Source organism: Pempheris klunzingeri, chromosome 22 (genome assembly GCF_042242105.1).
Source record: "Pempheris klunzingeri isolate RE-2024b chromosome 22, fPemKlu1.hap1, whole genome shotgun sequence".
Taxonomy (NCBI): Eukaryota; Metazoa; Chordata; class Actinopteri; order Acropomatiformes; family Pempheridae; genus Pempheris; species Pempheris klunzingeri.
The window spans coordinates 13,934,813-14,074,373 of NC_092033.1; the positions used below are offsets into that span (position 1 = coordinate 13,934,813).

The following is a 139,561-nucleotide window of genomic DNA, read 5'->3' on the forward strand; positions in this document are numbered from 1 at the left end:
AAGTCTTCTCTCATTGAAGTCACTTTCATATAATAATTATCATACATATGCTTACTTATACCTACATCTCAGTGACGGCCGGCAAAAAAAGACAAAGGCAAAGCTGCGACCCCGTATAAAGACTTGAAAATGCATCAGACCAGATGAGACAGATTCAGGACACAGCCTCTATAAGTTGTAGAGTTATAGTAGATCTCATATGATGTAAATACGCCGCTGGCAGTGAACTCTATGTTCTCAGAAAATAATATAATAACAAAGTAAAGCACAACAATGAATAGATTACTGAAATCATTATAGATTGTAGTTTTGCTGTACGACTGAACGATCAACCATCGTACACTTGACCTGATAATGTGATTTTCGAATAGCAAGAGGTGCAAACTTACGAAATAATTCAACTTATTTGCAATTTCTGAACAAGCTGTAAGAGTTGAAAGAATTATCGAGCGGCCGTCAGTAGTTAGCTATGTCTAATTAACGTGAAGTCCTTGTCTGTTTGGTTTACATGATTTCTGCATATGTGTGTCTACGCTTGGTCAAAGATAAGGTCACTTTGAGTATTTGCTGTTCTAACAAGTGAGAAGTAACATTGTTGAGCCTTATTTTAAGAACTTCTAAGCATATCGTATGGTTGATCTAAGCTTATCAAATTAAAAGTCCAGTGAGTCAGGACTCATTAAGGTCATATTAATTGTGAAGGTACAGTAACATTAACTCTAAGCAGTGAAAAAAGAAACATCTCGAGTCACCTGAAACTTAAGTCTTGGTGTCATGACAACCTTTAATGGCATTTCCAACACTTACATTCATTCTACTTTAATGTGCCTGAAGCCACAGGGCATGTAGCTGGGCAGTGCCCCTGAAATAGTTCTCGTGCCTGACACTGGACTGCAGTGTGTGCTCTTGAAAGTGTGATGTGCCACAAATATGTCTGACCGAGTCTCCAAAGTTCAAGTCAAAGCGCCACCAGCGCCTCAGACAGCTGACTGTTTAGGGATCATGGAGAACATAAGATTACTGAACACATAATAATAGTTTATATTCCCTGATTTTGGCACCTTATAACTGCTTGCTGTGTGTGAACTAATCTATAGTGTTTCTGTTTTTTTTTTTTTTTTTTAACACAGTGAATCGAGGCTTGTGGAGCAGTTGGGTGGTGGCATGGCCTTGTCGTTTTGCGGGAACGACAAGGATACCAATTCCTACAGCGTGGAAGACGGCGTGCTGAACAATGGCTGCTTCGTTGACGCCCTCAACCTGGTTCCCCATGTCTTCCTGCTCTTTATCACCTTCCCCATCCTCTTCATCGGTATGTGATGGTTATTGAAACACATATGTACAGCCGCTATATTCCACAGCTCAAACAATTTTGAAGGGGAAAATGAAAAAATAAGCAGGAGTAGATATTTAGCAGTTCTGGTTGTATTTTGAAACAAAATGATGTAGATTGAGAACACAAAAGAGTTTCTGCAATCCTCCAGAAAAAGTTACTAGTGTTGTTACTAGTTACTTGTGTTACCGTTATGCACTTTCTGACAAATGTTAAAGTGTTTCCTGCTGAAGCCTCGTAAAGCTTCACCTTTTCTGCTGGAAGATCTCTGAAAAACACTGCATCTGCCTCTTTTTGTTCCAATTTGATACACACACTTCTATGTTTAATACACATGATTATGGAAGAGCTGTACAAGCTCTATACGTATCATAGCCAGACGTACTCAACACAAATACATACATTATTACAACAACATTACCGCACAAATAAAAGCACATGCAACATCAGACACAGTTAAACATTTAAAACTGGCCAGTGGGATGATTGTTCATTCTATTTATAGGGCGCAAAGTAGTAGGGAAGGCAGTCTTCCCAAGTTCAGTATTCACCAGAGGGGTAATTAAACAGCCCTGACTTGTGGTTTGACCAATGGTTTTAAATTTGAGAAGAGAAGTGATATACTGAAGCAGCTTCTGGATAAGGATGATAGGACTTATATAAATTGTCATGCCACCCAACTACGATTGATGTACAGAGGAATCTAATAGGGATAAATGATGAGGATAAATTATTTTACTTGCATCTTTTTTACTGATTAGGGTTGGGCTCCTATAACTGGCTACAGTTTGGATCCCTGCTCTCTTTAATTCAATACATAAATGGGCATTTGTTAAAATACTGTCAAACACCGACCCTAGTTGTGACTGGGACATTTTCTCTGAATTTCCTCGACAGGGAAGTTATCAGAAAGTAAAAGCAGAGCAGAAGTAGAAAAACAGCTCTGACAGTAAGGAGCATTTGTGTTGGTTCCCACTGAGCTGTGTTACAGTGATCTGTTACTCCATGTCATCTAGCGGGCAAAGCAGATGTAGCAGTGATATTTACTTTCCCCCTCTCCCTCATAGACACCCCCACACACACACACGCACACACACATTAAGGCACTTTCTTATCCCCAGTGTGAACATTAAGCAGCTTTAAGCAGTGTAGTTAAGATGGGATTAAAACGACAGATCAGAGATCCGATGGGGACGGGACTGCTGCTGCAGGAAATAATAAAACAAGTAGTAAACAAAACCGAGAAATACCAGTCAAACTGCGTTTAGACAAAAATACTGAAAGTATTACAGAATGCCGAGTGGAGAGGTTACTTGTATATTAAGAAAAACTATGGAGGAAAAGGGAGAATGAGGGAAAGCAAGGAACGGAAGAAGGGAGGGATGATGCAAGAGGAAGACAGAGAGGAGTAAATGAAGAGGGAAATAAGACAGTAAGGAAGGATGGAAACATGAAGGGAAGGAATGAAGGAAGATGAAGGAAAGAATGACTTAAGACACATAATAGGAAGAATGTTTTCACTCTTGGTTTAGGGTGATTTTATGGTAACACTGCTGTTTCGCTTTGAATAGAAAAATGTTTTCTGAACTTGGTTATGTATTTCGTGTGTGTGTGTGTGTGTGTACAGTACTTTATGGGAATAGTTCTGACCAGAAACCCTCAGCCAGTTCCCTGAGGACTCACTAATTGGTGCTTCCTGGTTCGAGTTTTTTATGGTCTCTGTCCCCTGAGTCTCCTATATGGCTGCACTCCATTTAGTTAAGAGCAGAAACAAACCTGTTAGGACACACTATCAGCACAAATAAAACCCTGTAGTGCTGAGCTCCCACAGTACCAATAATTTACTAATGAACTAATACACATATTATTATTAATAATAATAATAATAATAATAATAATACTTTTTCTGTACAGGTTCCAGTTCACAACCATCAGTCAAACATCCTTCACTCAGTGTGTCTCTGTCTGTCTCTCTCTCTCTCTCTGTATCTGTCTGTCTGTCAGGATGGGGCAGTCAGAGCTCCAAGGTCCAGATCCATCACAACACATGGCTTCATTTCCCCGGCCACAACATGAGGTGGATCCTTACCTTCTCACTGCTGTTTGTCCATGTGTGCGAGTTCGCAGAGGGCATCGTCTCCAACAAGTGAGACCTCAGAAACATATTTTTTATCAAATTAACAAAATAATATTTTTGTTTCTGATGTTTTCAGCAAAGTCATTTGAATAGTCTTAGTGAAATGTTTGGTTTGGTTCCCAATTAATCAGTAATAATTCATGTTAATTATATTTTGTGTTTGCCTCTCGCTGTAGGATGATGCAGACCAACCACCTCCATCTCTTCATGCCGGCCTTCATGGGTTTCATAGCAGCCACAACATCCGTGGTTTACTACCACAACATAGAGACATCCAACTTCCCCAAACTGCTACTTGGTAAGACTCACCACTGGGGGCAGTGTGCTGGGTAACAGCATAGCCAGCTCACATATTACCCACAGTGCAGCTCAACAGTGTGCTTGGAGATTCAAGTGTGTTATCTCACTTTCCACACTTTCCACTCTCTTTGCACACAGTCCTTTTCATCTACTGGGTGTTGGCGTTCATCACGAAAACCATTAAGCTGTGGAAGTTTGCAGTGTACCACGTGGGACCGCAGCACCTGAGGTTCTGCATCACAGCCCTGTTGGTGGTCCTGTATGGACTGCTGATGGCTGTGGAGATCAACGTCATCAGAGTCAGGGTGAGTGATCGTGTTTCATCCAACATCACAAACTAAGTACGTTTCAAGTGTTTGATCCAGCAAGGAACCGAAACAAAAGAGTATTTATTTTCCGAAAATGAAAAATTGTCCTTTGCATCTGACTGGAAACTTTTGCCCTTTTTATTACTTTTTCTGACATTTCATTTTAGTCTTTGTTTATTTGTCGAACATGTGTCTGTGGCACCGACCTGGATGCTCTAATTCTTTCATAGTAACATATCTATCTTTCCTTTTTTACTCCCTTTAGAAATATGTATTCTTTGCCAACCCTCAAAAGGTGAAACCACCAGAGGATTTACAGGATTTGGGGGTTCGCTTTCTCCAGCCATTTGTCAACCTGCTGTCCAAGGTAGACACAAACACACTGTGATTTTCATTTTCATCAGTGTAGTCTGAAATGCAAGTGAAAAGTGACCTTATTCAAATAACTAGGCCACAACTAACAAGTTAATAAGTGTCTCAGCTTCAGACATAATGTTTTGGTCTCATATCGAATATTACTAGAGCACTACTTGGCAGCAGAGCACAGCTGATGGTACAAATTCTTGGCACGTTTTTAGGCAACATATTGGTGGATGAATCCTCTCATCATTGGAGCCCATAAGAGGCCCATAGAGCTGAAGAAGATCGGCAAGCTGCCCATCGCCATGAGAGCCCTCACCAACTACCTTCGGCTCAAAGATGCCTATGAGGACCAGAGGGTGAGCACACTTTTTTTCAGCATCAGGAGACAGACTTATATAGTTGCCATTTGTCTTCCCTCCATCAACTGTCTCTCCGTACAGACAGCTGAGGATCCGGACCGCGCCCCTTCAATTTGGCGCTCCATGTATCGAGCTTTTGGCCGTCCCATCCTGCTCAGCAGCACCTTCCGCTACCTGGCTGACCTGCTGGGCTTCGCTGGGCCGCTCTGCATCTCTGGCATCGTAAAGTACCTGAAACTCGAGGAGGATGTCGCCACACCAGAGAAGATCAAGGTGGGCATGTCTGTGAGCCAGAGAGGCGGTGTGATGTGTGTTTGTGGACTCACATGGGCAACCAGTAGCTACTCCATTTCTACCGCTGTCTAAAAGATAGCTTACAAATGCCAGTACGATCTTAAATGATTCATGGGGCATTTTCTCCTTCTCCTTGTACAGTTTCTGTTTCATAACTGTAGTTAGTCTAATGTCAAGTCTGAGCTTTGAATAATAATATTGAAGTATATTTTCCTTAAACAGACTAGTTGGAATAGACAGTAAATGCAAATGTAAGGATATTAAATGAAGCCATTACAATACATCTGTATATCACAGAGTGTACCTGTCGACTTGAAATCTTCTAACTGGTTTTGGGTTTGATTCCTGGTCCTTGTTTTAAGTTCGTAGTTAGTTTTTAAACGCCCAGAGTGAAGGCTTAAAGATTTTCAGAGAGCAGCTGTCAGAGGAAAGGACACATGGTGGTGGGCCGACGTTGTTTGACATGTAACTCATCAGTGACATCAAAGTTAGGTCCAGTACCTGGAGCAAAAAGAAAAAAAAAAACTTACTGCTGCAGTGGAATGATTTTGAGGCCTTACAGAGAGGTAGAAGATGTGTGTGAAAAACACACACATATGGGTGATAATTTGATGGTGAAGACGAACCAATTGCTGGAAGTAGGTTGTGACATACATTAAGTGCACTGTATATAGCTGCTACGTATGGCTACGGTAAATGGAGTAGTATGGACGTCCCCTTCTGACCCTGACAGCTGTGTGATATACTATTACTACTTTGACAGAAGTTGATACACCCAGTGCCATAAATGAGCCACATTTGACTAGCCTGTGATGAACACAGGCAGTGACTGAGGCGACAATGTGAAAAGTTGAACACCACTCACTTCCCTGTAGAGTTTTTATGCTCAGGTGATGTTACTGAGGCCGTCAACTGGACTAAAGTCTGGTTTAAGTGTTTACATAGGATCATTTTATTAAAGGTGAAGTGCAAACTAGTGCAGCGTCATGGGTTGGCCACACTTCACACACACAAATAGTGTCACGGCCTGTCTGTGATGTTGGGTGGTCCAGCCAATAAGTGAATGACTCACTCCTAGTGTGTTGTCACCAAGGCGTTGGTTGCATTCATCGTGCCAACAGCAGTACGTGTGTGTCTGCGAAGTGTGAGAACGACACCGTATTTAGTGTGACAATATGTCTGTAATGACAAAATGCGCCCGTGCTGAAATGACATTACAGAAGAAGAGAGTAGGTCTGATACAAAAGCACAAGAACACACATGCAGACAGTGACATTAGAAAACGATGAACTAACACAGACGTGGGACCCTACTGATGTTCTGAACTTATACTGACTTGAATAGTAACATGATGGCTAAATGCTAATGTTTCTTATCATTAGCTATCATGTCTTGTCTACTGTCCTCTTTTGTTTGGTGCAATTAAGAGTGTCTGCAGCATACTGTACAAACAGTAAAGTTTTCCAAGTGTAAAATGTAGCAAACAATTATATTTTTGGGATGTAAATCATGAAATTAGTGCTGCAACTGAGGATTATTTTCAATTATTTGAAATCCTCATTTCACTGAACCTTGAAAAAGCATTATTAAATTGCCTCCTGATTAATCAGTGATCAGATTTATCATATATCAGGATCTGCACCAGCGTTCATGAATCAATATCGGTTGTATTACACTACAGTAATACACAAACAATAACACTGACAGCAGAGTGAAAAGGGTGTAGCAGACAGAGAGAAAGCAGACACTTTTACAGACAGTCCATTTGGCGAAGGAGGAAACGCTGGCAGAGCTGATCACAGACATCGACTCCTCTTAAATCCATGCCAGCCTCTTCCAAAGGTCGAACTGCAGACAGAGCTGCTGGGAGAGGCAGAACAGATGCTTTTGTAATGACAGTATATTTTCATTCAGTCCATTTGGCTGAACACTGTTACAGTTGATGTTGAATGTGAGCTGTTGTCAGGTCCTGCCTGTCTATTAAAGTGGGTATAATGGGCAGCAGAGATAGAGAGCAGACCAGGGCTGCATTTCTGAGTGACATGGAAAATTGTCCTCTCACCTCACACTCTCAGTTTAATACAGAGGGAAGGTCTGCTGAGCATCACACTGAGCTTTTTGCTACTACAGTGTGTGTGATTGTGTGTGTGTGTGATTTCATTATGTTTTATTCATACTCATAGTGTGTAAGTGTATAGAAATTCACTCTACAATTAGCTGATTAACATCAGCTGCTTCATTCATACTTCACCATGGTGGCTCATCAGTGGCTTAGCTACCAGCTGACTAGTAACATCCAATCATATTCATTCTGGTGAACACGGTGGGGCGTCAGTAAGTGAAAGAATTACAGAAATGAATATATATATATATATATATTTGTTATCCGCTGATTTTTAGCTTTCATTCAGTGATTAAAAACAAAGAATTGTACTTGTTGATGAACCAACCAGTAGTTCTGCTGCCTGTACATGAAAGAGTCAACAGATGTGACACTTCTGATACAAGTCTGACCTCAGTGTGTGCAGCCATTTAAGACAAACTTCACGTTCATGTGTTTCAAAGTTGAATGCATCTCAAGTGTGTGTGTGCTTTGTTGCAGGAGTCTTATTTTGGTGTGTACTTCATGTCCTCTACTGAGCTGCTGCAGAACACGTCGGTCCTGGCTGTGCTGCTCTTCTTGGCTTTAATCCTGCAGAGGACCTTCCTGCAGGCGTCCTACTATGTCACCATAGAAACAGGCATCAACCTGCGGGGAGCCCTGCTGGTGAGAGAAGCAATTTAAGTTTAGACGTCTTGTTTCTGTACCGAGGTGTTGCTTTGAAAAGGTCTAAATGAGCGATCCACCTGATTTGACAGCAGATCATTTCAAATGCTGAGGGAACAGCCAGCTTGCAGCTACATGCATGTTTTATATCGAATCGTGCTGTGCAGTATGAAACTAATAAACCATCCAACTGATTTTTACGGTCAATTTTGAGCACAAACAGGGCAACATGGCAGGGTTCAAGTAAATATCTAGTGAAAAACATACAGTACACAGTTTCTGCACAAATTCAGTTGTGTCAGTCATGAATATATTTATTAGTGATAGTAATATATTTATATTCAGTGGTGAGGAAAAGCCTCAGGCACTATATGAACATATTAGACAACAGTACTGTGTGAAAAGACGCAGCCCTTTCATATCTACCATGACAGATATTTTGCCTTAACATGTAATTGTGTAATTGTACATGCTTGCTTGTCTGTTTCCTTAACCAGGCAATGATTTACAACAAAATCCTGCGTCTGTCCACCTCCAACATGTCCATGGGGGAGATGACGCTGGGGCAGATCAACAACCTGGTGGCTATAGAGACCAACCAGCTGATGTGGTTTCTCTTTCTCTGCCCCAATCTGTGGGCCATGCCTGTACAGGTAGGTTAAACAGAACCCCCAAACACTTCTGGCCATATTTAATCTTACATAATCTTAAATTTCAGTGAAGGTGTTTTTTTCTTACCATCGCTTTTTGTGTTTTATTTCTTTTTCTTTGCAGATTGTAATGGGAGTGATCCTGCTCTACTATTTGCTGGGCTGCAGTGCCTTGGTTGGAGCATCTGTCATAGTTTTGCTTGCTCCAGTCCAGTACCTCATAGCTACAAAGCTGGCAGACACACAGAAAAGCTCACTCGTAAGCAGTATACTTGTGTACAGTATAGTAGTTTTATTTTGAATTAAATCTCATTTTCTGCAGAGTTTTTGGTAGATTTTTGAAAAAACTTCATGATATAAATCCATAATATTACAGCAGTAACTATTTTGTCTTGTTTTGTTCATTGATTATGAGATGGATAAACACGTGGTTTGTATTCTCCACTGTCTCTTCCAGGAACACTCTACAGACCGTCTGAAGAAGACCTCAGAGATCTTAAAGGGCATCAAGCTGCTGAAGCTGTACGCCTGGGAGAATATCTTCTGTGACAGCGTGGAGGAGACCAGAGGCAAAGAACTCACCAGCCTCAAGACCTTTGCTTTCTACACATCTATGTCCAGTAAGATGAAAAGAAAAAATCTACGACTTGAGTGGGAATTATGTTGACTGCATTTGTTTGAGATTGGTTTTCAGTATACACTTATCATTATTATCATAATGTAATATCCAAAACACTTGAAATAGGTTTCAAGATCACTCTTTTAGTTTGTGTGACCTGTATTTTCTCTCTCTGTGCAGTTTTCATGAATGCTGCTATTCCCATCGCTGCTGTTCTTGCGGTAAGCTTTACCACACTTGTAGTAAGACATCACTATAAAAATGGGCAAGGAGATGGTACAATTTTGAATCTTGTCTCATAGACGTTTGCGATGCGTGACACCATCAACAAAACCGGCCCCACTCCTTCTGAGGCCTTCGCCGCTCTGGCCCTGTTCCACATCCTGGTCACCCCTCTCTTCCTGCTCTCCACCGTTGTCAGATTTGCCGTCAAAGCTCTGGTCAGGTGAGCGTGTGCAATAGTGTACAGATAAAAAATGTTCGTCCCACTGCTCTTTATGTCATTTTCATTGTGAAGAGATTGATTCTCACTGGCGAGGGAAACTGAAAATGCTGTTTTGGCTGAGAGAGAAGGAAAAGGGGATGTGGCCATGACTAAACAAGGTAGACAAACTGGAGATGCCTTGTCACAAACTGGATGTGGTTCCAGTGGTAAATCTAATTAAAGGAACACGGAGGAAACCTGACAGCAGCGAAGAGAAACTCTAAACTCCTCAGAGAATACTGGTATTGGTATCGTCACAATCACACTGATACATGGACTGAATGTGTGTGTGTGTGTGTGTGTGTGTGTTCCCAGTGTCCAGAAGCTTGGAGAGTTTCTCCAGAGTGACGAAATTGGAGACGACAGCTGGAGAAATGGAGACATGTCTGTATCCTTGGAAGCTGGAAAAAAACACATAGGGATGGTGAGTGTCAGTGAAACCAGATCAATCAACAAACCTGAGCTTCGACAGGTAAATGTAGCATCAGTTCATATTTTAAAACTATGAGGGATTTTTCTAACAGCCCAGATTATATTTTTGTTACTTCAGTGCTGATATCTGCAGATGCAGCAACGATGCTGGACACAAAATGCAACCATGATTGATAAAGAACAATGAAAAATTAGACCCAGGTAGTCAAAGATGGAAGTTTTCCTTTAGTGTGTCATAAAAGTCTAGTGCTCTACGGGCCACAAATGTCTAATGCTCCCCTAACTGAGATATTTTTGAACAGCCATTTAAACAGCCTTGTTTAAAACGGGCGCCTGCTGTGTTCCCGGGCGGGACGTTGTCTTTGCAGACAGGAAGTCAAACTTTCTCTCAAAGAGCAACAAACGTATTAAACTCTGTTGACACATAATTGGACCTGACATCAATGATTTAACCTGCAGCAAAGGTTTTTTTGTCCTCACTGTCCTCAGCTGAGGTCTGAGGCACCAGCAGTTTACAGACGTCACATTGAACAACTTCTGCGTAATGAAGAGCTTCAGACTGTAAAAAATCCAAACATTTATCCAGTATTTAAAACAGATGGTGTTAACAAAGCATAGCAACAGAAGCATAGCCAAGAAGTGGCTTTAATGTGCTGCATTTAACAGCTCGTGGACAGGGTTTGGATCAATGAGGTGTGCCAGATGACACGGCACGGCATTCCTTCCATGTTACTCCAGGTAACTTGTGTCATTTCCATTTTGGCAATAGGTTGCTTTAACTGGGTGTTCAGGGACGCTGTATAACGGCAGCCCTGACTTCTGCTTGGACAAGATCCTAATGAGCAATGAGAATTTGAAAAACAACATGCCATTTTGTTCAGGGTGGGCTGTGATGTAGATGTAGTGTGTATTTGCATTGCTGCAGCATAGCACAATAAAACATGATTGTATTTTCCATCTGTACGCACCAATGCAAGTAAAGCTGGCTAAATAGCTAAACCATCCATGTATTCATTCAGCAAGGACGTTTGACAGGATATATTTATCATTAGAAATGTGTTCTTAGAGAGCTACTTACAGCTATTCATAGAAGTCCTTAGGCTGTGAGCATAGAATAGGGTGTGTGATATAGAGAGATGTTGACATTAAGTGTTACTTTACTCATATTATATGTGATTTTACTTCTTCAGGACTAATTGTTATGTTTTAGACTTTGCATGTGTGTGTGTGTGTCGGGGGGGTGACTTAAATCCTGTGGTTGTCTGAGGTTTCAGGCGACTGAGTCACATGGCGACTATTATGTTGCAGTGGGATCAACACTGTGTCTATCTAAAACGGACCTCAGAGCCGAGTGACTCACAGAACAGAAAGTTTAGAGGTTTAATAGTTTTCAAACGGGATCGTAAGGCATCACCACAACACAAAATATCCATGTAGATTCTTGAATGCAAACAGTAATACTGGCTTGAAGCAGTTTTTCAGTCTTCTTGCTCCTTATTTTCATTGTTTCGTTTGCCATATTGTAGCAGCTACATTATGTCCCTTTTTATGAAGTAATTTGCTGTGGTGTTATTAGACTGCACTTTCCATAAGATTACTAAATCAATCACTGTTGCAAGAAACATGAAAGCAGATTGAGCTTCCATAACCTAATGTATCCTGTGCTCATCTACCAGTACTTTTGCCAACTATTTGTCTCAGACGTAAGTGGAAATGTAAAAGCAGCACTCTCCGCATTCTAGAAGATCATTCCAAGGAAAAGAGCCATTAGCCACAGGATGTGTGATGAAGTTTTGCCCATGATCAGCTCTTCAGTCATTGACAAGACAACTCGTCAGAGATTGTCCACTGAGGTCAGCTGTACAAAGACAACAGGACTTCTCATGAAGTCCACTCAACAGTATGTTTGCATGTGTGGTGTGTCTGCACAAGGATAACAGGATAATGGTCCAGTGGGATTGAACCCTGTAGGGCAACATCCTCTAGGCTTATATCAGAGGGAACCCCCACTACTTCTTCTCCCCAAGGAACTAGAGCGGATGCAGGGGAGTCTTAAGTTTATTAGTTACTGCTGACTTCAAATATCTCTCTTTTAATATCCCTTTCAAGACCAAAGCCATCAACAGGAAGAAGCCAATGCGCTACCAGATGGACAACTACGAGCAGCCAACCAGGCGACAGATGAGACCCACGGAGACAGAGGATGTGGCTGTAAAGGTCAGGGTCAAAGTTCACGTGTGAAAGGTTGAATGGGTGGATAAGGCTGGAAAGTATGAACTCTCTAAGGCGCCAAGGACGTAACTACCAGGGTCAGAGGTTCAAAAGATAGAAGACTTTTTTGTGTGAAGGGCTATGTTAGGGATTTAGAGAGGACAGTGCCAGTGGAATTGCACTGTGGAAGTGTCAGGCACTTTTATGCTCCCCTTTTAGTGATTAGGTGTAAGGCGACCTTTTGGGATAGATACATTTAGTACAGAGGGACAGGTTCCCAGTTTGATAGAAATGTAGAAGAATTAACAAAAATACCAGAGTTTTTAAAAGGACCGGGTTGGTTTCAATTAATTTTCACAGAAAATAGTCCCCATAGTCTTCCAAATTAAGTAAAAATCAAACTACACAGTGGTTGCGTGCATAGTGCATTTTAAAACCCAACTTTCACCCATTTTTTGATACAATTTAGAAATGGAACATATTTATTAAAAAATAGCTTTCATGTAAAGTGTTCGGCTCACATGAGGAGGTCATTAGCACTCGCGTATACATAGATACGTCCCCAATACGACCATATATATAACTCTATCAACAGCTGTTTCATATCTTGACTCTTTGTATATCCATGGGTCATTTGTGGGTGCGTGGAGTCGTTTGTGTGTGTGTGTGTGTGTGTGCATGTGCGTGTGTGTGTGCGTGTACTCCCTGTCCTCTTAGGAAGTGTAGGATTCACACGAGAATTCGTTGCCCCTTAAAGGGCCTTGTGAACGTGTCCGACATTTTCTCAGCCCCTCTGTGAAGGCTGCTCTTCCTGTCTCATCCCTGCGGAGTGACGGTACCGACCAGACGGTGAGCCGCTAATTAAAGAGAGAGAGGGAGATAGAGAGAGCAGTGGAAAACACTGAGGCTCTTCCATACTAAAGACCAAGAGCATCTGTTTATCACATTGTACTACTGGGGCCATGCAAATAAAGCCATTACATACAGGTTATTCCGCTGGTCATGGAATAAAGGACTAAATTTGTGGCACGTCTGACGCAGGTTTACATAACGGCTCATACTTGATTTCAGCGGTAAAGTAAATCAGTGCTTCAGCTTGAGCCTCACAAAATCAGAAACTATTTGTCCCAAGGGCTGATTTTTACACGTGACATCCCAAATTCATCATTTTCTGATGTAGGAACAAGTGGAGCAACTTTATCAGTCACAGAATGAGATGTCCTTGGCCACAACATTGATGATTAAAAATAGGTTTTGTTCCCCTTTAGTTGTGCGAGTCAAAGTTTCTCAGTTTTACAAGTGAGAAGTTTACAGAGAAAAAGAATGAGACTTGTTTTTATTTTATGGTTATGTGAGACTGTTCATCCGAGTTGGTATTAAAAGTAGCTCATGAAAACAGCTGTTCATTTCCATTCCCCGCAGCTTCTTACATTTTGTGGTAGTCTGTCTCTGATTATACAGCAGTGACCCCACATGTAACCCATATTTCCTTATTTCCATGTTTCACTCCCCATTTTACATATCTCCTCTCCACTTCCATTCACCCTGCCCTCCCCTGTTGATAGTATCTGATCTTTCTTTCCCTCTTTGTACCTCATCCTGCTTTTCACAAACTTCACTGGTTTTTCTCAGCAGCCATGACACCAATCTGTGTTTTTCCTCAGTTGATGTAGTATGAAGTATGATGCTGATGCCTGGCTTTTATGTTTATTGGAGAAGGTTAGTTGTTATTTAATCACTCTGTATGGGAAAATCAGACAAAACAACCATTAGATCAATATCGTAATGTTCATAACAGGTACCTGTGGGATCTTGGGGATGATACACCTAAGATGTACCTCACGCATTTGCTATGTCATCTCTTGTCGCCAACATTTAAAACACTAGAAGCAAACTCAAATGTGAGTTTTAAGTACGTTCCAAATGAATATTTGCTTACAAAGGAACAAGATGTTTTTATCTCAGAGAGGCCTTTTGGGATCTGTGTCACGGGGAGAAGGGAACAGTGGAGGGAAGGCGGGGGGATTGTCAGATAAAATAAACATAAAATAAACAAATAAATGCAGCAGATGGGAGGAATGTAAACAGAGTCCTAGCAGGAAGCAGGGTGACAGATCACTGAACGGGGATTAGATTCAAAAGCCTGTTACATGCTTCTCTGCTGTTCGACAAAGATCTCTTTTCCTGGGACACTTAATGCAGCTAAAGAATCACAAAGGCTTTTCACAACATTGTACATTGTATGTGAAGCTGCAATGACTTTCATCCTTGCGATCTTACTTTTACCATCTTGTAGAAGAAACTCGTGAAAAAATTTGACACAACAACTTTTATTTGCACAAAGAATGGCAGCAAAACTTTATCTTATTGAGTTGACAGCAGTTTGGATGCACCGTAATACTCATAGAAATCAGAACCAACTAGGTCAAGATTTTCACTGACCATAAGGTTTTTGAACGTAGGCATTTTATATTAGCTCCTTATTCAAATCCAGAGTCTAAAGAAAGGGGGTGTGGTATGCTATACATTTTGTAAAGGACTTTAATGTGAATTTTGGCTACAGAATGAGCATAAATCAGGGCTCTGGGGGGGTCCTCAGACAGCCTTTCCTGACAAAAAAAAGGGTAAAGAAACAACAGCACCTGTCCCTCTTGTATAATGATTTTTTTTTGTCAGACCACAATCAAATAAACTCTCCAGAACCTGAGAAATGCGTCCCAGGATGGTGTTTGTCGTCAGTCCCACATACCATGAGCACAGCATGTGTCCTTCATGGTGTGACACAGATGTAGGGTGTCTCAAACTCTGGCTCAGGACATAAAATAGGTCATAACAATAACACATAACAAGAAAGCAGCAGTATTGTAGCCATGTGTTGTGCAATGTCAAGTTATTGTGATGCATCCACTGAAAAGAAGAAAGTTGAAATACTTTTTATCTTATCTTTTCTGCAGTTAATCATATGACAAATTTGGTGAGATAACAGATCATACATCTCACCTCTTCATCTTTTTCTGTTTTTTTTTAGGTGACCAATGGATTCTTCACCTGGGGAAGCAACCTGTCCACGCTGTCAGACATCAACATACGCATCCCAACAGGTGGGGCCGACGACTCCACCTGACAATAAATCGTTTACAGCCAAACTCAGACTCAATTTAAACATTTAAAACATTTAGCGTAAAATTGCCAGGAGATCCTGAGAATTTGATGTAAATAGCCTAAATGCCGTCTAGAAAAACAATTTGTGAAACTTTTCTATCACTAATGTTCTGGGCAGATGTGAGAGCACGGACATTCTGCAGTGAGGATACTGTGATTGGTCCTCAACTCCTCAGCAGACTATTTTAACGTTAGGACTTGGTTTTAGAGCAGGTCACACTCAGAGAAGGGTTAGGTTTAGGGTTGACTTTAGGCTTGCAGTGCTTATTTTTAAGTGAGAGTATGGACGTCATTTTAGGGATAGAATTTCAAGGGTTTGTATTATATGCGTGTGTTTGGTTTTTAAGAACCAAAATAATAGCTCTGATTGAGTGAGTGTGAAGTCTCACCTCAGTCTTTCATTTTTTATCAGAGAGATTAGGAAGCATTGTGTTGTTGTAGAGTCTCAGCCTTTTCTGACCTGTGACCCTGCTTTTAGGTCGCAAAATTCTCATGACCCCAGTGTACATTTGTCAAGTTATCACGTTGTGTGTTCTTTTCTCAAAAGCATGCATGCAGTGTTTACTAATTACAATGAAATTATATTTTATTTTAAAGATATCTCATTTTATTGAAAAATAAAAATGTATAATATTTCAGATTTTAATATGCTGTATTAAGCTTAGATAGCTGCTTATCAAGTGACCCCATGTGGGATCATCACCCGCACGTTGGTCAACCCTGCCATGTAGTGTATGAAATTCCACATCATATTATAGGAGGACAACATCAAGAATAACATTCTCTTCTGTGTAGGTCAGCTGACAATGATTGTGGGCCAGGTGGGTTGTGGGAAATCCTCCCTGCTGCTGGCCATGCTTGGCGAGATGCAGACCATTGATGGGAGAGTCCACTGGAGCAAGTAAGACACCACAACAGAACTTACAGAGCACACTATCTTATTTCATATGCAATCATCTGCAGTGGTGTTACTCAGAGCCCAAAGCAGTTGTGAGAATCGTCACTTTAAGTCACTTTAAGTAGTGTTTTTTAGTTTCCCCCATAAGACTAAGGAATGGAAGAGTCTATCTCAAAAGTACTACAACATCTGCCTGATGCAGTCACAGCCTTAAGGCAAAATAAGTGAGGATGAACTGAGTATAACCATTTAAATACAATTCAACCCTTCTGAGACCATCTTGTACTGCTCAGACATACTGCTCAGACATTCTAATACTAATTCATTTCTATAACTATATAATGCTGGACGAGGCCTTTCACTTTTACCACAATATGCACATAAACTAATTTCTTCTCCTGTTCAGCATTCCATCAAGCTCTTTATGTTTCTTGTGATCTTTTCATGTTTTTCTATTTTTCTTTGAGCCTACTTTGTCAATTCTGTTCAGTTGTTACTACCAAGGTATCTCCAGGTTGTTTTTAATTAATATTTTCACAAAGCAATTAAAGATCTCCAGTTGTAAATGAAAATAGAATAGGGTACATACCAACACACAAATAATTATTTAAGTTGTAGTTTTTTTTTGCTAGACTTCATATCTGATAAATATAGTAAATTAATACATTACTAGTTAAAAGACAAATCTTAGTGATGACTGTATGTGTTATGATATTGCTTATATACATTAATATTATCTCTTGGTTTGAGAGATTGTCTATTAGCATCAGGTGCCCAATGGTGGTTATGATAAAATGAAATGGTTGTTGAATGTATTAGCTTCCTCTCTGAAAAGGTTCTCATTCATAACAGCGAATGATGGAAAACTTATAGTCACAACAGCTGAGACATGAGGAGACTGAACTACCCTAAAGAGGCTTTCATTATGAAAGTATCCTATCCGTGTCTAATCAGTTTAATTTGTCTGTCTGTTTCTATAGCAACAAACAAATACACTGTCTAATTATCTGCAATCTCATTCAAATGACAGTTTGCGAGCGTCACTAAATACTCTGGAGAATTTTGACTTAGCAGGTATGAGGACATATGACAATGTTCTCACACTGATTCACCCCAAAGGTAATTTTATTTTGACGAATGGCAATCAGCCATCTAAAACAACTGCTACTATCACTTTGGATCAGCATACAGTAATATCCATATTACTGAGTAGGACTGATTAGTTGGCCTTTATTACCATGACAATGACTTGTACTCAAGGAAGAGGGGGAAAACCTCCCTTTTTCTATCACTTCACTAATATGAGGTACAGCTATAACCATCATAGATGCTCCTTTTCAGCACAGTTTTACCACCTTGTTTGTCAATTTATTTGGTAATTTGGACATGTAGAAGGACTTCTGTGATGGTTTTCACTATATCTTGTCATGCTGATAAAACATCCGATCTCTTATGATAATAATGAAGCATCTAAAATGATTTCTGTTGCCAGATTTGATGAATAAAAAGTTAATCAAAAAGTAAAATATAAAATCAGTGACTTGCAGCTCAGATTCTTTTTTCCTCGTGCACAGTTGCAAGCGGAACTGTGTATTTATCTGAGGAATGAAATTTGTTACTGTAAAGGTAATTCAAGGTGTTTTGAAGTGTACGCTGCCTTTTTTTGCATTTAACTGCATCTCAGAAACCTCTGGGTTAAAACATTTTGCCCTAGTTTTCTTCCTGGATTGGATTCAATTTGAATTCCTGTCATCATCTTTCCCTCATCTACAGTTTGCATTCCATGCTTCAAACTGCAAAATGCTTAAATCATGCCAATCAAATCAGTACCTTTAGATTATAGATGCACAGCTGTATCATAAGAGAATCTGTGACCTACAGGGCTGCACACTAACTTTTGCAGTGTGTCTGTGTGTGTGTCTCTGTGTGTGTGTGTGTGTGTGTGCGTGTGTGTGTGTGTGTGTGTGTGTGTGTGTGTGTGCGTGCATACCATGTTCATATGACTGCATGTATATATGGTGTGTGTGTGTGTGTGTGTGTCTGTGTGTGTGTGTGTGTGGATCCTGTCTCTTTATCTCCTACCTTCTTGCCATATCAGGCTGCCTGATTTTGAGATGGCCCACGATGGGAACATAAGGTATTTTCTCTCTGGTGTCTTGTCTCTAAAACATCATTGAATCATGAATATCATTTACACAAGCTGTAAACATTCACATTGATTTTTTTTGTCCATTTAGCTGATTTGTCTAATTTACAGTGATTTATATCAAGTTTAACGAGCTTAAACTTAAACAGCAGCGAAATACAACACAAGAGCCCAGAACAGATGGAAAGAGTCAGAACCTGACACCTGTAGTTCTAACTACTGGTGAACTAAAAGCATTAAGTCGTGCGACTGAACATTGTCACGATTCAGCTCTGTTTAGATTCAGAGCCCCAAACCATTTTGCTTTAATGACACTTTCTATTTGTGGAGCACTTAAAAGTCAGTCAAAGACATTTTAATAGTCAGGGAGACACCCAGAAGTTCTGACATATTGACCTGCTGGTCAATGTAGCCAGTAAGTGATGCCAACATAGACATCTACCTTATCTTATATATGTTTTAGTCTCTACATATCTGTAATAATACTGTGGGCAACTAACCCAGTATGCATCAGTATTTAACAGTTCAATCTACAGACACCAGAAAAATAGAAACCTCCTGTTGTATGATGCTGAGCTGCATTTGGGTCTGATAACAGCCACCACACAGTCACTTGATGCTGGATGCAGCATTTAAGCTCATTCTGATTGTGTTCAGTGGGGATGATGTCAGAGAGTTATGGTAGTCCTGTAATTCATGTCACATTTCTAACAGATTTATTCCCTCTGATAGGTAGCATTGACTGCTACAGTACCCGGGCCTGCTGTGTTATGAAGGCATTAGTCTAGAGGTCTCAGTGGACCTAATGTGCAGCAGAATGGCCCCAAAACTATGATGGCATCAGTCTGCACTGTAACCATGCATGATGGATCCATCTCCACTATGATGGTGCCGGAGGAACTGAGACTCATTCGAGTGATAGATGTCTGGATGTTGAGATTAATACTTGTTAAATGTTGTCTCATTAGCATTTCAATTACATTTTTTAAGTGTAGTTGGGACGTCATACTTGAATATATTTATTGAACTACTGCTGGAACAACAGTGACACACTGACGTCGTTCAAGCAGGGTTAGACAGGGTTACTTAGTTTTAACCTGGCCATCTAGACAACCAAGTCAATATGTTCTGGGAGTCTAAAGGCAGAAAAGATAGATCCCACTTCTTTTGTCAAAGCAGGGTTGATATTTTTCTGGTTACTAAGAAAAAAAAAGTTTCTCTCAGAAGCCGCCAGAGCTGCACACCAGACATGTTTGTAATGTCAGCTAAAATATAAAGTTGATATGTTAAATATGTTGAAATTCCATAGGGCCTCTTTCTATAAAGAACCCAGGGCACAGTTATCACACACACACACACACACACACACCCTCATGCTCATAAAATATGAGACATTGTCGAAGAAGCCACAAAACCTAATTATCACAGACAGACAATGACTGCATCACTTACATGGCTCTTCTTTTCTGGGTGGGAAGGTTAATTCGATTAACAGCTGACAGGCTGACATCGTGTCTTCATTATCTGGGGTTTGGCATGAAAACACATCCGTCTTGTCTCTTTTCCCCTCCCTCTGTTTTCTCTCTCCATGTTTCCTGTGCCTAAGAAGTTTGTCTGTCTGAGCTGTCTGTCTGTCTCTCTCTCTAACCTTCTCTTTCTTCTTTTGCCCTCTTGTCTTTTTATTCCATTTTGCCACTCACAAACACAAATATACGCACTGCTGATTCTAACACAATGACGTGACTTTGACAGTTGGTCAGAGACAGAGGAGTCTGACGAAGACATCAGGAGGTATAAGTTCTTCTTCCTGTCTGCTGCTTCCTGTTTCAGATGTGAAGTGACCCCTTGACCCTTCATTCACCTCTCGTCCTTCTTCTGTCATCTCATTTAACTCCATTTTCTGTCTTTACTCTGCCTCTCTTAGAAGAAAGTACTGCTTTACACTGCACTGAAAGTGTATTCTTGCAGTATTTTAGGCTGTGTTATTCATGGACACATACATATGGGCTGCGTCTTTCTTTATTAGTTTGATAGTGGGTTCTCATACTGTATTTTTCTGCAGTATACAGTAGCTTCATGATAATGATAATATCTATATGTTAGTACAGATAATTTAATCAGTTAAAATGAAGTTTAGCCTTGTCTTAAAACAGAATGTTCCTTTATTTAAATGTATCTACGGCTTTTGTTAGTACGTCAAAACATTTTTTCTACTCTGTTCTCCTTCACACTCACATGCTGAAGCTGCAAAGTTCAACTAGTCTTTTATTATTTTGGTTGAAAGACACAGATTGGACAGTGAGTGGTATCCAGCCTCTCTCGTGTAAAACAAGACCAGTTGAGTCAAAGAGCCATTCTTCAAAGCCCTGCCTCTGTAATCCCTCTGCTACAGCAGCGTACTGTTAATATGTGTGTGTTCAGGAACAACTGCATCGGCCTTTAAAGTGGACTGTCTTCTGCTCATTGTGTTGCTCTCCCCCCATTGAGATGATCATTGATTTTTTTGTGCCATGGTGTGCTTTGTGATTTTAATGCTGCCAGAGTCTTTGCCCTAACTCAAGCAAACAAACTCAGATATGCTCTGCTGATATACTGTAGGTGTTTTATTTAGGCACACTCTCTGCACATAGTCACAGTTTGGCAGATTTATACAGATTCTTAAGTTGTGTTTTAACTATTCATGACCCTCATTCTTTAAGGCTTTAGTACATGTGGAGGGCCGAATATGCACATGCCTGGCACATGCAGGCATTTTATCTAATAATACATATTTGGACAGTACAGTAAAAAATAGTTTATTCATTGTATCCTGTCTATCCTATGTACAATTTTAATAACGCAGATGATGTCAACCAGTTGTATTTTGTTTCTTATGGAAGTGACAAAGGATCAGACAAGTAATTCTGTCATCAATATATTCTAACAGAATATGAAATAACACACAACTATGTAAAAATAAGTTCACATAATGACCAGATTTTACATATACGAATAGTTTTGGAGACAAAACCTGAACAACTGAGATCAGACCCCCAGCAAAGTGCTACAGGTGTTGTTGTCCCCGTTGTCGGTGTTTTTATTTATGTCTGTGTTGCTGTAGCTGGCGTCATTTGTAATTTCGTTGTTGCCGTTGTTGATGATTTGCAGCTCATCATTAACCCGATCCATGATCCATATTTATCTCTCATATTTGACAAAATCTTTTTCATGTTGCAGTGGAGTTTGACAGCCTCCAAAACAACCCCCTCCCCCGTCCCCTCACATCCTCCTTTTTGTCACATTTATAAAGCTGGTTAGAACGGGAGTACTGATCTGATACTAGCTTTGCTCCTTAACAGTTTTCAGCAATGGGAATAAAGCAAAAGATGCAGATGGCTGCCAATTAGTTGCAGGTATATATATTTGGTTGTAGAGAGTTTTTAGACTTGAAATACAAATTTTATTCACATTTTCTCCAAATAGTCACATCAGTTTTTTCTCATTCATTCTAATCTTAATATTATATTCAACAAATCCCTTAAGCTGTAGACCATATCAAAACTGATTCTGCTGGTTGTATATTTACATAAAGGACCATCTTGTGTTGACATCGTAGAAAATATAAAAATGGATGCCTCTTCTACTGGAAATTTCACCTGTACGTCATAAAGTATTATTCAAAATATAATCACCAATGAATTGTTGATTTAGCCACAGTGAATGCGGTTTCATTAAAGAAACAAATAAATGAACTACCTTAAAAACAAAGAAAATATCGTTGAAGAAATCAACTGTAGTGGTCATGAAACAGATCAGTATTTCTGCTCTTTAAAGCTTTATGAATACAGGACTTGTAGTTCTCACCTGTCTGTTTTTGCCTCTGTTTCCCATGATGCACCCAGCAAGAATAGATACTCTGTAGCCTACGCTACCCAGAAGTCCTGGCTGCTAAATGCTACAGTGGAGGAAAACATCACCTTTGGCAGCCCTTTCAATAAACAAAGGTAAGAAAAACCCAGAGCACACCTCCAATGCCAATCTCAGAAGGGTTTTGCATTCATGTCGTTGGTCTTTAGCTTCTCCTGCTGCTTTTAGCACTTTATAATTTGGAAATGAACACAACGTCCTAAGCATTGTGTCTTTCAAAGCTGCCTTTATTGCCCACTGCGTTTTCAAGATACTCACTAGTTCACAATGTCAACCTGTTTGATTCCCATTATTTGACTGTAGGTTAGTTTGGTAGGCTGATTATCATGGAGTCATGGAATCATAGAAGCGTATACAAACATCTCACCCTGCTTTCTACTTCAGTACTGCTGTAGGAAGTAGGAAGACACTGAGATCCTTTCTAAGGTGAAATCCATCGGTGATAATGGAATTTATGTTGTGTTTCTCAGGTACAAGGCAGTGATTGACGCCTGCTCTCTGCAGCCAGACATCGACCTGCTGCCTTTTGGAGACCAAACTGAGATTGGAGAGCGGGTATGCACACGCTTGATTTTTTTATTTATCACTTTTACATTTAGGCTAGGGTGACTAAATGAATTTACGATTCATTCATTCATTTTCTGCAGAGAAATGATCTTTCAGTGACATGTTGACTTGTTTTCTGATTCAGGGCATCAACCTGAGCGGAGGTCAGAGACAGAGAATCTGTGTGGCCAGAGCTCTCTACCAGAACACCAACATTGTCTTCTTGGTGAGCTCATAGAAATGTGCAAAACAGTGGACATACTGGTGTTCTTTTTTATTTCACATTTAAAGGAAGGACTCTTCAGTGATAATGAAAGTGTTTACATTATGGGCAATGTTCTGATTTCTATCACCCATTAATTGCAATTGTATCATCCCAATTGTGCTGTGTATAGCTGAATTAGATTAATATCCACCAGAAAGTAACACCCTTTCTTTACTGGATTAGTTTTAGTCATACCGTAACCCTACATTTCTTTATGATTGATTGTATGATACAACACATTGTACACACTGGCCTTTGGGATGAGGAGGTGTCCGTTTCTTTCGCACTTCTCTCTCCACCGTGCTGTCATGTGTTTGTCTTTCTGAGTAGTTGCATCATTTCCTGTATTTCCCTGCTTTAATTGATTATCAAGACTACATTCCACATTAAAAGCCATCATTGGCATTCTTTTATACCCTCATCACACTCTGTAATGTCTAGAGTGGCTAAAAAACGTGTCATTTGTAAAACTGTCATGTATAATGAGGGAATGTTTTCTTTAATTAATGCAGTTTCACTATGAAAGTGCAGCTGCTTGGGCTTTTCACATCTGATCTCAGGATTGAAGTGTGCGTCATCGTTCACTCTCAGTATAAAATACTTCAAACAATCATAAGCAGAACTCCATTACCACTCTATAGCACACCCTCTATAGCACCAACACGCCCATGAAGAGAGACATTAATGGACCAAGACATTTACGTGTTCACAAGTAAATCAGTGTCACAGGATCAAGTGAGTTTAGAGGAAATTTAATTATCTCCAGCGATAAACTGATGATAAGTAACAGGTAATACAGAGACATGGGGATATGTCCATGAGCTAAAAATGCTGTTTTTCCACTTCTCAGTACTGGACGGGATGGTTTTTCGTTTCTGCTGGCCTGAAAACCATCTAGTAGGATGAATGCAATGTGTCCCGAAGAATGACAGTGCAACTTAAATATTTGACAGTATACATTACAATATTTCTAGTTGGTTATCTTTTATTTCGCCATTTAAATTTTACTTTATCCCCCCCTTATTTTAGTGTTTACTCACAAACTTTAATCTGCTCACCTTGATTTTCACACACACACACACACACACACAGGCTTCTCTCACCCTGTACGCATCTGCACAATTTGCATTTTGGACATTTTCTCCCGTGATTCCGTTTTCACAGCAGGTGATACACACGAGGATGTTGTGTGTGGAGCTTGTTGTTAGTGACGTAGCGTAAGGTCAAAACCAACGTGGTGCAGAATGACATCAGTACTAACCAGGTGTGCTTAGGCCAACACAGTTTCACAAAACAACAGCATAGGTCGGCCTACGTTAAACAGGAGAGGTCACATTACAATCAATGCATTTATAACAGGGATGTAATACCAGAGAATGTCTCTCTTAGTTAGTGGTGGAAAGTGTGGCAGTGTTCAGGACAGAAATAACAACAGTCCTCTACTTTTACTCATAGGGTGACTTATTGTCGGTGGTGTACACCTGTCGCATTCACCCTCTGACACATGCTGTATTTAATGTCCCCTTTCCTTTCCTTCTCTGTCCTGTGTCTGACAGGACGATCCCTTCTCAGCGCTGGACATCCACCTCAGCGATCACCTGATGCAGGAGGGAATCCTTAAGTTTCTTCAGGATGACAAACGCACTGTAGTCCTGGTCACCCATAAACTTCAGTACCTCATACATGCAGACTGGGTAAGAATCCTAAACTGATTTAACAATACCTAAAGTAAACTGCTATACTATTCTATGAAACATATTCAGTTGTTTTAATGCATTCAGTGAGCAGCATTTTATTTCTGTTTTTTGTGTGTTTTCTCTGTGTCTTATCCAGATTATAGCCATGAAGGACGGCTCTGTGCTGAGAGAGGGAACTCTGAAGGACATTCAGACTCATGATGTTGAGCTTTACGATCACTGGAAGACACTGATGAACAGGCATGACCAGGAGCTGGAGAAGGTAGTGTGACCCATGTTTCCACAGCCTTTAACAGTAAAAGCTTCCTTCTGTTCCTAATGTGATGTTTGTGTTGTAATGTGTCTCTTGTGTGTAGGACATACAGCAGGATAGCCAAACAACACTAGAGAGGAAAACACTGAGGAGAGCTTTCTACTCCAGAGAAGCCAAGAACCAAATAGACGATGAGGACGAAGGTGATGGATCTACCACATACCGTCTACAAAACACACAAAAACTTTGAGAAATTTAACTGTTAGAGCTGGCAAAAAGCACCCAGAAGGATCCACTGTTTGATGTCATCATTGCAAAGAACTAAATGATAGGATGTCATAGAAATTTCATGTGTGATACCTGATTTTCATCCTATCAGAGGAGGAAGAGGAGGAGGAAGATGATGACAACATGTCCACAACCACTAACAGAAGATCAAAGATCCCTTGGAGGGTAATCTGTCTACACAGCAGCACACATCTGTTTGACACACAAACTTTCCATGCAGAGCTGTTCTCCAAAAACTGTCATCAGATATCACAAAGGAAACTACCAGCCCTGAAGTTACTTACCTAGCCAGTTAATAGCTAACTACTATACTATACTAATATTAGGTACCTTCTTGCTTTTTTTTTTTTTTTTTACATAACCAAGAAATATGGCCAATAAAATGGGAGTGGGAAATAAAGAAAAAGACAAAGACAATCACAAATTGTCACAACACATGCTATGACGAGAAATATTTATAGGACTTTGAATTGGCCATCCCTTCATTCACCTGTCATACTCCCTCTCAGGTGTGCTGGTGTTACCTGTCTTCTGGTGGGTTCTTCATGGTCTTCTTGATGGTGTCCTCTAAGCTCCTGAAACACTCTGTCATTGTTGCCATCGACTACTGGTTGGCCATCTGGACTTCCTCCAAAACCAATCAGAGCGCTGGAACAGGCACGGACTCCTTTAATGGAACCAGCTTGGATTACCGAAACAGCAGCAACACCACACAGCCCACGTCCGGTTCTCCGGAGGATGAGGTATGAGATTTCTCACAAGGCTTTTTCTTGTACAGGTTAAGAGTTTGGCCATTCCACATTAGTTCCACATTAGTAGATGTGGAAATTACCAGAATCTAGTGATTTTTAATGAATTAATAACAATGGTATTTATTTGACCTGCTATCACCAACTCCCACCTGTGGTAAACATAGATACATTTCTACATTAGTAATTACATTTTCTTTCATGAAACATCTTGTTATTTGGACAATTATTTGAAATTGCAAACTCAAGTGTCACCATACTGAAATATATACAAAGACAAATATTTGACACGTTAAGTACTAATCAGAAACAATGATATGTGGCTGTACATTCCTGAAATATTGCTCTTGTTTTTACACGCTGTGTTTTTTTTTTTTTACCGTGGACGTGTGTGTGACCCACAGAACAACTACTATCTGCCAGTGTTTATCATCCTGTGTGCGGCTGGAATCACATTATGCCTCATCACCTCACTCACTGTGGAGTTTCTGGGTCTTTCTGCAGCCACCAACCTGCATCACAACCTGCTCAACAAGATCATCCACGCTCCCATCAGGTACACAAACACACACAATAAGTCCAGACTTGGAGCGCAAACTGACTTTGTGACTTGTCAGGAGATACTTTTGCATCTGCCCGCTGTCGCTGTCAGATAGTAGGTCATATAACCAGAGCTAGAAAAAACATCCAAAATGTCTACTGTTGGTATTATTTGGTGCATTTATTACCTCTTTTCCCAGGTTCTTTGACATCACCCCCCTGGGACAGATCCTCAACAGATTCTCAGCTGATACCAACATCATAGACCAGGTCAGCAGATGATTTAAAGAGCATCAACACGACTCTGAGAGGCTCTGAGATGGAGATCTGTTACACTGTGTGGAGGCCATGTGGACTACTGTCATTATTGTCTAATTTTGTTATTTCACAGTCAGCATATTTTAGATATTTTCCTAAATATTTGAAATATTTCTAAAATATTTAAAACAGTTTTTCAGTGACTAAATCTGAATTTACTCTCACGTTATCATCTCGTTCTCTCAGCATATTCCTCCAACACTAGAGTCCTTGACGAGATCCACGCTGCTCTGTTTATCAGCCATCGGGGTCATATCCTCCATCACTCCAGCTTTCCTGATCGCCTTGGTTCCTCTGGCAGTGGCCTTCTACTTCATCCAGAAGTACTTCCGGGTGGCCTCCAAGTGAGTCCTCAGTATACCTGTTGTAGATAGAGCTTGCCTTTTTTGTTGTTTTGTATTTAAACAGAATTCTCCTTTATTATAAACCAAAAATAATGAAACTAATTTGTGGAGAGTTCTATAGAATTATCAATACATGAATGTATGCAATAATTCATAAGAAATGGTAAATAAACTCATACATATAATGTGAATACTCTCTCAGGGACCTCCAGGACCTTGATGACTCCACACAGCTTCCTCTGCTCTGCCACTTCTCTGAGACCGCTGAAGGCCTCACCACTATAAGAGCATTCAGGTACAACACACGCAAACACACCCGTCACATTATCAACTTACATTCTGTCTGCACTGGACATAGCTCAGCTGGATTCCTGTTTTTTGCACGGAACTGTGACACATAGCATATTCTTATGCTTTGTGTATATTTTCCTACACCTGACACATGGAACTACACAGGAAAAAACATAGCAAGGTGCAACAGTCTCACCAGGGTTCTCCTATGCAAGTATGATCTCTGCGTGCCTAAACCCTGAACCCTTACCCCACATTTAAGCTATTTAAGTCTTAGCCCTTAAATAAACCCTATCGCATCTCTCTTCGCTGTCCCCAGTTTTGGGCTGAGTTCTCTAGTGTGACTGTTTAAAGAGATGTGTTTAACCAAAACCCATTTATCAATTGCTTATTGATAATATTAGCGTTAGAAGTTGGGGTTACAGACAGACAGAAGCTTTGGCTGTAGCTTGTGTTTAGTTATAGTTGTACTGGTGGAAGCAGCAGCAGTATCATCTTGTATTTCTGTCTTCACTCTCTTTCCCATCGTCGGTATAATCCAACATTAAACAGCTCTCACGGTTTTTTTTTTCTCCTCTGCTCCCTGTGGACTTCCTGTTCCACACAGACACACACACACACACATACACACAGACACACACACACAAATATACAAACTACGAGAGAACCACACACATGCCCAAGCACATGTCAGACACACACACACACACACACACACACACACACAGAAACAATGAATCTGGTGTTGAGGCAGATTCTTGGCAATTGGTCAGTTGTTCCCATTATCATTATCCTGTAGTCTCTCTCCAAACCAAGTCTGGTTCAGATGGCAGTGATTTTCTACAGAACACAGATGATGATAAAACTTTCCTTAGTATGAATAGCACTATTTCAAACTGAAAAATCAGTTTATTTACCTTTGTTATTTCCTGTTTGGACTTTTCATCATTTATTATGTGAACTCCATTTCATACAATTTCATATCGATCTCATATTCAGAAGATTAGTTTTGAACCCCTCTAGAGAGGATGCTGTCTGTTACCCATCAACGTTCAAAAAGGAGAGAAGGGACAGCCAACAGCACAGTGTTTTGGGGAATAGATCCATAGAAGAATGGAGGGATTTGATGTATATGTTATGCGTGCGTAAATGTTTCTTTCAGACACGAGGCTCGTTTTAAACAGCGTATGCTGGAGCTGACAGACACCAATAACACAGCCTACCTGTTTCTGTCTGCTGCCAACCGCTGGCTGGAGGTCCGAACGGTGAGAAGCAGCTTTATGAATATTCTCTCACATGAAGAGTGACTGATTTTCTCAATGATACTGTACAAGGTTATCATCATATTGAGTAAGTCACTAGATATTTTAGTTTGGATAGACAAACTAATTATATTGTCATCAATTTCAGAATTTCTTGGTCTATTGGTGGACTTTACTCTATGAGTAAACATTTCGTCTTCACTTTTCCTTCTCCTTGCAGGACTACCTTGGAGCAGTGATAGTGCTGACAGCAGCAGGAGCCTCCATATGGAGTTTACGCTACGGTCTGCCTTCTGGAGGCCTGGTGGGACTTGGACTTACGTATGCCCTCACTGTGAGTCTTTTAGGGTTCTCTGGTCTTATCTTCTATTACATTTTATGGTCTTTTTGATCATTAATCATCAGTAATCAGCTGTTACTGCACATAACTTAAATCATTCCTACACTATATTGCATTATATTCATATATTGGTTATATTCAGGTTCTTACTTTTATTTCACAATCCTACTAGAAGATTTTCAAAAAAACATAATTTTTCAGCCTCTTGCAGAACGCTCCATTTTAACTCCTGTCTCTTTAAGCACGGTCTGCTCTGATTGGTCAGCTCCCACAGGCCCGAGCAGAAACCGCCCACCAACTCCAGCATCAGCTCTGGCATTAGCCGCGCAACATGTTAACACCAAGGAAATTGAAGTTGGGTCGCAGACGGCCGGTATCAGTTACTCATGAGCTTGTACCGTTACCAGCCCTCGTTAAGAAATTGGAATGAACTGCACACAGACATTCCAGTTTTGCAATTATTGTGGGGACATTTCTGTCAAAATAAGGTAAATCCACTGAGTTATTTCCTCAGAAAGTATGAAGTGTTGGTTTTTGTAGCCAACAGTAGAACAGTTTGCGTGCTTTGATTGTAAGTCTACATCTTCAGCTAGCAGAAGGGCTGACGGAGGTCCTGTGGACAACGACCTTGCTACTTACATAAGAAGAGGAGCAAAAGCTATTATCTATTTAGCTGTACATTTTATTTTATTTTCTTATTTTTTTTTTAGTTGTATTTACCTTATTTATATTACTTACTTGATACTGTTAGCAGTCTTACCAAGAACCAGAGACACAAGAATTTCACTGCCAGTGATTGCTTCATGTAACTGCTGAGCATGTGACAATAAAGTATTTGAATCTTTGAATCTTGAATCTTTGAATCTTGAAAAGCTAAATGGTGGAGCAGGAGAGACGATGATCTTTTTTCATAGTTTGAAGGTCTCTAGACGTGTTTGTGTTGAAAGGACATAAAAAGTGCATTTTGCATAATGAGGCCCCTGTAAATAAATCACCACAAAGTGACACACACCAAACTTGTGGCTACATAATATAGTGATGTATGGTTTTTGCACCACCTCACTCCATCAGACAAGGACAACTGGTTGGTTAAAATACTGTATATTTTAAGCTGCTTTTGGTGCTTCAAGAGTAGAAGAAAAGGAAGTCTGTGGGGACACCCAGTTCATTTTGACCCCAAGGCCCCACACACTGTGGTTTGTGCTGTAGATGTTTACAGTATTAATAATGAAAACATGATCCTGTTACTTTGTGTGTCATTGTGTAGGTCTCCAACTACCTGAACTGGGTTGTGAGGAACCTGGCAGACCTTGAGGTCCAGATGGCAGCTGTAAAGAAGGTCAACAGCTTCCTCGGCACAGAGTCAGAGAACTACGAGGGATGTATGGGTAAGTTCTTGAGTTCTTGTTATCAAGCATTTGGAAATCTAAGTTTTTCTAATCCTCCTGTTAGAATGGCAGTAGTCTTCCATGAGCATAAAAAAATAATAAATGAGCTACTTAAACAGGGACAGAATAACAGGATAAAGTCAGTAAATCAATTAAGAATCACTCTGCACCCACATTTAGACATTAAATTTCAGAATTTATACACCAACCAGAACTCAATATTGTTGATTTAAGTGCAAAGAGATGAAGATGTGTCGATGGCTCCTGATTTAGAGAATGGAACCAGCTCTTGTTGTAACTGCACAGGATATGTGCGTGTGTGTGTGTGTGTGTGTGTGTGTGAAGTGAATGGGTTCACATCGGGTGTGTGTAAAACCTTTGTGACAGTTTTATCTCAAGCGTAAGAATTAAAAAGTGATGTTTTAAGTTTTTGGGATGTGCTGTTGCTATGGTGAAATACAAATGCTGCTGGAATTTGTTTTTGGCTGGACAGATAATACTTTTCATTATTTAACTTTCTTCATTAATGCCACTGAGGTTGCTGATATCCAACCAACCCAAACCAAATCTTATCGCATTAAACGTTTGTAAAACTTGAACAAAAAGACAGACAGAGCAGCTATATTTGGAAACATAACAAAAACCATTCCTGAGCTTGAAGGATGGCTGGAAAAAAGAAAGAAGGTGAAGGAGCTTAAAGAAACCAAGAAGGAAAAAGAGAGAATAGCTATATATTCCAGATTCTGTTAAAATATTAGAAAAGGAGGAAGGGGAAGTTTAAGGTTAGGGTATAAGAGTCATTCCTCTCGTTGCCTTTTGTTTTTTACAGTAAATGACCCATGAAACCTTTGAGTGATAGAAAGACAGATTCTTCCTCTCTGATATCATGGCAGGTTCCAGTGAATTAATGGCAGAAAATTAGGGAAGAACAAACCAACGAAGCCTCCATCAGAACTATGAAATTCTTCTGTCAGTGTAGTAAAATGAGTAATGTGGCACACAATTTCAATTGTCAAAATTCCATTTAATTAACCTGAGAAGAACTACAACATCCAGTGACATCCAACTAATCAATCAAGCCAAGTCCAGATCAAATCCAATCTTTAACAGGTCCAACTGTAAATAAACACCACAAACATGTATAAGTAAAAGAATATCGAGAAATTGACATCATGCCCTGATATGTTATTAAAAATAGTGTTTGTTACATTTGCTGTTATCAAAATATGCTCTAATTAATTGTAGTATAGCTTTTAGGTTGATTTGCCCTGTGCTAAGGCGTGGAGGCATTGTATGTTTTAAATAATAAAGCTGTAAAGGTATGCTTGTGATGGCAGTGTGAAAACTCAGCAGCACTTTAATAGGAAAACTCTAGCACTGGATATCTACTGTGTTATGACTGGCCCATATGGTCTATACGCTCCTGTTTACACCAGCCACGACTGTAACATAGACAACTCGCAAGCAGAGCAAGTCTGTTCTTCATTGCAGTCGTCTTATACTGCAGATGGTATTTTTCCACTGTTGTCTTGTCCAGCGTCTTTCAAGGAAAGAGAAAGTTAAAATCAGACAGAGTGAAGTAACCCCCCCACCCTCATCGTGTTTCTCCCCCTCCAGACACCTCTCAGGTGCCTGAGAACTGGCCCCAGAACGGCGAGATAAAGATCCAGGACCTGTGTGTACGCTACGATCCCATGCTCAAACCAGTGCTCAAACACGTCAATGCGTACATCGAACCAGGCCAGAAGGTAATTAACATGAAGCTGTGAGGAGAGCGTGGCTGGGCTGCTGTGATCAGTGTGCGCCACAGTGGTGCACCTCTAATGCCTTAAACAGACCAATACTGATCATGTGTGCAGATATTCAACACAGGATGGTATGTACTGTATGTAATAGTCATATAAGCTACCAAATATAATACTTTAATACTTAACTTTAGTCCCCTCTGTTCAGCATTTATATGGACTGTATGAACATTAAATAAATGGGTTATGAAGACCTGAAGATAAAGGGACAGTTTAAAGTGTTTTTCAATGCACAGTATTTGTCCTTCATTTTAACCTCTCTTATGAAAACATTTTTCATAACATTACAGAAGTTTCTGACTAGATTATCATTCATTTGCACATTCACACCAGCCTCTACTTAAGGGTGCCCACAGAAAGATTCATAATTACTTATAGTAACTATAAAATTTAGGGGGATTCAAGTGAAGTATTAGCCACTTGAATACAGTGAAGTATTAGCCCTAATAGTGCTTTTCAGGTAAAGTCTGATCAGCTATTAACATAGCCTGATATCCTCTATACAGGAAGTGGTCGGCACTGACTCTCCAATTGATACAAAAAAGACCCAGAAAACTAATAATGGTGCCATATGTCAGTTTTTCAGAGCTTTCTCTTCAGCAGGCTTTAAGGAGAGAAATATGCTGTATCATGACGCATTTGCTGCAAGTGATGTTTATGTAACATCCATTGCTGAAGTTAAACTCACAGCATTGTATCCATCCATGTATTGAAGCAACTATAGATGGCAGGTAATTCACACACTGTTGCGGGGTTAGAAGGACCTCACATCACACTGAAATAACATAGTGGTGACGTGTCCATAGGCAGAGGACAATGTTCCACACATTTAATGACCATGAAGGATGACTCACAGGAGGACTATAGAAGAAGGATGTTTTTAATTGATTGAAAGTTTTCAGATTTTAATTACAAAAAATATTCAGACCAAAGATTCCTGACTGGACAAAACGCTTTTAGAACATTGCAGAGAAAAATTGCAGCAGCGTCATCTTATCTGTCTCAAATCAACTTAGTCACCTTAGATGTCACCTGTTTCCACAGCCAATCAGCTCGCAGCTGGTCAAGTCAGCAAACTGTCAGCTGATCGAAATGGTTTTTGCCTTTTCATCAGTACTAGAAATGCCATATCACTATCCTCATTCACATTTTAAGACACTACAAATTATATCCAACCTCAAAAAAGGTTTGATAGCCACTAGTTAGAATGGAAGTACAGAAAGTTGATGATACACCAATGCATCTAGTGGCGTTGGTGTAAACTGACAGGTTTCATAACGTTACAGACCAGCGCATTGCAAGTGCAATCAGGAATCCCTGAGCGTAGTCCCCAGCACAGACCCAGAGTCTCCTACACAATCAAATGTTGGTTTGTTTAACCACATGGTAAAATATTTCCAGCATTTTGCTACATAAATTAAAGGAAAAAGGCCTCCTCGAAGTCTGAGATGTGGTCCCACAAACTCTTTGTTCTCCTGAAGTTTAGAATTTTTGAATTAAAAGAACCAATTATGGGTATTTCTGTTCACCTATTTTACATAAAATTTCAAAATAATGTCTCTAAGTAAAGGTTCAAGCCAAGTTACAAAACATCATGCTTCATCACAAACTGTAGATGGGGAGCGTACAAGTACAACAGTTTCCCATAATCGAATATAAACGTCATTGTGGTGTGAGCAATGGGTTTTTTTTAATACAAAACATCTCTAACATCCAAAAAGTAATTCACATAATTCCTTAAGCCAGTGATGCATTTATGCTTTTTTACAGGACAAAAATCTTTCCATTGTCTTGTGAACTTTGAGGAGGTTATCCCACTGGCTTCCAGAATGTAATATTGCATAAAATAATGAGCACAGTCTGGAATTTCAAACGCTAATAAGAAGACTGTGGAAATGTGGACGTTTCCTTTGAAGTCACAGCCATGTGCCTCCACTACACTGTGAACTGACACCCAGTGACCAAACCCCATCCACGCTCAGCATGTACCCGCCACGCTGTTATCACACAGGTGTCTGATGTCTCACAGCAGTGTCGCAGTGAAGCTTATTGACTGTCTCCCCTCTTCCTATTAGGTGGGAATCTGTGGTCGCACAGGCAGCGGGAAGTCCTCTCTGTCGTTGGCCTTTTTCAACATGGTGGATATTTTCGAAGGTGGGTCTGTCTCCTGTCACACTGTTTACAAAGAGATCACTGTGTTTTTTCCACTTCTTTCATCTTTGTTTCAGCTTTGGTTCTATCCCTGCTTTCTCTCTCGTCTGTCTTTGTCTTGCTGTCTTTCACAAGTTGAGTATGTTTATGTCTCATTAAATAGAGCGACTCTTAAGTCTGTGTCTCTCATGTCTGTGTGGGCACATTGCCTGAGGATTTCCCTCAGGGTTGTAGCTTGAGTAGCTCTTGACCCTTTGTTCTACTTCACCCAAAGAAACAACAGAACACTGTTGGCCTCTTATTATATTTTTCAATTGTCTCATTCCATCTTGGCCATTTCCTCTGATCCACTTTTTAGATAAAGAAGATGTACTTAAAAATAAATTGCTGTTAGACAGGAGGGCACTCATACCCTCTAAAACTAATAGCTCATAACATGATAATTGAAAAATCTTTACAGACCAGCTGGTAGACATTTTTCTCTGCATAGCAGTTCAGTTTTAAGTAGTAACATTGAGCTATTATTTGTGATTTTGTTATATAACCCAAGATGTTCACCCTTTACGGTATCCTGTGCAGTTTTATCCTATTTTATGTGTATTGTGCACAAGGATGGATATACATGTTTACACATGCAACACAGTACACATCCCTGCGGCTGGTTTCATGTTATTCCACTGGTTGATAGTTGGTGGCAGTTATGAGCATAGAAGCGTAGGCATGAGCTAGCAAAGGCAGGGAAGAAGAAGACTGATGCACAATTTAACTTTTATTTATCTATTTATGCCACAAACAACAAATTAAGTCAACCAGTGTTTACCAGATCTTCAGAAACCAAACATGTGCTATGAGCGCTGCCCCACAGCTCCTCAGGGCTGAGGATTGATCCGTTTATGGCTAATAAAGAGGCCAAAGCATCGCAAGAGGAGGTGGTCAGTCGGTCTGTCCCAGAGAGACGTCACGATAGGGAGCGTTGCTGTAACTTAAAGGATTTGTTGTGTCTTGGCTGTAAGTCACTCACCTGAAGAATAGCACATCTAACATCCAACACAAACCATGTAGCTTGATGTGCATTTCAGTCTTTCTGTTGGTTAGGGGTAGGTTATGTTTACCTTTTATCTTATCCTGTCTAAAGAAGCAAAAATATTGCTGGGATCCCCAGGTCTAGCTTTTCTTTATCTTTTAAGCTAAATAACTAAAACTGAAAATAAGCTACTGGCTAATGTATAATTTGTGGGTGTCCCGGTTGTACTTTAGTAAGACAAACATCGCATGTAAGTGCAATGGCCTTGTCAGATTATGCTGTCTAATAAAGACAAGCCAGCCAAAAAATATGATAGAAAGTATTAAAAGTGGCATGTTAAAGATAGTGCAAGTAAGTAAAAGTAGCTCGACAGAAAACTGTCTGGTTTGTTCTACAGCATTAAATGCTGCTCCACTGTGGTAAAAGGAGTCAAAGGAAAAAAGGGAAAATTACTTCCACCATGTTTAGTCTCTTCAGGGAGGTGGAAGGGAATGCAAAAATCAGCAAGCTCTCTGGGAAATCTGTTCTTATATTTAGAAAACCTAGAGCTAACGGCAACGACTGGATGAGACAGAAATATTTATAGTAAATATACTCCGATATCATGATGGATCTAACAGTGCTTGTTTGTATCCCTGCTACATGTAACTCTTTTAACTTAATCACCCTTTTAGCTTACTGTTCCTTTCTTAAGTGGTTATCATAAATCTTTTCAGCTCGCAAACCAAACTGTAAATCTCTTAATTCCTCTTCGTCACTGCAGCACAGTACGCATGTGGTCCTTTCATTTGTTAGACCCAGAAAATGTTTAGTCTCACCTGAGAAACATTAAACTCAAATGTTTATTCCCCAGCGTTGACTCTGCGATTAAGATTAAGTAGAGGCATTAGTTGCTTTAAGTGGCTACAGCTTGCTCCGACCTGGCCGTACATAAGAAAATGCTCTTTTGTTCACATCATGTATCTTGAAAGGCATTGATTAATCACCTTTTAAATGATCCACAGCCACTAAACTAGTACAAAGACTACACATGCTTTTGACATTTTTATTAGCAAAGGGGGAATAAAGACCATCATGCAGCTGCAAGCCCTTTATTATGAAGTGATCAATGAGATGATACAGAAGCTCAGCACAGTAAACTCAGCTAGAATCAAGAATGACTGACATTTTATGGCTTAGGACACCAACAACACAACAATATTGAAATAAAACAATGTAAGAAGCAAACAGCACTCTTTGGTTAAAATCTTAGACATATGTCTCTTTCAAAAAGACCAAACCAACAAGTTGTTTCTGTGTATCCCAAGTGTGATATGTCTTCTTCCTCTGTGCCTTAGAGCTCCAATGTTGTCCAGAAACTATTCAAAGCACACGATTGCACGGTTACACTGTGGTACGCGTGCCTTCATTACCATGAACACACGCTTTGGTTTATTTTACTCAATCCCACATACACCATCCTGCTGCCCCAAATACTGAATAAAGCCAAATGTTGATTAATGTGCCGCTGAATGCACTATTTCCTCCTGTTTGAGGCTTGGTTAAAAACCACAGTGGCCTGCTGTTTTCGGAAACTTCTTAAAAATGAAACTACATATTTCAGCAAGTTTTTCCACTGAAGCAAACCATTAAATTACAATCAATCTCAATTGCAGACAAACATGCACTGACAAAACCCAAAAAACGGTCAATTGTGGGTTGAGGAGATTTAATTGCCGAGACAAAATAAACAAAGATACCACAGTGGGTTTTGGTCAAACTAAAGCACCACTAGAGGTAAATTAGTCTTCCAGACTGCCTTCAAAAGATGTTCTGCATCATCTCTAAACTTTCACCTTCCACCCTGTAGTATAGTAGTGTATGTTTATGTTGGAGAAAATGTTTATTTAACCGTTCCTCTTTACATTTTAGCTCTTTTTAAATACTCCTGCAGGTCTCTCCAAGTGAGAATCCAGAGGTCTTTTTGGTCTTTGTGTGTGTGTTGTTTCGCTTTTAAAATCCTGACAAGAAGACCTGAAGTAGACTCTTCTATCAGAGGATTAAAATAAGGACATAACAATCGACCTGGCCCATTTTCTTGCAGTCGTTTCCAGGCTCTGGGTCATATTTCTTCAATAAGATCATAAGATCTTATAACTGTCTTTTTTATCTACTGGATTTTGAAGGCGAGCCGTAATCGTATCATTCTGTTTTTAGCGTGGTTGAAGACCTTGACAGATTATTCGGGCAAAAAAAGAGATTACACGGTCACTTTTTCCATAGACACATACACAGCTGGGCAGACTTTTCATTTAACAGTAAATTAAGACGTGTGTCAGCAGCATTTCCTTATAAAGCAGTGAAATAAAACCTGAGCAGCATCCTGGTGATAACTCTACTGACTGAACTGTACAGAACATTCTTGATTTCATCACCCCAAAAATATAACACTGTATTCAACAGAACAAAAATATTTATTCAAGACGTTGCAATGTCAATGAGGAAAGAAGTTTTAAGGACAAATTTAAGGGGATTATTTAAATAAGGCAGTAAAACATAAAACAACTAATGCTAAAGCTGTTATTTAAGAATTTATCCTGGTGATGTATTACCTCTGGACAGGGTACTTGTATTGAGTGTGTGCCTTAAAGTTACTCCCTTTGACTTTCATTATAGTTTGTCATTTAAATTACAGGCAATTGTAGCACAAAGAGAAGGAAGCTGAAACAATGTGTCACTTAACCAGTTACTCCACAGTCTTTACCAGCTGCTACAGCATTGTCAGGAAATGTTACTGTGAAATGGTATCGCTGCTGTTTGTGATTGTGATTTTAAATTCCATATGAGCATGTTTGCTTATTTGCAGGGAAGATCATCATCGATGGGATCGACATCTGTAAGCTTCCTCTGCAGACTCTCAGGTCGCGACTGTCCATCATCCTTCAGGATCCCGTGTTATTCAGTGGATCAATAAGGTACACAAACACTCACACACACACAAACCTACAGAATATCCATCTCTTTCAATCCTATAACGTTTTAAACTCTGTTTTCATTCTCACAGACTTCTCAGCATTAAACATTTCTTGTGTCACCAACCATAACCGTGGCACAAGAATTGTAAATTGTGCTGGCAGGACTCTCAGATTATAATAAACCTTTGAGGCTAAAGCTAAAAGGGACACACACTGCCAGCTCAACAAGGTTAAATTTACAGCAAAAAAGTTGGAACGTTTGGATTTGAAGAAAGTGTTAGGGGCTTATCCTACAGGGGAGGAAGAGTTAGAGAGTTAGAGATCGACTTCTGATATCAAGTGCTGCATTTGATACTAATTTATCTGAATGGAGCAATGCAAGAGAGGAAGTGTTGACCTGAAGGACGTTTGTCACATGACGACACAAAGTCCCAGCTGTGGGGTGAGCGGTTTAAAACACAGTGGGAACTCTGGCTCGGACCTAATCTGACTTTTGTCACAGACGTCATGGACTGAGGAGGTCACTGGAGGGATGAAGGACCCTGCGTCGTTTTCTGTCTCCTTCTCCTTCTTCTTCTCTGTCTCACACACACTCACAACCTCTGTGTGTTTGTGTTACTAGAAGACTCAGTGACTCTGTGTTTGTTATAAAAGACAAAGAGCATGTGCTATTTGTTTGGACAGATATGCTGCTCTAGATAATTGTGTGTGTGTGTGAGAGAGAGAGGGAGAGGGAGAGGGAGAGAGAGAGAGAGGGAGAGAGAGAGAGAGAGAGAGAGAGAGAATCTTGGCATTACCACCGGCTCTTATTTATGTGAACGTAAGCCTGGGGTGAATGGTCGGCAGTAACTGTTTCACGCTGTTATCTTAGATGTTGCTGTTATGTTCTAACACAGTTTGCCTCACTCTGACTCTGCCACACACAGATTCAGTAAAGCAGATTTGTCACATCATGATGATGCCTGCAGCTATTTCACAAAACCTCACTAAGGGATTAGAGAAGTGTAATGTTGAAAATAAACAAAGAAAGGGTTCCATTAAAGGATAACTGCAGTATTTTTTTTTTTTTTTACATATTTTTGGTTTGAAATGACTTGGAGGTGAAAAGAAAACCTTGGAACTGGTCCAGTAGAACATTAATTTTACTTTGCTGTGACTTTGTTGTTTTAACATTATAAAACTCCAAAGTCACACAATTACACAAACAAACTAACAGATCAAGGAAGCAGTAGGCTGATGTTCTGTGAAGTAGAATTACTTGGGCCCAAGTTAAAAAATACCAGTTACCTTTTTTCATGGTTTATCCTAATATTTCATCTGTTTCTGTCTTAATTTAGAATGTCAAGTTGGTAAGATGCATAAATTCAATATATAATCTATCTGTCTATCTTCCCTCTGCAGGCTGCTCGCCCCTCCATCTGGGATCTCACCAACCTCTATGCTTTTTTGTCTCCTTTGCCATTAGATTAACTCAGTGCAAACTGTGTCCTCTTGTTCAGGTTTAATCTCGACCCAGAGAGGACGTGCACAGATGATCGACTGTGGGAGGCGCTAGAGATCGCTCAGTTGAAGAACATGGTGAAAGCACTGCCTGGAGGTTTAGGTACTCAAAAAAATGTCCAGATCTCAAGATGAAATTAGTTTTACTGGCCTAAAAGTCAGTTTTGGAGTCGTGCAGGATACTTCTGTTTAACTGAATGTGTGTCTGTGTGTGTCCAGACGCGGTTGTGACAGAAGGTGGAGAGAACTTCAGCGTCGGTCAGAGGCAGCTCTTCTGTTTGGCTCGAGCTTTTGTCAGAAAGAGCAGCATCCTCATCATGGATGAAGCCACAGCATCTATAGACATGGCCACGGTGTGTGTGTGATATCAGATAATGGACCTAACTAACAGTTTCCACTGTAATATGTGATATAACATGACACTGACCGTGATTAAAACCAGTATAACACTGTATATTGCTGCCACTGAATCTCATGGAAAACATGCATGTGTCTGAAATCAGTGTTGTTATTGCCATACAGTACCTCCACTTGTTTGTTTCAATTTCAATACTGTTTCTTTTTTTTATCTCTTTTCTTCTTTGCAGGAGAACATCTTGCAAAAAGTTGTGATGACCGCGTTTGCAGACAGAACAGTCGTTACAATCGCAGTAAGCCCTTCAGTCTGCTCTCTTGATTTTGTTATTGAAAATGAAGCAAAGGGGATACAAGCGAATAGGTTTACCTGTACAGCTAATTCCAGTCCTGCAGGACTGCCGAGCTCCTAGATTTGGTCAGTGCTGATAGATGCAGATATGTGGCTCTTTTTCTTTGTGCCTCATGTGCATCTATTACCTCATATTTTCCTCGAGGATGCTTCATGCATCCTTTTCCTGCACTTTTCCCTTTCCACACTAACTGTTTTCCATATAGTACCAATACAATTAATATTCCAGATGCGTTAATTGTCTTAATGTAAAGACAGTCCTCTTTGCCTTTCACTTATCTGCTTTCCTTTTCCTTTTTTTCTCCCTGTGATAAATGTGCCTTGTCCTCTGTTCACTCTTTCTCCCTCCTATTGGCCATTTTACCCACCCTTCATCCTTTTCTCTCAACCATTTCCCTCTTTTTCTATGTCATACTATTTTCTTTTCTGCCTTCTATACTCCCCCCCCCACTCCCCCTCTCCATGATGTGTTCTGTCCTTTCTCCTGTCCTCCCTGTCCCTTCATGCTGCCGCCAGCACCGTGTGTCCTCTATCTTGGAGGCCGAGCAGGTGTTGGTCTTCTCCTCAGGGATCTTGGTGGAAAGTGACTCGGGTGCCAACCTGCTTGCACAGGAGGAAAGCCTCTTCAGTGTGCTAGTCAGGACTCACAAGTAGACCCGGATCAGCCCAGACCACTTTGGCTCTCCCTGACTCTCCTCTGTCTTTTCTCATTCTTACATTTTTCTACTTGTTTCTGTTTTTTCCTACTTTTCCCGGCTGAGTCTGGGTCTGCTGAAGCCTTACTGCCACTGACAGCCTGGTTGGTATAAAGAATAAATACTGCATGCTCTCTCGTAGATATGTCATGTACATGCAGTGCAATTTGGCCACACCGTGCAGTTTTGTGATATCACTTGCAGTGTTATTAAGATTTAAAAAAAGATTTAAGATGCATTTATTCTATTGTCATCACCACTTTTCCAGAGCGTAATTGTCATGGTTGCTCTGTGTTTCCAGCACCGTGTCCACACCATCCTGACACATGATCTGGTCATCGTGATGAAGCGAGGGAACATTCTGGAGTACGACAAACCTGAGACTCTTTTGGAGCAGGAGGACGGGATGTTTGCTTCATTTGTCAAGGCTGACATGTAGGAACACAACTGACAGACTGATCAGTTGATCGAACTGCTTCATGTAGAATGGTTTTCTTAACAAGGTGGACAGACACGACAACACTCTTTCAGTGAAGCCAAAAACACACAGTGTTTCTAAAATGGGAAGCTCCTCTGTGGAGGAAAACAGTTCCAGAATCAATCACCAGGCGACATGTTTGAAAAGCTGTACTTGAATCATTCAGTCAGTCGGCCAATTGAATACTGCCTTTTTTCTTTTTTTAGAAGCAACATGTAGAGACACCACATATCATTTTATTGATAAAACAATTTCCAAGTCCGTCAATCAAATCTAATTTTCAGATTGACGCTATTGGAAATGAGCAAATACATATACTGTAGAGAGCACTAGCCTTTAAAGCAACCAGTACCACCAGTACTAAATTAAAATAGAAATATGGCAGACAAAAACCAAATAAGACCTAACTATGGATAGTAGACAGATGTATTTCTCTTGAGATCTAGGACTGAGAACATTGATAGAGTGAGGCTGACTTTATTCTATATTTTTCTTATCGTCAACAAAGCTTTTGAAAAGACCCAAACCAACAATGTGCTTCTTTCTCTCAACGCTTTCTGACTTCCCTGCCTGTTCTATGTCACTCAGCCCCAAAGCCCTTTGCTCGTGAGTATGTAAGTTCTTAGAAACAGGTCACAAATATATGGAGAAAACAGTGCATTTGTTTGGGACTACTTTAATTCTCACCATAATGGAGCTCTGTGGCGAGGAAAGAAGAAAAATATGTAACAGGGTACGGAAACACACACAAGACCTCTTAGTAGGAAGAGTTCATGCTTGGTTTTAGTGTTTTCAAGGTATTTGTTGACAATGAGAAAAATACATAGAATCACCAGACTTATGAGTTACGTTCTGTCCCTGGTCAGTGAAGTGATCGGCAGCGGAGATTTGTTGAATAAGAAGTGTTTTCAAAAAGAATCAGATTTTCATTTCAGGTTTTTGAGGCAGTGAAAACGATGGAATTTGAAAGGTCACACACTATTTACAGAGTTGAGCCTTTATGCCGCAGAGTTGTGTATTGGACAGTTTTAGATTGAGCTAAGGATCATTTAAAGAGGTAGGATTTGAAAAGTCTTTAATTATCATGTTAAAAGTGTTTCTTTTTTTTTTATACTTATGCACAACACGTATCACATTTATTATTCTGTAGCACTTGCGTTATGCGATAATAAGGAGGGGAAAAACTTGTATTTAAAATCCTTTTAAATTAGCTGAATGTCGGCTTTGGCCAGTGTTTCTGTGCTCTGCATATGTCGATGCACTGCACAGTCTCTCACTGTAAAGGATTTTAAATCCTCATATTTTAGACCCTGCTGCTTGCTATAGTTTTATATTAAGATCTGCCATAGAAGTAACACTGATAGAACTGACTGCTGTTGCAGTTTTTACATTGTTCATCAAACTGTAGCTGAAGCTGCGTTCACTTCATGCCAGAAGTTGGAGAAGGACTCAATGTCATCTCTTAGCTACAACTCAAAGCGCTGAACCCAAAAAGTCCAAGATGAGGGTTGTAAAGTGAATTGTTGTGGCAGCTCTTCTCCTGTCTGTATCAACATCGAAGGATTTGCTGCTATGTCTGTTTTGAAAGACTTGCAATGCCAAAAAAGGAGACATCAGACCACACAATGTCACCGTCCTTCTCCAGATTTCCCCCAGGACGTCGACCTGATGTCAGCAAAGGGAACATCATGAGTGTGTGGTCAGCAACAAAGTTTGGTGTGAAGAAGGTGGAAATATACCTGAAACAAATCCAAAATTTGCAAAATGCTCGAGTTGAACTTCTGAGAGATTCACATTGGCGTACAATGTTTTAACTTTATCGCATTTAGAAAAAGTGCAGCCCGACCTGTGTGCAAGCAGCACATTGTTGTTCATGTAAGGATACACAATGCATGCAACAACACTATCCATTCAACCAAACTTCTGGTGTTATTTATCACATTTGATGTTTTCAGATTGAACCCAGGAAGAACAGCCTGTCCACCAAGCAAAACAATCTCATTTGAAGGGTCTTAAAAAGACAAGCGTCTCAATTTAATATGAGCAGACAGGACTTCAGAAGGAATTCAAATGTGCAAAAGTTGGACATTTTATTCCTGGTGTACTTCCACCTTCCCTCTGTTCTATCAGTGGTATTTCTACGCCCACACTAGTACAAACACTGTAGGGTGTCATGGCTCCGGCTGAAGCCAGTGAACCCGCTGTCTGTCTGCGGTCATGCTTTGCTGAACTTATTATCCTCGGGGACAATAGACGCCAATCTTGAGCTCCCATGAACTCCAGAGCTGTTTGATGGTTATTGTGGACTGATGGTGACTTATAAGAGACTGAAGAGTGACAATGGAAAATGTTGCTTGATCCAAACATGAATCAATTCCAGCTGCAGTTTATGTCAGTGGAGTCTGGTGGCTTTGAACCAAGCACTATAACGGCCGTTTGGGATTAAATCAAAAGAGATCAGGTCTGTCTCGTGCTTAGAGTTTGTCAAAAGTTTGTTCTTTTAGTGGAGATACTTTGATCCACCTATTGTAGCCCATTCTGGTCTGCTCGCTGAGGTGATCTACTGGACTAATTCCAAACCTTTCTGCACTTATCAGTCATTTCGAACCCAAAATATGTAAAAAATAAAATGAAATAGGGCCACGGTATGAAAACACCAGAGTTATCCTTTAAAGCTCATAACGTCAAGCTGTGTTCATTAATATTTTTTACACTGGAAATACCAGTGACAGATTCTAAAACTTACTGAGTGGATAAGTTGTGTTGTAATGTTGGACACCAGAGACTCTGAAAGATGTATTCTACAAACAGTCCTTTGACATCTCTCAGTGAACTGACTTTTTTCAGTCTAACTGAACACTGATTGCACTGATTGAACTGGGAGACTTTTAACTTCTATGCAAACAGTAAACATCGTTTTAACTGTAACCATAACTGGGATCGAAATCACACACACATGAACAAAGTGATCATTCTTTTAAAGCAGCAGTTTGACATTTTTGGACATTTTCACATTTATTCCCCCTCTGATAGTTAAATGAGGGGGACTGATGCCACTCTCACATCTGTACAGTAAATATGAAGCTGGTTAGCTTAGCTTAGCACAAGCACTGGAAAACGTGGCTCCATCCAAAGGTAACGTAAAGGTAATCCACCCACCAGCATCCCTAAAGCTCACAGATCAACATGTTGTATCTCAGATGTTAAACCTGCACAAAGATCAAACAACAACAGTCTATTGTGTAAGAATGGAATATTCCCATGAACGTTTTCTCTCTCTGCCAAACTTTACAATCCACTTTTTATTTTCCATTAGCAGCCGGTCTGCTGCATTTAACAGCGTTTGTGCTTCGAGAAAGCAAACCTCAAATTATCAAAGGTTTTCCTTCACATTTCACACTTCAGCATCATTTCAGTCTGTTGATAAAAGCCATCTCAGTACATTTTTCAGCTTTTCTACAATCACTCGTCCCGTCTCTGGGGGAGTCGTGCTATTGTCCCTTTGTATTATTGTGATTTATTCTACTTACTTTACTTTTAAATGAGATTTTAAAATGACTTAGTACTCTGCAGACTAAATGCCAAATAGATTCTTTTGCAAGATTTTCAGCAATATTGAACTCGCAGATGTTTCGTCTCAACAAGTTTCCAGCTCAGTGCTTTTTCCTCTGTTACACAACTATATTCCTCTTTTTATCATTCAAACTAAAATCCTCATTTCCCATGCCTCTGCCTCTCCATCTAGTTTTTCACTCACATCTTTTCTCTCAGCAGTCACTCGTCCTCCTTCACCCCTGTTAAGGACTGAGCGTTCTTCCTGTTCCTTGATCCTGATTCAGCTGCCCTGTGGTGTTTTGGTCCTGAGCATGAGTACGTTTCATGAATCTTTTGCATGTGTGTGTCTGGACCTGACTGCACTCACCAGCAAGTAAATCCTGCTCTTCACACCCCAAACCATAGTGGGGTTTGACACGGTGTCGAAGACAAATTATTTTTCTTTTACGCAGTCTAAGGACACACGGACGACAGATTCAACTCATTTAATGAAAAGCAGGAGGCAGGTTTCAGTGCTGACAGGTGCTTCAGTGTCTTTTTTCACATTACATCTTTCCCATCTTTAGTTTCGCGGAACAAACAAATGTTTCATATTTTGAATACAGTGGAAAATGTGGGTTCATTTAGGGCCGACATTCACCGTCCGTGTATCTCCCTTTGCATGGAACACAGAGTGAACAGTACTCACTGTCAAATCCACACAGTTTTCCTCATTCTCATAAATGCACATTTGACTGTTATAGACTGCAACTTACACTATTTTTTACGAGTACAGGTTAGTTAAAGATGATTTTTGTTATTCTTCATGTATGTAAGTGTACATTCTGTATATCCAAGAATTTTTAAACATATATAGCAAAGTATTATTATGCGTGCCTAATGTTTTTTACACTTGAAATGATAATAAAATGGTTTTGAGTGAAATGAGCCTTTTCTTTCTTAACTAACATGACCTTTGACACGTTGGCTGATATTTAATACACGACTAAATGGCGCCCTCCGGTGGTGGAGTATATTAACTGTCTGCTTTGGGAGAACAGCTGCAACTGCACCACTTTAAAACCAGAGGAAAGAATTAAAATGACTTATGGTCGGCAAACATACTGTAGTTTACATCGAGAAATAGATATTCAATAAACACTGCATCAATAACACACATGTTATGTTATGTTAGTTTTCTTTTAGTTTTTAAACATGAATTGTGGTGTGTTCACTCTGGTGATTTATTTAATCATTAAAATTGAGGGGGGGGAAATTAGATGCAAAACAGACATTGCAGCAGAAACAAGTAAAATGTAATTATGTGTGTTTGTAAGGAACTCTACAATTACACTAAATAAGAGCATAAAATGGCCATTTATTAACTTAAAGCCATTTTAGGGGAGTGTGCTGACACTTAGCTTCACACTTAGAGACTCTCTAAAGCTTATCTTGTCTACTTTAGAAGAAAAACTGATGTAAAATCAGACTAAATGTCAACCCAGCCTGCAGTGTGCTGCTTGGTTGCAGTTGCAAATTAAAAAAGAGAAAGAAGAAAGTGTGAACTTGAGTTCAGTCATTCAGACTTTATTGGCCAGAAAAGGTGACTGTGGGACCATTAGTGACACTGAACACACTGAATGGCAACTAAATAAATAGCATGAATAGCCCTTTAAACTATAAACTCTACATAAACTATATAATAAGCACAGGTTATATAATGCAAATGCGACCTGATGAAAAGGGAACAGGATCCTTTAAACCATTTGAAAGGATATGAGGAAGATTAATGTGGAAACTTGTATGAAATTTGTCATTTACAGTCTAATTTAATAAGTTAAGAGGTTTAACCGCTGCTGAGACCTGAGACAACACTGATGTGCATTGGGGAGAAGTGAGTGAGGGGAAGCTTTGATTGGGTTCGTTTGACATGAGTTGTGTTTTCCGACGGTCCGTGAACGGTGCTTGAAGGCAGCAGCACCCTGGTCTGAGCGGGTCTGGACTCTGGAAACTGGACTTACGTCAACAGGAGAGAGGAGAGCGTCCCAGCCCTCAGAGGAGCCGAGCAGAGGAACGTCCCCAAATGTCGACGCACGGAGAAGAGTTTACGCGTCTTTGAGCGTTTTTTCCCCCGCAGGTGGACATGTTTTTATCCGTGCGTAATTACGCACTGAAAACGGACTAACAAAGCAGCTTTAACGCTTTTCCCCCCCTTCACCATCACGGGCAGCAGCACAAGATGTTGGCGAGAAAAAGCATCATCCCGGAGGAGTTCGGTCTGCCCGGACTCGCCTCCCGGATGCCCCGCAAGCCGGTGTTCAGGGACCGCGTGAACAAAGCGCGCTTCATCGCCAAAAACGGCTCGTGCAACTTGGCGCACAAGAACATCCGCGAGCAGGGCAGATTCCTGCAGGACGTCTTCACCACGCTGGTGGACCTTAAATGGCGCTTTACGCTCGTCATCTTCACCACCACCTTTGTCAGCAGCTGGCTGCTCTTCGCCATGAGCTGGTGGCTGGTGGCGTTTGCGCACGGAGACCTGGACCCGCAGCGGCTCAACGGGACCCACTGCGTCAGCGGCGTCAAGTAAGAAAGACACAGAACTCTACAGACAGAACAGAGGCGCCAATTAAAAGTGCTGCTTAGGTTCTTCGTTGTGTTTGATGAGACTTGGAACATGTTTTTTTTTTTACTTTCCATCCATCCTTCAATGATCCAAACTTCCCAACTTCGACCCTCTTCTTCTCCTTCTCCTTCTTCTTCTTCTCCTTCATTTTTAAATTCGACAGAGGAAGAGGAGGGGAGGGGGGAGAAAGATATTAGTTATGACAGGAAGTCAGGGAACTCTTGCACTCATAATGCCAGGGGAAATAAAGTAAAGATTGCAGGAGGAGGAGGAGGGAGAGTTTGGCACCTCCTTCTTACTGTAGCTCCTTCCTTCCTTCCTCTTCCTCCGTCATCCACCTCTCTTTCAGGCCACCTCTCTTCTTTTTTCACTCTGGTTTAATCTCAAATGCTGAGGCACTGGTTGCTCAGCAGCTTCAGTGTTTCCATTTTACTTTACTGAATACCTCTTCATTTCTGTATTTCAGAGGGAAATGTTGCACTTTTGACTCCCCTCCATTCATCGGACGCCTAGCGTTTCTTTTCAGGTTAAAAAAAATATGTGATGAGCTTGTAAAATACAACACATTATTAAAGATTAAACCTGTGGTCTCACAAAAGAAATCACCATCAGGCTGAGGTATCTTGTTTCAGATGTTGGCAGCTCAACAAAAGAGCCATTGGCCCTTTAAACCTCTCAGATGGTCACACTGAAAGAACTACTTGAGGCCCTAAAAGCAGTTTTTATCCTCTCTCCAGATGTGTAGTTCACACTGGATCCACCTGGAGCAGCTACAACAGTAAAATACTGTTCTGACACTGATGCATCAGCGTTGATGATGGATTATTCAGTCACAGTGGACACTTTACAGACAAAGAACTGTTCTCACCCTCTTGTGTTGGTTCTTTTACTTAAGGATCTGCATACTTTTTCTTCCATCACTTCTATTAGACACCTTGAATGTGATGAAGGGCCGTGTTCATCCTTACACACGTCTTAAACACCATCCAGTATCTGCAGGGTTTTAAAATGGGCCTTGTTTTTTCCATCTTGTTGCTTTGTGAATGTTTCTTATTCTCATGACTGTGCAGTTCACAGTTCAACAGGAACAAAACGATGCCTCGAATGGGAGAGAAAAAGGGTCAGACTGATTTAAGATGAATTCACAAAACATTCGAAAAATTCAAAGCTGCAAGAGAAGGACTGACTCAGTCTTTATCAGTACATGTTTGAGACTGGTTTAAAAGGCTTAATTTCATGCCAAGCCATGCTTAAAGTTGACATTCGTGTCTCCTCAGGTCGTTCACCTCCGCCTTCCTGTTCTCCATCGAGGTTCAGGTGACCATCGGCTTCGGAGGGCGCATGATAACGGAGCAGTGTCCCACTGCGATCACTGTCCTCATCATGCAGAACATCGTGGGGCTCATCATCAACGCCGTCATGCTGGGTGAGACTCAGGAAACTGTTTCCCGCTTCGGGGGCCACGTGCCGGAGAGGCACGCTCAGAGGATGCTCCGTCTGCTGTAGAGGCCAGAGCTAAGAAAGCACTCAGAACTTTTCCTGGAGTAAAAGTAGCGATACTAAAGCACAGGAAGGCTGGATTACGAGGAAAAAGTCCTGCATTCAACATTTCACTGAAGTAAAAATACAAAAGTATCAGCCAGAAGATATACTTATAGCACCAAAAAGTACTTGTGATGCAGAACAGACCATTTAGCTTGTGAATTTCACCAAGTTTGATCTTTATCCATAAATAATACATTCAAGTTGATTAGTTGATTATATTTTGTGTGATTAACCTGAATCTTTAAAGTAACCAAAGCTGTCAGACAAATGTAGAGCAGTGAAAAGTGTGATATTTCCTCAAAAGTGCCTCAAAATTGCACATAGTTTCATTCCATCACTGTTAACTAAGACAGTGAAACAGCAGGTGCTGAGGTCAGACCGCTGATACGGTGACCTCGTCTGTCCTCAGGTTGTATCTTCATGAAGACGGCTCAGTCGAACCGCCGAGCAGAGACGCTCATCTTCAGCCGTCACGCCGTCATCGCCGTCAGGAACAACCGCCTCTGCTTCATGATCCGCATCGGGGATCTCAGGAAGAGCATGATCATCGGAGCGACCGTCAGGCTGCAGGTGTCTGTCCGCTTCATTCATTCGGGACATTTACTGTACTCCTGCTCTCATGTGCACACTCATGTTTCAGTTTTCACATCATTTGGCTGTAGTTACTTTACAGATTCCCCTCCCGACCACTGAAAAACTAAATATCTCCAAATTTGGTGATTTTAGATGTGAATTTTTCTGATAAACTGAACAATAAAATGTTCCTTTATGAGCATTTTCATTCTTAGGATAAATAAACCCCCATGATGATCTCAAAGACCATGATGCATTGCTGTAGCTTTTACAGGAAAACTCTGATAGGGAACATTTTACTGTACAATGAGTATTTTACTTTCCATACTTTAAGTACATTTTGCTGATAATACTTCAGTGCAGGACTTCTACTTGTACTGCAGTATTTTCACAGTGTAATAGTACTAACAGTACTTTTGCGAAAGTAAAGGATTTGAACACATCTTCCTCCACTGGACGTAGTTTTTAGATTTTGTCTTTGGATGTAAACTCCATTTATTCTGTAGATTATTAATCCTGCATGATGCGCTGATCTCCCAGAGAATATGTTTCTATCCTTTATGTTTGAAAATGAGTTCCATCGTCTCTGATTTCTCCTGCAAACTCCGAGGAAGTGAAGTTGTCTCCTCGTCACGGCTGATTAGGACTGTTCGTCCCCTGCAGGTGGTGAGGAAGACGACCACACCAGAGGGGGAGGTGATCCCCATCCATCAGATCGACGTCCAGACGGAGAGCGCTGTCGCCAGCAACAGCCTGTTCCTCCTCGCCCCGCTCATCATCTGCCACGTCATCGACAAAAACAGGTACAGGTTCAGCTCGGGGGTGTGCAGGCTCTCTGAGCAGGCTGCTTTCCAACTGTGCTGAAGGAGCACAAGTTAGACGCCTTTTTTAGGGGTCACAGCGAGACTAAGTGAGGCGGGCAGGCTGTCAGTCCTGCAGGTTTGAGAGTGAACACTGGAGTTCATGTGTGGAACTCAGGGCCGCCATCTGCTGGACACACACACACACACACACACACTCAAACCCACAGGACTAAAGAGAAAACCACCTCAAATCCACACCACCCCCCTCCCCAGATGAACTTTAGGTCTGTGTACAAAGACAATGTTGTATTGATACATTATTAGACATCATGTTGCCTGTTTACCTGGTGACGTACTGATTGGCTCCCTTTGTACTAACTGTAAGTTACTGTAAGAAGTATGCAGATCCTTAAGTAAAAGAACCAACACAAGAGGGTGAGAACAGTTCTTTGTCTGTAAAGTGTCCACTGTGACTGAATGATCCATCATTAACGCTGATGCATCAGTGTCAGAACAGTATTTTACTGTTGTAGCTGCTCCAGGTGGATCCAGTCTGAACTACACATCTGGAGAGAGGATAAAAACTGCTTTTAAGGCCTCAAATAGTTCTTTCAGTGTGACCATCTGAGAGGTTTAAAGGGCTCTTTGGTTGCATATGTAGTATGGAAGTGGAGCACAAATCAACATCAACAGTAACAACCAACTATGTTGTGTATGTATGATCTTAAAAAACAGTCCGTTATATAATCATCTCATTTTCATAAAAAGATCAGTCATGTACAGCTGCTCACTGTAGTTTCTGGCAAACAAACAGGAGGAAATAGAGCATTTGTCTGGGACTATTTTGAGCGGCGGATTAATGTACATTTGATGCTCTATTTGGGACAGGTTATGTGGGACTGGGGTCAAAATATATTACAGCGTGTGCCTGTGATTTACAGTGTAATGACACTGTATGAATCAGGTACCGATGAAGTATTTACTGCACTGATACTTAAAAATGAGACCACCACCAGAGAAATCCGCTTTTTTTTTTAATATTTTGAATATTTTCTGTAAATACTGTTTACTTTCAGGGAACAGAACTAGTTAAGGACACTGATAGGCAGTGCTGCACCACAAACATTGCTCCCCACAGTCTTGTTTTCTTCCTCTGTACCTGCACTGGGAAGTATTTTATTGGTGCTTTCATACAACAGCGCAGGTGCACAGCAGAACAAAATCACGTTGCATACAAATGTAACTTAGAAACACTATAAAAAGTATAAAAAGTAAAGAATAATAGGTGAGTTATATAAACATAATGAATAAGCATGAAATAATAAATATCCCCTCTCAGGCCACCACCCTGTGGACTGTCTGTCACAGACTTTGTGTTGTGCTCTCAGCCCGCTGTACGACCTGTCGGCCATGGAGCTGCAGTGCAGCGACCTGGAGGTGATCGTTATCTTGGAGGGAGTCGTGGAGACGACCGGGATCACCACGCAGGCCCGGACCTCCTACGTGTCCGAGGAGATCCAGTGGGGCCATCGCTTCGTTCCCATAGTAACGGAGGAGGAGGGCGTGTACTCAGTGGACTATTCCAAGTTTGGTAACACAGTCAAGGTAGCGGTTAGTCGAACTTTTACTAGAATGTGTGTTATTATTATTAGTATCAGAACCAAATCTTAGTAGAAATAAGACACTTAGTTTGTACACTGACATCATCAGAATGTTTTGCTGAGGCATTTTGTCACTTTTTTGAAAAACGCTACGCAAATTGAATTTGAAGGGTAATTCATTGCCCCTCTGCAAAGACATGTTCTGTTGTTGCTGTCTAAGGTGTCGACGCCGCGCTGCAGCGCCAGAGAACTGGACGAGAAGCCGTCCATCTTAATCCAGACCCTGCAGAAGAGCGAGCTGTCGCACCAGAACTCGCTGAGGAAGAGGAACTCCATGCGGCGCAACAACTCCATGCGTAAAGGCGCCGGGAGCAGCGGGAGCCTGCGCAGGAACAACTCGGGGCTCATCGCGCCCAAAGTCCAGTTCTTCACCCCGACCGATGGAAGCCAGAACCTGAACGCCGTCACCTGACATGAGGCCTGCCTCCTGCTGGCCGCCCTGCTCCTCCTGGTGGGAAGGAGGATTGTGGGTGTTGGTGTATCTCCTGCTCTGATGGGACTCGTTCTGTTTCTTTTCCCTGCCTTATCCAGACTCGTCTCCCAACACTTTTCCTGCTAACATTGCACCATGTTTCCACACATGGAGTAATTCCAGTTCTTACTTTCTTACAGTCTTTCTTTCTCCGCACCGCTAGAGCCACCACGAACCAAAAAGCAATTCCTACAAACATGGGGCCTATTTTACCGTCCTGGGTGAGATATATTCTCTTAACTGAAGTCACACTTTAGTGGTAACTAGTGGCAATCAATCACTGTACTGTACATGTGTATTTTTCACTTCATTTTGTCCTTCGTGTTGTATGAGAATATATGCGCTCACTTCTTCAGAATATGGTTTCAATACATAAAAGTGCTCAAATGATCCCAGTGAGCACGATTGTTCATTTAGTAGTTAGTACAACCAAACTAATGCATCAGAAAAAGTCATCAGAAATCAGCACACACAGATATGAGTGAATTCTGCACTGAAAAGAATAAATCTGAGCGGGTGTAAATGTAGTGTAATTAAATCTGTGATATCAACAATAAAGAATGAAGTTTGCACCTTTACATGAATACATCTAGTTGTGAAGCATTGGTTGAAATTTGTCCAAAACATTGGGTGTTTTCTCTTTAACACGGGTGTGTGTACATAATTCTCAGGTTACACCAACACACAAAACTTATTTACTGTGTTCCAATGTAATCGCCAAGCAGGAGAAACTGCTCGGTGACTGGCTATTACTTAGGGCAGCGCACCATGAAGTTAACCTAACCCACACAGTTAACCTATCTTCTAACGTTTTTATATGCACAGTCTCCTTCTTTGGCTTTTTCCTTTTCTTTTTCCTTTCCAGGTTTTATCCCCTAACCTTAACTCTAAATGAACTCTAATATAAGAAATACTCCGTTATCAACAAGTAAATGTGAGTGTATTCAACTTTATAATCCCACTAGCACATTTGGAGTAGATCCAACTGTACATTTAGAAATGTAAACAATCAAGTAGGCTTCAATTAGAAATAGACATACTGGAGAAATGCTGAAATGTATTTAAAGTGTATTTTTTAAAATGACATATCTTGTTTGATCTACATGACGCAAAAAGTTCCCTTACTATTTTTAAGTGAGATCAAGTAGGTTGCTGCCACCAGCCTCAACACCAATGAACAATCTGAAACATTCATCCAACCTCAGCTAATAGATGGAGACCCACACTGTATGTAAATGCAATCAGATGTTCTGTGCAGAATAATCAGCACATTAGAAACTGTAACAAAGGTGTCTAATATTAAATTCTTCCAGTTAATTGTTCCAACTAACCAGCTTCCAAAAAAAATACTGAAATACTTTGTGACTGAGTGAATTTAGATTAATGGGGCATCTCGGTTTATTCTTACGTCGCGTTGTACGTGCCTTTGACGTCATCACACCCGGAAGTGCGTGTGGGAAGGTGAAGCGAGAGGGTGAACGTCACGGTAAACATGGCTCACAGTTTGCTGCGCGGAGCCGTCGGAGTGTTTCAGCTCAGCAGGACAGCGACGCTGCTGACAGGGACTCGTTCTTACTGTCAGACGGAGCCGGAGCCGCTGACTGTGCGACAACAGAGCAGCGGAATAAGGTGCAGTCACGAAACACGTTGGGACTGACATTCACAGGTGCTCTCAGGTAGATACGGTGTATTAATGGAGGAAGTATACAGTTTAACTACAACGGCATGTTACACTGGTACATACAGCACTTCAGTACACATGCCAAGGTGTTACGGTAAAGTCGGCATACATTATGTTCCAATGGAAAACACACCTTAAGGAACAGAGTAACTAATTTTACATTACTTTTACTTAAGTAAAGAATGAATACTTGTTCCATCACTTAAGGAATTTAGGAGCTCATGTGTTTTAGTAAATGTAAAATCCATATCTGCAAAGTATGGTATTCAGTAACTGTGCAGGGATCTGATACATGGAGGGGAGTATAATATTTCTCTTTGTGGTGGAGAGTCAAAGTTATAATCTTCCAAATAAAAATAAATAAAGCACCAGTACATAAAATTGATCATCAGTCTGTGAATTAAAAAAACTCTAAAGTGTGTGAACCCATTTTAAATCACTAAAGGGAATTATTACATTAAATTACTACTATTTTTAAATGGAGTCTGGTTTTACATACAAGGGTGTTGAGTGTAATCTCTTTGGTAAAACAGGTAATGCAAGTTAGATTGTAAAAGTTGTGTTAAATCTTTTGGCCAAAGCTGCCATGAATGTAATATTGCCCTGGTAGGGATTTACTAGTGTCTTTAGTATTCAATGGTGTCCAATACTTGTTTTAGTCAGTCTTTGTTGTGCACAATGTCACATTGGTAAGATATTACAGAATTAAGAAAACACAACAAAGTTTGGTGCCTTTGTGACACATAAATAAAGCTGCAGATCCTTGTATCAGTTTAATAGAGAATGTCTGTAAGATGTACACAAAATGCCACTTTAACATGCAACTTCCTTTTTTTCTTCTTCTTCTTTTTCCAGGAGAATAATATTCAACAACCCCAAGAAGAGAAATGCTCTGTCTTTGTCCATGCTGGAGTCCCTCAGGGAAAACATCCTATCTGATGTCGACAGTGATGATCTGAGAGTTATTATTATATCCGGTTGGTGTTTATTGTGAGAGCGTGTGTGTGTGTGTGTGTGTGTGTGTGTGTGTGTGTGTGTGTGAGAGAGAGAGATAGAGAGAAAGATTCTGGTCTAACCTTGTAAATGTGTGTGTGTGTGTGTGTGTGTCAGCCAAAGGCCCAGTGTTTTCCTCTGGACACGACCTGAAGGAGCTGACGTCAGCTCAGGGCAGAGAATATCACACGAAGGTGTTTCACACGTGTGCAGAGGTTAGTTTCTGTGTTTGTCTCCTTTCTTCCTCGAGAGCCACTAATATTGTCAACTCTCCTCTATTATTTCGATTAATTAATGTATCTACAGTTTTTACTAATGAATTAACAGTTAAATATCCTCACATTTGAAAAGCGGGAACCAAGACATGTTTACATAACATGCTCCGTTTCATCCCTTGAAGTAGTAATCTCCATTTCTTTATGATGTTACTCTATTACTTATTGTGATTCCATTATTATTATCACGTTAGTTTTTTTTTAAATTTGACAAATCGCTATGCTATACCGTAGTTATTACATCATATGAGCTTCAACACAAAACAGATGGAGTCCTTGCCTGACTGACAGAATTGCCATTTCTTCCGCTTAATTTGTTTATTTGTACTTATTATTTATCCGTTTGAAAGTCGGAGACAAACACAGATGACTCACTGGTTCTTGTGTTTCAGGTTATGACTCTCATACAAGACATACCTGTTCCTGTGATCGCCATGGTGAATGGTGTTGCCACGGCGGCTGGTTGCCAGCTCGTTGCTAGCTGTGACGTTGCCGTGGTGACAGAGAAATCCACCTTCGCCACTCCGGGCGTCAACGTGGGTCTGTTCTGCTCGACGCCGGCGGTGGCCATCGGCAGGGCGGTGCCGAGGAAGGTAAGGGAAGGGAAGGAAAGGGATGGGATGGGGAGGTCGGCAGCAGAGAATGGGTAGAGAACTGTTACAATGGCTGTAATGTAATCCTTCTGGGAAATTGTGCCAGATCACAGTATGTCTACTAAAAGTGCTTATTTTTGCCACTAACATGCTTAGCATATTCTATGCTGTGTCTGACAACATTACACAAAGGATCCCTACAGAGACAGACCTCTAAGATCTTCTATGTCTAACCAGAAACAGCTGTCGTATCGCTTGGTTCAAATCCACCAGACGCCATTGACAAAAACAGTAATTTTATACAGGAGTTGCTGGTCTACCACTGTCTCCATCAGTTAATTTGTTAGTGTTATTGTGTTTTTAAAGGGTTAGTTGAGATGCAAGACAATATATGTGTAACACACAATAACACAATTGAACCAACTGTTCAAGGCAGCAGTACACAAACCACTCCTGTGTTGTACAAGATGAAATTACTGTTCTTGTCAGTGGAGTCTGGTGGGTTTGAATAGCGTGATACAAAATCTGTTTCTGGTTAAACAAAAACGATTTTACAGGATTATCTCTGTAGGTGTAGGTATTGTATTGTATTATAGGTAACACTTTCAATATCAGTCTGAGCCTGTCAGTGGCAAAAACAAGCTCTTTGAGTGGACGTGCTGTGATGTAATGAATCATATATGATTATATTAAAAAAGAATTTACATTTTTTAATTGTATATTTCATAAACCCCTTTGCCTCTATCTTTTTATCAGGTTGCCATGGAAATGCTGTTTACAGGAACTCCAATCTCAGCCCATGATGCTTTGCTGCACGGTCTGGTCAGTAAGGTTGTGCCAGAAGAACGACTGGAGGAGGAGACACTAGCCATCGCCCGGCGGGTGTGTCAGGCCAGCCGGCCTGTTGTAGCCCTCGGCAAGGCCACTTTCCAAAGGTGAGAGCTCAGACACCTTTTCACCTTTTCTTTGTGGTTAGTTTTTTTTTTCCAAGTTCAGGAGTCCTTGAGATGGTTCAACGGAGTCCCCCCAAAACATGGACGCATTGCCAATAGTGGGAGCAATGAAATAATTTTTAAATCAATATTTCATGTCAAATTATTGATTTCTTCAGTACAAAGACGTGTAATAAGAGGGATAACCCCTGTTGAGGATCGTTTTGCTTTAATTAGCAGCTTGCTGGACATTATCCATTATATATACAACTATCACAACAGCGAGAGTGGTGAACAATATCGTTGGTACAACTTGGTATCACAGCAGTTTGATGAAACGTTATGGTTCATCAGTGTAGATGCTCATTTCATTATTGATATAGTTGTTATCTTTCTTGGAATGGACGGCCTTAAATACTACATTTCCCTTCATCTCCCCTCCTCTGTTCCCTCCATAGACAAATGGCCCAAGGTCGAGATGCAGCGTACGCCACCACCTCCAAGGTGATGGTTGACAACCTGGCTCTAAGAGACGGACAGGAGGGGATCCAGGCCTTCATAGAGAAACGCAAGCCGGTGTGGAGCCACAAAGCAGAAAAAGCCCATGACTGATGCACTGATGGCAATGCCTTTATCATAAGAGATCACTTAAATGATCTAGTGATTATCCTGACTGGTACACTTCACTGGTGTGGAATAATTAGCACCAGTCCTGAGTCAGTGTATGAGCGACACAACTATGAAAATGTAGACATGTAATTTGCCAGAGCATGAAGGAAGGTTAAATGGTTGGACTGGTCGCACCATTGTGTGCCTTTAAAGCTGCTGTGTGGGGTTGAGGAGGCAAAACAATGTTACCACTTTAGACTGAAAATAAGAAGTGGGTGCAGCCACAGTGACGTCACCCACTGGTTTGTGGGCTGCCGTTTTGAAGCCTTGAGTTTGTAATTTTCAAAAATTGCCGTCTCAATTTGCAGCTGCCTCCATCTTGATTTTGGAACCAGAAGTGACAGATGAGTTTTTTTTCATGCCCTTAGTGGATCAGGTTCAGGTGTGACCCACCTCTGACCAGTTCATCACAAGCTAATCATTACCTAAAGCATACCCAAAATGAACGCCATGCTGTACTGAAGACTTGACAGTCGTGACTAGTTCACTTCATTTATACAGTCTATGCTTATCGCTCAGAAGACTCAAGATGTATAATGACATAACAGACTTACAAAGCTAAAGAATATTGCTTTTGTATATTTGTATAATGGTTAATGCATTAAATAGAGTAGCAAAACTATTGTGTTCAACAATATCGTGTTTCCTCCTAAAATGTCAACGGTACGAGAATATGTACATAAAAATATAAGAAGAGGCAGAAGAACTAGAAAGTTTTGTATCTCCATATCTCCTGTTTCTCCATTGGCACCAGTTATGCACCTAGAAATTGAATCGTGCATATGGTAAACGGTAAATGGTCTGTAGTGTCTGTCTAGATGACTCAAAGTGCACTAACATTTCATTCACATTCACCCATTCACACTCCTGCTTCCTCTCAGTGGCTGTACCAAAGTGGTTTTCCACCTGTTTGGTGTAAGAAGAAAGCATGATTTCTCAAAGGTTATGCATTTAGGTTTGTCTTTACATCCAGGTGGTATCCTAGAAAATGGGTAAAAATAACTTGGAAATGCTTCCTAAACAGCATGAAGTGTTATGTGATGGCCTTATGCGTTTATGACAGATTGTCAGTGGTTTATATTCCAGGAAAAGTGAGAAGCTGGTATGTGCTCGACTGTTTATCATATTAAAGTCAACTCAGGACTCAGCAGCGTCCTCTTACATAGCTTCACCAGGTGTTACCCAACACTGGAGAAACTGAGTAATGGTGCGATCCATTGCAGGTCAGAAGTCGATAGTTCTGGGTCTGTATCCACTGCTTCTTATCTAGATGCAATCCAGTGCATTTGCTCAGGAAAGCATGGACGCCTGCAGCAGCAAACTGATGTTCTTATGGCAAGTCTCTGTACATCTACTCAGGACCTTCATTAGCTCTAATTTCTAACAGCTTAAAACTGTCTGAACATGTGCTGAGTGTGTGAATTGGTTATAGAATTAGTTTTAATACTGAGGTCAGACTGGTCCATATTCCTGTGATGTCAGGTGTGTTTATTTTGTTATTCTACATCCACAGTTAATGTCAGAGAAGTGGGTACATAAGGCCTGAGTGCCTGAGTCAGTGGAATGACCTTTTCCATGTTGGAGGTAGTTTATGTCCCAAGTTTTGAGTGCAGCAGATTACAGCAGCTGGGCAAATGTCCAATATTTAACTTAAGAGCAACTTCACAGGTAAAATTATTTTATTATCAGGTAGATTTGTCTGTTTTAGTGCTTTTACCACTAATTTAAATTTGCAATTTTTCTTTTTTTAAGACAACACTTCTCCAGGAAAGCCACAACAGCTCGGGCTATAGATCTGGCATCTCCTCCCTCCAACTCAACAAGCCCCAGAAATGTGGAGACAATTGTGTGTTTGGTGTTCAGTGGTAGAGTGGGTCGTCCCTCAATCAGAAGGTCGGGGGTTTGATCCCCAGCTCCTATGGGTCAACATGACAGCATGGAACAGTGTTCAGCAATAACTAATGACACAGTGGCTTCAGTCAGTGTTTTCCTCATTAATGGCAGCTTGCTTTGGGTGGAACTGTTGGAAGGTTTTGTCTTTTTAGTATGTTTTTGACTTGTCATGGGTTTTTTTTTTATATCACAAAGTTTGGTGTAGAAATCAGCCTTACAACCCAGGCAGTATGTCCGTGTATCGTCTCCAATAAACTGCTTCTACCAGCCTTTGAGTTCAGGGTTTGATTCCCACTCCTTTCTCTGTTTCTGAGCGTCCACTTTAGACTGAGACATGATGAGCCAGCTAGCTAGATTAGCTTCTGTCCCAGAGAGGCTCACACACAGTGGACCAGGTGAGGAAGTGACTGAGGCTGTGTGGCTCAAATGCACTGATTTATTTTAGTGTGACAGCGAAGAAACATTCACATTTCCATCCCGCTCTGTGAGCCAGGGCGGGATCCATGAGCAGCGTGCACGCGGAGTGGAGTGGCTCTCCTCTGTCCTCTGCAGCTGCGCGAGGCACCTGTGAGAGCTTTGGGAGGGGGGGGGGGGGCAGTGACTGCAGAGTGATACGTGCTTTCACGTCAGAGTCTCCAAAACACCAGAAAAAGTCGCCAAGAGGACTTGGAAAGTTGCCAAGTTGGCAACACTGGAAATGAAGTCAGGACACTTCCGCAGCAGCAGATGACGTCGGAACCTGAGCGGATTATTGGCGCGTTTTTTGCAGCTCGTTTTTCTGCTTCAAAAAGATGTTTGGAGGACCAGAGTTTCGTTCAAAACTGGAAAACTACCGGAGAAAAACATCACGAAGACGCAGAGTTGGCTTTGGTTAATGAGGTCAGTCTGAGGCTGAATGGCCGAACACAAACACGGACAAACATGGTGGTCAGAAGTTAGCTAATTAGCTAACGCTAGCTGAGTTGTTGTGTATGTTTAGGCCCTTAAACTTGCAATTTATTTCGGATGCATTTTCTTGCATTTCAATAGGGTCCTCACACAGCTTGGTGCTCGGGCCTTAAGGGCCCTAATTAGGCTAATTTTCTCACTGACTTCCATACAGTCAGTCTTATTTTTGCACGCAGCAGAGTCGCCCCCTGCTGGCCATTAGAAAGAATGCAGGTTCAAGACACTTCTGCATTAGCGTCACTTTTCAGACCCGGAAGCTACGTCCACCTTTCATGTACAGTGGTCCCTCTTTTACTGCGGGGGTTAGGTTCTAAAAATAACCCGCAATAGGCGAAATCCGCGAAGTAGTCAGCTTTATGTTTTACAATTATTATATATATTTTAAGGCTGTAAAACCCCTCAACATACAGTTTATACACTTTTCTCAGACAGGCATTAACATTTTCTCACATTTATCTCTTGTTTGACTTGTTTGTTTGTCTCGCAAACAGGCAGCACTTAAAAGTCACACTGCTAGCGATTGAACATTTATGTAAATTTGACAAGCCAAACGCATCCTGTACTGTACAGAGACACGGCACGGAGGAGATTGATTGACATTGGTCTACAGTCCCTCAGCCAATCAGGACGCAGAACACAATGCGCGTTCAGACACTGTAAGGTGAACCGCGTTATAGCGAGGGACTACTGTACAGTCCAATGACTGCACCACAAGTCCTGCTTCAAAACATCAATTAAGTAAAAGTATCCAAGTATTATCAGCGTAATTTACTTTAAGTTTGAAAACTAAAATACTGATTGTGCAGAAAAACGCACACTGCCAATGTTTTCTTATTTTATGTGATGATTTTATATTGACATTACTGCTGCATTAATTTGTAATTAATTTGTATGGGACATTTTACTGCTGTAGGTGCTTAAGGTTGTGCTCACGTTAACTACTTTATATACTGTTGGGTAGTTAAATCAGTAGCAATACATCATTGTCTATAAGATCATCATGTGTTTGTAGCAGCATCCACGTATCTCTATTAATTACTGTGGGTATTTTTAGAGCTGGGATGATTTGTCAGTTAATTGATTGACAAAATCATTTGGCATTTGTTTAGAAAATTAATCTGTTGCTTAACTCATTTAGTTGTATAATTCATAAACCCCATTTAGCTGAAACAGTTTCTCCATTAATTGGCAACAATTATAATAACTGTTTGAATATTCAGCTAATTATCAAGAAAATTATAAATTCGAGGCGTTCGCTGGTTCCAGCTTGTGTGAGGATCACTGAATGTTATCATTGACTGTATGTGCAAGGTATGAAGACATTTTACCACCACTTTTTTTTAGTCAATTTGCAGAATATGTGAGGTGACAGGCGGCAATGTTATTGTCTGTAACCTAAAATTTTAGTCATTCAAATCTATTTCTTTAGTCTAAAACATAAAGATATGACATTTGTCATTTTTTAAAATTAATTTAGTCTCAAAACAAGGTCAGCAAACTGATAATTTGCCCAAAGCTGAGGGTGATGTCTTGAAATCGATTTGATTTGACTGACATCCAAACATTTGACTGACAAAACCATCCAAACATATTTAAATCACAGTGATATTATAAACAGACAAAAGCAGCAATGTAACTAGCAAAATTTGGCAATTTTGCTCGACAAAAGACTTCTTCCAAATCTATTATCTTTTATAATCAATTTAATCATTTCAGCTCTAATTGACTATTCTATGTTTTGCTTTATTACAGAACACTGTGTCTACTGATGGCGAGTCTGTTTCAAACGTTAATCCTAACCAAACCTTCCCAGCAGTCTCAGGTGTCGTTGGATCAAGCAGCCATTCAGGTGAGCTATTCAGAGCTTTCCTCTCATCTTCATCTTCTCATTTATGCAAATAGTTTGTGTACCAAAATAACACGACTGAGCTTAAGATTAGTGGGTTCAAAGCATCATCCGGCTGCATCACGAGCATCTCTTTCAGCTCCTCTTACCACAGATTTGTCATCCTATTTACACAAGTCTTCACACCACTGACAACAAACATCCTCTGCAGGCATCAGAGGCAGGAGTTTGGTCCCCAGAGTTTGCTCATCCGGCAAAGCTCTTGACATGACACTCCTCTGAAGCTGTCTTCAACGTATTTATCCAGAAAGATACAATAACAGCATGTGAGCAGGCAGCTGGATCAGCCACCAGACTATCTACAGTACAAGCTCTTATTCTAATGGCTTCAGGAGCAGTGTGGTGTTTATTTCAGTAAAACTCACTTATTTTTACAAATTATTTATGTGTATTTTTCAATCAAGTTGTATTGTAGCCATGCTGCAAATACCATTCATTTATAATCATTTGGTTTATGAAATGTGAGGAAATACACACAATGTAATGTTCTAAAGTCAAATTAGATCTCTTTAAATAGCTTTTTAAGTACTTAATAAGTACATTTTGATTTGCTACCACATAACACAGGAAAGCTGAAAATCATTACAATTGAGATGCTGGACAAGGAAATATTTGGTATTTGTGCTGAAAAATAATTAGATTTAATGACTATTAAAATGGTATTTTTCTGTTGATTGACTAATCAATTAATCAACTAATTATTTCAGCTCTAGACCAGAATTTATCCCCATCAACAGAGAAAAAACGTGACTAGATGAAAGTCAGTAGCTAATATTCATTTCTGTTTGGAGGCTCAGAGTCGTGAGTGTTAGTGCTTTTCTCTGCAATGTGCTGGAACCTCATTTACAGAAATATTTAAAAAGATATATCTTCCAGGGTTCTGCATGTATTGTGTGTTAACTCACTGAAAAGCAATTAACATATATCCATCTTTTAAACATAAATCCCTACCTTTTTGGTTTATGCCCTGCATCAGTATTCCAAAGCTACACTGGCCCACTAGGGGGCAGGGTTTGATTATTAATGGAAAAAGCAAGCAGCTGAAAATCCTCTGGGATAAATGTCAAGATATGCATGCCAATGATACGACCTCTGAATTCCAAGTCAAAGACAGAGCCAAAGGTTCATTTTCACCCCACCTCATTTTATTAAGCAAAGTATCAGAATGGTCTGCAATTAGTTGTTTAACAAAAAAAACAAAGATAACTTAGGGAATGTAATGAACAGTACGGCAATACTGTGTGAGAGTAACTGCTTTAAAACCAGAGTATGAGGAGAGATAACAATAGGGAATGTGACATAAATGTTGAAATGTGTGACTCACACATTTGTGACATTTGTGACATGTAGTGTGTGTGAGTCTGTGCCACATGACTGTATGCCAGTGGAAGTGCCAGCAGCTCAACAGTAGTTCATGTGACAGTGTTGAGAATAATAAGACATAATGAAGTAAAGCAAACTTGTACTGTGACACTAGTTCACATCCATCTCTGACTGCATGTGCTCAAGATGTAACAGTACATTGATTAAAAAAAAACATGTTACCTATGGTTACTTAGCAAATCAGATGGCTTAAAGCCATCAAACAATATATATATATATATATATATGCATTATTAGCCCTCACAAATTAGCTCTCTTTTCCTTGAGTCTAAAAACAGAGTTGGAATTTAACCAAAAACTACTCTTGGCTTAAAGATGTGTAAATACCCAAAGTACTGTACTTCATGTATGAAAGGGGAATGAATTGCACATCAGTTAATCAGGAAGGAATATTTTCACCGAAACTGAACAGAAAACTAAAAAACAAACAACAAACCCTGCTCTTTCTACAATGGAGGTGCTTCAAAATTGAAATGCAGATCAAAACTTACAGTGACACATTCTCTCTCTAATTCTATCATTGGACATAGTATTATTTCTTCTCTTTGAAAAATAACATTCACAAGCATATAGAGTAAATCGATCTCTAATGTAAATATCTGGATGTAACATATAAAAAAATAAAAATGGAAAATAAATCAGAGTTTTGTTCTCAGGAGTGTGTTCCCCTGCTACTGATGACAACTCAGCATATTAACACAAAAAAATCCACTGTACATATCGGACTCTAAAAGATATATACTGTCACCTCTCGTTAATGATTTACATCCAAAAATAAAATTAAATCTTCAGTCAGTTTTTTTCTCTCTTTTTAAAGTGATCAGTAAAAACGTCAGAGGCTGGTGCGTCCTGCAACGTAACGATGCAGAGTGACAGTCAGAAGGTCAGTACTTCACACATAAAGAACAACAGAGCCGAGACAAAACCAGTTTCCTAACAAAGTTAGGACTACTGCTCGTCTTTACCACAGTGTCAGTGACTACTCCTCAGTTTCTTACAGTGTTTTTCTAGCTTCCAATCACAGCAACATGGACTCCTGCATGGCGAACGCCTCCTGTGCGTGCCTGTAGTGTGGTCCTCCAAACAGCTGGGGGAGCTGTTGCCTTATGACGGGCTGCTGCTCCTGGAACTGTGTCCTGTAGTGAAGCAGGTCGTTTGGGTTGGCTGGAAAAGTGAACTCCTGAACGGGAGACATTTGGGCTCGCTGGAAGCTGGGCGAGCGGGGCATCCCACCTGGGGATTTAGGGGGCAGCTCATCCTCTGGCGCCCACGGGAGCCCGTCTACGGGCCGCCGAGGCCCACCCTCTGGCAGGTAGTGCGGGTTTGCCTCACCTCTCTGATGCCCCTCAAACCTGTAATCCACCGGGGCGTAGACCTGTGCGGTGGAGGTGAGCTGTTGCAGGTAGATTGGGGTGGAGCTGCCCTGGGTCTCCAGTTGCAGGGAGTGGTCCAGGGGAGGCCTGGTGTTTCGGAGGTTGTGGGTGGAGCTCGGTGGCAGCTGCCTGCGGTAGGTGGTGAAAGAATTGTTCATGAGAGCCTTCTCTGGGGAGAGGCTGTTGGTCTGCTGCTGGGTGGTGGCGTATGCTCGCTCCCCATACGCTGTGCTGGAGGGTGGAGTATATCGAGATGGCGGAGCATAGAGTCTGTCCTCGCCTCTGGGGTCCAGGCTCACGCTGTAGGCGGGATGGAGGATGGGGACCTCGGTAGTAGTTCTGCCTGGGGAGTGCTGCTGGGGAGGGGTGTGGTACTGGCTCTGGCTGCCAGGGTAGCTGCCCTGGAGCCCTGCTGGACTGTTGTGGGAAAATGGAGGAGGAAGAGGGTGTTTGGCCATCCTGGGCCCTGATGAGACGGAAAGGACGCTCCCGGCCAGGCTGGGCCCACGGCTGGGGCTGCCCTGATGGAGGGATGATAAACTGAAGGGTGTCTCACTGCGAGGGATCCTCATTCTGGACGGAGGTCTCTCAAGGTCCAGGATCTCGAAATCCTGCTCCGGCAGCCCTGGTACATTGTCATATTGGGAGGCGTTGGAGCCTCGGTTGGAGCCGGGGACGAAGCCTTTGGAGCGGGGTCGGTGGTGGGGCAGAACAGAGTCTTCTGGGCTGGAAGGGGCTGGCGACGCCCCTCGGCTCAGCTGGACCTCCCGGGCTGCTGCCGCTTTGACTGCTTCCAGCTTTGTCTCGGAGGGTTTGAACCAGCGGGGAGTGATTTCTCTGCGAGAGCTAGAGGCCGCGTTGGAGTTGTGGTTGGCGGTGGCGTGGCTCTGAGGCTTCCCCCTTTCCCCGGTGGTGAGATGTGGTGTAGGGGTGGGGGCTGAGGGCGGTGTTGCTCCCCGCTCAGGCGTGGTGGAGGTGGAGTGCTTCTGCTGCTCATTGTGGATCTCCCCAGATCCCCTGGAGCGTACATCCCTTTTGTCAGCCTTATGGTGGCGGATTGGTTTATCCAGCGAGTCCCGGCGTGACCGGCTGGGCGGTCGACTGTCCCGCTGGCGGTCTGGTAGAGGACTCAGGTCCCTGGGAGGCTCCACGGGCTCAGCAGGCTCGGCATTGGTTTGACCATTGGCCACATGATTCACCCCTGCTACTGCCAGCTCAGGAGGAAGCTGCCCTAGAGGCTTCCTGGGAAACTCTTCGTCTTTAGCTGCAAGAGCAAATCAGAGGAAAAACATTAGAACAACATCAGGAAACAAGCCTGAACGGTGATGGTTTAACACACTGTGTGGCGCTGATTCACATCAGATGAGGAGTCACAACAGGGACATGGATTCATGCAACACCACTGCCATAGAGAGGTCAAAATAAAGGAGAATTACATTCATGACAACACATAATCACATCTCCACAGGCAAAGAACAAGGGGCAGAAAAAAACATCGGAAATAGTGTTTGATATCAATTCCCAGTTGGCAGGAGGGGCTCAGTAAGGAGGTGACACTCAGTGGAGTGGTCTCTGAAATTATGAGTTTCACTCCATTTCATTAAAGCGTACTTAGCTGCAGCAGGAGCCCCGGACTTAAAAGGTCACACAGAAATAGTTCTTGATTAATGAACCTTGTTAAATGCATTGAGACTTCGAAGTACAAGCATTAACTTCACAGAAGTATTTCTTCACTTTGACTACTAAGCTTGCACCAAATTTACCCTTCTACAACCAGTTCAAGTTATGACATTAATACTTTGACTTACTGCTTTACGTCAAATAGAAATAAGAAGTGCAGTTGACAGGAACATAGACAGTGTGCAGACACAGTGATGGTGTTAGTGGGGACTGTAAGGGAAAGTGTGATCACCAGACTCCGGAGACAGCGGCTGGAGGGAGATGAAGTGCTGTGGGAGTGATCCAGGAAGTGAATTTATTGCCACTGAACATGCGTCTGTCCATGTCGAGTTCACGCGCTGACCCTTTTCTCTGGTACAAATGGGTTAAATCAACCAGGGAAACTAACCTGAGCTGCCTCATCTTCCTCATCTAATTTTCCATTAGCAGTATTGATCTGAATGGGATCAGCTGATGTGAAAAAAATGCTCTTTCTAGCACCAGATTAATACATTTTTTTATCTTCTTTCAGGAATCTTTACTCAGTGACGACGATCCTGTCCAGAATACAGGTAAGTAAACCTAGTCACAGTTCCTGAATGTATTTTCAGATCAGATCAGATGTAATTCTGAAAGAGTGAACTTCAAAAATGCTTGATTGATTGATTTTATAGCTTAAACAACCAAAAACATTATTTTACATTTTTATCAAATTTTAGATGTCTAGAAATTAGAATTAGACTTAACTTAAATACATTTACTAATATTTATTTAGGATATCACACAGATATTGTTTTGTAATTTAATTACAAAAAAGGCACAATTATGACATATTTGAATGGAAATCAACATTAAAAACCTGTAGCTACAACCTGAATGCAGTCTGTGTAGAACTACATGAAATTGTGATCGAATATTTATCACTGATGCAAATACGGCGTATATTTACTAATGTTTACTCATTGAATTTATAGTGTTATGGAAAAAAACATTTTAGATTCCCTTCATATTTTTCTTTTAAACTCCAGATAGGTGCAAAAGGTTTTCCATCACATTCTATCGGGGCAGCAATAGCGCCACACTTAAACAGGCAGGTAAGCTTGCATTCTGGCTGGTTTGATTGAACTTCCTCTTAAGTATACTAGCTTTGTTTGAGCCTAACAGATCTTTTCATTTTGTGCTCCGTCTTCCTCACTTCATGACTGAACTGTTCAAGGCCACTACGTCGGTGCCTGTGTTGTTTTTGTTTCAAGCGGCTGGAAAGAGGAAGTGATTTCAGTGTGGTGAGGGATGGTGGTGAGTCTATAAAACAAAGCCTAACCTTGCCTAAAGGAATAGCATTTACACTGTGATAGTAGAGATGATGTTGTGGCTTTTCTCTCTCTCACACAGGTCTGATTGGAAAAAAAAATTGTAGCTTTTGAATTTCAAGGTTCATAAAACCACACATCTCCTGACGGGACAAAATGATTACATCTATTCATACCAAATATCAGCACAAATGGTCGACTATCTGTAGCCTTCAAAGTAAATACCCCATCCTGACCTGAGTTTACACCCCGAATCCTTGTACTGCTGAGCAAAGACATAAGAAAGAAAGGCACCCTAGATCAGGGATTCATCCAGCTGGTGTTTGTTTGCACAGAGTAAATTATACTGCGGTGGTGATGGTGGTTAGAGAAGGAGGAGGCCATGTCTTAACTCAAACTAGGCCCAGTGAAGTTCGAGACTACAGAACCATAAAACCACTGTCGTTTCTCACAGTTTAGTCAATTCAGATACAAAAATACAGTTTAAAAAGTATCCCCCCTGCACACCCGCAATTGTGGTAGCAGATGGTTGTTAAAACAGAAGTTAAACAAAAGCCTCCAGTGTTGGAAAAGAGACTCATTATCTTGTCAGCGGGCAGGGAAGCGAACAGACAGCTACTGTTATAGTTGTGTGGGCTCTGAAAGGAAGGAAAGTTTTGGGTTCCTTTTTTCAGCTACAGTATTAAAGTCAGAAATCTTGCAAAAAAAAAAAAAAGTGGCTGCTGCTGCTACAGAGGACTAACTTCACGGCTAAATCCAGGAGGAAGACAACACATAGAAACTTGAAAAAGACTGTGGAGAGTTTATGAGTTTAAATTTAAGTGTATAGTTTTAGTTTTAGTTCTTATGAGCTGCAGGATGCACTCAGAAAAGTCAGGTTAGTTCTAGGAGAGTAACATGCTGTGATATTAATAGTGCGCTCGCTGGGTTTTTAAGTAGTCAATGTACAGATCAGCAGCTGATTAAGAACAGTGATAGTTGTCTCTCAGAAATACTACGTTAACAAAACGGGCTATCGAACAGAAAAACAAATCAATGGTGAGATAAGGTCCCACTTCAAAACAGTATCATACAGTGCCTTTAGTTGGCCACCAGGGGGCAATTTATGTCACCTAAAAGACCGCAATGGATAAAGATGAAGGTTTTACAATTGCAACTACTTCAGAGTCAAATCATGAGTGTCATGGATAAAAACTGAAGAAGATAGAAAGACAAGAGTAGAGCCAGCCACTGCAGAACTCCAAATAAGTACTGAAGCAGTGCATCTGAACTTATTTAAAAATATAATGTGGGGAATAAAACCAGCTAGTTTGTGGAGGAAAAACCGGAGTGCTGCTGGACAGACAGGAGACAGACAGGACGAACGGACCGACTGAGGGACAGATGGACAGAGACATGGAGAAGGGAAGACCAGTCAGGATAGCCCACCGGTTACTGTTGTAGGAGGGAATGTGGCCCCCACTCACGGCCACACTTTTGTTGTTGTTGGCTAACATCGTTTGAAAGAAGAGGGAGAGAAGGCAGATTAATGAGGAGACAGCAGGATTAGAAACACAGTGCTACTACAAGTGCTGCTGCTTTAAGGACAGCAGGGAGCATCGCAACTATGGCCTTTCTGGGTAGTGTTTGACTTATTTGATGTATTTTTGAGGGACTGCTTCAATATGGATTGCAGCTTTTCATCCAAGTTTTTTGAATTATTCCCTTTTTCAAACAGTAATATAACAGACAATTCACTGAAGTTATAAAATTTCAAATAGTAGTGAAAAATAGCCATCACAATTTTGGAAAGCCCAAGGTGGTGACTTTAAATAGTTTTCAGATTCAGTTTACACTGATATAATACTGGAAAAATAAAGGTTCACCTTTCGCGCTAATAGCTAATTAGGAATTCTGTAAAACGAATAATAATCACAACCACCTGGAAAAACATACTTTCTTTATGCGGTCATCTTACTATTAATCTGTGGGGCATACAACACAATGAAGTGCATACTACTTTAGATCAGATTTAAGGTAAAATGGGAATAAACATGAGCAGTATGTTGGTTTATTGTTGTCTGTCTGTGGCTCTGTTGCAGCCACATCATCACTGGACCTAAAATCCCAATCAGAAATGTCCCTTTTGGTATTCCAGCTGGTTGTTCTTTGTCTGTGTGCTTGGTGCTCTAACATTACCTGGCGCGGGCAGTTCCAGCTTTGCCCTCCTGAGCTCCGTCATGGACGCCTGTAGCTGCTCGATCACAAAGTCGTCCTCGAAGAAGAAATCTTTGGACAAAGTCGACTGAAGAAACTCCACCAGGTCTTCCATGGACAGTTTCATCAGGTGCTCTGCAGATCACAATCAAATAAGACTTTTTGGGCCTTCGAGAGGTGGACGCCAGCTGCTGGTACTCTGCACAGTAAACTCTCTTACTTTTGTGCAGTTTGAGAACAGTGTAGGACATGGAGGGCAGCAATCTTTCACCCTCCAAGATGTAGATGTCCCAGATCCTGAGGGTGAGGGTGAACGGAGTCTGGACACACACAGAACAGACGATTAGTGGATCATTGTATTGTTTTCCCTGTATGCTTTGGCTCACATTGATATGAAGGAGAAGGCTGGCTATATATATCTATGTATTATGTTACTCTCTGACTTCCCTACCCTGTCTGTGGCTCTCACCCCCAAAACTATTGGTTGAGGATGTAAATCTCTAAAAATGTCTCGCAAATATGCAGTTTAAAAAAGGCTCAGTAACTTCCTTTAACAGCTGGGCACTGTAGTCTTTAGTAAACAAACAGGAGGAAATGATGCATCTGTTGGGGACTTGTTAGCATGTTGGTTTTGGTCTTTGGATGGGATTTGGTGACAAAAAGCAAAATAAAGAGTCTTATCCTTTAAAAGTCTGATGTTATCACATATCATTTAGTGCAGATCTGAAGTTGTTTTCTTCCTGACTGAAGCTAAACTGCACGCTTTTATTTTGATTCCAAAGAGCTGACCAGAGAACATTATTCCAGTATGGCGAGTGATTCGTGTTATCTTTGACGTATGAGGGAGGAATCACTGAACACTAAAGATTAAATATGTCCTCATGGTTCTGTTGCATGTTCATGTTATGATATGCGGGCTGAGCTTGCCGCTGATGGACTTACTCTGTCCAGGAAGCACTGGAAGAACCACTTCATGGTGTACAGACTGGTGAACACCTCTTGGTTGTCCTGCACACATAGAATCAAACCCAACAGAAAATGTATTCAGTGCACTGAGTATGGCAGTACTGATGTGTAAGAATATCGTAACAGCAGCAAAAGCAACATATATGGGTGAAATATGAGGTTTGTTCACCCAAGAGGGATAAATATCACCAGTATATTCACACCATTTCTACATAGGATACATGTTACTTATCAAATTAAATCCCATAATAGGAATTAAGTAATGAAATTACAGGACGTGTTGTAATGTAATAACACAAGTCAGTTATTTAGGTGTTTGGATAGATGTTTTAGCTGTGGTATTATGAGCACTTGTCGTATTATTAATTGCTACAGCAGCACTGCTTGTCTCACAAGGTGTTGTTTCAGTTTGGGCATCATCTTCTTGAGGATGCGGTCGTGGTGCTCCTGGAAACGCATCAGCTTCGGGAAGCCGGGGACGAAAAACCCTGAAGGAGAGGACAGCGGGGATGCTCAGGTTAACAGGGTAATACGTCCTCATCTTTTTCAGCTGTGTCTTATGCTCCTGTCCTGCAGTTACATACAGTATTCTTTCATTAATTTTAGCAAAAATGTTCACATGCAGAATGCAGCGGCAACGGCTCGACAGCCCAACTGTAAGTCCACGTCTCCTCCTCGGTTGTACATATTCCTTTTAGGGCCAGTTGGTAATCCTTTAAAACATGGATGTATATTCACATGCCTGTATGTTTATAGTATATAAGACATATCCCTGAGTGTAGTATGTTTGGCCACTTATGGAGGTTTTAGTGTCAGTTGCTAGAGATTGATGTGCTCATCGCTGCAGTATGCCCGCTTCTAATTTGTCCTGAGTCCCTCCTCACTGATGTCTTTTTGTTGATGCGTTTATCATGCACTTGTCAAGACCAGCAAACGTCCTGAGGCCTGGAGGTTGTTTCGAAGAAAACCACAGGGGTCAGTTTAACACCTTTAGTAAGGGCGTTGTTTTGAGTATATGTATATTTATGCCACGATGAAAGCAACTGGTTCCTCATCATTAAATCATCAACTAACATCATTAAGCATCGTTAAATAAGCTAGTTAGCTCAGGTGAGGGAAGCCGCCCAAAAAACAACCACCTGTTAACTTCTACACTCTTATGTGACTAAACAATCTCCTCACAAGGTTCATTGAGTTTCAGTACTGGAGATGTGTACATGATCCTCCAAGAGATGTAGACATCCACTCTCCTTACGGCCAGCTGCTGAGGATGACTTAGGTATTCCACTAGAACTATTAGTCCTTGCGGTGAGATTGTTTGATCAGCTGCTATTTCCAAGGTTAAAAAGGAACTTTTAATCTGAAGGACACTAGTTTTGTCTACATGCTGAATTTAATGCCTCTGAAATGTGAGCCAGCAAAAATAGACCTCATGCGTTAAGATATCGGAGTAAAGAGCAGCAAGTGAGACGCTCTGGTCACGTGCTCCGTCGTCTCAGTACATGAGCTAGAATGGCAGCAGATGGTCTCCTACATTTGTTTTCAAAGTAGAATATGCTACAAGAGATAACCAAACTTTTTTTTTCGCCCCATAAAAGTGGATGCGTTACCGTGCATGGAGTGCTTCTGCCCAGACAGTAGTTTGACCAGAGCCCAGAAGGCGTCCTCTTCATTCATGTAGATGAGCAGCAGAGCTGTGATCTGACTCATGCCCTGGCAGTAGCCCACCTCCTGCAAACACACACAGTCAGGGTAAAGATGATGAGTTGATTCCTTACTGCTTATGTGTCCACGAGCCAAATGAAACATTTTGGATCATCTTGAATTCATATATGATTTTGCCGTATTTTCTTTCTTTAATGTGAGACAACAAGACTGAACTGGATAATAACAATATCCTGTCACTTGTGAAAATGCACCCAAAACAGCTTAAAAACCCAGTACTTAAAAAAAAAAGAGCTAAAAAAAAAAAAAGTATACAGGCAGAGGCTGTCACTCAAAAAGATAGTAGGATAGTGACCGGTGCAGTATTCTGCAGACTGAGAGTGTGAATGACTCACCGTGTTGTACATGGAGTAGGCTGTGAGGACGTGGAAGAGAGCCTGCTGCCTGAGAACACAAACACAAACTACAATTACCACAAAACCCTGCCAGTAATCCAGAGTTTGGGGCCAGGATCGCCATTCATAACAGCTTGGACGTCTTTTAACCTCTATTTCAAATACATGCCTATGACTTAAGAGCTGCACGTCAGCCATGAATGTGATGTTACAATGTCCTCCTCACACATTAGCAAATGAAAGACAGACCTGTGTTGCTAAAACGGCTGAATAGATTTCTTATTTTCAGACCAGTAGTGTGAAAGGCATATTACAGTGATGTTAAAACAGGGTCCATTCCCATATAGAGTTAGTGAGAGCTACGGCTGGTTGCTGATATTCTTGGTGCAAAATGTATCAGACTCTGTTGTCAACAAAGCAGAAGTCCAAACACAGAAAAGAGGACATGAGCTCTTTAACTTCCATAGAGGGAAAGCTTTGGGGCTTCAAATTTTACAAATGAGTAAGGGCGGGGTGACACACTTGTTTTTATTATTTATACTATTTATCATTAATTAAACCATTAAAGGCAATTCATTAGTGAAAAACAGCCCCAGGAGGTGTGAAAGTAAAGGCTGGTTGTGAAAGCAGCAGTGTATTCTGCAAATACCCACTTGACATCGTAGCGATGCATGAACATGATGTGGTCCCTGTAGGTGCGGTTCACATCCAGGTCAATCTGACGGATGTCTGGGGACAGTCCTCTGGCTCTGGCCTTTAGCTTCTGTAGACCACCAGACAGACGCAGGCAGATTAAAGACAGAGGCAGAAAAGAAGTCCTACGACGGGTCGTGTTTTCTTGAAAACTATAATACGTCTCTGCAAGTTAAAGACTTCACCTGCGCAGCCCTGCAAAATGTTTTTACCACCAAAGTTTAATCTGGAAAACATCGAGTAACAATCAACTGGGTCTGGAGCAAATTAACAACAGGGAGCGTTTATATGATGAAGACAGCTTGGTGAAATTAAACATAATTCAGCTATTTAACAGCATGTTTTCTGCCTTGAATTCATTCAGATAGCATTTCAGTTAATAGTTCAGGTTAAATTTAATGCTTCAGACAAGATTGTTCAGTCTGAAAAACACAAAATCCACTGTAGTACACATCAGCATTCATTCTCAGTTGGTTGAAGGAGGAATCCGTATTTTAATTTCTTGTCAATGAAAATGTCACTAGCAACATTTTTATAAGCCTTATTATGCTTACATGATAATTGCGGGCAAAAAGTTTAAAGAGAGAGATACAATAACAGTGTTTTCAGCTGGGACGTCATACATTTGATCTTTTAGGTGTCAGGTTCAGCATCAGTTACGGTCACAGCTTCCCCGCTCACCACGCACAACCTCTCTCTTCCACAGTTTCTATTTTCCACTTTTTGTTTGCTTGGTTACTTGTGTGCCCTCAACCCATAATTATAATTCTTCCACGCAGAAACTGAAGGCAGCGAATATATTGATCATGCTGGCTAAACTTTTTCTAATGAGGTCCACAGTTGCAGAGGAGAAACAAAGGTTTCGTACAGTATGCAGAAACAAGCTGCGCAGCTTCACACAAACATTATTAAGCCTCCAAACCCACATCTTGCTCGCAATAATTCGGGAGCTCGGTGGAATCAAATACAGCCAAGGTGCATGCTGGCTCGCTTATGAATCTTTATGAGGCTTGTGTTTTAATGAAGGCCCGCTGTGCTGCACTGATTATGTAAACTAGTGTGGGAGAGAAGGACCGTCAAGTGCTGGCAGGGAGAGAACGCGTTTAGCTCCGTACCTCATAGAAGTCTTTCTTCTCCTCCTTTATTTTGGGAACGTCGAGCAGCAGACACCACACCTCCCCTCGGAGCTGCAGGGGAATTCCCTTGTAGATCCTCCTGACCAGCTGGAAGGAAACAAACAGCAGGAGGTCATTGTTAGAAAGGCCTTCAAACAGGAGCGGCTCCAGGCTCCTCACAAACACGATCGACATTTAGACCAGAGCAGAGTTCAGGTTTTACTCTGACTAAACATCAGGCCTTTCATTAAATATCAGAAAGCGTTGAGAAGAAACATTATGCGACAGACCTGAGAAGTCATTTATCAAACTAAATATCAAGTACTGAGCGGTTCCAGCTTCTCAAATGTGAGGATTTGCTCTGTTTTTATGTCCTTGCACATTAAATATCTTTAACGTTTACCTGGTGATGTAGGACTCTTTGACCCATTCAAAGTGTAGATCTTTGTCTATCTAAGCCTTCTTAACCTTCTAAAAAGCTAAATATAGTTAATTTTATGTTTTAGTTTTCAATTCATTAAGTTTACGTAATGTGGCTCCATCGTTAATATTAAATACCTCATGTAGAAACCTCTTCACTTGCAGATTACAAAGTGCTCCCAAAGTTACAGTGTCCAAAAAGACAGTTAAATGAAAAACATCTCATCACAGTAAAATGATGCCTGTAATGGTGAAACAAGCAAAGTGGGAAAAAATACACAATTTCATCTGTTTAAAGGTTGTCGCCGCAGGCCACAGAGATGCAATCAGAGCCTCTGGCAGAAGCCAAAAATGATTCAGAATGGAGCAGCCCATCAACCAAGCTGCTCTCAGCGCGTCAAAGATGTCAGAGATACAAACAGCGTATGCATGAGTGTGCTGGGCGCCCTCCCCGAGCAAAAGCAAAGGGCTTTGGAAGGTGAACCGAGACCATCTGGCTGGACGAGCTCCAGGAGAGATTGTGGGCAGAGAGGAGGAGTTTGAGAGACTGCTTTGCATGCAGAACAGTCCAAAGTGATTCACTGTCCACAAAGAGATGGAAAATCAGTCGGACTCCGGGTGAGGAAGATTAAGTCTTAAACCCCAAACTGCTGGAACAGCAAAGCTAATCGGAGCAGTGAATTCTCCGTCTACAGCTATTAAAACGCAACCAGCCGGAACAGTTATACTGCAGATAGGGGAGTAGTTGTTGCAACTGTGTGTGTGTGTGTGTGTGTGTGTGTGTGTGTGTGTGTGTGTGTGTGACTGACAGGGGACACCTATGAAAAGGACAGTGCTTCTATTAAAGGGCCGTGTGCTCAGAACATCCTGAGGCTAAAAGTAGCTCCTACCTGCTGGAGTTATTGTAAGAAGCGTGCCAGTGCTAACTTTAGGATTCCTCAGGTTTTGGTCTTTGAGTAATTCGCTGCTAAAACTAGCTCCTACATCTGTGAGAAGTTAGAGGTGGTCAAGGGAGCCTCTTAGGTCACTGATGCCCCATTTACACTGGTCACGTCAAGCGTCTCGTATCCAGACGGTTTCTTTTACACTGAGCCGTATATGTGTCTGCTGGCCAGATCACAAGTCTGAGCGTAAGGAGGAAGGTTGGCCAGGAGGACGTGGTAGTGCACCTGAAGCTGTCTGATCAGCTGTCTGAACACCAGAAGACAACACTTACATTTAATAGTTTAGATGCAACAATAATAGTTAGCTAACAATGTAAAACAAATGAATGAATCGAAACCAGAGTGCTGCTCCCTCGCCCATACAGACCCAGCCTTTTATTCTAATATACATTTTCTTTCTGACCTGAAAAGAAAACAAGTGGAGGGAGTCAGACAGCTGCCTGACTGACTGACTGACTGACTGACTGACTGACTTGACTGACTGACTGAGATGTGTGAGAACGAGCTGAGAGCTGATGAAGAATCATAACTCAGCTCGACTATAATCTGGCCTGCGTGATGGACGTGTGTGTTTGCCTATTAAAAAGGCAGCGTGTTGTGTGTGTCATCTCAGAATTAATGACGTGCTTGTGTGTGTGTGTGTGTGTGTGTGTGTGTGCAGAATCCAAAGCCTTCACTTCATCAACCTCTACCACCACACTTGGGACTCACTAGTTTTTAGTGCAACAGCCTTTGTAATTAGGCTCTGATGAGCGAGTCAATGAGAGCATCTGTTAGACTAATCATCTTTTGAGTGTGTGTGTGTGTGTGTGTGTGTGTGTGTGTGTGTACTTGAACACGTGTGTCAACATTTACATTTCTGTGAATCTCTGCCGTTCTAATCTTTCTTTGCACTGTGTACATACATACAAATGTACATGCAGCTCATTGTTTCCACGGATTCTAACTAAAACTGATGTTCACCTGGAGTTTGACCTCACACTTCCAAAAGGTGTTTCCTGCCTCGTGAAGGCAGTTTACAGCACACACACACACGAGCTCCACCATCGCTCGGCGATGTCTCACACTGTATGATTGTATCTGCCTGCTGTCAGCAGCAGCTGACCCAGGGTGGGTCCCATCAGTCGTCGCGCCCGAATCACATTCATAAGAGGAATGAATTACACACGTTGATTAGATCAGTTCTCCCACGCAGCTCTGGGATCAGCTGGTCAAGTGTCTGTCATGTTTCTAATATGCGCATGACCACCTTTACGATGTGAATAAGTATTCCCCGCTTTGAGAAATATATATCGACTGTGTGAACAGATCAGGGCTGAGACTCCTTACTTGTATTTACTATAACCAGCAGCAACCACCTCACTGATGCCACAACCCCCTTCAAGATCATGTCAGGGCTCTGTGAGGTCTCAGACGGTACAATCTTATTACTGTTATTCTCAACACTGCAACCTCAAGGCGGGTTTGTAGTGTGTGGCACAACAAAATCTTATGGTTTCTTTACATCTGTTGGGCTCTATTGTGCTTTCCCACTGCGGGCTAAATGTTCTCAGCAGCTGCTGAGTGAGGAAACAAAATAAGAGACATATCAAGCGTGACTAGTTTACTCGCTGAGCTGAAAGCACGCTGCTGACTGACAAAGAGGACAAGAACTATCCCTGAAGCTTGTAGGAAGGAAGAAAGAGAAGACGAGGGAGGAGGCGGAGATACAGAGTGATGTGATGGAGGGAAGGGCGAAACACTCTGCTGTGTCCTTGGCTGTTACCCGCTGCAAACACTTCTTTTAAAACAAAGGAGAGGCGATGCCAAAGAAGGAGTCTCACTTTGCTCTTAGTGCCAGCCATTCCAGAGCCCCAACACGCTACGTAGCCACACACACAGCAGCTCAGCAGCTAAATCCCAGCTGAAACCAAACACACAGATGAAGGGCACGGCGTAGCGCTCCAGGCAACATCACAACACAACCTGGATCTAAAAAGGCTCTAATGGAGGCATCCATAACTGATACCTGCCCCCATCCAATGTTACTTGTGGGAGAGAGACACTCCTCCACATCTGCTGCTGACAGGACGACTGCAGCAGAGGGCACAAGGAGACCGATATGAACTCTGCAAGACCGATATGCCATCATGGATTGATTCTCATCCGAATTGTATCCTTTTTCAATTTAAAGCTGCACTTATCAGTATTTTTATATTAACAAAGGATCAAATTACTGTGTAATTTTTGTAGTTGTAGCAACCTGACCTGGGTCATGTGTTGAGTTTGGATTATTTTAAAATCAAAATCAAATAAAAGGTATTTTTCACAATTTCCTGACATTTTGTAGACAAAAAACAACATTATTGTTGTTGCTATGCTGTCCCTAAGTAGCCAAAAAGAGGAATAGTGCAGCTTTAACTACTCCAAGGAAACGGTAACTTCTTGAAGGATTATTCTAAATACAAAGCACTCGGTAGCTGAAAACTCACAAACTGAGGCCTCCAACAACAGGAGGACAGGTGGAGGCGAGTGTGAGGGGGTGAAGAGGAGGTTGGCATGTGGCATCGAACAGAAGAACAGACGCTCACCTTCTCACTGTTCTTGTATTTGTCCCAGCTCTTCAACATCTTCAGCCATTTGGTGGTCCTCTCCACCTCCGTGTGTTTTTGCTGAGTGAAAACGAGAAGTGACACGTTAATGACGTCCTCTCGTCAGTTTCTTTTTCTTTTTTTCCTGTGGCTGCGCTCTCGACCGATGGGAATCACTGTCAGAACAACTTGACAGTTAAAAAGGAGCGACTTGAAAGTGATCTTGCTGCGTGTTTAGATCTTAGATCTTGTGTAGATGTTGGTTTCTACTGGTTTTCATACACCACATGCATCACTTTTGGGGCTTATGTTTATTAGGTTTTAATTAACCGAGTCATTTCTGTTAAATTAAATGATCAATTTCTTTTGGAATTAGAGTCCATTCCTAAACCCTAAGTAATCAAATAGTATTGGGGGGGGGGCTGATAGCTCAGGTGAATTGATTTTTTTAAGTGTACATTTTCCCATGGTGTCCCATGGCTTTAGGATGCAACCTTTGGTCAGTTTAAATGCCACAGGTTGTTAGAATTGTTAGAGTTTTCAAAACTGAAAAGTTTTTTTTAGCTTGAAAAAACAACCAAAAAAAAAAAAAACTGCCACTATTTTTATCCAAAAGCCAGAAGTGCAATCAAAAAAAGGTCTGAACTTGATAGTCACACTCTTAAAATCTAAATAAATGAATAATGAATAGTGAATAAAATCAGAAAGTCACACTGAGAATATTTCTGTCAGTAATGTTTGTGTGTTTAAATCAGCACTTCTTTCTCTTTGAACACAGGAGCTTTCCCTGGAAGCTTTTCTGAGAGCTTAGGAACTTCATCTTCATTTGGACTGCAGACACCGAGGTCTAGATTAAGTTCCTGAGATCCCTGCTCTGGGAGGAGAGTTCTCTTGTGGCCATCTGTGCTGTGATATGTGCTCGAAGACAACGTGACAATCAATGAGCAGGGCTATTTTTTTATATATCTTCTACATCTATGTGATGATGTATCTTGTTTTTAAATGAATTCATATAGCTGCATTAGTTACAGAAATAAATTCCTGCCAGGTTATTTTATTCATAAGCTGATGTTCCAGTGTACATCCAGTGTATATCAATATACCCATGAATGGTTACATGTACCATGATAGATAATTAGATCCTTATTGCCTGCTCCTATCAGGAACAGTCTAGATCATACAGACCTCTTTTCCAAAACCCTTTCAAATGCAAATGTGGAAAAGAGACGTTAAAGTAAAGAAGTAACTCACCTTTTCCTCCACTGAGTCGTAGGATGGAAGCTCATTCTTACTGAGGAGAGAAGAAGAAAGGGAAGGGATGAACAGGAGGAAACAGGAAGGACCTCTCTCATTTTATGTTTTAGTGATTTTTGCTGTCATGTGTGCAGTGGAAGAATCCTGGTCATCCCTGCCAGAAAACCAGAAAACACTTTGTGATGGAACATCTGATATGTGGGCCAGTGCTCGTCTCACTCTCCCTGTCAGGAGCATCAAACATGTCAGCGGTCACACAAACAGGAAATAACAGATTAGACATTCCTCATTTTGGCCTCTGCTTATCTTCGTCTCTGCATCCCGGCACCAGTTACTCAACCAGGGGAGAGTTTTTCTCCTTATAGATTCAATGTTCTGATTTCATTTCGATTGAATCCTACCAGCAACTGGGGCAGTCACAGCTGCTGCATGTTAGTAGTCATCTGCTCCCTAAATGTACTGCAGGAGATGTCATATACATCATATTTTTCTCACCCAATAACAATGATCAGTTCTTGACAATACAACCAGTAAAGGGTTAATGTAGGCAGGACCAACCTCCTCACTTCCTTCTTGGCTATAATACACAGCAAGTCAGTTGAACTATTGATCCAACATGTCTAAGATCTTGGACATTTTATGATTACTGCAAGAAAACTCCAAGTCTACAATGATATATGAATGCTGGATGAATGTTAACTTGGGTTTAAATGGAGCAGTTGTCTACAACTTAGTCTCTTTTTTCCCCATATTTTTTTTAACTAAATTATATAGTCCATTACAGGGAATCATTTGGAAGTCATGAAAAAATAACAGACTTTAAAGTGTTTTTATTATGAATTATGCGTTAACTGCAAATATGCAAACTATGCATTTCCTGGTTGATTTGAAAGAAATGGATCACGTCCTGTTCGTGAGGACTCTACAGGACCTGACCAGAGTGGTTCTCTGTTCCACATCTGAGCATGACAAGAGCTTTGACACGGAAATGAACAAACCCAGCTTTTGGGGGACCAGCCTTGGGTCTGTTCAGTGAACTTTGTAAAGCACTATGAGACTCTGTTGTGATATTGGGCTATACAAATAAATTGAATTGAATTGTTCTCGCTGTGCTCTATCTGTCCACACAGCTTCTTAGACGTACATGGAGATCATCTCTGCTGCCAGTCTGCCCAGTCTACAGCATCATTCCTGAGCCGTGTGTTCTTCATCTTCTGCCCAGTAAGTGACCTTCACCTCAGGATACTTCTGTCCCTGTCTTAAACGATCACATAACCCAGAGGCTCTTTTCTTCCACCACCCTACAATCTCTCCCCCCATCTTACACTACCTCTGGTCTGGTCTCCCATCGTACCACTCTATCCCAACACTGATGCCCTGTGATTGTGGCTAACCAGGCTGCTTCCTGCCTGTGTGTGCCAGCCTATATATATAAAACACTGGCGCACAGTGCTGTTTAAGAGCCTCGCAGCCTCCTGACCGGCCCGGCCAAAGCCACAAACACACTTTTGCCTCAGCAGCACTCGCCTCCACTGCCTCTCATTTTCTCCCTTTGCCCTTCAGTGTGGTACTACTGTTCAAACTGGAGGTTATTCATTTAGTTATTAGGAATAATTAAAGGTTGCTGATGTTTACTGTGCGAGTCCTTACTGAACAAAGCCGAAGCGGTCGATGACTTTGTACAGGTGGAAGTTTGTGTCCTCCCAGGGCTCCACGGTGGCCTCTTTTCCCTGAAATCAAAAAAAGATACAGAAACTGTATGAATAACAGACACAGCTAAAACACATGTGCACATTAGGATACTGTACATCTCACATAAAGGGGAATTTCTGGACATTTAATAGAAAAAAACATCAAGAAAATCATTGCATCCCTACAGTTTGTCTGATTCTGGTTAAAAACTGAAATAAACAGCGAGTCCTGATTGGGCTCAAAATTACATGCCGCCCACGTACCCCGGGGGCAGAGAGTCATGTTTTGATTGGCTGCTAGATTACGAGGGGAGCCGCGACTCCATCGCCCTTGGGAAAGAGTGTCGGCGTGAGTGTGTGTTTGTGTGCGAGGGCCGCGATTAACAGGTGTGAAATGAACAGCCAGACGCCCACCTGCGTCGGCGTCTGACTGCAGGCCTCCAAAGAAATGGTTCAAGTTAATTCATCATCATGGACCAATGAAATAGAAAACCAACGATGTGCGTGTGTGATGAAGGATTATGTAGAAGAAGAGCAGGGGGAGAATATCAAAGAGTTTGTCAGAGAGGGCAATGAAAGAATAGGGGACAAAAACTTGGAACAAGAGTTCAAGAAATATCTCACACCAAAATGTACAATTATGTGTGCTTCAGTTTTCTTTCTCATTTCCACCTCTTGCTGTTATCACTCCCTGTTGTACTTGTTTACATTTTTGGCAAACTAGCACCACCAAAAGTATGCTGAATTAGCTATTAGCAGTTCCTGCTTGCAGTGTGCCCATGGATGCACAGACAACTATCACTGGATCACTTTGATGCTGAAGAAAACTTAAAAACATGATGATTCTCAGGTAAGTTCTGAAGTGTCTTCTTTCTGTGATTTCTTAGCAGATGTACGGACTAGTGTTAAGAGAAGCGTCTTTTTTCTCTGTGATGTGTGAGAGGATATCCAGACACTTGCCTACGAGGGTCACACAGATTCAGATTTACAGAGTTGTGTCTCAGTGAATTTTTGACATAAATTGTGGTGCAAGTTGCTGATGCTGCTCCAGCTGCTGACCACGCTGGTAAGCGGCCAATCAGCGGGCCAGACCACACTAACTAACCTCTTTTAACAACACCGGCATGCACCGCTCCCTTTAATCTCATGCTAGCATCTTTGCCGCCTGTCTCTTCCTCCCTCTGGTCTTTTTTATTTACGGCCACAACTGTGACTCCAAGTGCTACTTAATTGTACAGCAATTTATGCGTCATTCTGCTGAGCAACTGGCGATTAAAGACTTGAGTACATTTTTATTGCACTTTATTTATTCCTTTAGTCAGTTTATGTGCTGATTATTGAACAAATAATACCAAACAATGATAAGGATTTAAAGGAATAAAAAGAAGTTGTGATCTAGAGTCAAACTATATACTATATGTAGAAGATAACTACTTTATCTTTTTTGGCCTGTGAGTCCATTTTAAAGTCAAACTCTCATGGACTATCTATCCTATCTTCAAGAGCTGCAAACTTTTCATCAACAAGCTGCCTACTTTCTGTCTCCACTGGCTACAACCATAATGTCTTAAAAACATCCCTCACACAGTAACAGTGGGATCATGGGTCAGTTTGAGAACCAGATGTTTCAGAGGTGAAATATTTCTGAATTCATCTCCTCCCTCTGTCCTCACCGCTCCCTCAGCAGAAACACTCCAGTTAAATAAATAACACACACATCTCCGAAGGATCAAAGGACCTCGGTGCTTCATCCCACCTAGCGCCACGTGCTCACACTCTCAAATAAGACTTAAGAACACAACGTCATCACCACAGACGCATTCATCATTTCTCTCTGTGTGCCTGAAATCAATTTCTGTGGAAAATTGAAGCCTGACTCTGACTGCTCAGCGCTTATATGATTGTGTGTCACCAGAACTCTGTGATCGACTGTGCCAGTCAGTCGTGTGTGCTTTCTTTTAGTGCCACTGTGCGCATTTCTACTGTTTATTTATTGATTCAAAATAGTCAATCTGCAGCTCCCACACGTCTCTTTTCTTTGAACCCTCGATAAAAACAAAGCAGCGTCTCAGAAAAGTTTGGTGGAGATCACTTCCTACTTGGGTAGGGTAAACCCCTTCAGACCCAGTGGATTCATCTTGTGACCTCATAAGGGGATCCACTAAGTTGGTAACCCTGCAAGTGAACTGAAAAACTCCCCGATATTAAACGCAGAACAGGACATGTGAGAATTTACAGAATGTTTCGGAGCACATTTTAGGTTCTCCTGTTATGTGACAGCAAAACTGATTTATTCTGAACTTTTTGAGTGTCTTCCAACAAAAAACATCAATATTTGGATGTAAAATATGAGGCAGATGTAAATTAACAAGAGTCTATTGCCATGCTAGCGCCTCTGCCTTTAGGCACAGCGGTGCTTCAGGCTAACTGCTAAAGTCTGCAAGCTAACATGCATGTTGAGCAGGTCAAGTTTACAATGTCCAACATTTTAGTAACATATTGGACAAATTCAAATATTTGACCTAAAGCCAGAATTTCCCAATTCTTTGTCCTGTGTAGTGCCTTTCATTCATACAGGAGGAATCTAAGCTGGAGGAGACCGTTCTGTAATACATCCTCCTCCTCTGGGGACCATGAATATCTGCACAAAAACGGAAATCCTTTCAACAGTTGTTGAGATATTTCAGGACCAAAGTGGTGAACTAACGTGGATGTTGTGAATATTGGCTCCAAATATCTGTATCGGTGGCCTCCAACACTATCAGCAGCAGTGCCAGGAGAAGCAAGCCGGCAGCAGTGCTACCTGAGTGGATGAATCATTTGGAAACCAAACTTTTAATTTTGCCACATTCTGCTAAGATGAGAAATCATTTTAATATCCCCGAATGGACGCTGGCTGGTGCTAAACGACGAGCGGCGACTGTGTGTGGTCGGTGTGATAACCAGCTCCATTAAACTCCTCCCATCCCCGACAGCGACACAGACACTGATTTAGCTCTGATTGCGCCTCATTTTGCCTCGCCAAACATTAAAGCACACACACACACACACACACACACACACACACACACACACCCACCACACGCCTCCATCATCTCCTCTCTCCATGGTCTCTTCACTGTTAATGAGGCAGCTTGATTATGCAGCCTGTTGGACTAAATTAAAAAGACTAATTTACAAACCGAGCGTGGTGGGCTGGTCCGACTGATACCGCCGGGCTGTGAAATAGAGGTGTCACTCAGGAAACATCCACACACACAGCACAGAAACTACGGAGGGTTATTATCCAGTGTGACTCCACAAGAGTTAATATGGAAATGCACAGATCGCAGGGGAGCAAAAAAAATCACGGCTCAAGTTTACAGATTTACAGTCAAAGTAACATTTCAACATTTCTTTTGTCTCATTTAAGACAAGACTCAATAAAAACAGACTTTAGGGGATCATTCATAAAACTCTCAGGAGACTTTGGGATGACATTTGGGTCACTGAGGAGAGATTTTTCTGTCTCCTGACTGTTGTCACACTCTCTGATCAAATGATAACCTGAATCCTGAATCGTTGGGTCTCTCTAATTAAAGTTTGGTCTAGACCTGCTCTCTATGTAAAGCGTCTTGAGATAACGCTGTTGTGAACTGGCGCTATATAAATAAAGATTGATTGATTGATAACCCATGTAATGAGCCATCTACCCAGTGATAATGCACTTCTCTTTGTCTCAAGTTTTTGTTTTTGCAAAATATACACACTGAAAAGATTTTAGTTTGGCAATGCTATCAGAGAACAGTAGCAGTACATATAAAAAGGAGTCCGACCTACAACTTAGCTAATTTTTACGTTTAAAACTGGTGGAATGCCCCTTTATGAAAAATAAGAATGAAATATGAATAAATGTGGCTGTTCCCTTTTTGCACATCTGCTAACATTTAATCCAGAATCAATATATTATTGATTGCAAACGATATTGTATGAAAGAAGTAAGTAAACTACGACCTCTGGACCACAGCCAATAAAATTCCTCCGTGCCCATGACATCATATTAACCCAGCTATTTAATTTAATGAGTAATCATTCACATCGTTTCCTCCCTCTGTGTGGGAGAGGTTTTTGTCCTCTGCTGCCCTTCTCACACAGTTAGTGTTAGTCCACTGAGCAAATCCACAGTGTGGCTTTAAAACGCATTATTCACACGTTCATTTTCATTGGCTGTCAACGGGCTTCGGCTGGCGATACTCTGTCTAAAATGTGGCAACCGCAGCCTTGCTAAATGTATGACAATGTGTTAAATACAGAGCAGCAGATTCTCCACTGGCCCTGGCTGCCTGCAATGATTTATGGAGGGGTTTGACCACAGTGTTATGATGTTTGGTAGAGTCTCCGCATGAGTGAGTGACTGGAATTTGGCAGCGGCTGACCACAAGAAAAAAAGTATTGTTTTCAGTTACAACTCGACCAAAATGCTCTCTGCCGGAGTCGTGACCGTACCTTGTCATATTTGGCGACTATCTCAGCCCGCTCCTGGTCAAGTTTCACCGCTGCATCCTGCTCGGTATCAGACGCTGGAGAGCAAACACAGGAGGGACAGACAGAGAGAGAGAGAGAGAGAGAGAGAGAGAGAGAGAGAGAGAGAGAAGAGGAAAGAAGGACAAATGAATCAATGTGGACAAGTTTCAGTGCAAACAAGCTCAATGAGTAAACAGTGGCCATGCTCTTTGTGCTTTTAGCAACGTTTTCAGGCTTCCACACAAAGTCAGTACAAAAAACTAAACTATAGACAAACTCCTGAACAAAAAAAAAGTTTTTTATTAGTATCATATCATCATTATTTTGGCAATTTAAGTTTGAAGTTCATGTGCAATATACAGTAGTGTCATCAAATAGAAAGCAAAACGCCCAAAGTATTTACACTAATTTAGTGCAATACATCATATGTATAGTAATTTAGTCTAAAGTAGTGTAAATAATACAGTAAGTGTCTGGAATCTCTGCTGCTGCTCTTCAAAGAGAAACTAATGAGTCTTTATTATGTGTGAATGTAACAGGAAATGAGTGAACGACAGTTCAAAGTTCACATGTTAGCATGCTATGTTAGCATTACTTTGAAATCTCATTCTTTCGGACTGGATCACTACTTTTTGAGGATCCTGCAGTGGATTCAAGTTTTATGGTTTTATGATGTGAGAAGATTTATTTATTTGCCACTGGACCAAAGTGTTGGACCAACATTGCCTCCCGTAAAGCCACGCTGCTAATGTTAACATGACTGAACTGTGAGAAAATAATAACTTATTCTGAGGTATTTAATGTTGAAGCTTGGTTAAAAAAAACAAATGTGCTTTCGAAAGGCTTCCTGTAGGTTTTCTGAGGTGTTGAATTGCTGTTGCTTCTTGCTGCTCATACATCAGATTATCGTGTCATCACAGACATGCTTTGTGTTACTCCAACTCTCCCTCAGTGTGCCAGAGCCAAGAGCTGACGTGGAGAACACACACACACACACACACACACACACACACACACACACACACACAGAGACACACAGAGACACACATACACACACTTCTGAAACCACTCAAAGAAAGCGTAGTGAAGCCAGCAGGAACACTTCACTGCAGTACGGCCAGCGTGTCGGCCTGACCTCAGTCTTGGAGAATAATGTGTGTGTGTGTGTGTGTGTGTGTGTGTGTGTGTGTGTCTACATGAAGCAGGCTGATGACAGGAGCTCCTCTAAGCTGACGGCTGCTGTGACAGAGACGTCACAGTGGCACAGAAAGGTTTTCTGTGTTTGCTGAGCCTACACACCACATTACGTGAGTATTGTCGTATCGTTGGTGCTACACACAAACACACACACACGCGCTGCCAACACAAGTACACACACGGAGAACGCACACCTTTCACTGCTCTACGTGCCTCTGGATTGTAAATCAGCGTTTCCCACGAGGGTTTCTGTTTATTATAGGCCAAGATCTGTCACAGCACACATACACACACTTCCTGATCGAGCCAACCGTGAGAGGCTCCAAACATCGGATGTGTGTTAACAAAGCTGGCACACACTCTATTAAGTGGGGTCATGTTGTGTTTATGTTGAGTATATTGTGCGGTGCATAGTGGTGGAGGCGTATAATGAATCATAACTACAGGCACTGAGAGGAGAAGCAGTCGGCTGGCAGAGCGAGACACTACGTGGTGGAACGGCCTTTGCAGACATGGATCTTTCACCATATGTCCTAACTTAGTAAACCTAAGAGAGGATGATTGAGATAACACAACGTGTGTATTTAATCTCTGCATTTTTAGCTCCTAAAACTGCTGCATCTGTTTGTTTACAACTAAAATTCATCCCACACTTTGTCCATGAATATAAAGATGCTTTCTAGTGCTACTCTGCTAAAGACACTATCGACTACAAACAGTTTAAATATCAAACTACTGGCTCTGGCCTTGAAAAACCAACGTTGCCCGAATCGCAGCAGTTGTGTAACAGTGATAATCTCTCTCTTTTTGACAGGCCTTTACAGGAAGTATTTGACTCCAGCCATTCTCCAACTTCCTCTCTGGGTCTCTGGGGTTCGACTGGAGGAGCGGCTTTACTGGAATTCCAAAACGCTCCGGACAAACACGCTCCTTATTGAGCTGGCTGGCATTTTTATGACAGGATGGTGTGTGTCAGTGAAAGGCAAGTCGCTGTGGGCTGCCGAGAGCACACGCAGCGGGAGAAGATGCTGGGGAGTAGGCAGGCAGGGGGGGGGTGAGGGTGGAGGTTCCACACACAACGAGGCAAACTCTCAGGGGCAAATAAACAAATACAGTAAAGCCTTTTTCTGCTGGGAATTCCACCCCAGGAGGCCCTGTGGTTCCCATAGTGAGAGGGAGAGGAATTGGGCAGGAAATGGGATTCGGTCTTTTCTTTGCACTGAAGCTTAGCCTTAACTCTGAACCCTTACAGCCATATTAGTATTCCACAGTGGCCTGACTTAAGCTAAATGCAATTAGACCCCTTTTCATGCATCAAGGATCACATTGGCATCCGTGACAGAGATTGTGTGTGCGGGTATATGTTTTTATTTGTGGCTGAGGAGCTCTCGATGGACTGGCTCAGGGTCCGGGAGGTTTATGGTTTCTGGCCAACCGGAGAAGACCCCTTATGACAGTTTACAGGATGTTTTCTTTTAGTGGCTCTGAATACATTTAACTTAATGTGCTCCCAGGGAGGACTTCTCTGCACTGAACACAAGAGGTTAATCTTAGTTAGAGGGTTTATTTTTCCCAGTCAATGTAAAGAGGATTCATCAGAACAATTTTCCTCAAATCAAGGAATTGAAAAAAGTTACGTTTTAATTCCCAAACGCAGTTGTTTGTTGCTTCTAAAGTGGACATGTTCAACATAAATGCACCCCCGGTGTGTCTCGAGACCCTCAAGAAACCTTTAAGAAAAGTCCATCAGGACCATAAACATGCTGTTAAAGATTTGGCCCCTCTTCCGACATCAAGTGCAGGGATCTGTTGAACGTGTGACCTCCCTCTGTAGACTCACTCTATTTAGCACTCATGTTCACCCATCATAGAATTAGAAATGTCATTTTCCAATTCATTACTAATTCCTTAAAATAAACTTGGATTAAGCCACAAAACTACAATTACAAGTCACACCATCTAACAGTTAAACAGGTGTCCCTGGTCTGCCTCTTCAGTCCACCTTGCTGCCCGCCATTGTTTTTTCCTCACTAACGCCAACTCGCAGTGACATGAAGTTGTTGAAGGCGAGAGCAAAGCAGCAGATTGTTCTTTTCCTCTGAAACAGAGCGATCAGACAGAGGCTGAGAGCAGCAGCAGCAGCAGCCGTGTCAGCTATGGGAAAAATACTGTTTTTATGAACATTAAACCACATAAAGCTGTTCTGGTAAGACCTTCAAATACATGTATGAACTTGAAAAAGATATGGGGCCTTTAAATGACAACCTTTCTCTGTTTTCATCCGTCATTACCAGTATAGAAACCCCCACCCCCCCCCACTGAGCTGACCTTCCACCTCCCGGGCTCTGAGCTGCCAGTCAGTCCCCAGCGGCGACGCCGACGTCAGCTCCCGCTAACTGTCCCTGTCCTGTTGTGATTAAAATGTCCCCGCCTGTCAGCCGCCTGGCCAGCTGGACGCTGCCCTGTCCCCCGCACTGCCCTTCACTCCCGTTCACCGCTCCTCTTCATGCTGCATTCGGGTCACGTGGGACTTTACTGTCAGCACACTACTGAGTGCTAGAAGAATCACAAGTGTTTCCTCTGAAACACGTCGCGCCAAGAATTCAGGAAGTTAGGTGCAACTTCCCCAGCAGGGTTTACCGCTAACCAGGTCATGTGGATGCTCCTCTCACACTGCACCTCATGTTTTATTCAAATGTCGTGTTTTAACTCGTCCCAATTATTATCGACGGCAAGGTGAAAACCTGTTATTGCACATTCAGAGCTGCGTTACCGGAAGAATTTTAGAGACATGAAAAGACAGGTGTGTGGAGGACAGAGTGGAAATTATGGTTAATGATAACAGAAACATATTGAAATACTTCTATTATTATTGAATATTATCATTAACGTTTTAAACTATATCATAGTGGGAGCAGATGTCTGACTTGAGGGTGTATTCCCCTGTGGCGTGGCTGGATTTTACAGACTCAAAAACCCACTTAATGCTGCGTTCAGGTGCTGCTATCCCTCGTGGCAGAATTGTACCAGCGTGGGTGGTGAGCCGGTGGGCTTCTCTGCATTGCCAGAAATAATTATATAAATGTGTTCAAATGTTTGCCAGATTTTGGTATAATGCTGAAACCAGTGCAAAGTCTTAAATAAGCTAAAATCTTTTTTTTTTCTAGCTGGGCAGACAAAACAAGCAATTTGAAGACATCAACTGTTGTGATGTGGTATTTTTCACCGTTATCTGGCTTTTTATAAACCAAGAAAATAATTACTCATGACCATACGTTGCATTTCTCTGATTACAAGGCTCTTGATTTCATGGCAGCTATTTCAAAGCCTCGGGGAGACGGCAAAGGATTCATTTTCTTGGTTTTTGCGAGACGCCTTGTTGTTGGATCTCAAACAGCTCAGTAGTGTTCACACTGTGGGTGCAAAGAGGAACCACACACAAGCTGAGATACACATATCCATACGCACGTATACATACAAACAAGATTTAGGAGGAAATGTGTGGCTGCAGACTCCAGATGAGACATTTCACAGTAAAATCTAATTGTGCTGGCGACCATGTGACAGGAAGCGTTGTGAGCTGTATTTGTGTGTTTGTTCCTCTTTATCACTGGCGTTAACAACTAGCCCTGACAATGAACAACATGACAAGCATAATCAAAGCCTTTGCCGTTTCCTCTGCTCTCTTGAAGCCCTCTTTCGGCTGCTGTAATGAGCCCCCTTTTGTTCTTTATGTTAAGGGGTCGTCATTTGTGTTTTTGTGCATCTCTCTCCCTCCTGTAGATGATATCTGCTCAGGAAGAGGAATGAAGACAATAATAACGGTGGCGGAGGGGTTGACTGGAGAGGAACGCTTCGCTAGTTCCGCTGCTTTATTCAGCAGAAGCCATCCCTAAAGCTCACACTCTCATTCAGAGATCTTTAGTGTCTGATTCTTGAGATGCAAAAAAAAAAAAACACTACTTAATATGGAAAAATCATCCATATGCAATCATTTCTTAATCAGGAGTGACTGAGATGTTGACACGGTGATGAAACCCTCCATCCACACACACACACAGATACCAAAAGTGATGTCAGCCACTTAAAAACAAACTGATGATACAGCTGCAGACACTTTACAGTACACAATTATGTGTTATTACTGTGCTTCCAAAACAATCATCTGCCTCTCCCACTCAACCTGACTTCAACCACATGAGCATGACGTGACGCCACACGGCAACCGACCAAGGCCCCCCACCACCCCGGTGCGGCGTGTGCTTTACAGACAAAGTAAAGCCTACTTGATACATATTTCATTTAGATGGTAGCAAGACTAAAAGGCTTACAGAAGCTGCGATGGTATTTACACAGCTAAAAATAGATTATTGAATGGGTGGAGAATAACAAGAAAACATTGCTATTCAATGATCTTCACCCCTGTGGAGCAAAGAAAGTGAAGTCTGTCCGGAGGATGGCACCAGAGCAGAGGCCAGAAGTCAGCCGCCATTTCACAGCATGTCATTACCTGCATGCTTATGTTAGCAAGTAATATTAGCCCTCTAATATTAGGGCATTATAATTGGAAGCAATGCTTTAGCACTTAATAGTTTACTGTCGGGTGTCTGCACATGTCTCATGCTGCAAAGTGGGTGACATCATTTGGTATTTGTGTCTGCAGTTGACCGGAGCCACACATCAGCACACTCACTTCTTACCAGTTGCATGTTAATTGCATGTTAATATAAGCATGTTAACAAGCGTGCACTTATCACAGTGGCTAAAGTTAGCATTTAATCCTGCATTCAAACAGTATTACTGATAATTTCGGTGCCTTTGGAGTGTTTGTGGTGATAGATAAATAGGATCTGGATTCATCCTCTGAGCGATACGAATGTTTGAACCACATTTTCTTGGAAATCCGTCCAATAACTGTGCAGATGGTTCACTGTGTAGCAACAAGTGCTTACATTAATTTCCCTCACATCTATGTTACGCATGTTAGGAGCTAAAAACAACGACAAACCACAATGACACAGCTGCATGTCTTTAACTCAGTAGGGGCTTTGAAGGGGCCAACACAGATATTGATAGAAATTTTAACCAATATTTAAAAGCTTTACATTTCCTAAAGAGATCAAGAACATACAGAATAAGAAAACACGCCACATTATTGGAAACTACGTATCATTTTTCTCACCACCAGCTGCATTAAAACCAGCAACACAAACCACAACCAACATGATTTTTACACTAAATAAGCCCATTTAAATCAAATGTTATAAACCAGTAAACCTAAAAAACCCTCACTGTAGTATTGAGTACACATGTACTCAATCAGACTCTGTCGCCTGCATCGTCAAACTAAAGCAACAGAAATGTCCAACTTCCCAACTGGATAGAATCTGTTACCTCTTTTCAAGCCATCCAGTGGATCCTCCAGGCGAGTCAGAGTCTTAGTCCGCATCGGTCACAGTTCAGCTGGGATCCAACACACCAAGAGAGGACCTGAACTACCTCATCCCATCGCTGTCACTACCCACTGCCACAAGCCGAGGGACGGAGAGGAAATGTGAGCGAGAGGCAAGGAGAAGTGAGATCACAGAGTTCACAATGCCGCGACTTGTTGGTGAAGCTGCGACGCGGAGAGACAGACGGACAGAAGTCTGACTTCAGGAACGAGTCAGTCCCACTCGCAGCATTCCCCACCCAAACACAACAACACAACAACAAGCTCTATTCAGCACATCAGAGAGAGGCAGAGAGAAAAGGACAGAGGGGATGGCTGTCTGCAGCCGAGACTTTCAGGGAAACTTTTCAAAATGTCAGTGTGACTGATCAGATGGGTTAAAGTTCTGTCTTTTCAGCTTCATCCAAAAAAGCAAAAGCACAGACTTCTAAAACCTCAGAATAAAGACTGCAGGAAGAGCATTCACTGAGCTCATCACGCCACAGCAATGTGATTATTTATGCAACGAATTTAGCAATCAAGCCATTTCCCAACTGTCCATAAAAACTTCTTTGTGATACTTGTTTCAAGTACAGCCCATAAGAGTGGAAGTTGGGAAACCGAAGGGGGGCAGATGATGACAGTTCCATGATAAACAGAACCCATTAAAAGTTCATTATGAAATGGACGTGATGTACCATGAAGGGTCTTGTGATGTGGCATATCAGAGGGAGGGTGGGGTCGGGGAGGCTGACATGAGCAACAGGCGCAGGAAAAAAAAAAAAAAAAGGAGCTCTCTTGTCATCTCGGCTCTATCTCCGTGCTCCATCGGTACAGGAAATATCTGTGTTTGCCAGGGGAGAGTCGGCGGATGCGACTAAAGTGCTGTTATCACTTCTGAAGCTCCGGGGTCACGGCGAGTAGAAGGATGGCGGGAGTTGACTGCTTTCAGACGTCATCTCCATTCTCTGGACGTCCACTTAATCCACATCTCCATTTGTGCTTTGCTACGTTCAAAAGTGACCCAGAGTCACTACTGACTGAAGGTCTCATCTCTTCTGGGATCTCGTATCCATCTTGGCTTTGTTCATTTATTTTTTTGTAGAGCAATGAACAAAACATTCCTGCAACATTTGAACCTGCACTGACCATTGACCAGCTGAAAAGACTGACATTAATGTCAAATGTTAAATAAATTAGCGGTAATTCTTAGAGGCACTTGATAAAACTCTCTACAAGCCAAGCCACAAGTACACAACTATGTTATATTGTTACACTGTCAATTCATCGTAGCCCAGATTACATTTTTATTAGTCGTAAGATATTCACTGTTACCTTTCTTTGTGACACCACAAGCAATGATGTCGTTACTAACGTTTTTTACTGTTATGATGAGGCCCTCACAGCATGTGGCTACAGCGTTTGACTGCCTTTATTATGCTACTTTTCAGGCACTCGCAGCACGTGGTGAAGATTAGGGAAGCATCATGGTCCTGGTCTTGGAAACCAGTCAAGATGAAGAAAGCGATAAGTCTACCTGATCTTGTCACATCACTTTTAACTTTAACCCATGATCCAACCAACTAGTTTTGGTGCCTAAACCTTTCACGACGCGTCGTTCAACCACCAGAATATTCTTTGTCACACATTCGCTGTCTTTTTCAGTCATATTCTCTCTTTTTTTTTATTATTTATTTTTGGCACTATAGCACTTTAACTCCTGTTTCCTATCTATTTGCTGTCTTCAGGCAGTTGAGTGAGTGGGTGGGCGTCCTAGCACAGTCAGGCAGAACAATAACTATCAACAAGCAGCAGAAAAAAACCAACCTCTGACCTGAATGTAGCTGTGAACAAATTAATGAGAATAAAAAAAAAAAAAAACACAAAGCAGAGGGCAAAATGAATGTGATGATTCAGATGTGAAACTGCTCTGAAAAATATGCCCAACTTTACTCATGTAGCCTCACATATTCCCTTAAAATGGACTGACTACTAGTTTCTGTAGTATAGCACTGCATTATAAGTTCTTTGTAGCCTTTCCTCGTGTCCATATACAGTATGTTAGTCAATGCTAAAGGTCTTTAGGGAAGCAAAAATCCCAATATCTTTACTACAGAACTAGGCCAGGGACACATGAATGCAATATAAAGGAGAGATGAGCCGAGCGCTTCAGCACCAATACACATTCCCACAAGGCAAATATTAATCAATATCAAAGTGTCTGTCAGTGGGCGAAACGACAGCCTGGCACATAATTAGATGCAGTCATACAGTTCTAAGAGGCTGAATGTGGGTACAGATCAGAGGCAGAGCTAAATACAGGTACACCAAGTCTTCCCGGGGGAGACACGATCATCAGATCACTCCTTCTCGTTTTAAGTGCGTTGTAAAATTGCATCTGCTGTTTACATTATCTGCTTTCTTTCATCAGTCGACTCTTAACGTAAAGCACTTTGAGCTGCATGTCTGGTATGACAGCAGCAAAGTAATTGGGCTGCTATTGGTGATGGGTGATCAGTTAACATTTTCCAACAGGCCGCTGTCAACAACTGGTGATATATTTGTGCAATTGGTGTGTGCAGGTTTAATGTGAAAATCTAGCAGCCTATAGGCTACTCTTCTTGTATTAGACAACGTAATCATCTTTGCCAAGCAATGCATTAAGCTGTAAAGACAGTCGGGTGGCGTCAGATAACTGGCCGTTTATTGTAACATACGAACCTGCTGTATAATAACTTCTCACTCTGCATGGGGAGCGATTGTCACGCCAGGTAATTCATTTTCAAGGAGAGGGGAGCAGGCATGCAGAGAGGCCCTGTCAGAATGTTTTAAAGCAGCAGCTGGTAACACTGAGAGCAAAGTGGACTTAGCATCAGAACTTCAAATAGTACAAGGTAAGGGCCCTCCTCCCTCTCCAGCACGCTTCATTTCTGCCTCCAAAGCCTCTGACAGAAGAGGCGGTCATGCACATGCAGGCTAACCACAGCAACTGAAGAGGCCAGATATACAATGGCATGCACAACCGGAACACTGTAAATGACAAACTAGCCACGTAGCTAGCTGATCGGAGCTCAGAGGGGTTCGCCAAGCAGATCGCCTCAGACGCTTCGGGCAGCAGGCAGGAGCCGCAAATTTCTTGTGGTAAAAGAAAAGTAAGGAAGACCACACACACGTGTAGACAAGTAGACAGAGACACAATGGGAGGTGGAGGGGGGGTGCTTTACATTTTAAATTCATGAGGTTATTGATAAAGATCGGCTCTAAGCTTCTGTCTCCGGAGAACAAAACACAAATTCTATTCTCCATAGATGAAATAACATGTTTTTTTCATTTGTGGTCATTTCTCAGCCACTGTGCCTGCAAAACTCCTCCTGAAGCCACTGCCGAAGATATTGAGCTGTGTTAGAGACTCCTGTTCTCTGATTGGTTGATTTCGTTCAGGCACAGTGTATTCTTGCTAATGACATTAGGAGCACTAGGACCAACCTCATTTTTTCGCAGGTTGCCTGTCTCATGTACTACTGTCAGGATACAGTGACAGATCCATCAAATGACAAAAAGCCATTATTATAAAAGCTACCAATTGCTGCTTTAACACACGACACTGTGCTGTCTGTAGACTGGCCAATAGCCAATAGATTCATCCAATCACTCAAACCCTAGTTGCTATCTTTAGCAGGAAGATAGATGAAGCTCAGCAACACGCTCACTGAAAGTGAAAAAATCTCACTGTTCCTCAAAAGGCTACAAGTTCAACTTCCTCACTGGTTAAGGCTACGCCATTATACTGTTATCAAAGCCGGATTGACTTCTGTAATGTATGAAGCTGGAATATTTACACCATTTCTGCTTGACAAACTCAACCTCACAGTAAAACCCGATCAAAAAAAACCGACTGAGGCTGATTTAAAGGCCGTATCCCACCAAGTCTACTTAATTAACTGTCATCCTCTCACACTGAGCATGTGCAGAGGACAAATGGTGGAAAAGATGTCTCTGTGGTTGGACGTATTCACGCTGCCTTAATTTCAGAGAGCACCCGTGGACATCAAAGCCGAATGGTTTCCTGGTCATTGACAGGAACGAGGAAGTGAAAGCTGATAGTGATTTTTTAATTGTAGAAAAGGAAGTCTGAGGACAACAGCCACTGTAATGAATTACTGCCCCCAGGAATTCTGTGACATATTTCTGTTTTGAGTAATCAGCCTAAAACTGGTTCAGCAAGCGCACACATAAAAGCACACACGAACACACAGCGCTACTATCAAATCTCCCACTAATCTGATGAAGCGCCAACAGTGAATTCAGTCCAGAGAACAAGTTTGATCAAACGCAGCTGATCATTTTAACAACCTGTGAAGCTGCAGAGGATCTGGCGACCGTCACCAGTTTGTCATTAACAAGACAGGACTAGTCGGAGAGGATGGCACAGAAAAACAACTGTGCGCATTAGCAGCTTTCACTGTTCAGCCAGAGATCAGACCTGACGACTGAAACCAAGCACAGAGAGCAAAGAACACGTACGTTTTAATGTTAATTTCAGATTTTTGCTGTCTGTTTGGTTTGTTGTGTATGTTACTGTTTCAGTTACTCAGTGCAAAATGTAACTCTTTCATTTTGTGAAGGAAGAGTAATGACTAGAGCTGTGTATCGTACAAAGATTGTGCAGTGTTGGTTCTAATACCTTGACTCTAATACAGTTTCCTGAATTATATATATATATATATTTAAAATAAAATCCATTTTAACAAACAGTCTTTACTTTTATCTTTCAGCATTTGTCCATTCAACAACAACCACAACAACTTTAAGTTAAAATAAAAGCCAGACTGGAACCTAAAGCCTTCAGACCTCCTGACCCAGACCCACTGCTGCACTGCCCCATCACTAGCATTGTTAGATCTTGGTACAAGTATGCTGCATGTTTATTGGCTTGCAGATGCTGATGAGATTTACTCCTCCAATATCAAAAGAAGATGAAAAAAAGGAAAATGTACAAGCTCTAGTGTGGTTGGCAGACGTCGATGGGTATGACTGAGGCTGACAACACTATAAAAATGTCTTCACCTGTGTCTATTTTTGAAAAGAACATATTTTAGCTGCTAAAATATGTTAAAGCCTGAATACCCTTCATGGCTGGGGACTTCTATATTGATTACGATATTACGAAATCCTTTAAATTGTAGTCATTTTTACCTGTCATATGCATCCATTCATCAAAAACCGGCAAATTCTGTTTCGTTTTCTGACAAACTTTTGCCATATAAAGACATACACACTCACTCACTCAAACACTCAAACAATTTCATTTCTTTTCATTCTTTACAGACAGTGCAGTCAGGTCAGCACACATTTAACACATCGGTCCTTTGATGCATAATTTAATAAGCCTAGGTGCGAGGCAGCAAGACGGGATCGATACATTCTATTAAATCTGACACAAGCAGGCAAAAATATAAAACAAGCCCGGATGTTCAAATAAAGCCAAGGCCATGGGAGGAAAAACAGCATTTTGAGATTAGACTCTGCTCAGTTCTGCCATGAAGGCCGACATCTGTGGCATAAAGCGTACCGCAGCTTTGCCCTTTATGGAGGACAGACAGGCAATTAGCCCGGCTGCTACAGTGTGGATGTCAGCAGGAAGCTTCGGCGCAAACACCTGCCGGGCCTGGACTGTCTGCCGCTCCCTCCTTAACTAACCAGCATGCGGTCTTCCCTTCCAGTTCCGGTCCACAACAAATATAAACACGCACGCATGTAACGCCTAGAGATGGCTCACAAGTTGATATGCAAAACACAAAAAGGTGTTGTTGTTTTAAGCTCCTGGCGCAGTATTTGAACATGTGAGAGAAGATTTTTTTCTTTTTACCCCTCTAGTTGAGGAGGAGAGAGGGAAAAGTATCAGGGCTGCTGAATAATGCAGTGAGATACTGAGCCGCTGGTGGTGCTGACCGGGAGAAGTCTGCAGTTTGGCAGCAGCAGAGGCTTCTTTATACTTGTTATAAATCCAGACTGCTCTGCTCATCCCCCCCTCGCAGAAGAAAGACGCACAACTGTGGATTTGAAAGGATGGTGAGTGAAAAGACCAACAGGAGTGTGTCTGCGGAGAAACGTTCCGACGTGCATCATTCTCCTGCTTCAGTGCGTCTGTGTTGGACAATTCTGTAGAAATGTGAACGTTTATTGTTGATGTCCCCCGTGGATGGACCCCCCCCCCAGACAATCCTGGATTAAACCCTGCAGCTGGTGCATGAATCAGCATCTGAGTGGTTTGGGGTTGGATTTTGTTAGGAATTCTGGGTATTTTTGTATTGTTTTCTTTAACTTCAGAGCTGTGACTTATAGAGGCTGCATCTGAAATTATTAATGAGTGCTTTCATAGTATTTGGGGTACAAATCCAGGAGGCTCGTAAGGCCCCATTATGTCCCACTATCTTTCAGGTGTTTACAGAGATAACTGGACTGAAAAGGTTTTTGCTTGTCCTTCGTGAACAAGTTGCACGAAACACAGACACGTGAGGTGAATTCTTTATAATGAGGTCCCCTGGTAATTCCGCTCTAGTGTGAATTGGACACACGGCTTCGAATGAGGGCAGAGGTTGAGGCCTCTGGGCTCCTGCAGGCTGTCAATAGCCAATATGCTGTCAGATTTCTCTTTAACCATCAAAAATATTCAAGTTGCACACTTCATTCCAATGTCTCTCATGTTGATCTCTCAGCTGATTAAAAGACTTGAAGCACTAACCTCTTGTTAAAAAGCCGTAACGGAGACCATATGTACACTAAACATCCCCTGCAGGTGAATCGATAATGAGGAAAATTGGTAGCTGCAGCCTTAATTGCTCCATTTTAAGGCATCACAAGGGAAAAAGGTTAGAGACCATCGGCTCTGTCATCCATAATACAGCCAGGCAGTTGTACTGGGTGACATATTCCTATATTACATGACAACAGACGCTACTGAGCATGCTCAGGAAAGTGGTTGCCTGTTTGCACTGCTTTGTTAAACAAGCTAAGAGGTACAAATCGCAAACGCAATGTTCAGTGGAATGAAGGAATATATCACTCTTTCTTTTATGTTTTACTTATTTACTTGCTAATGAGATTAGTTGCTGATAATCATAACGCCTTATCATTTAAAACACACACACAACCTGCTGATTCCGGACACATACCTGTGCTTTCTGTACTGCAGAGGTGAGAGTGAGCCGACTGAAGCGTCAGCGTTTCTCTCTCTTTCTCTCACACACATGCTGCTCACTCGGTCTCAGAGCTCCACCCTCATCATGGGACTCGCTTTGACAACATCTGCCAGCACCCGGCACCTTCCACCCAGGCATCGCACCTCAGCACGGCACCCTCTGGTCTGCGCGGCACTGCAGCGAGCGTGTGAATTTATGTATGTGTGTGTGCGTTGTGTCTGTTGGGGGCCATCTCTAAATCTGGCTGCATTGATCCAAGCGGCGAGAGGAGCCAAGGTGAATTCCTCTGCAGGGCTGATCGACGGAGATAAAGACGACGGCCAAATGGAAAGTGCGAATGGTTCCCGGGCAGTCGATAAAGCAGCTGAAATCTCTGAGAGCACTCTCTGTTTAAGTGTCTGGGCCTTTAGTGCTGATTACACACACTTACCTGCCTCGCAATAACTTTCACACGCTTGTCATCAAGTCTGATACACACTCACAACGGCGACTGACAGCAATGTGAGCGGCTGCAGTTTGGAGCCGGACTAACGAAGTGAAAGTTGATCGTGATTAAGGCTCCAGGTAACATTTTAGTGCCTTTAACTCAGCTACTGTCAACAAGACTGGCAGCATCTACACTGTAATACACATATGTATGTGTTCAATGTGGATATTCTGTCTAATAGTTTTGATTCAAGTTGTTGTAAATTATATTTTGCCTCTAAGGATGTTAATGCTAATTAAGAGGTAAATAACTGAATAAGTGTTGGACAGAGGTCTTGCAAATTACACTGGGTGTAATGCTGTTTCCTTTAAGATTATACTTTGTGCTTCCAGCCTTTGGAGGTTTTCAGTGTTTTGTGAGAGAGTTTAAAAACTTCATCTGACACCTGTTGTCATGGCTCTTAAAGCTGGTTAGATTACAGCGTGAGCAGCAGGAGACTGGAGGGTCACAGCGGGTTTCAGACAAGGTATGATTATCATTAGCAGCTGATGACACCCTGAAAGCAACAGTGGAGGTGTGGAGTTGTGCCGCACTGAGACATCCTGAGAGGGCAAAGTGTCCGTCTGCTGTTACAATTTGGTTCACCTTGTACCCATAAAAGCTGTCAGACCTGTGGCCCCCTCAGGCCAGGGGAAACATAAAGGCACTCACAAGGGACAAACAGAAGCATCCTCATGCCACAGACGAGGGCTGCGAAGGTAAGCCACGCCTCATAGATCACATAGAGCATCGTGAGATAGCTTAAGCAGGGAGATGAAAAAAAACATTCAAGAATAATTGTAATAACTGCAAAATGAGCTTTATTCCTAAAACCTCCAGCTATGCTTCGCTGGGTGAAACAAAAAGCTCCAGAAAGACATCTGCCGCAGTATAAAGCTGCATGACCAGGGGCAGGGTTTCGGCTTGCAGCCTGGCTAAATAAAGGCAATTGAATGTGATGATGTTATTTATATGGTCCAATGCATTCGCAAAAGACTGTGTGAGAAGTTTGTCATTGCTATTGGAAACACACATCCCCCCCCCCCCCAACTCTGTCACAGCACTGGAATTCAATTTTCACATTTCCCATTAAAAAGACGGCGTGTTGGGCCAGAGGGTCAGCGACTCCTCTGGGCTGAATCCATTAAAATGATCACTGAGCACTCTGCATATCAGTTCAGAGGTTAAGTTGTTATTTAGCTGTAACATTAAGTTACTTTGATCATTGGCCCCGGCGTGAGATAAAGACACATGACCTTGTTCACCGCCTCAAAAAATGATCAGCACACTGACCCCCACATGAAATTCCCACATGCCTGAATGTAACATCTGCCTCCATCTATCACTTACCTGCAATGATTCAGAACAGATGCGATTTCTACCCATAATACTGACTTCCCATAGGAATGGGAGCTGCAGAGGACACTTGGGTGGTCTAGTTGATCCCTAATGAGTGAGGTTAGTTGATAAATTCAAGCTGTTGTTCAAGTCAGTTAGCGGGAGACAACGTGCATTTTCTAAGTCTCGTCTTTTAGAGCAGCTTTTTACACCAGCCTCTATCACACAAATGCTTCTACCTGAGAGGACTGGTACCAAGCGGCAGATGTCATGGACAGCTTTGCTCTACGGCACAAATCAGGAAGAGGCCACAGTTTTCCACTGCAAACAGAGCTAAAGCTAATATTTTGTTTTATCAGAGACAGACATCGGGCGCTGTTTGTTTCACTTCAGACTGTGTTTCTTTTTCCTGTTCAGTTAAACCAATGTGGGCGAAACACAATTTAAACACGCAGACACACACATCCTTCGCAAATGTACGTACACAACGGCCTGGCAATGTGACAGAGAATGAAGGTACTCAGATAAATTATCATAAATTACCGTCAATGTCCTAATTACAACACATTTTAGGAGAATTCTGCAAGAAGCACCAATTTACCTGCCCATCAACCCCTCATTAAATTTATGCAAATCACCCCTCTGGAAACACACAGGCTCCATTTTTACTTGAAGAGCACCGAAGCGAGAAGTCAACAAGCTGCGTCTTTTCCTTTTCCTGCAGGGCCAAAAAGCCTGGGATAAACTTGGGGCCACAACAATTAACACAGCGCTTGCTTCAAATACACTGGTAGACTCAGACTGAGGATATCGCATTCAAGTTGATCCAATCAGGGGACAGGACAAGGGGGCAGGGGTCACACAGTGTTTTATTACCCCGGGCACCATGTTTCATTATTCATTGGACACCAGAGAAATGGAGCTGCAGGGCACTAACACACACACACACACACACACACACACACACACACACAGTTACACACTCATGTCCCACAGCAACAGAGCTATTACAGTGGCGGCTCTAGGGGAATGTCCCTCCCATTCAGACAAATGCTACATGAGCAGAGCAAGAAATTTAACCTCATCCACAAGGGCACTGGGTACAACGTAAATAAGTTCATTATACAGTTGCAAGAAAAAGTATGTGAACCCTTTGGGATTACTTGGATTTCTGCATAAATTGGTCATAAAATATGTTCTGATCTTCATCTAAGTCACATCACTAGACAAACACAGTCTGCTTAAATTAATATCGCACAAAAAATTATAAGTTTTCATGTTTTTATTGAACACAACATGTAAACATTCACAGTGCAGGGTGGAAAAAGTATGTGAACCTTTGGATTTAATAACTGGTTGACCCTCCTTTGGCAGCAATAACCTCAACCAAACGTTTCCTGTAGTTGCAGATCAGACCTGCACAACGGTCAGGAGGAATTTTGGACCATTCCTCTGTACAAAACTGTTTCAGTTCAGCAATATTCTTGGGATGTCTGGTGTGAATCGCTCTCTTGAGGTCATGCCACAGCATCTCAATCGGGTTGAGGTCAGGACTCTGACTGGGCCACTCCAGAAGGCGTATTTTCTTCTGTTGAAGCCATTCTGTTGTTGATTTACTTCTATGCTTTGGGTCGTTGTCCTGTTGCATCACCCATCCTCTGTTGAGCTTCAGTTGGCAGACAGATGGTCTTAAGTTTTCCTGCAAAATGTCTTGATAAACTTGGGAATTCATTTTTCCGTCAATGACAGCAATCCGTCCAGGCCCTGAGGCAGCAAAGCAGCCCCAAACCATGATGCCCCCTCCACCATATTTCACAGTTGGGATGAGGTTTTGATGTTGGTGTGCTGTGCATTTTTTTCTCCACACATAGCGTTGTGTGTTCCTTCCAAACAACTCAATTTTGGTTTCATCTGTCCACAGAATATTTTTCCAGTAGTGCTGTGGAACATCCAGGTGCTCTTTTGCAAACTTCAGATGTGCAGCAATGTTTTTTTTGGACAGCAATGGCTTCCTCCGTGGTGTCCTCCCATGAACTCCATTCTTGTTTAATGTTTTACTTATTGTAGATTTGTCAACAATAATGTTAGCATGTGCCAGAGATTTCTGTAAGTCTTTAACTGACACTCTAGGATTCTTCTTCACCTCATTGAGCATTCTGCGCTGTGCTCTCACAGTCATCTTTACAGGACGACCACACCTAGGGAGAGTAGCAACAGTGCTGAACTTTCTCCATTTGTAGACAGTCTGTCTTAACGTGGACACATGGACATCAAGGCTTTTAGAGATACTTTTGTAACCCTTTCCAGCTTCATGCAAGTCAACAATTCTTGATCGTAGATCTTCTGAGAGCTCTTTTGTGCGAGGCACGGTTCACATCAGGCAATGCCTCTTGAGAACAGCAAACTCAAAACTGGTGTGTGTTTTTTATAGGGCAGGGCAGCTTTAACCAACACATCCAATCTCATCACATTGATTGGACTCCAGGTTGGCTGACTCCTGGCTCCAATTAGCTCTTGGAGAAGCCATTAGCCTAGGGGTTCACATACTTTTTCCACCCTGCACTGTTAATGTTTACATGTTGTGTTCAATAAAAACGTGAAAACGTATAATTTTTTGTGCGGTATTAGTTTAAGCAGACTTTGTTTGTCCAGTGATGTGACTTAGATGAAGATCAGAACATATTTTATGACCAATTTATGCAGAAATCCAAGTAATCCCAAAGGGTTCACATACTTTTTCTTGCAACTGTATATCGCACCATTTCCATGCCAACGAAGCCAATCCTTCAAGTACAGCCATGAAAGACAGCCTTAAACTGGGCTCGTGTGAAATGGCAGCATACTTTGGAGAAACAAAGTTAGCTTAAGTTAGTTAGAACATGTTAAATGTATGAATAGCCCTCTGGGTTGTCTTAAAGAGTCCTCGTGTCCTTTGATTGTAGGGTGTAAAAGTGTACCACATGTTCATGCAGGCACACATGTATGCTCTAATGCACGCACCGTAGGCATTTCCATCAGCATTTAGCACACCCATCGAGGGCACTTTTCAACTCTGAAGTAAGCATTTTTGTTGCGGGGTACTTTACAAACGAAGTAGTGAGCCTCCTCGAGCTCTTCAGACAAGACTGACTATCTCTTAAGCATAGAGGTTAATACCAATAATACCATAATCATTATTTTAATTATGGTGAAAACTGGGATGATTTGGTAGCGAATGTTGAAACCCGCACCATTTTAGTGTTTTATAGTTCTGTGTCGAGGATGTCCATCTTGAAAACTAGAAAATCCTGGGCAAACCGGGATGACTCGTCACCATAAGTTATCTATATGGATGCTCGGGCACAAAGATTTGCCGATGTGAGCTTCAGGCTCTAGACAGTAAGCAATGGTGTAGGATGATGTTTAAGTGTGCGCTCAGACTAAACAAGAAGCAAATGTTCTGCCCAATTTCTACGTTTTTGCAGTCGGGTTGGGTTGCTACAAAGAAACCCAATGAATCAAATGTGCACATGTTAGATGCAGCTGTTAGCTAGCTAGCAACAGTACACACCAAACACATGAGTGTGTGGATAGTACCTGTGTGCGTGTGACAGAATTTCATCATTTTCGTCATGTGCAAAAACTTGAGACAACATCTCGTCAGGTGTGTTGAGGTGATGAAGTCTGCAGGGTTTTAACTTGTTTCAAGCATTCTGAGCAAAGTTTCGGCATGCCTAACTATACAGATTAGTCTGCTGAAACTGACCCCTGCCCCAGAAAAGCCAGAATTCAGAATATCTTGTGGCACCAACAGTCTCGACTGAAACCTACATTAAACTAATGAAGATGTTTGAGGACGATTAACAGCTCCTGACAGCAAGGCGAGGCAGCTTTCGTTCTTGGTTTACCAGACTGACACTCATGAACACTACAGCAGCAGGCTTTCATTGTATCAGGAGAGGACTACATAACCAGCCAATAACCCGTTTTAATAAAAGCATTGTATGGCCCTTATATTGGTCTAACTCTACTGCAAACACTCACAAGGCTCATAAAGCCTTTGGACTCCCGCCCTTCCTTCAAATTGTGCTCTTCCCAAACAATTTTGTTTGATTCTGTAGAATGATCCATGATATAGCAGGTGGACAACACTGAATGGGATTTCTGGTGATGTTTTGAGTCAAATCTTCATGCAATACATAAAATACAATTAGTGGCTATGATAACAGCCTAATGGGTCATCACATGAACAAATGTTATGTACCTCCAAATCTGGCCACTGCCCTGCGTCTGGATGGCGACACCAGCTCTTTGACGATCTGTAGGACTTGCATGCTCACGGGGAGGCGGCGGTAGAGGCAGCTGGACGTGCCACAGGGCAGGGGCAGCCCATTCTTGCCCTCTCACCCCACACAACCTCATCCCTCCCTGGCTCCTCCTCAGGACTCATCCCCTAATCCACACCATGACTCCCGGCTCCTGGGGACCTTGATTTCGGCATCCTGGCGGAGAAGCGAGCAACCAAGTTCCTGCCCCGAGACCTTGTCTGGGCGGTGTCGTGTGAGAGCTGGCTGCTTTTCCGGGAGTTCAAAAAACAGCCTTTTCTTTAAAGCTTCTTCTCCTCCTTCTTTTCCTTTTTGATGTTTTTCGTCAGATTTCAACTCGTGCTTTCAAACTCTCCAGCGCTCAAATGTCCTCAGATACTCTTTGCTGGTGTTTCTCTATAAAGCTGCCTGTCTCCAAGCATTGATGTAGAGCAGCAGCAAACACACACACACACACACTACCTGGTAAGTGCTTCACCTGCTTCGAATGCTGCCTCTGGTCCACATGAAGACAGCCTATAAATCTCAACTCAACAACTGGCAGCAGCTGAAAGTAGTGGAGGATGTTCGGCACTCTGCAAACTGAATGTGTTCGTCTCGCGTGTGATGTGCGCGTTGTGTGGCTCAGCTGGAGTGCTCTCACACACTCTTCATTTGGCGATTGGCAGCAGAGCGGCAGAACAGAGAAATCCTTTTTTTTCTTCCTCCTCCGTCTCTTCTTCTGTGGCTCCAGCAGACACAAGCCACCTGGTTTTTGTGGATCAACACATGCACAGTTGACCGCTGATGATGCTTCTCAACTGTCTAACTCTCTCATGTCCTTGCCAGACTCCCGTTTCCTCTCGCATCCACCTCTTTCTCTCCTCTCTGTCTCTCCTCCTTTACTCAGTCCTGTAAAAAGGCTGCCTGCTTCGCTCTCTGTCCTCTTTTCACATCACTTAAATTCTTATTAATGAGCGCTTCCACTCACTCACCCACAGTATCTTCATCCCTCCCTTCCCCTCTCCTCTCTTCGCTTTCCTGCACTCCTCCCTCCTCCGTCTCTCCCCATCTCATTGTGCCGCTCTCTGTCTCGGTCACCCACCCCTGTTTTTCTCGTGCACATTTACTGCTGGGCTGAGAACATGAGTGGAATGTAAAAGGGTAAATGCAAGGCAGGAGATGCGTGTACATGTGCATGTGTCCTAGTGATGATTTGCACCAGTGACGCTGTCGTCCTCAGGTTACGCCCTCTCGCATTTTCAAACAGTCTTTGTCACAACCTTCGCTCTCTCTGCATGTCTCACGGTGATGGAGACGTTTTTAATGGCTTTTCAAGAGAGAAAAAGCTAATTACAAAGAGGCTGTAACATCACATGATCTTTTAGGATATGCCAAAAGCTGTTAAAACTACCACAAACATCAAAATAAAATCTATTTAGTTCTGTTGGGAGTTTTAGCTGATTTACTCTTAACATTGGAGGCAGGCACGACCTTAGTTCTTCTGGACCTTGGGGGCCTGACTTGATTGCATGACTTGAATGTGGTTGGCATTTGTGATAGATTTCTAAACTGTGTCACTTTTACAGGTCTTTTTCAGTCAGTTTGGGTAATTTCTCATCCTCCATAGCCCGTAACTCCCGTTGGGTACCTCAGGGATCTATCATAGGCCCAGCAGCCAGACAGCCAACTGATTTTTTTGCGAGGTAAAGTAGTAGAGTAGAGAGAAAGAACAACACAGTGCTGAACAGTGACGACAAGCACCAGTTGTAAAAGTTTTATCAAAGGCACACATTTGTGTGTAATGTGCAGCTTTTCCTGCTTTCCTGAAGTTCAAGAGCAGCATTTTTGTGAGCTTGATTTTCCATAACGGCCATTACAATGTTCAAGAGCAAAGGCGGCGCTCATTCCCATAAGTCTGTATATATTCATTGTTTGTGTGTGTTCTTCGTCTAAGTATGTTCTACATCTGTGTTGCTGGTTCTTATGCAAGGGATTTTAAGGACTGGAAGAGAAACAGGTTTTCTTTTTCCTCATATACAAATATTAGAAGGCCTTTGAAAAATAAAAACCTTATCTTAAACACACTGCCAGTTGATGAATCTCACCATCCTCGTCACAGCTTTTATTTTGTTTTCCATGGAGACATGTACATTAATTTCTAGGAAATCAAGAGCAATTATAGTCAAAAACGATTAAGAAGATGGAATATTTTTGTGGTGCACTTGAGACTCCATCCTCCATGCTGTCATTAATTTTTACCCAATATGCTATCGTGCAATACACACATCATAATGATGCGTGGTTACACTCCGCTTCTCTCGTTAGCTGTAAGTTCATCTTTCATCTCTCCATTACTTGTCTGTCTCGTTTACTCTCCACCCCCATCCATTATTCCAAATCTAGTCAATCCATATAGAGTATCTCATCCCCTTTCCTCTCTCTAACTGCATTAGTTTGCTGTAATCAGTACATTTATGCTTCCAATTAGTGATGTATCCCTCAGGCTGCAAGTTCTTCATTTCCACCAAGATTGGGCCAATGTCAGTTTACTAAATTCATCACGCCAACATTGTCCTTTCATGTACAAAAACTTCTATCTGGAGTCATTGATGTCTGACATAGATAGCGCTTTGTTAAACAACATCCACATTTAATGTAGAGTTAATCAGTATTTAATGGATTTTCAAAGGGAAATATGACTAACCAACACAGGCTATCATGGAGACTAGATGGAGACTTATTGTTCTCTGACTTATTGTTGATGTAATGTTCTTTGATCTGAATGCTAATTCAGAAGCTTTTCCACCCCAAACTGTCTGACAGTCAGTGGTTAAGGGGCTTTGCTACTGATTTAGTGTTACATACTGTGTGCAAGGCCAATAAAGCTAATTTAAGATTATACACTGGAGAAAAGGCTTTACATCAATTCTAAGCCATGAAAATCAAATCGAAGTGCACTGAAGAGGAAAAATAAATAAAAGTTTAAAACTCATTAAAAAGGTCAATCAAAAATTACAATAAAAAACAAAAGTGAAAATAGAAATAAATAATGAAATAAACTTTTTGCCACCAGCCGCCCCTATCGCCCTTTCCTCCTCCTCCCAGGAACCCTTGCGGTGAGTAACGTTCTCCTAGATCTGTATTTGAGCTGGTCAGATGATGGACTGACTATGAAGTGACCTTGAGCAGCGACATTTCACGCACCTTCAAGGCACATGAACACACCATACTATTAGTGTTCACTGCCATGACAAAAGGGAAACACACCCATAATGAGAACACACATGCATGTGCACGCGCACTCACACACACACACACACACACACACACACACACACACACACAAGAGCATCTACCCAAGGACAGTGCAGCATGCAGAGAAGAGCAGCAGTGGTGTATGAATACCAGCAGCCAGAGTCATAATAAAACACTGAAAGGGGAAAAAGCAGGAGGTTTGCGTGAACAGAGATGCTCATTTCTAATCTTTCCTCTCTAATGACACACACACACACGCTCATAACACAAGCAGGGTCGTGCACTACACGCATGTCTTTGTGATGAAGTGTGCCTCAACAGTACATGTTAGCGTGTCCGTCCTCCGGCACCCAGTCAAAAAGGTCCACTTACTGCATTGCTGGACTGACTCTGCGCTGGCTGCTGTTGCTATGCCTCAGAACCACTGTTGCTAGGCTGTGACCCCACTATATGAGGTGACGGTGTGGCCTTTTACAAACATAATAGTGTTCTTCTTTTAGTGACTAAAGCCATACCAACAGCTCCTTTTGATAAACTGGCTTCACGACTACATGAGCAACACTCCGAACAGAGCGGCGGCGCCTGACGTGCATCGAAAACAACCGAGCTTTGGGCTTTCTGTGTGAACTCATGCACGTGCTTCAGCTTGGTCCACACTGCTGCAGGTGGATGTGCCGCGACAGCACATGCACCTGTCACATTATCCATTATCGCAGCGGTCGACTTTGGTAGTTGGCTCCAACCCTTTGGCTCCTTATAGGTGAACTATGATCAGTTTAGCCAAGCACAGATTCTTTTTTCCTTCTTAGATTGTTTTGCTTTTTAGAGGCCTAAAGCTGTCGAAGGCTTCAGGTTTTAACAAAAACCAAAAATGTACTTCAGCAGATTTGCTTTAAATCAGGCCCCTAGGGGGTTCACAGTGTAACGTACCACTGGACTGTGGAGTCTGCAGTGGGCCATCTTAATAATTACACACAGTTTTTGTGTTTAATTGTAATCACTTAAAAAGGGTTCATGCGGCCATCATTTTCGTAGGTTGTGGCCATCATCAGATTCATGTGTCTTTGTGTGTTGTCGTAGTCACCATGCTTATAATAGAGGCCCTGATTGTAATGAACTAGAATTATCTTTCAATCAACTGATCAAATTTAAAAAAGCAATAATTAATGGTTCGTGAACCACAGAAAAATAGCTATTCAAATCTAATAATGGATTCTTTCATTTCTTTAATCTATAATTCAAAATTTTATCTAAAACTTATTTTTCATTAAAAAAAAAAAAAACATTTTAAATTATTCATTCATTAATTCATTCATTGTCTACTGCTGGAGCCAACCCCAGCTGACACTGGGTGAGAGGTGGGGTACTCCCTGGACTGGTCGCTAGTCAATCACAAGGCCAACACATAGAGACAGACAACCATTCACACTAACATTCACACCTACGGGCAATTTAGAGTCACCGATGAGCCTAACCTGCATGTCTTTGGACTGTGGGAGGAAGCCGGAGTACCTGGAGGAAAACCCACGCAAGCACGGGCAGAAGATGCAAAAAGAAAGGTTCTAGGTTCAAACCACAAACCTGCTGGCCAACGGATTTGAAACTATTTCCTATTATTTATTCAAAAAAAAAATACCGTCTCAGTTTTGCATAGACAAATATATTTAAAAAATGTAAAAACAGAGCTCCATATTCACTTAGCATGCTACTCAGTATTATACTTCTCACTGCTGTGTGGTCCAGTCCAATGTGTGCTACAGGCATCAATAAGCACCTCCTACGACATGCTGCTGCGATGTGGGGCCGGTTTTGGAACGACCTCTTCCTCAACTTATAAGCATTCACAAGAAAGAACCTTCCCAAGGTTCGCTTTGTATTCTTTGAAAACTTTATAGTGGAGTATCAAAGGCGTCACACATGAGAGAGACAGTAAGTAAGGTGAGAGACGTAGAAACTGTGAGGGAAAGAGAGGTGGGGGCACCTACTGAGATATGGATCGACCTGCTGTCACTGTAGCCAAGCTATGGGGAGGCAGGAAAATACTGATGGAGCCCTCAGTCTGCCCCCAGCTGCACCCACAGGTCCTGTCATACGGGGGCCTCTCACCAACACCAGATCAATAGGCCCTCCACGGTTTCGCCCTAACGCCCTCTCCTCTGAAAAGAGGCGGATACTGTAAGTCTGGTCGAGCCGCTGATGTATTGTGTCTTTAATCTGCAGGCCAGGTAGGTGCTCGACCTTGTGGCAGTCTGCTTCACTCAAACTGGCAGCCGAGACGCCGTCAATGCTGCGAGTGAGTCTTCAATCTTACGATGTCGGGGAGAGGAGACACTGCACGCAGGCTGAAAAACCACAGCGACAGCCGTGGAGAGCAGGGGTGATTTTAAACAGGGTAGTGTGGGTTACAGTGACAGGTAGTTTGGTGGCACTGTGAATTAGAGCAATAACGGTGGTGCACTGTTGCCTCATAGAGTTTGTGTGTGGAGTTTTCCCTGTGCTTGCATGGGTTTTCTCCGGGTACTCCAGGTTCCTCCCACAGTCCAAAGACATGCAGGTTAATTGGTGACCCTAAATTGCCCAGAGGCGTGAGTGTGAATGGTTGTCCGTCTCTATGAGTTTGCCCTGTGATGTACCCCACCTCTTGCCCAAAGTCAGCTGGAATTAGCTCCAGCCCCCCTGAGCGGTCTAGACAATGGATGGATGAACTATTTTCTCAATTGATAGATTTAAAAAATGTGAGTCCTGTTTTTGGAGTAAATGCAAAAACAGCTTTCAACTGATTCTCCACAACATGTACTCTATCATGATATACGTTTAGATTTTATCCATATCACTCCTACAGACTTCAGTCTTTTAGAATTCATTCATCCATTCAACAAGGGTTTGGCCTTTGTTAACAGTTTCTAATACATAAAATTCAGTATACATGTGAGTGTTTTGCCGTCTATGCCACAGTGAGTTTCAGGTGTTGAAGCCTAGCCTTGATGATAAGGGTTGGTTTGAGAATCACCTTCAGTGGAAGGATAACTCTTCACAAAGAAAAACACGAGGCGGTGAGATAAAAGCCACAATTTGGCAGATTCCGTGGAAGGATGTGAAATATTAGCCGAGAAGGAAGAGAAGACGGCTGTGACAGGTTTACAAAAAGTGTCAGAAAAAAAAAAAGACTCCAATAGGAAACACGGGCACATTAAAGGTCTTACTGTCACCATTGCTCAGAATTAGTCCAGAACCGTCTTGCGTTATCACAACATGAATGAATGAACATCTTTGCTGCCTGCCAGGAGACACAGTGTGAACATTTTTATACTCAGTGCCACTTCTTTGTTTCCACTTCAGCTCTCTCCACAGTAAATGACAATAGCAGCTACACTGTCATCTTCCTGGCCCCATGTTGGGACTTATGGCTCTCTTGTGCACTGCGAGAAAGTGGCAACACCAATTTTACTCAGCACTCCTCTCCATACTGCTCTCTATCTGCTTCCTGTTCCCACACTGTCTGTCTGAAGGGGGCTTGTTTCGGGTCGGTGGCGGCAGGTAGAGGGACTCGCACGAACACACAAACCACACAGACTTAACAGCGGTGTGAACACACACTCCGCTGTTGCCCTAATGGCAGCATTCTGTTGGTGGGGTGATTGAATTAGGCTGGGTGCTGATTGCCGGCACATTGATTAATGCTGCCTTCTGCGCTTCAGTACCTCGTGGCACTCAGGGTCCTGCTGCTGAATGCCAATGAGATATCACGCATGGGCACAATATGAACATCAACAACTCGCCACATTTATGCAGATGCATGTCAGGTTTTAATTTAGCTCATACCTAAACTTAGATCTGTGCCAACTTCCATGTAGGAGAGACCAATAGCCAGCCATAGTGCTGTACCGAATGTCATTGTTTTTACATTCAAAGCTTCTATTGAGGGTATTCGACTTAAGATTTGAGTGTCTGCCAATAATTGCCATTGGGTAGTTCTTCTCTTTTTTGAATTGAATTGAATTGAATTGAATTGAAAAGTCTCACCTACCCGACTTTGCTGAGAATATCTACCGATTACTTTGTGTGTTGCTGCATCTTTTCCCATTCATGCTGACAGATACGGACAGTAACGTTAACTCTTTCGTGTTCCCTAAAGTCATAAACTGGCAGATGAGGTAAACGGCTGCGTGTGGTGTCAAACACGATCGTGTAGTGCTCGATTATCTACTTGATTAGGGAGTGGTGTTTTGGACTGAGCTAGCTGTGCAGACATACAGTATGCATCCAGGGGTTATGGGGGAGAAGGAGCATTAGCATGCCCGAAAACACAAGCTTGGTGTTGGAGAACAAGAACTCATGCAGGCTGAGGAGCGCCATGTAATAGTGTATGCTTACAAATTAAATGCTACATGCTAACATGCCAAAATAAAAAACATTGCATATTCAAAAAATATATATTTTGGCATGCACAAGTAGTATGATACTCATGTTAAAATGAGGCGACCCCTTTCACAACAAGAGTCGCATCTTTTGTGAAGAATGAACTCTTTAGTAAAGCAGGAAGTCTCTGATATAGCGATGTGAACTGCATGAATGTTATAATTGGTCACTAGGGAATGACAGATTGACAGTAGTGATACATTAGCAAACAATTTCCTACTTACACTTCCAGACATGTTGCAACATCATCCCATTGGAAACATGTTTCTGTCCACCCAATAAAAAGAAAAGTCCAGCGGCAGGGAGCAGGAGTGTCACATACTACTTTAACATCCAGCGTTTTCCACACTCACGGCAATGATACACTGTCAACAACTGGGAGCCTCAAAAACAAAAGTATCTGAATTCAAACCCTCCTGCACATCACAGCAGTCCGACACTCCTTGGAGACAATAAAGCACATAGTTTTGAGTCAGCATTTTGAAAGGTTGGGGGCAGTTCAGAGCAGTTTCACGTCTGTGGATGGAGCCACCAGGCGGGGGTTCCCCAGAATGCCCTCCTCTTTCTCACTCCCTTTCCTCTCTCCTTCCTCTCTCGGCCTGGCGCCGTGCCACAGCGAGCGAGGGAATGGGAACGGACGGGAAAGAAAACACAGTGGAACAACATTACCGCTCTGCCTCGCTCTTCCTGTTTGCCCTCCCCGTGTCATTTCCTGTTTGAAGTGTGCAGCTTTTTGACCAATCGGACTTGGGCCAGAGCTCCAGTGTCCTTCTTTAACAGCTACATGTCGTGCTATAAAACTTTCCAACACCACCTGTCCTGCTTTTTTTCACGTCATTGCCTCTAACCGCATTTAAAAGGTCACAACAACTTTTAAATTAAAAATCTCATTCACATTTTGGCCTAAAACTCTTTTCTTGTTTGAAGCAACGACTTTATTTCAAATGTTATTTAATGCCATTCTTCACCACATTATAATCCAGGATGGACAATATAGACATAGACAACAATACATTTATTTAAGAGACAACTAAACTGTATGTAATCAACCAAAATACATTACATTCATCACAACAGATGTGAGACACTGACACTGTGGCTGACTATTGTGTATTTTGTCCACTCTGAGCTATAATGGTTACGTTTAATTTGTTTCATTTTTGTACATGGTTTATTTGGCTTTCCATTGCCCCATAAAAAGGAAACCAGGATTTGTTAACGCAAGTCACAAGACTCATAAGTGGTTCTCTGAGACTGGAGAAAAACCACAGCCATAATGCAATTGTTTGACCTCTTTTTCATGACTTACCATTTGAGCTTTATTTTGACGTCATATTGCTACTTCTGTCTATTCTGTACACATCTACTGCATGTGTGCCCTTTCCTGAGGTCTCTCCCCTTTTTTGTCCCATTCATTTAACAGTTGAACACCATACGGCACCTTCCATCCTTAGACTTTTAGCATAACTCCTTGACAAATAAAAAATGAGAAAATACATAATAGAAAGTCGGCACAATAATAGAATTATGGTGAGCTACCATGTAAGGTGCTAGCCTGATCATCGTGAGCAATTTGGGGTTGATGCTGGTGTCGTGCCCAGCATTTCGACATGTGGACGGGAAGAGAGCGGCCAATCCTGTGATTAGTGGACGACCTGCTCTACCTCCTGAGCCACACCTCGGCTCATGAATACATAATTAAGGGAGTCATTTTCTTAGCAAAAATGCCCAGAATCGAATGGTTTCACCTTCTAAAATGTGAATTTTTGCTGCTTTTCTTAGTCCTTCATGGTGGTGTAGTGAACATCAATGGGGATGCCGGAAAGCTGTTTTTATGAGGGTTCATAGACCAAATGATTAATCAATTAGTTTATAAAATTACTGTCAAACTAATCAATAATCATAAGTTGCAGCCCTAGTTTCATTTATTTCCTTCCTTCCTTCCTCCTTCTGTCCAGTTTTTAATGGCAAGATAAACAGAAAATAAATAAAGGAGTAAATGTTCTAGAGTTCAGACAAAACGCTCCAAAGATAGCCTTAACCAAAGGGTAATATATCAGAAGACCAATAAATCGGTCCAACTCTGACTGTGACTCCACATTAAGGGCCAGGCCTCCCTCAGAGCTCACCTCTCCCAGGCCTGCATGACCCAGCCGCATAGTACCCAGCCAAGATGTTTACCACAAAGGTGGGAGATTCAATAGGTTCTATAGAGGGACCGCTGTAAACAGATGTGTGTGTGTGTGTGTGTGTGTGTGTGTGTGTGTGTGTGTGTGTGTGTGCTGTTTACAAGGCGACAGTAAAATAAACAGCTGGTAAAGCAGCAGAGGGCCGGGGGTCGAGCAGAGGAAGCGGGGGTTTGATGTACGCAGAGACGAAGATGTATGACGACACAGTCCTGGTGACTGCGGCACCAGCGTGGGAGTTGGCGGATATTACCCACAATGCTCCATGCTCGCCTCCACTGTCTCAATCTCTTGGTCTCTCCCTCTTGTTCACACACACACACACACACACACACACACACACACACACACACACACACACACACACACACACACACACACACACACACACACACAGCGCCCAGTGACAAACATCTCCCCGCCTGTCAGCCCGTGATAAACAGCACACACCCTATCGACCAATGTCAAGCGGGATACACCTGATCGACTGTGATGTATGAATGTGGTTTCTCCCTGGTCACTGGCTTACTGTATGACGACTGCTCGTGGCGGCACTGGGAGGTTGCAAATGTGTGCTGTAAGTCATTAACACTTGGTGTGATTAAACTGCAAGGACATGGTGAATCATGTTTTGGCAGGTTTCTATGTTTTATGGGACAACCTGTGTGTGTGTGTGTGTGTGTATTTGAATGGCAGCGTAATGGCACACTGTTCGCCCTACATTTGGACATACAGTACTTGTTTGAGCTTTGTGCGCCCTATGAGCCAAAGAGTTCATCTAATTACAGTCTTCGTCTCAGCACTTGTGTAACACACTGGAAGTAACACAACAGGTTTACAAACGAGCAAAACACAGCTCATCTAAGGACCGTTTTTCCCCACTGAGAAACAATAGCTAGTTTACATGGGTAGTGCAAATAAATTACCGCTAGCTAAATCTAACCAGAACCGCAGCTTACGGTGAACATTTTTCAAAAATTTAAAAGAAATTGTGAAATTTGTTTTCCTTGTTTAACAGAAAACACATGAATATTTGTTTATCATTTAGCTTAACCACGCAAATGCAGTTAACTCAGCTCATGTAGACGAGTTTAGCATCATGAGTTGGAGCACTAATTATGGCCCATGACCCCAAGCGCATTATCCCTTTACGAATTCATAAATAGAAATTATGTCATTTCTTTTCTTTACTTTAAACACACTGAACTGTGGCCCTTAACTGTGATATGTATCCAGTTATTTTGTATGATTTAGCATAATTTCACACTTCTGGAGTACAACAACAGCTTGAATCCGTTGTTTTTAATAACAGGAGCAAGTATTATCATATTTAACCAGATAACACTGCACTGTGGAGCGTGTAAACGTGAAAATACATTGAAAGGCGACACATTCAAAGGCACAGAGGCGATGCATTCAAACACAGCAAAGCTTTCTTCACTGGATGAGATCCAATCTGTCTTAAGTCCAGACGTTCAGTATTGATTGACTAAACTTTCTGAGCGGGAGGGCCACCGTGGAAAACAGGAGCTCTGCTCAGCTCACCATGGCAACTAAATACAGAGAGGCCGTGAAAAGCTTGTGACAAGGCACTGTCATAATTTGTGTGTGTGTGTGTGTGTGTGTCAGAAAAAGAAAGCAAAAGAGAAAAGAGGAAGACATTTGTGGGGGTTGGTATCGAATTTTTCTAGTGCAATTATCTTGTTTAAAATATCATTGTAGATAAAATTATACAGTATTTATCCAAAACTTCTTCTGTCTTCTTCATATGTTTGCAAACTGCAGTCTGCTGTCACTTTCTGTCCTTTGTAAATATTGCTACAGTTATATCATCCTCTGAAAAAACTTTTCAGTTTAACAGTTTTTCTTGGGTGAAGCCAATTCGAATAAATGCAACAGGCTGAGTATTTAAGATACAGCTACAACCATTCAAACTAAATTAGACCAAATCTGCAGGGAACCACAGATGTCTGCATCCCATAAACCTGATATGAAAGTCTGCTCTCTATTTTATGGCTTGATAATGTCATTTACTGTCCGTTGCTTTCTCCTTCCCTTATCTCTGCCAGTGTTGTCGCACCCCTGCTCCTCAAAGCAAACAAACTTATATGTGGCCCGTTGGCATTTTGTCAAGAACATCAGGAATAAAGAGCAAATATATTCCACACCAACCCCTCCACAAATCCCCAGGTTCACTTTGAGCTGTATAATATAGCTGGAAAACTTGATAAAAGTGCAGCTGGATGTGAAACTTGCCCAGTAGCAGTGAACTAACCAGGTGCTAGTGCAAACCCTCTTACCCTGCTCAGCTGCAGCCGGCGGCAGCCCCGGCTATGAAATAGGTATCAAAACTGCTCCTCCATGCTCCACTGACCGAGAAATACAGCCATCCAATCAAAAATCCATTATTGAAGCCCTGCAACCACAAACTTTGCATAGAGGCACTAGTCTGTTTGAAAAGATTATTCTAAGTTCATTGAAAACCTATCTTTACTATTAAAAAACATGAGGTGGACTTTTTATCTTCTTACTGTAACAAGATGTAATTCCTGTAGAAACAGGATTTTGCTGCAGGGCTGTGTGGTCTGACAGGAGAGGCAGACAGAGATTATTAGCCTGTTTCTAGCCCTAATTGATTAATCAGTTCAATTAATCGAGGAAGTCAACTGACAGAAAATGAAAGTATGACTATTTTAATCGTTATAGTCATTCTTAAATGAAACATTTACCGGTTCCAGCCTCTTAAGAAGGAGCATTTCCTGTTTTTCTTAGTTCTTGACGACAGTAAATTGAAAATCTTGAAGGTTTTGAGCTGTTTGACAGACAAAACAAGATTGTTTCTTCTTTGAAGGCATCATCTTAGGAAAAACTGTGGTGGCCATTTTAAAACTCTTTTCTGACATTTTGAGAACCAAAGGATTAATCAATCAATTGAGAAAATAATCTGGGTATAACTCGATAATGAAAGTAACAGCAAAGCTTTACCAAAGCCTGAAAAGCTCCTAAAAGCTCAGGTAAAGGGAAGGCCCAGGTTACACGCTGGTAAGTTCCCGTACTGACGAAAGGCTCCGAGGCTCCACACCTACTAGTTCAGGATGAGGTCATATTAAAGATTCCCTGCTTTCCAGGAAGTGACTCACTGTCACTTCGCTGTCTTTCACAAATAACATTCCAGGAGGCTCTCATTACCTTGTGAAGGCAACATTTATAACAGGCCCCATGTCTCTCTTAAATCTTCAATACGCTGTACAAACAGTGACAAATCATCCAATCAGATCACAGATCACCTCTACAGTAAACATATGATCAAATCAAACTGCATCTCATCCACCAACTAGAGGACGACGACACGAGTGGACCAGATTGACAAATATGTATGTTATGTTAAGTATGTTATGTGCAGGTGAGGATGTGTTCAGGTATGTGATCTACCAGCAGGGTGTGTGTGTGTGTGTGTGTGTGTGTGTGTGTGTGTGTGTGTGTGTGTGTCTCAGCAACATTATATTACACATAAAAATCTCTCACTGGTGGCCTGATGCCCAGAGGACAGGGTCTGTGGATCTATTTCCTACTGCTGCCCTGTTTACTGGGAGATGTAATCATATTCCAGCACGGCTTCCTTCCTGTAACCACCCCCCCACCACCCACCCCATGCCCCATCCACCTATAACTCAACACACACGCAGCCTCCCTGTCACCACAAACCTGACATCCGAGCATCATTCACCACTGCAGGGAAGGACAGAAAATGCTGAGGAGGAGGGAGAGAGGGTGGAAGAACTGCATTCCACCGCACAACTGGCATCACATCACACATTTCACACGCAGCACTCTGTTACCGACCCTCAGTCGTCACGGAGGACACACTGGCAAGGATTGAAATAAAACAGGGAGGTGGAACGTGGGGGTAAAAACAGAGAGAAGAAAGGAGGACAGTGTGGGCTCAAAAAAGAGGAAAGTGAAAGAGATGGAGCAAACAGCATCACTTCCAACAGCATAGAAATTAAGCATAACATACAAGTGACATGCTCTCAGTTAATTTCTACTCTTCCTGTTAAACCTGGCGGTGTGTGATTGTTGTCAAAAGACTGTCCGATTTGAGGAGAACCGTCCTTACATGAACCCAAATTGCTTATGTGTCAGTTTATGCACCAAAAGAAGACAAATTTCTGCTTTTTCAGCTGAATTTTGGGAAACCGAACACCACAAAAGATATATAATAAGTCATTATTTCTTGGCAGGAAAGGCCATGTTGACCCTTAAGAAGTATACCATGACCATGAAGTAGGAGGCCATTGAGAAGCGTCACAGCAGGGGTCAGAGAAAGCTTGATTTATCAGATCATCTGATCTTTAGTATGGAGCCTAAAACTTGAGGCAGTAAACAAACATGCTGTGTGTGCTTCTTTGACATGGTGTCGCAGGATGTTTACTCCCAGAACAGCTACAAAATGAACCCTGTGATTAAAGAAATGGCTAATGTCCTGTTTTTCTAAGGTCAAGAATGAGTCTCAAGTCTGCAGCATGCTTTGGAAGATGGTCAGCAGCACCATGAACAAAAACCATTTGGATTTGAGATGTCTAAACTTGCAAAAATGCCAGTATGGTCATATAATAACAGCAAATCCTGTTGGTATTATACTAAATGGACCTCGTGGTGACATGGTCCATAATGAACTCTCATTCTCAGGTTCTCAGGTGGACGGAAATTTGTCAAAGTGCACCCCAAAAACCAAACCTCTGCGATCCAAACTGGACAGTCTGCATCTGCTGTTGGAAGATAAATGGACCTTGCAATCTCTGTGCCGATAAAACAGTCAGCGAAATTGAATTGTGAGTACAAAGAAGGGAGAAGTCAGAGTAAAAACCACACTAAGTAGCATTCTGGGAGCAAACATTACAGATGACTATTTTGCTGCTGCAGTGAAAATATAGTGTTTATAAAGTCTCCCGTGTTAATGTCACACTAGAGACAGCCTCGACTACCACAACACCTCCCTAATTTCCTTTCTGCGGAAGACCTTAGATGTGGATTTAACACAGTCGCATTAAGGAAAACAGCATGTCATCCGTCATCAAATCTGGACTAATCTTAATCCCTATTCAAGTTCAAATTCACAGCACGCTTGGGGTGATAAGTCCTTGAAGTGGAGGAAGCGCGGCAGGGTAATAAACCTGCCCGACCTGTATAACAACAGAAACCTAAATAGTCCTCTTTCTTCAGGTGCTTTCCGAACAAACAAATACCAATCTTTGTCCTAATTAGCCCCGAGTCATTCTGTGGGCAGAGAGGCTCTAACTATCTGGAGCCGGTGTGAAGTAAGAAGACACATTTCACACCAGGAGATGTGTCATTACCATGATCTTTAGGGCTTAAGGGTTTAACAGGGGGGGAAAAAAACCAACAACAACAACAAATGTTGCCTTCGAGTGATGTCAGATATGTGGCGTTATCAAGTGAGCAAACACAAAGAAAGCAACAAAAAAAAACAGTGGGCTTGAGTAAATCTGAAATTACAGTGATACCCCAGAGGCTAGCCCCTACAACAACAACTATGCTGTGTGGTTCTATTTTGCTACTTTAGAAAACCTAATTAAAGTTTTATTACTGTACCAATTTTGTTATTAGTTTTAGGTACGAGGAAATGTACTGTATGAATGCAATTATGACTTCCAAACTGAAACAGAGCTAATGAAAAGCTCTTAAATGCATGAAATGATGAAACCCTTGGAAAACCCGACTAAAGCCATGCTCAGAATAACTTTAAAGAAATAGTTTGACATTTTAAGATGTATACTTATTCACTTTTCTGCTGAGAATTAGATGAGAACACAGATACGGCCACTCTCATACCTGACCATTAAATATATGTATATATGTGCATTAGCTTAGCACACGGATGGGAAACAGCTGGGTCGGCTCTGTAGGATGGTAACAAAATCTGCACCGCAACAAGCAACTGTAAAATAACGAATTATCAACTTCTTTCTCATTTGATCAGTTTCCTAGAGCTCCTAGTCTTTGTGCTGAGCTAACTGTGAACCTTGGATAGCTAAAGTTAACAGTTTCATTCGTGTACTAGCATGTGGTTTCTACTGTGTTGGCTGTCATAGTGGTCATAGCCTCCTGCCTGCACTTGTCCATGGCATCAAGTACAGAAACAGTGTCTTGAAGTCTGATTCTATAGGAATCTACCATATGACATATTCTTTCATTGAAACTGCTGCAAGTGGAGATTATTTTGTATTATTTGTATTGCAATCACACATCAACCTTCCTCACAAACTGGGTGGTATGAGAAGCACCGTGCCTCCACCGAAGCAGTGCTTTAACGCATTGCTATTTTCAGTCAGAACACCCGCTAAGAGCTATTTGGAACGGCAATGTCCTCAGCGGAGAACGACGTGCACCGCAGGGACATTAGCACCATTAACTGTCATCTTCCTCTCGAGATTGACATCATGGTGGGAATCCATAGCTCACAGGCCATGTCAACACTGATCCGTGACTTAGAAAATGTGGTTGAGTTAATAACAGTCTCCCTTCAACCAAGAACTATGGCCGACGTGCTCACACAAACGTCTGCGTGGGTAACTATGGAAAGACAAACTTCTGGGTGGCTAACTATAGAAAGTCTCTGCTTGTGGTGAGCAGCGTCCAGGTGTGAAAGAGTGTGACTTTAAACCAGGTTGTAGCTGGAAAAAGAAGCAGCATGCTCAGCTGACTTAAAATAGATATTGCAGGTCTGGCATGAGACCATAAGTGTGAAGATGCTGTGTGTTCTGTGGCTAAGCTAACTACCAGCAGTCCAGCAGATGGGGACCAGATGAAGCTTTGAAGAGGAGATAATTATCCTGCACCACACCCAGACACTGTGTGCCCAGCAGGCCACCCAATGACATCAGTCTTCCTCTGACAGGAGATGAAGGAGGTGTGCGTGTGTGTGTGTGTGTGTGTGTGTGTGTGCACGTGAACAGATTGGAGCCATCAGTCTATACCTGCACACTCATGCTGCCCTCAGGTGATCCTCAGAAGAAGTCGTTGCTGTAAAGTGTGACTTGCCTCATAAATGAAGTCTTTTTGCGGGATAATAACAACATGAACCCTATAAACAGGTAATTTTAGGGAGGCTGTTTGGTTTTTTATTAGAAACATATTGGCAATGAAGAAGAGAAAAAAAATATAAAAACAGAATGATTTAAATATTCAATATATAAAAATTCTGAGAGTACCCAACCAAAGCTTCTGCCCTGAAACACACGAATGCTGTGCTGCCTGATCATTACTGAACATTACTGCTCTACTACTGAGTCCACAATAGTGATAAGAAGACCAGCCACCGCTCCCGTGTCTCCATGGTGCGGTTTCTTGTTCGCTCTGCGCACAGCCGCTGACTGACCGTCTCTCTCAGCTTGTCAGTCAAACAAATGAACAACTACGCTGAAAGTTACAATCTTATCAGCACAAGCCAAACAGCCACAAACATTACCTTTAGCTCATCGTTACTGATCACTTGGCTCAGAGGCTGTGGATTGTGGTAACAGGCTAGCTCACTGTTATGGTACACACATTTGAGAGTCCAGGCCCTATCTCCTTCTCAGTGGGTGTGCCTCAGGTTGTGTAACTACTGCTCAAACGTTGGCTGCACTCTCTCCGCCATACTTGTACGACTCACTCGCTAGCTTTAGCACTACCGTCTGCCCAGCCTTCTGGAAGACTACGATCATGCACAATGAGTTTTACGAGTAGAGAGCATGCAGGTAGGCAGGTACATATATAGGCAGGTTGGAGAATTGCAACAAATATTCTTAAATTGTCCTAAAACATGCTGCATATCCTGCCTTTAAATTAACAAATAATTCCACACTGTTATATCTAAAACATGATACTTAAATGTCACATCTCAGCAACTTATATGTGTGGGAAATTAGACCTTTTGAAACAATTACCTCATGGGACTGTTCTTCTGCATAATATTCAGGTGGTAGCAATAAAAAGAGAAGAAACGGATGACTGATAAAGGACATAATGCACTGAAGGTACTTAACACTGACTGAACCTGTATAGTCAGGCCTGGAAAAGAAAACTGGCAGATTTAAGAAATATTATTGTATATATATATATATATATATATATATATACATATATATACATATACACACACACACACACATTTTTAAACTTTAAACAGCTTTGTGAAGTCAATTAAAAAAGAAAAACATACATATTCAGCGGTGAAGTAATGCACGGCTTCCACATAGAAATAGAGTATAAATAAGACCTTATGAACTACATTAGAGCGTCTTCACCTTTCTCCCCATACTTCTCTATGGATGACAAACTGAACTGCCGCTGCTGACAGGAGCTCAGAGTTTGCAGGGCCATTATCCTCCTTTAACTAACCGCATCCTTTATACAATACCAATAAAACGTTGCATAGCTTGTGCGTCTATTCTTCATTTCTCATCAGTCTCCTCTCCTTCTCTCTTCACTCTGCTGTGAATCTATTTCCCTACGACAGTGCTGGTCTGTGGGGACAAGCCGGGAGTCATTGTCCAACAGACACACGCAAAACTGCAGCATATTATTAGCGGACACAATGGCTGTGTGCTTCCTCCTTGCAGAGATAATATCATTTGTCACATCATGTACAGACATCGTGAGGGGATGTGGCCATGCTGTGATTGGTCAGAGTAGAAGATCAAGAACATCTAATAATGTTTTGTCCCCGAGAGCCCTGTATGGGCAGATTTATGTTGTCTGGATGTGTTATGGTAAATGAGTAATGAGATTAAATGATTGGATCACAGTGCTTTTATTGAATTTTATGAATATGTCGACCACTTATTCTCCTCATGTGAGCTATACCCAGATATTTAACAAAGAAAGCCCATTAAAGTGTGTGCATGTGTGTGTATATGCAGATGATGTACTAACATACGTATGTGTGTGCATATAAGATGATAAGATAATATTTGCATATAAGATGCATTTTCTATGTATTTATTCAAACATCTTATCTTAAGGCCTTGAAAACGTTATACCTTCCTCCCCACCAGCCATTGCTGTTATCCTTCTGTGCTTTTCACTCTCTGAATGTAAAATATACTGGTCTATTTTCATCTCAGGAGCATCTGCTAGACCTTTTCCTTTCTGCATGCCTTGTCTTCTCTATAATGCTGCTTTACATTTGTACTTTGGTTCACTTGAGGATGGAAAATAAGACGCAAACTCAAAGGTTTAAACATTAAGTCATGCAGACTGACAGGCAAATCACTCATCTGGAGAGTTTTAGCTACTGCCGTCCTCCATCAATAAAGCTACATGGTCCCACGGGGGATATCAAATTCTGACACCAAGTCATGTAGCATTTTACTACACTATATGTTATATTATTTAACTTCTCTGTTGTGATAAAGAATTTATACAGATTGCTGGGTGCAGATGTTCCCAAATTTGGCCTGAGAGACCAAATTTTCTCTTTGACAGCAGGCCACAGTCCACACACAGACCTGCTTAACACCAAATAGGTTTTACTTCCATCCCTTTTCAAACCATTCAAGCCCAGGACTGTCTTGGTGTGAAGAGATAGCAGTGACCTTTGTGTTGGTCTTTCAGTTTGATTTCACCAAATGAGAGCTAAAATAACAACTGGAGTGCACATAGGGTGTTTTGTTTTTACTTTCAAAGCATTGTGTAGCAGTAATTCAGGCTTATTCAAGCTACTAAAACAGTTTTTACTGTATAACTTGCAAATAAGCTTGATAATAAACAACGGGCCACAGTGCTGAAAATCACACATAGACCCAGACCAGTGCATCACTACAGAAAACATACTGAGGTTAGTTTTTGTTAGGTTTGGAGTAAGTGAAAAGTCGCACAAAGTAAATGTGCTTTCTTTCTTCTGTCCCTCTTTCTATCCCTTCTTTTATCTTTTTACACCAAAGTCCAAGTCATCCATCCCCGCTAAGAGGCTTGTCAGAGGAAGCCGACCCCGCCCTGCCACAGGCCAGCAGCGGTGTGTGCGCGCATTTGTTGTGAGTGTGTGTGTCGGGGGGTGATTAAGGTAATTAGCTCAGGATATCAACATCGTCAACCATCTCCAGGCGGGAGAGTCCATCAAAGGTTGAGATAAATAATGAAAGACATAAAAGCCTTTCCTCCAGAGCGCGGCTGCTCAGGGAGCACATTCAGGTCACATTAGGACAATAAGCGCATCAAGTTTGTTCATCTCTTGTGTTTTCTCTCTTTGTGCATTATGAGGCCATTTTGCTCTCACTTATGAGGAGATTGGGCTGGCTGAGACATTATCACATTCTTAAAATTACATCTGCTTTGTAACGACTTCTGTTGATTGTTTTTACTTCTTTCTCATATTGTGTTACTTGTAATGATTTATTTTATGTCCTTTTAGCAGTTGGTAGCTGCACATTTTGCAAATAAAGAAACATTTTTTCGCCATTCTGTCAACACAACTATATATTGATTGTATGTATCAAAAAGCACCAGGGCCTTTGGGTGACACACACACACACACACACACCACCAAGCTGCTGGTGGGCTTTTCCTGCTGTTACATGACTCAACTCATCAATCTGGCTTTCCTCCATTTTCATCACTCACAATCAATCAAATCAAGCGCCTAACCTCCCCTGACACAAACACACGCAAACACATGCACAAGCATAAGCATACACACCTACACACACACACCTGTTTGTGTATGTGTACGGCTGGTGAAGTGTGCAAAGGAAAAGGCAGTAATCGGGTTAAACCTCTCAGCGCTCCCCTTCAGCAGCGTCTGCTTAATCCAATCGCCTTCCTGTAAACTCCTCACATGCGCTGGGTTGCCCCGGTAACCCAGTCCCAGCCCCCTGGTATACAGATCTACAGCCTCACAGCTCTGCAGAGGCACTGGAGAGGCAGACGGCACGGAGTGAGTTAACACTGCTGACGGGAGGAAACGCTGGCTCCAATTCAATCCATATCTTTGGACTGAGCTGAACGGCAAAGAAAGCAACAAGGTCTCCGAGGATAGAGCAGTAAAATGTGGAGGCCTCATATCAAAGAGCAAATAAATCTAAACTGTCTGAGGTTTATCTTAACAGTGGCCAACAAGTTGATGTAAGATTTCATATTGTCTGGGATATCTATACTTACTTCAATTGTTACATTGATAGTCACAGCTCAGTCTATGGCTTCATGTTCCCTTAGATAAAAGTCATTCCCATAAGCTCCACACAATAAGGTTAACGTATTTTAAATCAGGGCATCAGCAGGTACCCTGAGCTGAGGTATTGGAAATAGTATTGGGAGCATAGGCTGTATACAGTATAGGCGTGTGGACTGTCGTTTTGAAGTCTCGAGTTTGGCTTGAGGGGTGTCAGGAGGGGTTTTTTGGAGCCAGAGGAGACGTTCATTCCACGAAGACCGCCTCTGATTGGTTAGTCACATACTCTGCTTCATCATCCATTTTACTCTAAATGGGACCATCATTTACTAAATCATGTACATTACTAAATCAACGCATCATGCTGTGTTGAGGAAGACTTGAAACTAGCGACTGAGACCATAAACGTGTTGGGAAAGTGTTTACTGAGGTAATAAATCAAGTGAAAGGTAGGCGAGACTTCTGACTTCTTTTCTGAAAACGTGGGATTGGCAGTTTTCCTTGTAACGCTTCTGTATCGCTCTTAACACGACACAGGCACGTCCGGATTGAACGCAAAAGCGACAACAGCAGCAAAACTTAACGCATGTCTTGCTCGCCTCATTATGAGCACTCCAAGTTTTTATCGCTCTATCATTTCCTTTCCTCAAAGAAAATAAAGTCAGTTTCATAAAACTGTTGCGGAGACTGTTCTCACTTCAGATCCACCCATCCATCCATTATTTATACCGCTTATCCGTCAGGGTCGCGGCCACTTCAGATCAGTTGATTACAACTATATCTTTCTGCTTGCCTCCTGAGTTCATTAAACAAGGCTCCAAAAGCATAATAACATGCTTGACGAAGTCCATCTTCCTCCATGCCATTAATTGGTCAAAACCAGGTGCCAAACATTAGATGACCCTCTTTCTCTAATGATTCATGCCTTCTCTGAATAAAGCCACAAGGAACATTTTAACATGCATTTTTTCTTACACCATATCATGGCACGTGTGTGCTGCTATTGGGGTAAGCACTAATGATATTCACACCACCTATATCACCCAGCCTCGCGTTCAGCAGAACACAGGACACACCCCCTCGCTGGGATAATGATCATCTCTTTTGGTGCAGTGTGTGTGTGTGTGTGTGTGTGTGTGTGTGTGTGACGTTACACACATGTATGAAAGAAGGAGACGTTAACAGAATATACCGCAGTCTGGTCTCGTCGGATGACTCACACTGAGCCGACATGTGAGGCCGAGCCATTACAGGCACACTGACATACAGCTGTGCAACAGACGAGGGGATAGCATCACACACACACACACACACACACACACATATATATATATATATACAGTAGATGGAGCTGATGGAGTGTGCATCCCACTACATTTGCCCTCCCATCATGCCTTGCGGTGTGATTGATGAGAGATGAGGTGGTGAGGGCTGCAGCACTTGCTCTGCTGTACCATATGTTTCTGCCATCGAGGGCGGGGGGGGGGCAGATTGAAGGTGTAAAGGAAGGCAGATCCAGAGTATTCATGCAATATTACAAGTATCATCCTAATATCCTGGTCCCACTAACCTGTAGATTATGTACTGGACCAAAATCTATGCTGATGTTAAACTCCACTCATATTCCACCTCTTTGCACAAATATTGATACTAATCGTGACAATAAGTGACAAAAATTCAAAATTCACAGTTTAAAACTTCTAAAACCTCTCGGCCACAAGGCAGACGGCACATGTGAGTGTTTTCATGGTGTTTCGTACCTCTTATTGCAAAGATAACAGCCACTGCTAAGGTGTTTGGCTCAGTCACACTACGATGACACACACTACTCCCATTCCCTGCAGTATGCATGACGACAACACAGCAGCCGTGAAAACAGCCAGTTTCTGATGAATAAACAGAAAATAACTCGGGGACTTACTCATGGTGGGAGTCCAGGGGTGGGGGGCAGGGCGAGGCCCAGGCAGGGTGGGGCGTTGGACAGGTGAGGTTATTCTCCGCTGGGTCTCTCCTAGAGGCACTCATGACCTGACGAGGAAACTAAAGACAACATAAAATCACTTGTGCACATCTGGAAGACATTGAACTGGCAATCATTTGAAAAACAGGGCAAACACTTGCAAACTCCAGCTTCTAAAAGTTGAGGATTAGCAGCAATTTTCAGGTTTTTATGGCTGTAAATGGGATGTTTCAGGCTGTTGGTCAGACAAAACAAGACATTTGCAGACATCCTCTTGGGCTTTTTGCTATTTTCTGACTGATTTACCGACAAATGATGAAATGAACAACAAAAACATGTTACTCTTTAAGGATGATGAAATGTGGCCTTATTTCTTCGAAAGTAGGCACATGAGATTAAAATTTTACTAAAATGGAAAAAAATACAGTCTCAAATCAACCTCACACACACACACACACACACACACACACATACAGTGCTGTGAAAAAGTATTTGCCCCCTTACAGATTTCTTCTGTTTTTGCTTTATTATCACACTTACATGTTTCAGATCATCAAACAAATTTTAATATCAGACATAGATGACCTGAGTAAATACAAAAAGCAGTTTTTAAATGATGATTTCATTTATTAAGGTAAAAAAGCTATCCAAACCAACCTGGCCCTATGTGAAAAAGTAATTGCCCCCTCCTTGTTAAATCATGAATTAACTGTGATTAACCACATGTTTGAAAGCTGAGTTCAATTTCACTAGCCACACCCAGGCCTGATTACTGCCAGAGCTGTAGAATCAAGAAATCACTTAAATAGACGACATGAAGTTGGCTGAAAGATCTCAAAATGCAACACATCATGCCCCGATCTAAAGCAATTCAAGAACAGACAAGAAACATAGCCATTGACATCTATCAGTCTGGAAAGGGTTAAAAAGCCGTTTCTAAGGCTTTGGGACTCCAGCGAACAACAGTGAGAGCCATTATCCACAAATGGAGAAAACATGGAGCAGTGGTGAACCTTCCCAGGGGTGGCCAGCCTACCAAAAAGACTCCAAGAGTGCATCGACAACTCACCCAGGAGGTCACAAAAGAACCCCAAACAACATCTAAAGCACTGCAGGCCTCACTTGCCTCAGTTATGGTCAGTGTCCATGATTCAACAATAAGAAAGACACTGGGCAAAAATGGCCTCCATGGGAGAGTTCCAAGGTGAAAACCACTGCTGACCAAAAACAACACAAAGGCACATCTCACATTTGCCAAAAAACATCTTGATGATCCCCCACACTTTTGGGAAAATATTCTGTGGACTGACGAGACAAAAGTGGAACTTTTTGGAAGGTGTGCGTCCCGTTACTTCTGGTGTAAAACTAACACAGCATTTCAGAAAAAGAACATCATACCGACAGTCAAACATGGTGGTGGTAGTGTGATGGTCTGGGGCTGCTTTGCTGCTTCAGGACCTGGACAACTTGCCGTAATTGATGGAACCATGAATTCTGCTCTCTACCAGAAAATCCTGAAGGAGAATATCTGGCCATCAGTTCGTGACCTTAAGCACAAGCGCACTTGGGTTATGCAGCAGGACAATGATCCGAAGCACACCAGCAAGTCCACCTCTGAATAGCTCAAAAAAACCCAAAGTGAAGGTTTTGGAGTGACCTAGTCAAAGTCCGGACTTAAATCCTATTGAGATGCTGAGGCATGAACCTTAAACAGGCCATTCATGCTCGAAAACCCTCCAATGTGGCTGAATTAAGACAATTCTGCAAAGAAGAGTGGGCCAAAATTCCCCCACAGCGATGTGAAAGACTCATCGCCAGTTATTGCAAACGCTTGATTGCAGTTGTTGCCGCCAAGGGTGGCACAACCAGTTATTAGGTTTAGGGGGCAATTACTTTTTCACATAGGGCCAGGTTGGTTTGGATAGGTTTTGTCCCTTAATAAATAAAATCATCATTTAAAAACTGCTTTTTGTGTTTACTCAGGTTATCTTTGTGTGATATTAAAATTTGTTTGATGATCTGAAACATGTAAGTGTGACAAAAAAGCAAAAACAGAAGAAATCTGTAAGGGGGCAAATACTTTTTCACAGCACTGTATATACAGACACACAGTTGATAGAGAATCCAGGCCTATTAACATCTTCAGTGGGATAGAAAAGGCAGGGCACAGGGTGGGTGAATGAACAGCCTGTGTGTGTATGTGAGCATCCATCCATCCAAATCAGCCCGGTCATTGGACTAAATAACAGTAATCTGATGATAGTGTGCGGTAATAATGGGTAATTTGATCACTCTGCAGATGCCTGCTGGACGAGAAAAAGACGTAGGAGGAGGAGGAGGAGGAGGAGGAGGAGGGGGAGGAGGAGGGTAATGATGCAGGTGATGTAGAAATTAAGTTCCCCTCTGTGTTGCTATGAGCGCGCCTGCTGCAGATGCTGGGAGATCCGACAGCCTCTGGGGCTGCGAACAAAAACCAGCACAGGTCAGCAGAACGCCTCAGCAGCAGAGGGAATGACAAATAAGAAGGCGAGCAGCGATCTGTGCACAGGTTCATTCACAGAGAGCTGATACGGACTCGTGGCCGCTACTGTCTCCGACATTATCACGGATTCTGAATTCACAACTGGGTTTAGACAGACTGGAAAATGCGGCTTTTAAAGAAGGAAACATCTGATATAAAAGCTGAAGCAAATGCGCCGCCGCTCCAATCACAAACAGGGTTTGGAACAGAGAGGAGCAGCCAAGACACTGCACGAGGGCCGCTGCAGAGGATCACTTTGTCTCCTTAGTCATTTTCAGAATAATGAATTGCTTACTCTAGAAAATGAAAGTGGAGAATCCAAAACAAACATGAAGATATCCAATTTATGATGGCAAATTCAAAAGAGGAAAACAAACTAATTCTCACATTTAAAACCCCAGAACTTGGACAGAATAAATAAGAAACAAAGGATCAAATTGCTGATTATTTTTCTGCTGATTGATTGACTGACTGATCGATCATTACAGCATCGCCCTGTACCTACACACAGATCAGTGTGTACTTCAGTGTGAAATCCAGATTTTCTACAAAACAGCGGTGAGAGCTGCACTCATCAGCTCTGCCTGAGCATCCTCACTGCCTCCAGCCCACACACACACACACACACAATGTAAACACAGTCACTGTCGCTGAGTTGTCTCCTCCTGCTATTTAAGGGGCCACCAAAGGGCAAAGCTTGGCCAGTCAGACAGTTAAAGTCCGACAAAAGAAAAACATCCTTAGTTTTAAATGGGTAAGAGCACCAGTTACTAACTAATCTTCTTCATGAACAATGCGTGTGTGTGTGTGTTTAGTCAGATTTGATTGATGGACTATCGTATGTTCAGGTACAACAGAATCCCTGTTGGTCAGAAACGTGGTTTTAAGGGCATCAAACAGCCCCGAGAGGCTCTGAGAACAGCATCATGTTTGTAGGTCCGGCACACCGGGCGGAAAAACCCAATTAGCTTGGAGGCTGTGACCTAGGATTAGATCCACCATATGTCCACCTCTGCCCCCAGCTGGGACACCAGCCAGCTATCAAGACTGGAGCTAACAGAGCAGCACTCTGCGTAGCCAGTCACCCAACCACTGGGGGGGCTGGGGTCAGTCTGGAGAGACTCCCACTGTGAATGACAGGCATTTAACAACTGGTTACGGCGCCTGTTTTCTACCTAATGCGATCGATCAGCTGAATATTCCTCCAATATTTGCCCTCTTGTTTTGCTGTGCAGCTGCCACATGCTGCACTCTGGCCACCGGCTAATTGCTACCTTTGTCTTTGCACTGCTGTAATGGGTAACAAATCCCAACACACAAACCACTCATTGTTGGCAGCTTCAATCTAAAACCAACCTACAAAAGCTGCCTTTAAAAAGCCGTATCTGTCAAACCACAAAGCTACTCGGGACACAACTCCTCTTTTGTTCTGCGCTGTAAACTCAGCGGGCCAGCGGCTGTGAGGGATGTGTAACCGCCGTTATGGTGTGTTAAAGAGTAACCATGTAACCTCAGACTGGTTAGACCTCTCTGACGAGCACAGACTAACAGCTGACACGGCAGACAAACGGACAGCTGGTGGCAGATTTACCCAAAATGATCTGCATCGGCCTTCATAAACACGTACTGGCCAAACGCCGGTGTGTTTGTTGGACATGAGGTTAGTTACATCTGAAGCAGGGTCAGGAGCCAAAGCGGTTCTCTCTCACACACACACACACACACACACACACACAGGGCAGAGGGAGGCTCAGCATCTGGCGGTGTGCTGTGCTGCCGCTCTGAAGCCGGGCATTAAAAGAGAGAGCGGTGGACTGAGCCAGCGGGGATCAGCGGCCAATAAAGACGGGCAGCGGCGGCAGCCCGGTGCCAGGGCCTGGACGCCAGGGTGGGAACGCACAAACCCTGTGTGTGCTGGTCCCCTACATCTGGTGTGTGGGTGGGCCTTCAGCTGACCTGCAGGCCTCCAAAAGCAACACGTGAGACTTCTGCAGCCTTTTGAAGGAATAGCTTGACATTTTTGGGAAGTTACGCTAAAAGTCTTTCTTGCAGAGAGTTAGATGAGAGCATCGACACCACTTTTATTTCTGTGCGGTAAATATGAAGCTACAGCCAACAGCTGGTTAGCCTAGCTTAGCATAAAGACTGGAAACGGAGGGGGCAGCTAGCCTCAGCACCTCTGACACCCAAACCCGCTGCTTTTATACCGTTTTTGCTTTTAAGGTGCTGCTTGGCCAAGTGTGGCAGGAAGCGTCTCATGAGAATATTTTCATTGATTACATATTTTATTTTTAAAGTTAGTTTTAAAGACACCAAGGATCGAACCAGGACCCAGCCTAAAAAGTTTAAAGCTTCAAACTTTTTGTTCACATTTTTTCGGGGAGTGCAGGTATCTTACTGTATGCTCCCGGCTCCAGAGAGAGGAAGCACCTTCGGGAGAGGCTGTAAAACAGCAGGAGGAGCAGACCGAAGCTGCGTGAAGCTCAGAGGCAGAGAGAGAAACCCAGTAAAGGCTCTGTTGCTATGTTACAGACAGTCAGTCGCACAAAACCTGCTTTTGAGTTTGGGAAGGCACCTGATGCCGTGCAGCCTGGCAAATAAACTGCCCTTTCAACAACGGCACACACACACACACACACACACACAGACTGATCCATTGAATTGTTTCTGGAGAGGCTCTGCGGACGCTGTAGCAGAGATAGAAAGGGAACAGAAGAAGGAGATGAACTAATTTGTGGTTGTTGACCCTGACGACTGCGGGGCTTTTCCATTTCCTCTCTGTCACTGAGCGAAACAGCAGCCTCCAGCTCAGTGCTGGGGACCTTTTTTTTTATTTTACTTGGCTCTGTGAGACTTTTTATGTTCTTTCCTAAATTTGGGTATCACAGATAGACTTATAATTAACCCAGCAAAGGTAGCAGGGTGCTCATTCAATCCTACATTCACTGTCGGCACGGTGGAGGATGGTGGAGTCAGCAAACATTTTCGGCCTAGAAAAGTTATCTAATGACACCTTTTGACCTAATTTGACACCGAACAATTAGAGGGTTAGCCGACTGGTTGGACAGAACCAAAACTTTTTCCTTTATTAAGCAAAAATGCCAAACAGCTGCTGGTTCCTGCTCATCAAATGTGCAGATTTGCTGCTTTTCTCACTTTAAGATCCGCGTAAATGAAATTTGTTGGGCTTTTAGACTGCTGATTGGACAAAATACAGAATTAAAAGCAAAAATGTGTGAATCATTGCTGTGTGAGAAACGCGATTAAAAGAATCTTGTCGTGTCCAAATGTCGCATTACGGACTTAAACTCAGACAAATAAAATTGTGTGGGGAAATCCATAGCTGTGGTTAACTGTTATCAGCAGGGTGCAAATGTGCCTCACATTCATACGGTCTCTGAAATGTCACACAGTGCTGCGGCTGGGTAGAAAAGTCAGTGGGGGTGTGTGTGTGTGTGTGTGTGTGTGTGTGTGTAGAAAGGTCAGATGTTGACACTGGTGTGCAGGCAGCAGAGTGGCATGGACACGAATCAGACCTTTAACCTCAAAACTCTGCAGCACTGAACTTGCATCCTGCTGCAGTGCCCATGAGCAAGAGAGTCAGAGCACATCAGCTGTGAGTCTGACGGGTTTTTCCTGCGAGGGTCAGAGCGTCTGCAGTGGTGAGGGGGGGGGTTGAATTCTGAGAAGCTCAAACTGTCCAGCAGAACAAAACATGCACCGATAGGTCGATTCTGGCCAGAAAACACACTCAATTTAAACGAGGCCCTGACAGTTTTTCCAACGTTTGCTTCGATAAAACCTCCATTTAAACAATACACTCCTACGCACGAAATGTAAATGTATTTTCTCGATTATAGAACTGTTTCAAATCCATATCAAGTCAGACAGCAGCAAAGTTACTGAAGCACACACACACAAAGATTAGAGGAGGAATACGTCTCTTAGTCCAAACTGGAGTTTTCGAGGAGCCCCACATGCATCGCGCTTGTTTACCAAGACACATTCAAAAAAGTTTAACACAACTTAGGCTAATAAAGCAGAACTCTACGATGAGGAAGTAAGCTTTATGTCAAACCCTTTGTTTCAGGTTCGAAGCCAGGGGGGGCCACCACTGTCTGTGTTTGTTGTTTCCATCGTGAGTGTTAAGAGCAGTGCTGGTGGTAGTGCGACAGGACTTGTCTTTTGCCAGGAATGTTGTTCCTACTTTGCTTTCTATCTCTACTTTGCATCAGAGCTGGGAAAGGGCAGATCCCAGAAAAGCCACGCAGCAGCACAGCGGTGACACAATGGCTCCAAATAAAAGCTGATAAAGCGAATAGCCTGACCCTGACACATCCCGACAAGCTGCTCATTTCATCGCCAGGCTGCCAGTGAACAGCCGAGGAGCGGCTCTGAGGGGGAAACACTGAACTAAACGCAGACTTTGGGCAGCAAAGATATGAGGACAGGAGGCAGCAGGGGGTGAAATACTTGATTTTTCTGATTAAAAAGTGGGTTTTTGGGGGTGGTGGTGGGGGATTGTGTGTGTTTTCCAAGATACTGGAGGTGTAATTTCACCCTCCACTCAATTTAACACTCCAGTCCTGCAGGTGGACTACATCTGACAAGGTTTTTGGTCATAAAACCACCTCAGAGACACTGTGGTTCATGCTACTACAAACGCCTTATGTTTTCAAACTGTAAAGCCCCTGGCTGCCTTAAGCCGCATTATCCTGAAGCGGGATAGGAAGGATTGAAAGACACACCATTGTCAAGTCCAAAAATATTAAGAGATATAATTTCCTACCATAATTTTCAGAATAAAACCACCATTATCATTTTTAAAAAAAAGAAAGAAAAAAAAAGACCTGCTGTGAATTGATAGTAACTTGGTGGTATTTCACACAGCAGTCAGTCAGCAAGCCAGCACTTTAAAAGTATTTACATTTCCCAATATACACTGCTTCCACGCCTTAAGCACTCCTACTGGTGCATGCACACTTTCTGGTGAGTAATGTAAATTAATTCATTTACACATACGTGTGTGGTTCAATCTGTATTCAATACAACTTTTATAAAGCATGTGTGTAAAATAACAAGACTGCTTAACACATTCTGTAACGCTGAAACATTTACATAAACATGCTTCCATACATAAGGGGCTGACACGTTCGCGCTTTTATTTTGAAAATGACCTCGCCTTACATCCGTGTTTACCTTTGTTCTGTGTAACTTCACACACCTTGCTCCAAAGGTAACCCTGTACCTTCTCCTGAGGAGGGAAATAACACACACTGCTCAACTTTAGTGAACAGAAGCGCTGAGAACCCCGCACACACACACACGCCGTGTTTATATCCACATATTCTCGTCTTTTACAACGTGAACAGCGGAGCTCCGTGATTCATTTAAAGGCTACAAATACAGCAGCTGCAGCCCGGAGCTCATCAAAGTGAGTGACAGGCCCCAGCAGCCAATCAGGGGCTTCGGAGCTCGCTGCTGCAGCCAATGGGAGGCGGTGATTGGTGTTCCGGCCGCATCGATTCCGTTGCAGGAGGCAGCCTGGGGGGTTTCGGCCGCGTCAAGTTTTAAACAATCAGCCCCAAAACGACCGGAAATAAAGCGACATGACATTCAAAATAAACGACTGTGTAGGTACTGACTCCCATTCACACACACAAAAAAAGTTAACCAAATTAAAGTTATGGACGGTATTTCTTCTTCTAAATGGAAACAGTGGAAGTATTTCAATTTAAAAAAACCCCTAGCACAAACATTTCAAAGGAGGGTTTTAGGAATATCTAATCTAATATCTGATCTAATTTAATGAGTGTATTTCATGGTTATTTCTAATGGAAGACTGTATCCATATTAATTTACTTTCCTTCTATGTTGTGTTAACTTTCTTATAACGTAAAACACTCTTAGCTAAATTCACCTTGCCATAAACCTTAACACTCTGGTCCCATAAATGATAGTGATACTATGTTTAATAGTAATAATAGTATGAGGCAGAAAAGTACAAGTCGTCTATAGAGCATATATTCGGGGATCGTCACACCTTTATTGGTTTTACAAATGCACACTTACTGTGTGGTTTATTATCGCCGTATCCGAGCCAACCCTTGTTCTGATAAGACGATAAGCTTGTAAATAAGGCTTTTATTTTGTAGAACGATACCGGAAGCCTCGTTGCTCTGCTCTGCTAGCTCAACAGTGGTGGGTTTGGCTAGGTAGGCCTCGGTGAATACAAATAAGCACAAAGTTTACAATAATAAAACACAACAAAGCCTTTCTCCCGAAGGTAAAACAACACGAGTAATTTCACACAGACGCCCCATAAAGTCGCCAAAGCGCGGACGCCATGTTCCGCTTACTTTGAAAAGCCTCCGTTAATGAGCCGCCGTCATTCAGCCCCGCAGAGCCGCCGCCGTCTCCGCTGACAGATGCATTTCAGCAGCTCGACAAGTTCCCCCTCTGCTCCAACATTAGCCAACAACACCGGGCCGAACCAACTCACCTTGCTTCTCAGCTCGACGGGTCCTCCTGGATCACATCGCTGCAGGTTTCGCCCCGGACAGGCTGGAGCACGGAGCGTCCATGGTCCCGTACCAGGAAGTCCACCGCACTTCTCAAACTCTGAGTGGAAAAGCCGAGCAGGATCCCAGCCAGGTAGCAATGCGCCGCCCGCCGGGCTCATCTGACCTCAGCGGGCGGATGCTGCTGCTGCTGCTGCTGCTGCTGCTGCTGTCCAGCCTGCGACATTCCTCATGCACACTAAATGACCCGCAGCAGTGTGGAGGGTTTCCCCCGCTACTGTGTGCACGTCTTACACTGAAGTTACAGCAGGAGCACCACAGCGTAGGGACACACGTGCATCCACAACCAAAAAGCTTTAGCACCAGAATACAAGCACTCATTATGCAGAGTGTCATCTTATACGA

The 139,561-nt window shown here is 42.1% G+C and overlaps 4 protein-coding genes across 7 annotated transcripts; 3 read left to right on the forward strand and 1 right to left on the reverse strand.

Moving 5' to 3' along the window:
- Nucleotides 1-1,151: 1,151 nt before the first annotated feature.
- On the forward strand, nt 1,152-42,428 carry abcc9 (ATP-binding cassette, sub-family C (CFTR/MRP), member 9). The gene is made up of 39 exons (XM_070853572.1): nt 1,152-1,312; nt 3,338-3,479; nt 3,647-3,768; nt 3,909-4,075; nt 4,344-4,445; nt 4,657-4,797; nt 4,882-5,073; nt 7,697-7,861; nt 8,359-8,514; nt 8,636-8,770; nt 8,969-9,131; nt 9,311-9,351; nt 9,433-9,575; nt 9,930-10,038; nt 12,156-12,263; nt 15,286-15,358; nt 16,215-16,320; nt 22,345-22,446; nt 22,840-22,924; nt 23,061-23,141; nt 24,737-24,874; nt 25,014-25,139; nt 25,234-25,333; nt 25,510-25,583; nt 25,928-26,161; nt 26,572-26,723; nt 26,908-26,977; nt 27,212-27,369; nt 27,572-27,664; nt 28,823-28,925; nt 29,143-29,256; nt 30,530-30,650; nt 32,268-32,398; nt 34,531-34,609; nt 38,476-38,584; nt 40,084-40,187; nt 40,304-40,437; nt 40,672-40,734; nt 41,787-42,428. Exons 1-39 carry the CDS (start codon nt 1,165-1,167, stop codon nt 41,922-41,924), a joined length of 4,722 nt encoding a protein of 1,573 aa, XP_070709673.1. The 5' UTR covers nt 1,152-1,164; the 3' UTR covers nt 41,925-42,428.
- Nucleotides 42,429-47,438: 5,010 nt separating this feature from the next.
- On the forward strand, nt 47,439-53,730 carry kcnj8 (potassium inwardly rectifying channel subfamily J member 8). Its single transcript, XM_070853642.1, has 6 exons — nt 47,439-48,083; nt 49,401-49,549; nt 50,078-50,238; nt 50,905-51,044; nt 52,433-52,649; nt 52,866-53,730. The coding sequence occupies exons 1-6, from the start codon at nt 47,737-47,739 to the stop codon at nt 53,115-53,117; spliced, it is 1,266 nt and encodes a 421-aa protein (XP_070709743.1). The 5' UTR covers nt 47,439-47,736; the 3' UTR covers nt 53,118-53,730.
- A 909-nt stretch (nt 53,731-54,639) lies between these two features.
- Nucleotides 54,640-58,929, forward strand: echdc3 (enoyl CoA hydratase domain containing 3). 2 transcript variants are annotated; one of them, XR_011585899.1, is made up of 7 exons: nt 54,640-54,806; nt 55,714-55,835; nt 55,969-56,066; nt 56,519-56,719; nt 57,476-57,654; nt 58,110-58,792; nt 58,850-58,929. XR_011585899.1 is itself a non-coding variant. In XM_070853643.1 (6 exons), exons 1-6 carry the CDS (start codon nt 54,670-54,672, stop codon nt 58,261-58,263), a joined length of 891 nt encoding a protein of 296 aa, XP_070709744.1. In that variant the 5' UTR covers nt 54,640-54,669; the 3' UTR covers nt 58,264-58,901. The 2 variants fall into 2 exon arrangements, 1 of the variants encoding a protein (XP_070709744.1); XM_070853643.1 differs by having other exon boundaries at nt 58,110-58,901.
- Nucleotides 58,930-64,190: 5,261 nt separating this feature from the next.
- On the reverse strand, nt 64,191-139,252 carry usp6nl (USP6 N-terminal like). Of its 3 annotated transcripts, XM_070853736.1 has the most exons (15): nt 139,138-139,252; nt 130,076-130,194; nt 87,187-87,260; nt 82,661-82,740; nt 81,008-81,047; nt 79,757-79,837; nt 75,823-75,930; nt 74,668-74,777; nt 74,015-74,063; nt 73,565-73,685; nt 72,348-72,442; nt 71,931-71,996; nt 71,209-71,308; nt 70,971-71,123; nt 64,191-67,087 (listed from the first exon to the last, which is right to left on the reverse strand). In XM_070853736.1, the coding sequence occupies exons 2-15, from the start codon at nt 130,077-130,079 to the stop codon at nt 65,469-65,471; spliced, it is 2,700 nt and encodes an 899-aa protein (XP_070709837.1). In that variant the 5' UTR covers nt 130,080-130,194; nt 139,138-139,252; the 3' UTR covers nt 64,191-65,468. The 3 variants fall into 3 exon arrangements, with proteins under 3 accessions (XP_070709837.1, XP_070709836.1, XP_070709835.1); XM_070853735.1 differs by lacking the exons at nt 130,076-130,194; nt 139,138-139,252 and adding an exon at nt 115,023-115,095; XM_070853734.1 differs by lacking the exons at nt 130,076-130,194; nt 139,138-139,252 and adding an exon at nt 93,796-94,003.
- Nucleotides 139,253-139,561: the final 309 nt, after the last annotated feature.

What these genes read in the sequence shown, in the direction of transcription:
- abcc9 (XM_070853572.1), top strand. Translation starts at nt 1,165, where the DNA reads ATGGCCTTGTCGTTTTGCGGGAACGACAAGGATACCAATTCCTACAGC. An exon ending in CCACACCAGAGAAGATCAAG is followed by an intron (nt 5,074 to 7,696) that starts GTGGGCATGTCT and finishes GCTTTGTTGCAG; the next exon opens with GAGTCTTATTTTGGTGTGTA. An exon ending in TTTCTACACATCTATGTCCA is followed by an intron (nt 9,132 to 9,310) that starts GTAAGATGAAAA and finishes CTCTCTGTGCAG; the next exon opens with TTTTCATGAATGCTGCTATT.
- kcnj8 (XM_070853642.1), top strand. Translation starts at nt 47,737, where the DNA reads ATGTTGGCGAGAAAAAGCATCATCCCGGAGGAGTTCGGTCTGCCCGGA. An exon ending in CATCAACGCCGTCATGCTGG is followed by an intron (nt 49,550 to 50,077) that starts GTGAGACTCAGG and finishes GTCTGTCCTCAG; the next exon opens with GTTGTATCTTCATGAAGACG. An exon ending in AGTTTGGTAACACAGTCAAG is followed by an intron (nt 52,650 to 52,865) that starts GTAGCGGTTAGT and finishes TTGCTGTCTAAG; the next exon opens with GTGTCGACGCCGCGCTGCAG.
- echdc3 (XM_070853643.1), top strand. Translation starts at nt 54,670, where the DNA reads ATGGCTCACAGTTTGCTGCGCGGAGCCGTCGGAGTGTTTCAGCTCAGC. An exon ending in GAGAGTTATTATTATATCCG is followed by an intron (nt 55,836 to 55,968) that starts GTTGGTGTTTAT and finishes TGTGTGTGTCAG; the next exon opens with CCAAAGGCCCAGTGTTTTCC. An exon ending in TGTTTCACACGTGTGCAGAG is followed by an intron (nt 56,067 to 56,518) that starts GTTAGTTTCTGT and finishes CTTGTGTTTCAG; the next exon opens with GTTATGACTCTCATACAAGA.
- usp6nl (XM_070853734.1), bottom strand. Translation starts at nt 93,850, where the DNA reads ATGCGGACTAAGACTCTGACTCGCCTGGAGGATCCACTGGATGGCTTG. An exon ending in AATACAAGAACAGTGAGAAG is followed by an intron (nt 75,931 to 79,756) that starts GTGAGCGTCTGT and finishes GTTTCCTTCCAG; the next exon opens with CTGGTCAGGAGGATCTACAA. An exon ending in GCAGAAGCACTCCATGCACG is followed by an intron (nt 72,443 to 73,564) that starts GTAACGCATCCA and finishes CCTCTCCTTCAG; the next exon opens with GGTTTTTCGTCCCCGGCTTC.